Here is a 140,895-nt window from a genome sequence, read left to right on the forward strand (position 1 = left end):
AGTGGAAGAGACCATGGAAGACCCCATGGTGTCTGCCGTCAGACATACCGCTAAGTGACAATCAAATCATACTCAGCCCTGTAGGAGATTCCATCCAAAAAAAAGAAAAGCTCTGGTCTCTCATTACAGGGCATCAGTACAACCAAACACCCTTCTACCAAGTTAAATAGTGCCCACCCCAGAGCACTTCACTCATAATTGTAATGAGCAACATGTATAAGTGTGCTTTGTGCTGAGTGGGGTTAGGTTCATAAACGCTTCTACCAGAGGTGGTTCTTGAGACAGTTATAAAGAGGAGACTAGTGGGAAAGAGGGTGGCATGTTTCAGGCTGTGAGGAAACATACAGGTGATCACGAGGGAGAAATGAGATGGAGGCAGAAAGGAAGGGAGGGAGATGGAGGACACAGAGAGGGACAAGCTCCACTAGCCAGACTGTGGGCAGAGTGTCGGGGTCAACCCAGAAGTCAACCCCCACCCCCACATCCACACCAGAGAAGTCCCGACAGAGCTTCAGGCAGGCAGGCCAGAGACTGCTCTAACACTCACTTGCGTTTCTGAAAGTTTTTTTTTCAGCCTAAAGTATATCTATTCCCACGGAGCCCCCACTAGAGGCATAAAATCTCTAGATCCCCAAATATCTTACCATGACCACCATTATCCCCAGAAATAAGAGTGGTTTGATTGGGTGTGGGAAACAGAGAGTAAGATGGGGCATGGTGCCAAATTTCATTTCATAACAAACAGCTTTAAATAAGGCGAGGGGAAGTAGTTTAATTTTTCTAAATATTTATTAACATTATGTCACAGTAAATAAATCACTTCATAATAAGTCATTTCACTCTTGTCTACAGGCAGAGTGTCAGTTTGATTCAATGATTATTGAATCATATGCGAGAAGGAACACTGAGCTAAATACAGATGCAACACACTAATGAGAAGAACATGGATCACAGCTTATAGTGTTCTATCTTGTTGATTGGGAAAGGAAATAGGAGTTTTTCTATGAATCAGACAAAACTAAGACAGGATGAAATGCAACTGGTTTTGAATGTCATCTCTAATAGGCCTTGAAATTCTAATGTATTCTAACATATCAAATATATGCAATTTGGCCAATTATTCAATCATGCTAGAATGAAGGAATCAATAGTTTAGACATATTCCAGAATTCGTCCCCAGTCCTTCCCAAATCTTTTGCTTCTCCTATCACTCCATCTGCAGGTTGGTCACCCACCAATGCAAGGGTATGTCATGAAGAGTAAATGGCCCTTTTGGATGCCATAATCTCCCATGATCTTCCCATCTTCCAGTTTCTTTCCGTTGCAGTTCACAATCTGCTCCTTAGGGGGTATAGCAGTCTTCATCTTGATCATCTCCTTCACCTGGGTCACTGAGCTGGACCTTCGCATCTTGAGCTCGTGCCTCTGCCCCTCATCACCAGGCTCCACCAAAACCAAGGGCAGCTCCTCATCACTGGGCTTCACCACCTTTAGGGTGAGGTGGATGGTTGTCTCCTTGTCGATGCCATACGATGACAGAGTTCTCTGCGGCTTTAGGGTCTTTGAGCCAAGCTGGAGGACCTGATCTTGCACGGGAACCTTGGTCTTAGACCGGACATGTTCACTGATCTTATTTACTCTGTCTCCTGGATGGGCAGTGAAGGTCATTGGTCTCCATGCCTCAGAATGGACAGTTACCTGGACAAAAAAAGGCCAAGAGACAGTTGCCTAGAATGCCTGCCCTCTTCTAAACCCTTTGTGCCCCCTCCTCCATTGCTCCCACCCTTCACTGCCAGTCTTGTGCTCCAGATCCTTTACAACAAGCTGTGTCCTTCCCTTGTTTCAAACTTCTCTTTTGAAATTATCAGGTTATAATGCAGGAAAACCAGTCATATTCTTTTGTAACCACACTTCTTATCCATCCCCAAAATGTTATCAAGGATTTCCCACTTCATTTACCTGTCTCTTATCCAGATAAAATTTGTCAGATGTCAAAAACGAAACATCTAAAATTGTGTGCCAGAGTTTATAAAGACCTCTCAAAGAGAATTTCAAAGACTTAACAGTCTCATGGAATATTCATAGGGTTGTCCTCCATGACTGTGACTATCTTAGATGAAAACCCTGTTTAGGAAACATCTTCTCTGTAATATTTGTACTTTTTTTGGTAACAATAATTCATTTATTATAGTGTCCCTATTTTCAGTATCACTTAGCCATATGTATTTCCTATCCACCCATTATAGAATATGATCTCTTCCTTTTATCCAAACAGGGCTCCACTCACAGGGACTACATCCGAGTCTTACTGCAGTAATCTCAACAAAGGGAATCTCATCCCTGTGCTCTTGCTGGAAAGTCTCAGAGGACTTCTTTCAGGCTTCATTCAGAAATATTTTCCCAGTCCAGATGCCACAGAGATTTCTTCACTGAACTCTCACTCTCCTGTGCTAGGCATTGCCCTCATTCCAGGTTCTCTTTGCAGAGAATATAGTCTCACATAAGGTAATGTAACAGGACATTAACAACTTAAAATAAGTGAATTCTGTCAACCTCTCTTTTGGGAAAAGAAGAAAGTTTAAGTTTAATTGCCCTGGAGGCCTAAACAGGGTAAAAGAGAAAGGGATCAAGACAATATTTTCATAGTTTCAAGCTTGCCAACCCTGCTGAGCACAAAGCCCACTCCTGATTCCTACCAAGTACCCCTAAGTGTGACCAGTGCAAGGTCTCAATGTAAGAGAACTCAGGAGCCCAAGAACTCTTTATAGAAATGTTTTTCACATTCAGTAGGTATTGATGCCCATCTTCTCCCCTTCCAGATGTCTTCCCAGCAAACTCCCACCCCCTTCATCTCCCAGAACTGTCCCTCAACTATTCCTAAGTCTCTCCTATGTCTCAGAGGTCTTCTCCCTTTCCCCACCCCGGTATCAAATCTCAACTCACACAGAGGGTGGCAGCCATGTCTTCAATCAGAGATGCAGAATCAGGAGACAGAACAAAGGACCGGGCCTCCAGTTTAAATAAGCAGCTGAACCAGGAAATACCCTGCCTGCCTGCTGTGTTTATCAATCTTCCCTTTGCTCTTGCATGGTATGCTGAATTTACTTTCACTTTTGCTACTGGGGAGTCAATAAACAAAAATACCTCCTGACCAAGCACTTCTCAGGTTAGCCAATCCATGTGCCCTCCTTGTTCCAAGCATGGGATGGTCTTTCTCTCTTGAGAATTTTTCCCTGATTAACCACCCACCATTCCCAATCCTGACTTGTGACTTCCAGCCTGCAGCTCTGACCCTCACTGGCTTGGAGACCTTTAACATTGGTGATCCTCCCCCTAGCTTTTAAGAGCAACCCTCCCCCACCTCCCCCACCATTAGTCAGAGAACTTCCTTAGAACAGGGGTGCCTGGAGAGAACAGTGAGAGTTGCCATGTGTGATGTGACCAGGAGCAGCCTGTTAACCCTAGCTTAGTAGAATGTGAGAAGCTGGCCTAGAGGAAACATGGGATAAATAACCCTGGACTGAGAAGAGCCATGAGTTCCAGTCCCAGGGCTGACACTCAATTAACCTGGGCAAATCTGTTCACCTCCCTGGATGTTGGCTTTCTGGTCTATAAAATGAGATGATTGGAGAGAATCCTAAGTGTATTCCAGGCTCAGAAAATTTTGTTTATAAATATCCTTTACAAAGAACTTTAGATTCCTGGGATGAGCTTTCTAGCACTTCCTACGGTGTCTGCAGACCAAACCCACTACTTGAGAGCAACCCAAATCCAGCAGTCAAAAGCTGACTCCCACCTTCCACATGGAAAATAATCACACAACCCTTTCACACCACAGTGCTTCCATTTCCTCATCTTTTCTCCTGGATACTCACTAGGAGCTATTTGCTCCCCGGCTCTTCAGATTTGTATTAGGATGAAAAGGGAATACATAACTGTGTGTGCTCAGGGAATTTTCTTGATATCTCCTCCTAACATTCCAAATTAATTGCTGTCTTTTCCCAAAGTCTCAGGTCCGTGCCTGCTAAGTTGCTTCAGTTGTGTCTGGCTCATTGCGACCTCATGGACTGCAGGCTGCTCTGTCCATGGGATTCTCCAGGCAAGAATACTGGAGTGGTTTGCTGTGCCCTCCTCCAAGGGATCTTCCCGATCAGGCATCGAACCCGCATCTCTTGTGTCTCATGCATTGGCAGGTGGGTTCTTTACCACTAGTGCCTCCTGGAAATCCCTCAAACCCACTTTAAGAAAACATTTATTGAATGTGCTTTAAATGTTTTCAGAATGAAAGGTCTATAAAAATACCAAGTTGTCATCTTTGTTTACTGTGTTTTCAGTGATCATTTACCATACCTTCACTCACTGAGAAATATCAAATGATCCCATTTATTCCAGGGATTTCCATCCTGAAGAACTTGGCTTTACACAAGGGCCTACACAGAGTAATGGGATCCAAGAGCTCATTCCAATATATCAGTAAGTTTAACATAAATTATGTTCTCCTATTTGAAGCTCTTATCAGACAGTTAATAAAACTGGAAAAACTAATTTCTATTTAAATTATTTTGTGGGATAGACATACTTTTTTAAACTCATAGGGTGTGTTTGAAGGGGAAAGAATGCCTGATGGAACAGGTTGGAGACCTTGATCCTCTATTCTCCCTTCAGTTATCTCACCACGTTCTCTATTTAGAAAACATCATTATGACCTCTAGCTCCTCCACTGTCCAATAGGATATGGGGACTTTGAAACATCACCAGTGGCCAGACAGAAGATGTCTGATCAGGTTGAGGGTGATAGAGAAAGTGAAACCTCTGCAGTAGAACAAGGATGGGGGATGGGTCTGGAGAGAGAAAGGGAAAGCTGCACAAAGCAGACTTGAGGGGAGTGTTTTCAGTTGTCAAATTTTATTTGTACCTTAGGTCTTCATGTCATTTCTGGAAAGAGAACAGGGAGAATAGATGGTTAAAACTTCTCATAATTAAATCTCTCTCTTCTCATAACCTTTCTCTCACCCCGAGGCATACAGGATCTTAGTTCTCTGGACCAGGGATTGAACCCATGCCCCCTGCCGTGGAAGAGTGGAGTCTTAGCCATCGGACCTCCAGGGAAGTCTAGCCTACACCATCTTGGTGCCAACATCTGCATTCTCTGGGGAAGCAGGGAACCTTAGTAAGAATCTCCTGGTGGGAGAGCCCAGGAGTGACATTTCCCAGGGATGATATCTATTTGTTGATATCCCTCGGATCTGTGCTCGCAGCCGGCCCTGAGCTGCAGATCTGTAGGTCTAGCTGCTTCCATGCGTGGTTCCCTGGACTCCCTGCATGTTTTGAACATGCCAAGTTCTCTTTGTCACCAGGCACTGAGCATGACTTTCCGCCCACTGTATTCCCAGCACTGTGGATTTACAGTAATATGCAATGTAAGCAGCACCTCCTCCAGGAAAAGCTCCCTGACTCTCCTCCATCCTGTTCTGGGTTACATGCCCATCTTCTGTTCTTTTATACTTCCTCTGCAAACCTCTCAGAGGCCATTTCTCCAGCCATAAGTTCATCTGCTTACTTGTGCTTTACCCTCACTCAACAGTAGGAGTCTAGGAGGTCATAATTGTGTCTCTTTTTCGGCTGTGCCATGCAGCTTATGAGATCATAGTTCCCTGACCAGGGATCGAACTTATGCCTCCTGCATTGGAAGTGGGGTATTTTAACGTCTGGACCACCAGGGAAGTCCTTCATAATTGTGTCTTAATTGTCTTGTATTTTTAGCGCTCCTCAGGCATGCTGTCTGGCACACTAAATAATAAATATTTAGTAAATGCATGAATGAATTATTAAATGAATAAATAAGTGAATAAAAAGTGAGAAATAACATTTAGTATTAGTGTATTTCAGAAACTGCACAGGTATTATTAAATGGTATCTCATTAAAATTTTAGTATTCTAGTGAGGTAAGTATTAGTAATTTTGTTGATAAGCAAGAGTCCTATAAGTAGTAGCTGGTAAGCAAGGGTTCAAATACAAACCTCTATTTCTACACTCCTTGTCTTCTCCTGTTTCCTCTTTCAGTGGAAAGAAAAGTGAGGCGTGTGTACACGTGTGCTTTTCTATTACAGCAATGATACAAGCTGAGGGAAGGAATAGAGAGATAAAGGAAAGCCGAGGATGCAAGGAGCCTTAGGATGATGAGAGCAAGAAGGGTTTGATGGAGGTTGGTCTATACATAGTCAGGAGAATCCCTGGGTGGTGGGCCCTACCTGGAACAACATATGCGCCTCCACTGGGCAGAAGGGACCAAAGAGTCCATGAGTGCAGGACTCAGAGCCTGGAGGAAGACTGCGCCCTGGTGCAAAGGTAGAGAACTGCTGTCTCAGGACTGTGGGTGGAAAAAGACAACACTGCAAGGCACTTCCACAGAGCAGTAAAGAAACTGCCCGCTGGAGCTGGGGATTTCCTGCTTAGACAGAATGTGGATTCTGAGAAACAGTGTCCTTTCAAGGGAGGAGAATAGCAAATTCGGACTTGGATCTCTCTTTTCCCTCTTCCCTTCTAATGTGAAATTTCCTCCCAGCCCAAGTCCAGGAGGAGGGCTCTCCTAAATGCCCCCAATGTCCTTTTGCTGACCGCAGGTTTTTCTTGGGAACTGACTCCTCTTTGCTTTTTACCGCGGCGTCCATCTGACTTTTTCCCATCTGTCACAATAAACTTTTTCAGAGGCAAATAAAAATCTCCTTTCTTTTGGTCTTCTAACAAATCTGGAAAATCAGTCAAGGTCAAAGACCATGCTCTGGAGATTTGGGCAGGTTTTAAAACAAATGTCTCAGATATCCAGAGCCTTCCAACTTGGTCCCAGCTGGTTAGGGCTTGTCACTGTTCCCGCTGGGACTCCCTGGAGCAGACGCCTCTTTCCCATCTCTTTCATAAATGCCCATGAAAGAAGTTGTAAAACTGGGATCAGGAATATTGCTTCAGAAATGCCAAGCAAACTCAACCAAAATGCACCCTGTGAATCCTTATATAATGATGGTTATGGTCTGTCCACTCTCGAAAAGGACCATTTGGAAAATATCTGCCAAACTCCAAAATAGACATGCCAAACTAAAAGAACCCAAATATTTTTCAGTAATAGGGAAATAGACAACTGAATTATAGAACAGCATCAGCAATAAACATGGATGGATGATACCTGCTAGCAAGGATATGGATGGACATGCCACATACCAATTGAATGAAAGAAAACAAAGCCAAGGACACTACAGAAAGTATGATACTCTTCATAACTCTTCAAACCAAGCAAAACTACCCAGAGAGACAGAGAAAGAGATAAGCTACTTTGAAATTCAGAGTATATTTGTTTTTTTAAACAAATTAAGCCCAATCTAAATGCTGATAGGAGTTACTTAAAGATTTTCAACAGGGAATAAGGCATTTGAGAACCCTCTGATAGCTTATCCTGTTATATTTAGAGTCTAAAGTTTAACTTTGGGAACTTAATGTTTGGTGACACAATGTATTGAATATAACTAATGTATGTTTTGTGTTAATTGCTCAGTTGTGTTCAACGCTTTGTGACCCCATGGACTGTAGCCTGCCAGACTCCTCTGCTCATGAGATTCTCCAGGCATGAATACTGGAGTGGGCTGCCATTTCCTTCTCCATAATGTGTGTTACCTTATTAATTAATTAAGAGATTAACATATATTCACTCTATTAAAGGTACAATAATGTTATTATGACCAGGGCTTCCCTCGTGGCTCAGCTGGTAAGGAAATCCGCTAGGACCTGGGTTTGACCCTTGGGTTGGGAAGATCCCCTGGAGAAGGGAAAAGCTACCCTCTCCAATATTCATCTGGAGAATTCCATTGAGTGTATAGTCCATGGGATTGCAAAGAGTTGGACACTAGTGAGTGACTTTCACTTACTCACTCACTCAGTATTATGACCTAAAACATAAATGGTTCTAAAGGGAAATAAATATAAGCAAAACTGAACAATCAGTGTTTAGGACCATATATGTGTGCATTTAAGCTGTCATAAAAATTTGAAAACCATAAGTGTTAATCACGACAAAACTATGCTTTAGAGTTTACGTATATTACATATATTCATTTGTGGTACCAAAGTTGGTGACAAAAATATAATTAAAAAAAACCTCATATATATATCCTAAATCCAACAATTCCACTTCAGGAATTTATTCTATTAATATACTCATATGTATATTAAATAAGATATATATTAATGCAAGTATATAGTCATGTGGTATTATTTGTAATTAAAAATAGAAACTACATTTATCAATAAGGAAATAAACAACAAAAAAAAAGAAATGGGAAAAAATGACCTCAGATGATTCAAAAAATGATGAGTTATAAGGGGATTTTGGTGCATCAGATGAAGATTAAACAATGTCCCAAACGGCTCTTCAAAACTTCAGATTCTAGAATTTGTGCTTCTTACCCAGTAGTCAACACAGAGAGAATAAAATAAAAGAATCTGAAAATTTACCACAAAAAGAATAGCCTGCATTAGATTACCCCTCCTGTAAATAATAATTATAAATTCTCTGAAAATAAAAAATATATAAAAAAGAACACATAAAGTCAGTGGGAGTGATCAAAAGCAAGGAGAAACTAGAGGACATTTGACCCTTCAAAAAAGAGAGCTTTTCTAGCAGGAAATTAAGGAGAAATCCCAGGAAAGAAGAAACTGTAGAAGGACAAACCCGCCCACCCCCAAACTACATGCTTATGAAAGAGAAATTCAGTCAAAAGTATTCCTTTGTTAATACTTTCTGGATACATAACAGAATATTGAGAAATACTGCAATATTCCAAACAAAATAGGTGCTCAATAATTGATTGCTGAATTAATGAAAACTAATTAATTAATCCATATTTCAGATTAGTTTCTTTTGTCTTCACTTGGTGAGTCTGAGATTCCAGTGTGAGTCTCCATCTTCTGCACATTCACGACCTCCCCCCTCCCACTGGACCTCATTTGAGCAGGAGGAGCAGGGGAAGAGAAGGAGCTGCTGGATGGTGATGTGCTGGGAAAGAGGCCGAGTGAGTGAGGACAGAAGAGAATCATCCACCTGGTATGACCTGACAAGCACCCAGGGTGAGTTATTAGAAAACAGGTGAGAACACATGGTCAGACAGCCCTCTAGGTCTGGACAGGAATAGGCTGTGGTTAACTAGAGCTCCCTGGTGAACTTCCTCCGCTGGGCTTCTCTGAACACCCACGGCTTCAAAGAAGTCAGGACCTATTCATGGTCCAGTGAGCCCTTCAGAAGTGAACTGGTGATTAAATCCTGAGGTTCTTGAATAATGTCTCTTAAGTGCTGCCAACTTATGTGTCATATTGCATATACTCATAGGCTGTAGATCTTCTGATTTTTAATTATCTGTAGAAATGTTACCATTTGTATCCAATTCAGTAGCTTCTATATGTTTCTCTCTGCTCTGCTAAGTGGTGTCCAACTCTTTGTGACCCCGTGGACTGTAAGCTCCTCCGTCCATGGGATTTTCCAAGCAAGAGTACTGGAGTGTGTTGCCATTTCCTCCTCCAGGGGATCTTCCCAACCTAGGGATTGAACCTGTATTTCCTTCATTGCAGGCAGATTCTTTACCTGCTGAACCATCAGGGAAGCCCCTCTAGCTGTGTCTAAAGTAACCTACATTTTTCTCTTTAATCATTTGGTTCCCTGGTGTAACTCTTCCTATCTTAATGCACAACATACATTAGCTCATTTCCACACAGTGAATTGGCAAATATTTCATATTAATATTGTTCTCTCTGCCGTGTTTCAAACCTCTTGGAAGAATTCTCTGATACCCACTCCACCCACACACTCGTACACTTTATTCTTTCATTCTCTCTGCCTTTGGCCTCGTACTTGCCCCAAACTTAGTTGCGTAGTGGCTACTTATGTTGGAATTGTGTCTCTGACCATCTTGATCTGCTTCAGACACTTTGAGGTTGTGATTGAGTGATCTCATGCTGGAGTTTGTCCTCGAGTATCTAATAGATGTCTGTCCACACAGACTGAATGCATTCGGAATGTTAGTCCTAAGTGAAGTGAAAGTGAAATCGCCCAGTCGTGTCTGACTCTTTGTGACCCCATGGACAGTAGCCTGCATCAGGCTCCTCCATCCATGGGATTTTCTAGGCAAGAGTACTGGAGTGGGTTGCCATTTCCTTCTCCAGGGAGAAGAGGCTTTAGTCCTAAAGTCTCTGTTAAACCATTGATTCAACAAATCAGTTTTCATGAAAACATATTGTTTACACAGCTTCATTTAATTCTCTATTGTATTTCCCCTACAGTCTGTCTAGAAAGGATTTTCTTATATGGGAACATTAGGGCTTCTGAACAGAGGGAGTTGATAGGCAAGAAGAGTAGAGGTTCTTTGGCTCCACTAAGAGAAAGAAGATGGAGGTGGTGTACGGTTAGGCCACTCAAGACGGGTGCTCTCTTGCTCTCTCTGTTCACTCCTGCTAACCAGTTCCTGCCCTACCTCACCCTACTCACAGGACTGACCTTCCCCCTCTTAGTCATAGAGCTTAGTCAGTAACTATCTCCATGCTGGACCCAAGCTCCAGCAATCATTGTTCTTTTCTTTGGGTCAGGTCAGAGACTTTCACTATGCTAGTTTATCAGAGAAAAACATCTGATCCTTGACTGGATTAAAAGAGGGGTTAACCTGCCTCCTGAGAAATCTGTGTGCAGGTCAAGAAGCAACAGTTAGAATTGGACATGGAATAACAGAAGGGTTCCAAACAGGGAAAGGAGTATATCAAGGCTGTGTATTGTCACCCTGCTTATTTAACTTATATGCAGAGTACATCATACAAAATGCCAGGCTGGATGAAGCACGAGGTAGAATCAAGATTGCCAGGAGAAATATCAATAACCTCAGAAATGCAGATGACACCACCCTTATGGCAGAAAGCGAAGAAGAACTAAAGAGCCTCTTGATGAAAGTGAAAGAGAAGAGTGAAAAAGTTGGCTTGAAACTCAACATTCAGAAAACTAATCGCATGGCACCTGGTCCCATCACTTCATGGCAAATAGAAGGGGAAACAGTAGAAACAGTGACAGCCTTTATTTTTTTTTGGCTCCAAACTCACTGCAGATGGTAACTGCAGCCATGAAATTAAAAGACGCTTGCTCCTTGGAAGGAAAGTTATGACCAACCTAGATGGCATATTAAAAAGCAGAGACATTACTTTGTCAACAAAGGTCTATCTAGTCAAAGTTATAGTTTTTCCAGTAGTCATGTATGGATGGGAAAGTTGGACTATAAAGAAAGCTGAGCACCAAAGAACTGATGCTTTTGAACTGTGGTGTTGGAGAAGATTCTTGAGTCCCTTGAACAGCAAGGAGATCCAACCAGTCCATCCTAAAAGAAATCAGCCTTGAATATTCATTGGAAAGACTGATGCAAAGAACTGACTCATTGGAAAAGACCCTGATGCTGAGAAAGATTGAAGGCAGGAGAAGGGGACAACAGAGAAAGAGATGGTTGGATGGCATCACCAACTCAATGGACATGAGTTTGAGTAAACTTCGGGAGTTGTTGATGGACAGGGAGGTCTGCGTGCTGCAGTCCATGGGGTTGCAAAGAGCTGGACATGACTGAATGACTGAGCTGAACTGAACTGAACTGATGAGAGGTGTGCTCCTCTGCTTGTTTCCCTGGTAGCAGATGGGCCAACCAGAAGTCAATTCCCTCTATTACTGGTAACTTCCCCTCATCCCTGCCCCCACAGCTAATGTCTGCTCTCTGCCTCATGCTGTGTGGGGGTCACTCCAGGGGCTTTCTCTATCCAATAAACTGATATTCAGTAAATCACTGATGTCTCTGTCACTGTTCTGGGCTCTTTCTTCAGACTTAAGGCTGGGTTTCAGACAGGGCTTGAGAAACTTCATGGCGTAGCCCAATAGGTAATCATGAAAAAAATATATTACAAATGTTTGAAAAGTGGAGTTAGGCTTAGCGTTCATTGTAGGCCAAGATTAGAGTTATTAAATAAAATGGGAGATCTATATTGAAATTATGATAAGGCTAGTAAGGAGGCCAAGAAGACAAGAAGATTGGACTAATGGATGGCTGAAATGAAGATTAGGATTAAAATAGAGTTAATGCTGCTATTCTTTGCTGATGCCAGAGTACATGTTGAATCCAAGCCATTTTGTGTTAGGATTGGAATGGAGGTGGAAGTGTTAGTCACTAAGTTGTTTCCAACTCTTGGTGACCCCGTGGACTGTAGCCTGCCAGGCTCCTCTGTCCATGAAATTCTCCAGGCAAGAATACTGTAGTGCCATTCCCTTCTCCAGAGGATCTTCCCGACCCAGGGATTGAACCTGGGCTCCACATTGCAGGTGGATTCTTTACCATCTGAGCCACCAAACCTAGGCTTTTCCTTTTTCTTATTTTATCAGCACGTACCTGAGAGAATTTGGTATTGTTGCCATTGCCATGGGAAAGCTGGGAGATGGTATCTGTGAGATTAGGACTCCAGAACCCTTTACATATTCTTCGGAGACATTCACTCACTCATTCTTTTATAGAACTAATTAGGGGCCAGCTTTCTGCAACTTCCTGGTCCTTGCTTCTAGGACTCTGAAGTCCAGTGCAGGAACTGAGGAGCACACACCGTGTACCAAAACTTCCTCCAGGCAGGCTATTGTTTCTTGTTTCCATGGGATGCTTTGGAGCATGTTATAAACTCTTATTCCAGGGGAGCAAGCCAACTAAACACTTTTTTAGACTGGGATGATTTCCTCAAAGTTAAAAAAAAAATCTTATTTGGTTGCACTGGGTCTCAGTTGCAGCATACAATATCTTTTAGTTGTAGCATGCGAACACTTAGGGCATGTGGGGTCTAGTTCTCTGATGAGGGATGGAACCCAGGTGTGGAAGCATGGTCAGAGAAGTCCCCTATTTCCTCAAAGTTTACTGAGAGCTTGAGAATTCTAACCTGGGCTGGGGAAACACTATTTGTATCCAACTGCAGGATAAAGATCATGAAAACTCAATCCAGTCCTCTCAGGTCCAAAGCTCTGACATTGTTAAGCTACTACTAAATTCTGGGTCTTAGTTTCTGCATCTGATAAAGGATATTACATGTTTCATAGTATTGTAATAGCGATTAAAAGAGCCAATGTGTGTGAACTACTTTAAATGGTACCTGGGATATCATACTCACTATTTGAATACCTAATAATAAGAGTACGATAATTATCATCTTTTTGAGCAAGAGTACAGGGTTGATGACCCTGAAGAGGTCTTAGGTTAGGAGTCTGAGATGCCAGATGTCACTCAGTCGTTTCTGACTCTTTGCGACTTCATGAGTTGTAGTCCTCCAGGCTCTTCTTTCCATAGGATTCTCCAGGCAAGAATACTGGAATGGTTTGCCATTCCCTTCTCCAGAAAATCTTCCCGGCCCAAGGATAGAACCTGTCTCCTGCGTTGTAGGCAGATTCTTTACCATCCGAGCTACAGGGAAGATCCACTAGATGGCACCAATCCCTCCTTGTCAAAACTGTTCACCAGCATAAACATTTTGATGTCTTCCTCTCAGTCTTAGAGGTTGGTCTGCCATCTGTGGGTGCCAGAGAAGAGGAAACAGTAGAACTGAAGAAATTAAGGTTTCTCCTAAGCCTCTGTTCTGACTTCCAGCCCAAGTATACGGAAGTGTTTGATGTTGATATGAAAACAACTGCCTGTAATTGTGAAGCTGCCGGATGGAAGTCATGGAGCCTTGGATTTAGTCCTAACACTGTGTGTCCTTGGGTGAGTCTCAGAACCCCCTGGGCTTCACCTCCCTATCTGCTTGCTGTCATGTGGGGGTAAAATAGAATGAGATAGCAAAATAGACACATTCAGTTCAGTTCAGTTCAGGCGCTCAGTCGTGTCCGACTCTTTGCGACCCCATGAATCGCAGCACGCCAGGCCTCCCTGTCCATCACCAACTCCTGGAGTTCATTCAGACTCACGTCCGTCAAGTCCGTGATGCCATCCAGCCATCTCATCCTCGGTCGTCCCCTTCTCCTCCTGCCCTCAATCCCTCCCAGCATCAGGGTCTTTTCCAATGAGTCAACTCTTTGCATGAGGTGGCCAAAGTACTGGAGTTTCAGCTTTAGCATCATTTCTTCCAAAGAAATCCCAGGGTTGATCTCCTTCAGAATGGACTGGTTGGATCTCCTTGCGGTCCAAGGGACTCTCAAGAGTCTTCTCCAACACCACAGTTCAAAAGCATCAGTTCTTTGGCGCTCAGCCTTCTTCACAGTCCAACTCTCACATCCATACATGACCACAGGAAAAACCATAGCCTTGACTAGACGGACCTTTGTTGGCAAAGTAATGTCTCTGCTTTTGAATATGCTCTCTAGGTTGGTCATAACTTTTCTTCCAAGGAATAAGCGTCTTTGAATTTCATGGCTGCAGTCACCATCTGCAGTGATTTTGGAGCCTAAAGAAATAAAGTCTGACACTGTTTCCACTGTTTCCCCATCTATTTCCCATGAAGTGATGGGACCGGATGCCATGATCTTCATTTTCTGAATGTTGAGCTTTAAGTCAACTTTTTTGCTCTCCTCTTTCACTTTCATCAAGAGGCTTTTTAGCTACTCTTCACTTTCTGCCATAAGGGTGGTGTCATCTGCATATCTGAGGTTATTGATATTTCTCCTGGCAATCTTGATTCCAGCTTGTGTTTCTTCCAGTCCAGCGTTTCTCATGATGTACTCTGCATAGAAGTTAAATAAGCAGGGTGACAATACACAGTCTTGATGCACTCCTTTTCCTATTTGGAACCAGTCTGTTGTTCCATGTCCAGTTCTAACTGTTGCTTCCTGACCTGCATACAGATTTCTCAAGAGGCAGGTTAGGTGGTCTGGTATTCCCATCTCTTTCAGAATTTTCCAGAGTTTATTGTGATCCATACAGTCAAAGGCTTCGGCATAGTCAATAAAACAGAAATAGATGTTTTTCTGGAACTCTCTTGCTTTTTCCATGATCCAGCGGATTTTGGCAATTTGATCTCTGGTTCTTCTGCTTTTTCTAAAACCAGCTTGAACAACTGGGAGTTCACAGTTCAAGTATTGCTGAAGCCTGGCTTGGAGAATTTTGAGCATTACTTTTCTAGCATATGAGATGAGTGCAATTGTGTGGTAGTTTGAGCATTCTTTGGCATTGCCTTTCTTTGGGATTGGAATGAAAACTGACCTTTTCCAGTCCTGTGGCCACTGCTGAGTTTTCCAAATGTGCTGGCATATTGAGTGTAGCACTTTCACAGCATCATCTTTCAGGATTGAAACAGCTCAACTGGAATTCTATCACCTCCACTAGCTTTGTTCATAGTGATGCTTTCTATAAGACCCACTTGACTTCACATTCCAAGATGTCTGGCTCTAGATTAGTGATCACATCATCATGGTTATCTGGGTCGTGAAGATCTTTTTTGTACAGTTCTTCTGTGTATTCTTGCCACCTCTTCTTAATATCTTCTGCTTCTGTTAGGTCCAGACCATTTCTGTTCTTTATCAAGCCCTTCTTTGCATGAAATGTTCCCTTGGTATCTCTAATTTTCTTGAAGAGATCTCTAGTCTTTCCCATTCTGTTGTTTTCCTCTATTTCTTTGCACTGATTGCTGAAGAAGGCTTTCTTATCTCTTCTTGCTGTTCTTTGGAACTCTGCATTCAGATGCTTATATCTTTCCTTTTCTCCTTTGCTTTTCACTTCTCTTCTTTTCACAGCTATCTGTAAGGCCTTCCCAGACAGCCATTTTGCTTTTTCTGCATTTTTTCCATGGGGATGATCTTGATCCCTGTCTCCTGTACAATGTCAGGAACCTCATTCCATAGTTCATCAGGCACTCTATCTATCAGATCTAGGCCCTTGAATCTATTTTTCACTTCCACTGTATAATCATAAGGGATTTGATTGAGGTCATACCTGAATGGTCTAGCGGTTTTCCCTACTTTCTTCAATTTAAGTCTGAATTCGGTAATAAGGAGTTCATGATCTGAGCCAGTCAGCTCCTGGTCATGCTTTTGTTGACTGTATAGAGCTTCTCCATCTTTGGCTGCAAATAATATAATCAATCTGATTTTGGTGTTGACCATCTGGTGATGTCCATGTGTAGTCTTCTCTTGTGTTGTTGGAAGAGAGGGTGTTTGCTATAACCAGTGCATTTTCTTGGCAAAACTCTATTAGTCTTTGCCCTGCTTCATTCCACATTCCAAGGCCAAATTTGCCTGTTACTCCAGGTGTTTCTTGACTTCCTACTTTTGCATTCCAGTTCCCTATAATGAAAAGGACATCCTATTTGGGTGTTAGTTCTAAAAGGTCTTGTAGGTCTTCATAAAACCATTCAACTTCAGCTTCTTCAGCGTTACTGGTTGGGGCATACTTGGATAACTGTGATATTGAATGATTTGCCTTGGAGACAAACAGAGATCATTCTGTAGTCTTTGAGACTGCATCCAAGTACTGCATTTTGGACTCTTTCATTGACCATGATGGCTACTCCATTTCTTCTGAGGGATTCCTGCCCACAGTAGTAGATAAAATGGTCATCTGAGTTAAATTCACCGATTCCAGTCCATTTTAGTTTGCTGATTCCTGGAATGTCAACGTTCACTCTTGCCGTCTCTTGTTTGACCACTTCCAATTTGCCTTGATTCATGGACCTGACTTTCTAGGTTCCTATGCAATATTGCTCTTTACAGCATTGGATCTTGCTTCTATCACCAGTCACACCCACAACTGGGTATTGTTTTTGCTTTGGCTCCATCCCTTCATTCTTTCTGGAGTTATTTCTCCACTGATCTCCAGTAGCATATTGGGCACCTAATTACCTGGGAAGTTCCTCTTTTGGTATCCTATCATTTTGCCTTTTCATACTGTTCATGGGGATCTAAAGGCAAGAATGCTGAAGTGGCTTGCCATTCCCCTCTCCAGTGGACCACGGTCTGTCAGATCTCTCCACCATGACCCTCCCGTCTTGCCCCGCAGGCATGGCTTGGTTTCATTGAGTTAGACAAGGCTGTGGTCCTAGTATGATTAGATTGACTAGTTTTCTGTGAGTGTGGTTTCAGTGTGTCTGCCCTCTGATGCCCTCTTGCAACACCTACTATCTTACTTGGGTTTCTCTTACCTTGGGTGTGGGGTATCTCTTCACGGCTGCTCCTAGCAAAGCTGGAGCTCCATTTCCTTAACCTGTCAGAATTCCCACAGTCTAATTCTACTCCTTGTCTGATTTATTTTTATATTGCTAGAGAATAAACAGGGTCTTCTCAGGTAGCTCAGTAGTAAAGAACCCATGCAGGAGATGTGGGTTCAATCCCTGGGTAGGGAAGATCCCCTGGAGAAGGAAATGACAACCCACTCCAGTGTTCTTGCCTGGGAAATCCCACGGACAGAGGAACATGGTGCACTACAGTCCATGGGGTCAGAAAAGGGTTGGGCATGACTTAGCAACTAAGCAACAAAAACTGCAGAAAATAAATAAGCTGAGAATATTCTGTCTTGAAGAGAATTTTACTCTTTTAGGACACAGAGCAAGAGAATCAATTCTGATACTGCATTTGTGGCCAAGGATATGTGAAAACTCCTGAGGGGGGAAAAATGTTTCTGATCAGGAATGAAGGCAGCTGGGGAGTCCAGGTGTGTTCTGTCTCTGGGATGGAGGTAATTTCTCACAAGAAGGGAGGAGCAAAGAGGGATCCTAGGTTTGTTTTCACATTTCTTGAAAGGGCAGCATTTCCCTGAACTCTGGCCCTCACTGGGTAGGGAATGCCCTGGGTTAGTCTTTCCCGGAAGGATCCCATGTTTCCTCCTGTAACAGCTGCAGGCTGTAAATCCCCAGGTCCAGTGGGCAGGTTGTCTGTTGTCACTAGGGTCTGGCCAATCAGGAGCAACATGACACTCAGTGAGTTTGGAGGTGAGAATTTCTATTTGTGAAATCTGTAAGGGGAGGGGGACTTACTTTAACTGACAGGAAGAGGTAACTGACACATCTCTAAACCTCTGTGTCTTAAAGTATAGTGTGTTAACAGATACAGATATGAAATTTGGTTATGCCAACAGTTTCGAAATGATGGCCTCTGAAGAGACGGTTTATTACTCATAGATTTCAAGAGGAGGTGGCCGTGCAGGGCCACGTTAGAAAGCAGCAAGGTTGGTCACAGGAAGAGAGAGGAGCAGAGAACTGTGGGTAAGAGGCTTTCACGTGGTTTCAGCAGAAAGGAATGGACAAGACAGGAGAAGGAGGTTGAGAACTAGATAGTTTTTATAATTTCAGTGGACTCTGATGCAGGGGCTGTTTCTAGTTGGCTGGAACCTGGCCCTGGTGAGATTAGGGCAGGTGGATAGTGCTCCAGAGTGTGGGGCTTGATGAAGGAGGTGGTTGAGGACTGAGCTCTGAGTTGGTTGATTTGCATTTGCAAAGCCATTCTCAGGGTGACCTCTTTACTGTGCAACTGTTGTGCCAGGGCTTTCTCTAGTTGCGGCAGGGGCTGCTCTCTAGTTCTGGTGCACAGGCTTCACCTGTGGTGGCTTCACTTATTGTGGAGCACAGGCTCTAGGTGCCTGGGTTTCAGTAGTTGCAGGACTCAGGGTCAGTAATTGTGGCTTGCTGGCTCAAGGGCACACAGGTTTCAGAAGCTGCAGCACTGGGGTTCACTAGTTTTGGCTCAAGGACTCTAGAGCTGGCAGGCTTCATTAGTTGCAATTCTCAGGCTCGAGAGCAGGGGTTTGGAAATTGTGGCATCATTGCTCCGAGGCATGCAGAATCTCCCAGGACCAGGGGTTGAATCTGTGCCCCCTGCACTGGCAGGTGAATCCTTATCCACTGTGCCACCAAGGAGGTTCAGGAACAAGCTAGTCTTGGGGCAAGTCCCTCCAGGGTCAACAAAACCCCAGATGTCAAAGCATCAGTTCAGTTCAGTTCAGTGGCTCAGTCGTGTTCGACTCTTTGCGACCCCATGAATTGCAGCACTCCAGGCCTCCCTGCCCATCACCAACTCCCGGAATTCACTCAGACTCACGTCCATCGAATCAGTGATGCCATTTAGCCATCTCATCCTCTGTCGTCCCCTTGTCCTCCTGCCCCCAATCCCTCCCAGCATCGGTCTTTTCCAATGAGTCAATGCTTTGCATGAGGTGACCAAAGTAACTGGAGTTTGAGCTTTAGCATCATCCCTTCCAAAGAACACCCAGGGCTGATCTTCAGAGTGGACTGGTTGGATCTCCTTGCAGTCCAAGGGACTCTCAAGAGTCTTTTCCAACACCACAGTTCCAAAGCACCAATTCTTCAGCGCTCAGCCTTTTCACAGTCCAACTCTCATATCCATACACGACTAATGGAAAAACCAGAGCCTTGACTAGACGGACCTTTGTTGGCAAAGTAATGTCTCTGCTTTTGAATATGTTGTCTAGGTTGGTCATAACATTTCTTCCAAGGAGTAAGTGTCTTTTAATTTCATGGCTGCAATCGCCATCTGCCGTGATTTAGGAGCCCCCCAAAATAAAGTCTGACACTGTTTCCACTGTTTCCCTATATATTTCCCATTAAGTGATGGGACCAGATGCCATGATCTTCGTTTTCTGAATGTGGAGCTTTAAGTCAACTTTTCACTCTCCTCTTTCACTTTTATCAAGAGGCTTTTTAGTTCCTCTTCACTTTCTGCCATAAGGGTGGTGTCATCTGCTTATCTGAGGTTATTGATATTTCTCCTGGCAATCTTGATTCCAGCTTGTGCTTCTTCCAGTCCAGCGTTTCTCATGATGTACTCTGCATAGAAGTTAAATAAGCAGGGTGACAATATACAGCCTTGATGGACTCCTTTTCCTATTTGGAACCAGTCTGTTGTTCCATGTCCTGTTCTAACTGTTGCTTCCTGACCTGCATGTAGGTTTCTCAAGAGGCAGATCAGGTGGTCTGGTATTTCTATCTCTTTCAGAATTTTCCAGAGTTTATTGTGATCCACACAGTCAAAGGCTTTGGCGTAGGCAATAAAGCAGAAATAGATGTTTTTCTGTCAAAGCATCAGGATATAACAAATGAAAGACATGATTAATATATTCTGCCTGGGAGTGGAGACCTCAGGGGTTTAGTCTTTGCTTTGCTCAACTGTTGAGACCCTGGCAACCCTGAAGAAGTTCTCGTTACTCTTTTTCTTTTTTTTTTTTAAACTCTGTTTCCCTTTTTCTAACATACATGTCTCCTGTAACACACACACACACACACACACACACACACACACACACACACAGACACAGACACACTGTGACCCACTGTAGCGGCTTGGATAGTTATAGGGAAGGCTGTAGACTGGAGAGGTCAAACTTGCTCAAAAAAGAATAAAGAATATCCTCTCAATGAAAGCACATCAGGCAGCTTACTTTTAGTTCTCCCTGGAGTCCTATCTTTCCCCAGCAACCTCCTGAGCGCCCTCTTTACACCCTTGTTCCTCAGGGTGTATACGAGGGGATTAAGTAAAGAAGTGCCCACTGCATAGAAGAGACCAAAGAACTTGCCCCTCTTCTGGGCATAGGGATTTCTGGGCTGGAGGTAGACCACAATGACTGAACTGTAGAAGAGGGTGACCACAATGAGATGGGAGGAGCAGGTCCCCAGAGCCTTCCTCCATGCTATGGCCGAGTTAATCCTCAGCACTGCCCGGGCAACGGCACCGTAAGAGATAAGGATGAGGGTAAGCGGCATGACCAGGAAGATGACACTGGACACAGCTAACTGGATTTTTATTGTAGGTGGTGTCTCCACAGGACAGTTGAATCAGAGAAGGGACTTCACATACAAAGTCATCTGTCTGCCGATGTGGGCAGAAGGGCAGGTGGAGGGTCGGTGGTGTCTGGACTACTGATTGGACCAGACCCATTACTCAGGCCATGGCCGTCAGCTGCCGGCACAGGCGGGGGTGGATGATGGTGGCATAGTGGAGGGGCTGGCAGACAGCCACGTAGCGGTCAAAGGCCATCACGGTCAGGAGGACACACTCCGTGGTCCCCAGGAACAGGAAGATGAAGAGCTGGACAGAGCAGCCAAGGAAGCTGATGGTCTTCCTTGGGGCCCAGAGGTGGACCAGCATCTGCGGGACACAGCTTGTGGTGAAGCAGAGGTCCAGGAAGGAGAGGTTAGAGAGGAAGAAGTACATCGGGGAGTGGAGCCTGGGGTCCAGCACGGACAGCAGGATGATGAGTGTGTTGCCCACCAGAGTCAGGAGGTAAGAGATCGAGACAACCACGAAGAGGTTTCTTTCAAGCCCTGGGTGTTCAGAGAAGTCCAGAAGGAAGAAGTCCACCGGGGAGCTGTGGTTGACGATGGCCTGTTCCTGTCCAGACCTAGAGGGATGAGGGCTGTCTGAGCTGTGTGTTCCCACCTGTCTTATAAGAACTCAGCCTGGGTGCTTGTCAGGTCACACCAGGTGGGCAGTTCTCTTCTGTCGTCTCTCACTCAGCCTGTTTCCCAGCACATCAGCATCTAGCAGGGCCTTCTCTTCCCCTGCTCCTCCTGATCAAATGAGGTCCAGTGAGAGTGAGGAAGCCGTGAATGTGCAGGAGACAGATGGAGACTCACACTGGTATCTCAGACGTACTGAGTGAAGGCAAAAGAAACTGATGTGAAACATGGAATAATTAATCAGTTTTCCTTAATTCAACAATCATTTATTAAATGCCTATTTTGTTCTGAGGACTGTGGTAGTTTTCAGTATTCTCTTCTGTCAGAAATCATTACCAAAGGATTCATTTTTACTGAGTTTCCTTCCTGAGAGTGTCTATGCAGTACTTCCTACTTTGGATCATACATTTTCTGGATCACTCATGTTTTATCCACCTTACTTTCATTTGTAGGGGAGCCACCAGAGGCAGAATGTATGAATTAAGGACATTTCTTCTCTGTATGAAGTGACCCCAGCACAGAGATATTAACTAGGTTATCTTGTCCCATGAAAAACTTGTGATTGGGACTTCCCTGGTGGTCCAGTGGCTAAGACTCTGAGCTCCCAATGCAGGGGGCTAGGGTTTGGTTCCTGATCAGGGAACCAGATCCCACATACATATCAGATCTGCCATAGACAAATATTTAAAAAATATGGTGATTTATTAAACTAAGTACAAGAGTGTTTTCTATAAATAAAAAACCTGAGGACTTCCCTGGTGGTCAGTGGCTAAGATTTCGAGCTCCTAATGCAGAAGTCCCAGGTTCAATCCCTGGTCAGGGAATTAGATCCTATATGTCACAGCTAAAGATCCCATGTGCCACACTAAGACCTCATGCATCCAAATAAATAAATAAAATTTTCTTTTAATAAAGCCCTAAGCTCAACTTAACATTACATGCACGACACAAAATAAGACCGAACAGGCTGCCAGCTGTCTTGCTTTGGAAGTAGAAACATCTATACTAGTTGGACCTTGAAATAAGGAAGATGATGTAATTGAAAAAAATATTTTCCCTTTCAGATAAGATTACATCAAAAGCAAAATATGCTGAGTTGATATTGAGATATTTAAGTAGAACATAGAATTTGTTGAATGTTCTTAATTCTACTCAGTATTTGAGATTTTAAAACTTTCTATATCGAACTCTGAAACTTGCAGAAAATTTCCAAGTCTAAAAATTCTTGTTTATTCTTTTTTTTGTTGTTGTTCTTGTTTATTCTTGATCAATGAATTGTTCGTATTTGCCACTTTAAATGATTCTATCTTTTCTTTATATACACAGTTATATTTATTCAGAGCTATTGGCGAGTAGGTTGCGTACATAATGCCTCTTCACACCTTCATGTGTTAGCATGTAGTTTCTAATCAAAAGGAAATTCTTTCATGTAAACATAGTACAGCTACTCAATATAGAAAATCCACCGTTGGCAAAACATTGACTGTAGCTCATACTCATAATTTTGCTAATAATGTTTTTTATAGCAAATTTCCCCATAAAAGATCCGGTGCCTATCACTTATGTGTTACCTTGGTCCTATAGTAGCCTTTCCTTAGCTACTGAAATGAACAAGTCTTCAAGTATAATGTAATGGGTTCAAGTCTCACCAGAAGAAGCAGAGGCTGGTGTACAGCTGGCCTCATGCAGTAGTTCAAAAGGGAGGAAAGGGATAGAAAATGTTGAGACCGCCAAGAAACTGAAGGCAAATAAAGCAATGATGATGGGTGTGTGAGAGAAGGAAGTCTGCACAGTAAGGAGGATTCTGGGCAAGTAAGGCAAGAAAACATCCTGGAGAAGGTGACCCGGATCTTTGCTGTGAAAGGCAGTTTGGATCACAGGGAGCTCACAAACAATCCTAAAGGAAATCAGTCCTGAATATTGATTGGAAGGACTGATGCTGAAGCTGAAACTCCAATACTTTGGCCACCTAATACGAAGAACTGACTCATTGGAGAAGACCCTGGTGCTGGGAAAGATTGAAGGCAGGAGGAAAAGGGGTCGACAGAGGATGAGATGGTTGCATGGTATCACCGACTGGATGGACCTGAGTGTGAGTAAGCTCCGGGAGTTGGAGATGGACAGGGAAGCCTGGCCTGCTGCAGTCCAGGGGTCACAAAGAGTTGGATATGACTGAGTGACTGGACTGAACTGAGCCCACAGATGGTTGCAAGATGTGGAACCACTCTGGCAGTCAAGGGGCAGAACTGGGGGTCTTCTGAGAAGAGACAATCATAGGAAGCCACTCAGAGGATATAGTGGCAAGCATATGGGTAGCTTTGATGGCAGAAACTCTCCCAGAAGCTTTTGGAATGGGAGAGGCTTCCATGTTGGCTCAGTGGTAAAGAATCTGTCTGCCAGTTCAGGGGATGCAGGAGATGTGTGCTTGATCCCTGGGGAGGGAAGATCCCTTGGAGGAGGAAATGGCAGCCTACTCCAGTATTCTTGCCTGGAAGATTCCAGAGGAGCCTGGCAGGCTGCAGTCCCTGGAGTTACAAAAGAGTCAACACGGCTTCGCTACTAAACAACAACAACAACAACAAAGCATCTCTTCATCAGAGAGTCACCATTTTATGTTAGAAGCTACATTTCATCCCCTTTTTGTTAGGACTGCTTTTTGTCTTCTTCTCCAGTTCTTCTTCCATCGTTACTTTCCCTTTGAGCATAAGATTTCTTCCCTTTAATAACTTCTTCTTCTTTTTTTTTTTTTTTTGCAGCTTGTGGAATATTAGTTCCCTGACCAGGCATTGAATCCATGCAGTGAAAATATGGAGTCCTAATCACTGGACCACCAGGGAATTCCCAACAATTTGAGTAATGAAGAGTGCATAAAATATGTTTATAGGCTTTACAGGATAATAAAATAAACACATGGTATACCTGCCCCCGACTCCCATTTAAGAGCAGAACAAATGTTACCCATAGCTCTGGGTACCTCTCTGATCACATCTGATCACAAAGAGACATCTTCTCTTTGACCTTTAGGAAGGAATCGGTATTCTGCTTATTTTAAATTTCTTTTGAACTTGATAGGTGTCCTATTGCTTGTATCTCAGCAATTACCCACCAAGTTTTATTTATCTATCAGCTGTAGAATTTCCCATATTCTTATTTTCTTGGCAATGTGTTGCCTTACTGTGTATGTTATTTCTGGATATCTTCAGGTTCTGTCTTCCTTTGACTCTCCTTTCCTCCTTTTTGTCTGTCTTTCATGACAGGTCTTTTCCTCACCCTCTTTCTCTAGGTTCTTCTTTTCTCTTACACCAAGAAAGGCAAACACTACTTCCTAGTTCCCATTGATTTCAATATTGAATGTTTAATCTTTTATCGGTCACCAAAGAGTCAGCCATTTCTAAGAGCTACAAGGTCATGAGATGCAAATTCCGCATCCAGTAATGATAATTTCATATTATTTTCATAGTTACCACCTCCTGAGTGTTTGCTAAGCACCACGCACTATGTTAAAAAATTTTTCTAAATATCTGTATTTCACAAAAACCATGGAAAAACTTGTTGATACTATTCCTCATTTATAGAAGAAACAGTCTCAGAAAGGATGAGTAAGTCACCCAAGATTATCCAGCTAATAAGCACCAGGGCCAGATTGATAGATCCTATTTCATTCATAATATTAATGACAATATATAGTAATGGAAGGGCTATAGGAGAAGAATAAATATGTGACTTACCCACAATCAAGTGAGTCTCCTCATTGCCTTGTTACCAGAGCATTCCCATGATATGGAGCTTTTGGACTGGTTCAAGCCTTCACTTGATCCTCATACTGAAAACTAAAAGCAAATTATGAGAAATACTGTATCCTTGAAATTGATTAAAGCTCAGATTTCAGGTAAGGGTAATGATTGCTATGGCTTCCTTCCCCAGTCACTTTGCAAAGCACATCACAATAGATTGCTCTTTATGACAACTTCAAGAGATGGGCACAATTATTACCTTCTTTTTTGGACAAAGAAATGAAAACGAACAGAGGATGAATCCCTTGCTCTGAAAGTGTAGCTAGCAAGCACTACCGCTGAGATTTGAACCCAGGGTGGTGGCTGAAGAGGTCATGTAATAACCACATCCCACCATCACTTTGCTGAACATGTGAGGCCAGAGGCAGCCTTTTACCGTGGAGCTTTTTGATAACAAGTTCTCCTCCTCAATCCAGGAAGTTAACTTCTCTTTTAGTGGTACTGGAGGTAGAAAGGGAAGAGTGATGAGGTGATGGAGGGAGTGATCCCAGGACTCTTATCCCATGCAGAGAAACAGCTCCTCAGTTCTGCCAAGCAATTCACAACTAGTTAGCGACTGCTACTAATCATGGTTAAGAAAAGACAGGAGGATCTAGAGACAATGTGCCAGAAACAATGCTCCCTTTGGTAAATAGAAAGGTCTCCCTCTGCTCCCCTGGGTCACAGGGGAGTACAAGGGTATTGTTTTCTTTTTACTACCACCTCCTGAGGGTCATGGGCTTCCCTCAGTGGTAAGGAGTCTGCCTGCCAGTGCGAGAGCTGCAGGAGATGTGGGTTCAATCTCTGGGTTGGGAAAATCCCCTGGAGAAGGAAATGGCAAACTACTCCAGTATTCTTGCCTGGAAAATCCCATGCACAGAGGAGCCTGGTGGGCCACAGGACATGGGGTCACAAAAGAGTTGGACACGACTTAGCAGCCAAACAACCACAACAAGGGGAACAACAACATGCCTGCTTAGAGTAAAGACTATTTCACAGGCTCCCTTTCAATTTCATGTGGTTGTAAGATGTTAGGCAATAGGATGTAGGAGAAATCTCTTCTGGCCATTTCATGGAGCCTTTAAAAAAATACCACTGAAGCTCTCTCTTCCTGGAATAACGATGGAATGGCTGGAGCACTAGATACCATTTTGGACCACAACAATGTGGACCATGTCCTAGAAATAGCAGAGCTCAGAGGAAAGTGGTCCTGAGTTGCTTTTTTTTGAACAGAACAATCACATTGGCTCTGAATCTTCTACTTCTGAATTTTGAAGCCACTACTATCTTTATGAAGCCAAATATTTTTAGGTATCTGTTAATGGTAACAGAGCTTAATCCTAAGTGAAATCCCCAGCTGACAGAAGACAGTACTAAGCTTGAGGACGGTGAAATAATTTGCATAAAAGTAGGAAGCAGAGCCTGAATTTATTCTAGGACGGCCTAATAGCTGCAAAGTGGATGAGGGCCACTGGCCCACACGCCACCCGACACCTCCTAGTGCATTGACTGCTCCAGGTATTTTGTCCATTTAGTCATTTTTCACCAGTTGCCATCAGACTAAAATCGTGGTTCAGTGATAGTTCTTGAGTTGTATATATATAATGTATATATTATATATATTGGGTTTATTTGGTTAGATTTGACCAAAAATCTAAGCAAAGATTAGATTTGACCTCTGACTTTAGTTAAATTCCTTTGATTTCAGATAATATTATAGATTATATTATTGATCTTTCCAAGTTTTGGATTATGTAAAATATTATTGGATGTTGCATGTTTGGGAGTAGGGAAGGCTCAGGATCATAACAATTAACCTACTATCATCAGTTCAGTTCAGTCACTCAGTCGTGTCCCAATCTTTGAGACCCCATGGACTGCAGCACACCAGGCCTCCCTGTCCATCACCAACTGCTAGAGCTTACTCAAGCTCATGTCCATAGAGTCAGTGATGCGATCCAACCATCTCATCCTCTGTCATCCCCTTCTCCTCCTCCCCTCAATCTTTCCCAGCATCAGGGTCTTTTCAAATGAATCAGCTCTTCGCATGAGGTGGCCAAAGTATTGGAGTTTCAATTTCAACATCAGCGCTTCCAATGAACACTCAGGACTGATCTCCTATGGATGGACTGGTTGGATCTCCTCGAAGTCCATGGGACTCTTAAGAGTCTTCTTCAGTACCACAGTTCAAAAGCATCCATTTTTCAGCACTGAGCTTTCTTTATAACCCAACTCTCACATCCATACATGGCTACTGGAAAAAACAGCCTTGACTAGATGGACCTTTGTTGGCAAAGTAATATCTCTGCTTTTTACTATGCTGTCTAGGTTGGTCATAACTTTCCTTCCAGGGGGTAAGCGTCTTTTAATTTCATGCCTTCAATCACTATCTGCAGTGATTTGGGAGAGCCCCAAAATAAAGTCAGCTGCTGTTTCCACTGTTTCCCCATCTATTTGCCATGAAGTAATGGGACTGGATGCCATGATCTTCATTTTCTGAATGTTGAGCTTTAAGCCAACTTTTTCACTCTCCTCTTTCACTTTCACCAAGAGGCTCTTTAGTTCTTCTTCACTTTTTGCCATAAGGGTGGTACATATCTGAGGTTCTTGATATTTCTCCCAGCAATATTGATTCCAGCTTGTGCTTCATCCAGCCCAGCTTTTCGAACGATGTACTCTGCATATAAGTTAAATAAACAGGGTGACAATATACAGCCTTGACAGACTCCTTTTCCTATTTGGAACCAGTCTGTTGTTCCATGTCCACTTCTAACTGTTGCTTTCTGACCTGCATACAGATTTCTTTAGAGCCCGTCATGTGGTCTGGAATTCCCATATCTTCCAGAATTTTCCAGTTTATTGTGATCCACACAGTCAAAGGCTTTGGCATAGTCAATAAAGCAGAAATAGATGTTTTCCTGGAAGTCTCTTGCTTTTTCCATGATCCAGCAGATGTTGGCAATTTGATCTCTGGTTCCTCTGCCTTTTCTAAAACCAGCTTGAACATCAGGAAGTTCACGGTTCACATATTGCTGAAGCCTGGCTTGGAGAATTTTGAGCATTACTTTACTAGCGTGTGAGATGACCTACTATAGTGCTAGCTTTTCATGGCCGTGTGCTTAGCAGCTAGTGATTGAGTTACAGAAACTGGTTCCCATCAGTGCATGGTGCATAGCTTGTAGCCATTTCTATCTTGAGCCAGTGACAGCATCAAAAAGATACATACCCCTTCCCTCACGCCTTTCTCTGTTTCCTCCTCTCTTTTGCTATTGAATAGGTAATATATACACAGGGGGCCGAGAAATGAAACATTGCTGGCTGTATCAGAAAACTCACAGTCATCAGCGATTGCAGCACAGGTGAGCTGGTGAACCCTGATGGAGCTCAGGAAGGAAACAAAGAGTACCTGCTGTCTAGAAGCCATGAGACTGCAGCCACTCCCTATGGTGAGCCCTGAAGGAACTCAGGATGAGAAAACACAGGATACTAGCTCCAGAGAGCTGAGATGCATATCAAAGGAAGGATTTCAATGAGCCCAGACTCTTACATCTTCCCACAGGTAGAAAAGCACTAAATTCCTTAAGATACCTAGTTTTCTTTTATTAAAAGTAATCTTTTATTTACAGTACCTGCCCTTTGTTGCAAAACTCCTACATATCCTAGCTTCCACTTCACCTTCTTGAAGCAGTTTTCTCAGGGTTACTTGAGATGTTGCTCTGGTACTTAAAGTTGGTGGCATGTGCCCTGAAGAAAACACAACCCTTAACTTTTAGGTGGTGAATATATATTTTTTTAGTCGACCCTGCAACACTAAAAACCGGAGAAGGCCCTGGCGACCCACTTCAGTACTCTTGACCGGAAAATCCCATGGACGGAGGAGCCTGGTAGGCTGCAGTCCACGGGGTTGCTAAGAGTCAGACATGACTGAGCGACTTCACTTTCACTTTTCACTTTCATGCATTGGAGAAGGAAATGGCAATCCACTCCAGCATTCTTGCCTGGAGAATGCCAGAGACAGGAGAGCCTGGTGGTCTGCTGCCTATGGGGTCGCACAGAGTGGGACATGACTGACGTGACTTAGCAGCAGTAGCCGAAGCAGCAAAACTAAAAACAGTAACAGGACAATGTACATAATAAGTAAATCTCCCTCCCATTCCAGTTCCTTAGGCAATACAGTTTGTTTCCTCTCAGAGATATTGCATGCATGCATATTTCAGCATATGTGTGTATATATTTTTCTTTTTTAAATACCAGGAAATTATACATTTTGTAACTTGATTCTTTCAGTTAATTCCTCTGTATACACTTTCATTTATTTAATTCCTTGTTGATAAATGTTGTTTCCATTTTATGGATGACAAGTAATACCACATGAATATGCTTGTATTGATACATATCTTATTTCATATATATATGAGTATACTGATAGAATAAATTCCTAAAGTGAAATTGCTGGGTTTAGGATAGATAGATGAAAAAAAAATTAGTTATATCTTTGGTACCTCAAAAGAATTATGTAACATATATAAACTCTAAAGCGTAATTGTGTCATAATCAACACTTACGGTTTTTACATTTTTAGGACAGCTTGATGACACACTATATGGTTTTAAACACTAATTGTTGTTTTGCTTGTATATATTTTCCTTTAGAACATTTATGTTTTAGGTTATAACATTATTTTATCTTTAATTGACTGAATATGTGTTTTCTCTTAATTAATTAATAAGGCAACATACATTAGTTACATTCAATACAGTGCTTCAGCAAACATTAAGCTCCCAAAGTTAAACATTAAACATGACAGGATGGGACTTCCCTGGTAGCTTAGCTGGTAAAGAATCCTTCTGCAATGCAGGAGACCTGGGTTGGATCCCTGGGTTGGGAAGATCCCCTGGAGAAGGACATGGCAACCCACTCCAGTATTCTGGCCTGCAGAATCCCCATGGACAGAGGAGCCTGGCAGGCTACTGTCTATGGGGTCACCAAGAGTCAGACATGACTGAGCACAGCACAGCATGTGACAGGATGAGCTATCAGGGGGTTCTCAAACGTCTTATTTGCTCTTGAAAATCCTCAAGTGACCCCTGTCAGCATTTAGATTGGATTTCATTTATTTAAAAAACAAATATACTCTGAATTTCAAAGTAGCTTGTCTCTTTTTCTGTGTCTCTGGGTAGGTCTGCTTGGTTTGAAGAGTTATGAAGAGCAGCATACTCTCTGCAGTCTCCTTGGCCTTGTCTTCTTTCACTCAGCCGGTATGTGGCACGTCCATCCGTATCGCTGCTTGCAGGTATAATTCAACCATGTTTATTGCTGATGCTGTTCTACAGTTTAGTTATCTATGTCCCTATTACTGGAAGGGATTTGGGTTGTTTTAGTTTGGCATGTCCATTTTTTATTTTGACAAATGTTTTCCAAATGGTCATTCTTTGAGATTAGACAGACTTTCCCTACAGCCATTATTAAATAAGAATTCACAGCTGCATTTTGACTGAGTTTGGTTGGCATTTCTTTTTATTTATTTATGGCTATCTGAATCTTATTAAAAAGTGGAGACACTACTTTGCCAACAAAGGTGGGTGTAGTCAAGGCTATGGCTTTTCCAGTGGTCATGTATGGATGTGAGAGTTGGACTATGAAGAAAGCTGAGCACCGAAGAATTGATGTTTTTGAACTGTGGTGTTGGAGAAGACTCTTGAGAGTCCCCTGGACTGCAAGGAGAGCCAACCCGTCCATTCTGAAAGAGATCAGCCTGGGGTGTTCTTTGGAAGGACTGATGCTAGAGCTGAAACTCCAGTACTTTGGCCACCTCATGCGAAGAGTTGACTCATTGGAAAAGACCCTGATGCTGGGAGGGATTGGAGGCAGGAGGAGAAGGGGACGACTGAGGATGAGATGGCTGGATGGCATCACCGACTCAATGGACGTGAGTCTGAATGAACTCTGGGAGCTGGTGATGACCAGGGAGGCCTGGCGTGCTGCATTTCATGGGGTCGCAAAGAGTCGGACACGACTGAGAGACTGAACTGAACTGAACTGACCTGAGTCTTCCTTGCTGCATGGACTTCTCTCTAGTTTCTGTGAGTGAGGACTTCTCTCTAGTTGCAGTACACGGGCTTCTCATTGCAGTGGCTTCTCTTGTTGCAGAACATTGGCTATAGGGCCAGCAGGCTTTGGTAGTTGGCATATAGGCCCAGTAGCTTTGGCTCCCGGGCTCTCAGGGCCAGGTTCAATAGTTGCGGTGCATGGGCTTAGCTGCCCCATGGCATGCGGGATCTTCTCGGACCACGGATCAAACCTGTGTCTCCTGCATTGGCAGGCAGATTCTTCATCACTGAGCCACCAGAGAAGCCTTCTGATTGGAATTTCTGAAGCAATATTCCTGATCTCAAGGCAGTTCTACAAACTGTTTCATGAGCATTTTGAAAGAGATGGGAAAGAGGCTTCTGCTTCAGGGAGTCCCAGTAGGGTCAGTGATGTGCCTTAGACCACCTGGTCAGCTAGGGCCAAGCTGGGAGGCTGTGGATGTCCAAGACATTTGTTTTAAAACGTGCAAAAGTTTCCACAGCATGATCTTTGAACTTGGCTAGTTTTCTGAATTTGTTAGAGGAGCAACGGAGAAGAGATCTTTTTGCCTCTGAAAAAGTGTACTGTGACAGAGGAAAAAAAAAAAAAAGAATTCAGATGGACTCTGTGGTGAGAAGCAAGGAGGAGTCAGTTCCCAAGAAGAACCTTATAGACAGCAAGGGACATCGGGGTGTTTGGGACAGCACTTCCCCCGGACTTAGGCTGGGAGGGAATTGCACGTAAGAAGGGAGGAGGGCAAAGAGTGATCAGAGTCCAGATTTGTTATTCTCGTTCCTTGAAAGGACTGAGTTTCTCGGAATCCGGATCCTATCTGGGGAGGGAATCACATGAAGTAGTTTTTCCTGGGAAAATCTGTGGCTTGCTCTAGAGTAACTCAAGGCAGTAAAATCCCCTGCTCCAGTGGGCAGTTTTTCTATTGCTCTGCGGAATTGCCTCGCAGCGTTGTCTTTTACTACTCGCTGTCCTGGGAGAGCAGTTCTCTCCCACCGTGCAGTCTTCCTCCAGGCTCTGAGTCCTGCGCTCACCACTGCTGCTTGTTTACCTCTGCCCAGGCAGGGTCTGCCACATGCATCCAAAGGCTCCTTGCATCCTCTGCTTTCCTCTATCTATTTATCCCCTCAACTCGTACATTACCTATAATAAAAAGGTATGCAAGGACATATACTCCCCACCCTTCTTTCCACTGAAGCACAATGTGAGAAGATGAGGACTGTAGAAACAGAGGTTTGCATTTGAACCCTTACTTGTTGTTTAGTCTCTCAATTGTGTTCAACTCTTTGCGACCCTATGGGCTTAGCCTGCCAGGCTTCTCTGTCCATGGGATTTCCCAGACAAGAATACTGGAGTGTGTTGCCATTCCCTTCTCCAGGGGATCTTGCGGATCCATGGATTAAATCCATTTCTCCTTCATTGGCAGGTGAATTCTTTACTGCTGAGCCACCAGGGAAGCGTGTGGAACCCTTACTTACCAGCTAGCACTAATATGACTGTGGGTAAGTTAGCATCCTGTTTATCCATAAGGGTACTAATACTTACTTGACAGAATCCTAAATTACTTAATGAGGTACCATTTAATAAAACCTTGTGCAGTTCCTGTAACATAATTGGTACTCACTTTGCTAACAAAGGTCTGTCTAGTCAAGGCTATGGTTTTCCAGTGGTCATGTATGGATGTGAGAGTTGGACTGTGAAGAAAGCTGAGCACCGAAGAACTGATGTTTTTGAACTGTGGTGTTGGAGAAGACTCTTGAGAGTCCCTTGGACTGCAAGGAGATCCAACCAGTCCCTTCTAAAGGAGATCAGTCCTGGGTGTTCTTTGGAAGGAATGATTCTAAAGCTGAAACTCCAGTACTTTGGCTACCTCATGCGAAGGGTTGACTCATTGGAAAAGACTCTGATGCTGGGAGGGATTGGGGGCAGGAGGAGAAAGGGACGACAGAGGATGAGATGGCTGGATGGCATCACCGACTCGATGGACATGAGTCTGAGTGAACTCCGGGAGATGGTGATGGACAGGGAGGCCTGGCGTGCTGCGTTTCATGGGGTCGCAAAGAGTCGGACACGACTGAGCGACTGAACCGAACTGAACTGAAGTGTTATTTTCCTATTAATATTCACTTACTTATTCATTCATTTATTGATTTACTCATACATTTGGCAAATATAGTAAGAATGGAGTGTCAGACAGCCTGAGAAATGTTGAAGATACAAGTTAAGACTTAGCCATGACCCTCAAGAGTCTCACTGTTTACTGAGGGTGAAGGACAAGTACACCGATGACATTATTTCTAGAGAAACATGCTCTGGGAAGTTTGCTGAAGGAGTAGAGAAGGACAGAAAATGGGCATGTAAGCCAGCATAGGATGGAAGAGAGTCAGGGAGGTCTTCCTGGAGGAGATGCTGCTTCTGTTGTATATTCTTATAAATCCATGGTGTTGGGGGTGGAGTTAAAGGGAAAGCCATGTTCAATGATCTGGTGGCAGAGAGCCTGGCATGTTCAAAATTACACAGGGAATTCAGGACCCAACGCATGGAAAGAAGTGGCTAGATCTACAGATCTGCAGCTCAGGGTGGGTCTGTGGATACAGATGTGAAGGGTGTCAGCAGACAACTATCACCCCTGGGAAGTATTCCTGGGATTGAGAATGTAAATTTGGCACCAAGGTGGTATAGGTCCCAATATGTCCATTCCCAGGCCAGAAAGGCAAAGCAGAAAGGGTATTAAAAAAGAATGATTTAATTTAAAGCAGCTTTAACCGTGTATTCTCCACTTCTCTTTCCAATAATGATGTGGAGACCTAAGAAATTGAGGGGTGCAAATAAAATGTGAAAACTGAAAGCTGTCTCCTCAAGTCTGCTTTGTACAGCTTTTTCTTTCTCTCTCCAGAGCCAACACCCATCCTTGTCATACTAGAGGAGTTTCACTTTTTCTATCACTCTCAACCTGATCTGACATTTTTTGCCTGGCCACTGATGATGTTTCAGAGTTCCCCAATCTTATTGGACAGTGGGTGCAGGGTAGCCCTTTTCTATTGTGGGGTAGCCAGAGGTCACTCTCATGTTTTCTAAACAGAGAGACTCTTGGAGCCTGCAGAAATATCTGAAGGGAGAAGAGCAGGTCAGGGCTTTCAGTCTATTCCATCAAGCTGCATTCTTCCCTCTTCATATTCATTCTGTTTATAAAAAAGTTTGTCTATGCCACAAAGTATATTTAAATAATAATTAGTTTTACCAACTTTATTAACTATCTATTAAGAGCTTCAGTTAAAACAACTTGATTTATGTTAACTTTGTTGAAATATTGGAATGAATTCCTGGATCCCATTACTTGTGTAGAGACTTCTCCAAAGCCAAGTTCTCTAGGTTGGAAACTCCTGAAATAAAATGGGATCATGTGAAATTTATCAATGAATGAAGGGACAGTAAATGTTCACTGAAAACACAGTAAAGAGATTAACTTGGCTTTTCTTACAGAGTTTTTACTTTGAAATTATTTGAAGCACTTTAAAAATGTTTTATTTAAAAAAAAAAAAAGGGTTTTATGCCGATGTCCTGAGACTTTCAGAGAGAGCAGGGATTAACTTGAAATGTTAGGAGATAAGAGTGATCAAGAAAATCCTCTGAGCATGCACAGTTTATGTTCTCTCTCTCTTTTTTAAAAAAATTATTCATTTACTTGGCTGTGCCAGGTCATAGCTGCAGCAGGCGGGATGGCATGGGAATTCTTAGTGGAGGCATGTGGGATACATTTCCCTGACCAGGTTGAGGCCGGGTCCCCTGGATTGGGAGCTTGGAGTCCTAGTCACTGGACCACCAGTGAAATGGTGAAGATTGTTGTCCCCAGTCCAAATGTGAAGATCCAGGGGGTCAACAGCTCCTTAGGTATTTCTGAGGTCACACTAGTGAGGGTCCAGGGGTAAAGGTGAGAAAACAGAGGCACTGTGGTGCGACAAGGCTATGTGGTTTTGCATGTGGAAGGTGGGAGTCAGTGTTTGATTGCTGGCTTCAGGTTGTTCTCAAGTAGTGGATTTGGTTTCCAGGTTCTCAGACAGCATGAGAAGAATGTTAGAAAACTCAAGACCCAGGAATCTAAAGTTCTTTGTAAAGGACATTTATAAACAAAATTTCTGAGTCTGGAAGACACTTAGGAATTCTCTCCAATCATCTCATTGTATAGATCAAAAAGCCAACATCCAGGGAGGTGAACAGACTTGCCCGGGTTAATTGCGTGTCAGCCCTGGGACTGGAACTCATGGGTCTTCTCAGTCCAGGGTTATTTCTGTGTTTTCTCCAGGTCAGCTTCACACATTCTGCTAGGCTAGGGTTAACAGGATGCTCCTGGTCACATCACCCATGGCAACTCTCACTGTCCTCTCCCGGGCACCTCTGTTTTCAGGAAGTTCTCTGACTAATGGCAGCAGTGGTGTCGGGGCGGGGGTCTTAAAAGCTAAGGGGAGGACCACAAGTGTTAAAGGTCTTCAAGCTACTGAAGGTCAGAGATGCAGGCTAGGAAGTCACAAGTCAGGATTGAGAATAGTGGGTTGTAAATCAGGGGAAAATTCTCAACAGAGAAAGACCATGCCATGTTTCAAACAGGGAGGACAAATGGGTTGACTGTGGGGCCAAGTGCCTAATCATAAGGTATTTTTGCTTCCTGACTCCCCAGTAGCAAAAGTGAAAGTAACTTGAGGCGGTCTGACAACAAAGGGAGAGGAAAAACTTGAAAACCACAGCACCCAGGCAGGGGATTTCCAGTTTAGCTGCTTGTATAAACTGGAGGCGAGGTCCTTCGCTCTGTCTCCTGATTCTGCTCCTCTGATTGCAGACATGGCCTCTGTCGATGTGAGTTGATTTGATATGAGGGTGGGGAAAGGGAGAGGACCTCTGAGACATGGGAGAGAATTGGAAATGGATGAGGGACAGTGCTGGGAGGTAAAGGAGGGGGGGGCTTGCTGGAAAGGCATCTGGAAGGGGAGGAGATAGGCATTGTTACTTACTGAATGTGAAGAAAGTTTCCATGAAGAGAACCAGGTCGCTTGGCTCCTGAGTTCTCTTGCATTGAGACCTTGCACTGGTCACACTTAGGGGTACATTGTAGGAAGTGGGAGTGGGCTTTGTGCTCAGCAGGGATGGCAAGACTTGAAACTATGGGAATATTGTCTTGATCTTTTTCTCTCTTATCCTGTTTAGGCCTCCAGGGCTCTTAAGCTTTCTTCTTTTACCAAAAGAGAGGTCTGCAGAATTCATTTATTCTAAGTTGTTAATGCCTGTGTAAGACCATATGCTCTACAAAAAGAACTTGGAATGAGGCTAATGCTTAGCTTAGAAGCGTGAGAGTTCAGTGAAGAAATGTCTGTGGCATCTAGTTTGGGAAGGTATTTTGAATGAAGCCTGAAAGTGGTTCTCCAAGACTTTCAGGTGATAGCACAGGAGTGAGATTCCCTGTGTTCATATTATTGAAATAAGACTCAGATGTAGTCCCTACTTTCTGTGAGCGGGACCCTGGTCCAATTAAAGGAGGGATCATATTCTACAACAGGTGGATATAAGAACACAGGAAACATGAACAGGTGATATTGAACATAGCTTCACTACAATGTGTGAGTTATTATTTAAAGCATTAAGAAAGAAACTAACAGTACAGAAAAGATGTGTTGCAAACAGAATTTCCTTCTAAAGAAGTCATGGTCATGGAGGACAGCCATGTGAGTATTCCATTAGGCTGTCAAGTCTTGGGAATTCTGTTTGAGAGCTGTTTTTCAAATCTGGTGTACATCTTTGAATGCTTTCTAGTGTATTTAGTTTTTGACATTTGACAACATTTATCTGGAGAGGAGACAGGTAAATAAGATAGGAAATTATCAATAACATTTTGCAATGGATTAGAGGACAAAGGGATAAGACTGGTTTTCTTGCATTACTACCTGGAAATTTCAAAAACAAGTTTCAAACAAGGAGGGGCACAGCTTGTTGTAAAGGATCTGGAGCACCAGACTGGCAGTGAAGTGTGGGAGCAATGATGGACTGGGCACAAAGGGTGTAGAAGAGGCACGCATTCTAGGCAACTGTCTCTTGGCCTTTTTTTGTCCAGGTGATTGTCCATTCTGAGGAATGGAACCCAATGACTTTCACTGCCCATCTGAGAGACAGAGTAAATAAGATCAGTGAACATGTCCGGTCTAAGACCAAGGTTCCTGTGCAAGATCAGGTCCTCCAGCTGGGCTGGAAGATCCTAAAGCCGCAGAGAACTCTGTCATCGTATGGCATTGACAAGGAGACGACCATCCACCTCACCCTGAAGGTGGTGAAGCCCAGTGATGAGGAGCTGCACTTGGTTTTGGTGGAGCCTGGTGATGAGGGGCAGAGGCACGAGCTCCAGGTGCGAAGGTCCACCCCAGTGACCCAGGTGAAGGAGATGATCAAGATGAAGACTGCTATACCCCCTAAGGAGCAGATTGTGATCTGCAACGGAAAGAAACTGGAAGATGGGAAGATCATGGGAGATTATGGCATCAAAAAGACCCATTTAATGTTCATGACATTCCCCTGCACTGGTGGGTGATGACCCTGCAGATGGAGTGATAGCAGAAAAAAAGGAGCTCATTTCTGTTTACTTCTTACTCACTAACCACACCCTCTGAAAATCTCCCAAAATTAATGTGAAAGATAAATAGAAGATTTAGGTTGGGCTGGTGAAGAATGTTGTAGAACATTTCTAATTCATTGATTCTTTCATTCTCACATGATTGAATAATTGCAAAATTGCATATAATACATTATATGTGGATATGTTAGAATATATTGAAATTTGAAAACCTATTAGAGGTAACTTCAAAGCCAACTTGCAGATTAATCCTGAATTGGCTCTGACTTATAGGAAAACTCCTATTTCCTTTCCCAACCAACAAGAGTACATTTTAGGTTGTGATCCATGTTCTTCTAATTACTGTTTGTGTCTATTTTTAGCACAGTGCTTCTTCTATCATATCACTCAAAAATTGTTGAGCTACATTTACTTTCTACTTATAGAGAATAGCCAAATGCTTTATTGTGACGTGAACTATTTAGTGTGATGATTCCAATCTTATTAATAAATAATTTAGAAATTCAATCCAATGACTTCCCCTCATCTTATTTAAAGCTATTTGTTATAAAGTGAAACTTGGCAGCATGCCCCCTCCTACTTTGTTTCTCACACTCTTATTAAACCATTCTTATTTCTGGGGATGATGGTGGTCATGGCAAGATATTCACGGTAGGGATCTAGAGTATGCCTCTAGTGGGGGCTCCTTGGGAGTAGATGTACTTTAGGTGGGAAGAGATTTTCAGAAAATTGAGTGATTGTGGAGCAGTCTCAGTCCTGACTGCCTTAGGCTCTAGCAGGTCTTCTCTGGGTTGGACGGGGGCTGAGGATTGGTTTCTGGGTTGACCCCACACTGCCCACAGTCTGGCTAGTAGAGTGTTCCCCTCTCTGCTTCCTCCATCTCTCTCCCTTCCTTTACTCCTGTCTCACCACCTTAGGTCTCCTTCCCAATCACCTACATGTTTTTCTTGGAGCCTGAAACATGTCCATTGTCTTCCGCTCTAGTCTCTTCTCTTGTTTATAACTGTCTCAAGAACCACTTCCTGCAGAAGCCTTTCTGAACTTAACACCACTTAGCACAGACTGCACTTACAAGGTGTTGCTCACTATAATTATGGGTGAAGTTCTCTGAGGTGGGCACTATTTAACTGGGTAGGAGGGCATTTGTTTGCACTGATTCCCTGCAATGAGAGACCATGTCTTCTTTGTTTGGATGGAATCTCCCGCAGGGCTGAGTCTATGATTTGATTGTCACTTAGGGATATGTCTCATGACAGACACCATGGGGTCTTCCATGGCCTCTTCCACTAGACTGGGATCTTCATACATCTCTTGCCAGCACACGCACTCTTGACTTGGGGATATGGTAAGCCTGAAGATGGGAAAGGTCCTCCCCAAATCTCACTTTCTTATTTTCATCAGCTTAGGAGAAAGCCCAAGGGCCATTTTCCCCTTACTAAACCTGCAGAGTTAAAGGACATGGGGGGTTTTCCCTACAGCACAAGAACCTTTCCTGATGGGAGGAAGGGACCTCCCCATTAACCATGGGCTTCTTAAGGACAAATCTGATGGATTCTTGTAGAGAAATGAACAGCCTGAAGGCTAAACCCTTTCCACTGGGCATTCCCATCCTTGGGCCCTGGGGTAACACTCTCCTCCTTCCCTCCCCGATTGACTCACTGAGCATCTTGCCCTCTCCCCACACCCCCCAGGAGCCTCCTCACTGCCCCTTTCACTTCCTTATTCCTGAGGGTGTAGATGAGTGGGTTGAGGGCGGGTGTGACTACAGTGTAGAAAAGAGAAATGAACTTGCCCCGCCGTTGGTTGTAGCTGTGCGTAGGCTGCAGGTAGGTGTAGATGGCTGAGCCATAGAACAGGCAGACGGCTGTCAGGTGAGACCCACAGGTGCTCATCGCTTTCCTGCGGCTGCCTCTGGTCCTCATGGCCCATATAGCACGGGCCACGCCGCCATAAGAGGCCAGGATGACGGCGGACGGCACCAGCAGGATGAACACGCGGGCAGCAAACATCTGGCGCTCGGTGGAGTCCTGGCCGCCGCCGTCGCAGGCCAGCTGGAGCAGCGCGGGCAGCTCGCAGATGAAGTGGTCTACCCGACCGGGCGCGCACAGCGGCCGCGCGGCCAGGAGCGCGGTTTGCGCGGCAGAGTTGGTGAGGCCACCGAGCCAGGCGGCGCCGGCCAGAGCGTGGCAGAGGCGCGGGGAGGCGAGGCCGGCGTAGCGCAGCGGACGACACACGGCGGCTGCGCGGTCCAGAGCCATCACCGCCAGGAGGACGCACTCGGCCGAGCCCAGCGCCAGCGATGCGCACAGCTGCGCCAGGCAGCCGCCGCGCTCCAGCCTCCACTCCCGGCCGCGCAGGTTGGCCAGCAGGGGTGGCACCACGCTCGTGGTGAAGCCCGCATCCACCAGGGCCAGGTGGCAGAGGAAGTAGTACATGGGCGTGTGTAGTCGCGGCTCGCGCACCGCCAGCAGCACCAGCGCCGAGTTGCCCGTCAGAGTCAGGAGGTAGCAGAGGAGGACGAGGACGAAGAGGACAGGCTGCAGTGAGGGCCAGTCGGAGAAGCCCAGCAGGAGGAAGTGCTCCTCTGTGCTGTGGTTGCCCTAAAGAGGGAAACTCGCAGGTTTGGAAGGACGACACACAGGGCCATGTGTCCCTTACAAGCAAAGGAAAACCCGGACCCTGGGAGGGGGGAGGGGGAACAGATGGCAGCACACACATGCTTAGGTGTCCACTGGAGCTCATTTACAGATCTGAACCCTTAGTTTAGGGAGGCAGCCATATATTAGTATACTCTAGTTATATATTTACCAGAAAATTCTATGAGGAAATAATAGAATCTCCCTCTTAGAGATGAAGAGACTTGGGCTCAGTAAGGTAAAGTATCCCAAGGTCATAGATAAGTGAGTGGTCCTGTACTCAGGACTGTTTGATTTCCAAAATCAGTGTTTTTTTCAGTGGCTTTCCTGCCAGAAGGAGAAATTTTAATTTGTGGTGAACCTCTCTTCTAGGCTGTGTCCAATGTCCATGCCACTCCTGCTTACCAGCTACTGTGATGAGCGTGAAGAACCCAGATGGACACATATATACCAGCCTTTAAATCCAGAGTCATCTGGGTAGAGAAAGACCACTAGGCAGGAGACCTAGGTTTCACCTAGTAGATCTCCCTTTGGCTAATGATGTGATATGGGGACGTCACTTCATTTCCTCCCACCTCAATTTTTTTCTCATGTGAACTATTGAGTATGAACTAAGTGACCTCTGAGGTTCCTGTACTACCTTCCTGGCTCTCATTTTAATAAATATTTTTTTCACTTTAATAAGTATTTTCCAAGCAAAGTAAAAGTGGATGCAAAAGTCTTAACCCTTGAGGTAATGCCGAATTAAATTCAAACCGTACAGAAACCATCATGGTTGTTGTGATGGATAAAAGTCACATAGAAATCTTCCTACTGCATGGTCCCTGACAGGTATCATTATAAAGATAACTTATTTTAAAAATCATATTCACTGTTCTTAAATTATAATCCTATAATTTTTATTGTTCAGAAAAGAACCTTCTTTCCCCTAATACAACATTGTATTTGTATGGTTCTCTCATTTATCTTCATTAAGCAGAACAAGTATTAATGTTTTGATTAACAATAAGGGTTTGGGGGACTTCCCTGGTGGTCCAGGGGCTAAGACTCGGCACTCTCAATGCAGAGACCCTTTGTTCAATCTCTTGTCAGGGAAGCAGATCCCACATGTCACAACTAACAGTTCACACGACACAACAAAAGAGTCCTGCATGCCACAGTGAAGATACTTTATGCTGCAACCGAGACCCGGCACAGCCAAATGTTGGTAAATAAATAAATATAATTAAGAAAAAACACAAGGATTTGGGAGTCAGACTGCTCCTGTTGCATTCTTGCTTCTCTCATTTCTTACCCGAGCAACCTTGGCCAATGTTGTTTAACCTCTCTGTGCTTAAGTTTCCTCACGTGAAAGCAGAATTGGTTAAATAGGTCAAACATGTCAAGCTCTTTCATCAGTTTCTGACAATGTCGTAGATGGTGAATAAATGTTAACTATTAAACTCTATTTCATATCAGGAAATAGGCTTCTAGAGGGTTCCTACACTAGGTAAGGACAAAACTGGTGTGTGAATTTATATCCCTTTTCATATATTCACTCTGACCTTATGTGAAAAGTTAGATAATATTCTTATTTTATATAATAAGAGAGGAGGGCAATAGAGGTTAAATAACTTGCTCAAAGTCCCATAGTTTGTAAATGCCTCTCAGGATTTCAACCCAAATCTGATTAATTCAGGGATCCTTGCTTTTTTAAATGAACCAGGCTCTAATATACTAAGGACTGTGATGGATAAAATTCCTTACAAAGATTTACTTTTATTTCTGGATAATATTATAGTCATATCAAAGATGAAAAAAGTATGAAAGCTGACATTTAGGCTTATGGTTCAATGGTGTTAGGGATGTTGAGTTATAAAAAGTCAAATTTTCTAATTCTGTGGCTACATAGATACACAACAGTTCAGCCAGGCAAGCCTTAAGACACTCTTCTGCAAACCCACCAAACTCTGAAAACAGGCGCACAGTGGTAAAATTGCACAGACATCTTTACTGCAGGTACACACACATTCCCAAACGAGTAGCTCAGACACGTTTGTACACACACACAAACACCCCATAATCCCCCTCAAGCATCCAGAACACAAATATGTTGTAAAAAATATTCTAAGGTGTTCTCACACATCATTTGGTGTTCTAGAATGCACCTTTCATTCATAAGACCATTTTAAAAAAGTGGGATGTGGTAATAAGCCTACCTTCATGTCTTATTCTTTGGCACTGATGTTTAGGCTTTCAGCTAACAGATGAGAGGCTGGTCTCTTGCTCCTGATCTGGAGTCCCTGTGTTTGAAGTGGCCTTTGGAGGGATGAAAGAAAGGCCAAGTCACATGACTGTTATCTCTGGAATGGGTGCCTGAGATCACAGCAGTCACCTTAGGGAAGAAGACTCAGGGTGGGTGCTTCTTGCTGGTCAGCAGAGGAATGAATAGAATGTCCTGGGGCAAGAAACCCCCTAAGTCCTGGGATACACTGAGATCCAGGTAGAGGTGGTGATGCGGGTTCCTGGAGAACCCTGTAGTGAGGTGTAGACAAGGCGAAGACCTGACCCTTGTGGTGATGGCGAATCAGTATTGGTGGTGGCAGCAAAGATGTCTTTCCTTAAAAATGCTTTTTAAAGAATGAAAAAAAGCCCGCGTCTCATTTTATTAGGTTTGATTCCTACGTGTTCAAAACAAAAAAAAGAAGCATAAAAATGTTTTTTAAAAAAATAGAAAAAAGTCTGCATCCCAATTTATGTGTTTAAATTAAAACAAAGCATAAAAATGTTTTTAATTTTTAACTGGTTTAGGATTTCATTCTCTGTTGGGTGACCTTCAGCCAGCTGTTCAACCTCAGTGATTCTTGGTGTCACCGTCTGTAAAAGGTAGGTAGCAACCCTGACTCGTGGGAGATGTTATACATTTAATGAGGTCATCCTCAGTTTTAAACACAGGTTCGGCTCTCACTTCATCAGCTTTACCCCCCACACTCCTCAGTGCTGTTATTTCCCACCTCACCCACTTTGCTTTCCTTTGAAACACACACATCTGTATGTACCACTTTACATCCGCACCAACAGCACACCAGGGTTCTCTTCCCCACATCCTCACCGACACTTGTTATCTCTCTTGTCTTTTTGAGGATAGCTGTTGTAATAAGTGTAAGGTGATATCTCACTGTGCTTTTTTGGGGGGAAGTTCTGTGATGGGTCTTAGTTGTGGTGTGCTGGGTCTCTATTTGTGGCACTCAAGGTTAGTTTCTCTGAGGCATGTGGGATCTTAGTTCCCAGGCCAGGGACTGAATCCGTGTTTCCTGTATTGAAAGGCAGATTCTCACTGGACCACCAGGGAAGTCCAATCCCCTCTCATTGTGGTTCTGAGTTGCATTTCCCTGATGGCTAGTGACGTCAAGCACCTTTTCATGTTTCTGGTAGCCCTTTTTTATGACTTTGGAAAAAACATCTATTCAGATCCTTTGTCCACTTTTTAATCAGATTTTTTTCTTCCTGAAAAATATCTGTTCAAGTCCTTTGACAATTATTTAATTGAATTTATTTTGCTAGTGAGTTGTATATGTTTTTGTTTGGAATATTAACCCCTTATCAGATAATATGGTTTACAAATATTTTCTCTTATTCTGTGAGCTGCCTCTTTTGGGGGCCTAGTGAAGATGCTTGAACCCAGAAACCTTCACCATGGTCCCTTTGATCTTCTTTCCATGTCTCTCAGGATCTTTCAGAGTCCTTGTATTCATCTTGAAATTAACTTAAATGATTCCTGCCTCAATAAGAGTGTTGGAAGGTTGGAGAAGTATGTGACTTTCTCCAGTGCCTCCTCTCCCCAGATAGAGCCAGTAGTCTGAGGTCTGGCATTCAAGGCTTCTGAGAATCCAGCCTCAAGTTTCCAGGCCCAACATGTGTTCTACTTTTTCTCACATAAACTTGCTGCCCTGGTGGGGTTGGGTGACTCTTTGTGCATCCCCACCTCTGTATCTTCGCTTGAAAGAATGCCCTCCTTGTCCCCTTGCAGCAACCTCATTCCTCCCCACCCCTCCAGCTTCAAAACAAGCATCACCTCCTCCAGGAAGCCTTTCCAAGCTTCTTCTCATTTCCCACAGCCTTTAGAATTTGCAAAAACAAACCATCTTTTTTCACCTTCTGCTTTTCGTTTCATTATAGGGCTTCCCTGTTGGTCCAGTGGTTAGGAATCTGCCTGCCAATTCAGGGGCCTTGGGTTCAATCCCTGGTCCAACATCTCTGGGGGACCCAGAGCTCCTGTTTCTCAGCCCCATGGCACCTGAGTTTCTCCCACTTTCCTCGCCTCTTCCCTAGTTGACCCTTACAGTGACAGCACATACCCTAGAGAGAAAGAGAGGCTGCCAGGGAACAGAGTGAGCACCCACTCATGTTTTCTGGACTGAGCTGAAGCCTTTGTCTCTATTCCTCTCCCACTCCTGCTTCCTACATCTCTTTCCTGGCCCCCAAGGGAGATCCTCTCCTGCCAGACTCTCCAGTCCCTCCCTGGGACCCTGATCTGTGAATCCCAGAGAGCCTGGGGAGGAGGTGAAGCAGGGGGATCTGGGCGTGCAGGCTGGGGAGGTGAGATCCATGGGTGAGTGCGCTGCTACTTAGCTCCTAAGCTCCTAAAAGAGGCTGGCCCAGGGAGCCCAGACACCAATTTCCCTTTGAGCTAGTGAGTTTTCCTCTGGGCTTTTGTGGTGGTCCTTCTCTTTCTCCACCAGTGGGTCACCCTGCCTGCACCCCTCCTTTTCCCATCCCAGTCACCTCCCACTTCAGTTCTGCAGAGTGAGGGGAGGAGGCCACTTCCGGAGCTGATGCCTAGGGGTGGGGTGCACTTTAGAGAGTGGGTCCTCTGGGGATGGGAAAGTTATGGGAAAGTCTGGGGAGAGGCAGGGAAGAGGAAGCCTGAGGGAAAGGGAAGTGGGAGGTAAAGAGGAGGGCCAGGGGTTGTTGTGGGCAAGGGCAGGATCCGAGAATAGAGCAGGATGTGAATAGGGGTGATAGCTCCTAGGTGTCAGGTTCAGGGAGGCAGAATGGAGTAGGGGGTGATACCCTCAAGAATGGGATCTCTAATGGCCTCCCCAGCTTAACTTTTCCCTATCTTCATCCTCCACAGACTAACTGTGACGTCCGTGCAGGTTGCAACTGGGGTTCAGGGGAGAATGTGGCCTCTTGACTTCCCCCTTGTCTTTTCTTCTACTTCTTCCTCTTTCCTACTTTAGTGGCGACTCTGTGTTCCTTTTCCTTTTTGCTCTTTGGGCTAGTACTCAGCCCTCACTTTCCTTTTACTCCATCTCACTGCCTGACTGTTTTAATTTTCTCTGAACCCAAAGCTCTGACTTGTCTTATGATGAAACCAGGTGGGAGGGATTCATTCATTTGTTCATTCAGCATGTATGCAGAGGCAAGATCACAATGGCCAGAGAACTTGGTTGGGCCAAAGGAGACCTAGGATTCTGGTTCTGCACTAGGTAGCTTTGTGACCATGGACGCCTTTAAATCTCTGTATGCCTTTGTTTTCTCATCTTCCAAATGATGGGATTAGACCAGATAAGCCCATTTTTCTGCTCAGATGCTCTATTGACTCCTTGATGCTGAACTTCTGTTTATTAAGCAGTGCTGGCCACCTAATTCATTCGGTCCCATTGGTTCAGGTCACTCTGCCTTTATCTGCTCCTTAAGCCACCCTCCTCCCTATGTCTTTGAACCTTGCTTCCTCTTCATATTTGAATGTCTTTTCTTGTCCTTCAGCCCTTATGGAGCTCATTCTTGGGCTCACATGCTATTCCAGGGTTGCTGACATTTGAGGAGGTGGCTGTGAGTTTCTTCTGGGAAGAGTGAGGGTGTCTGGACTCTGTTTTCCTTGTAGACCTCCTCATCCTGGAATGGTCATTCTGCATGTCTCCCCCCGACCCCCCACCCCCACCCGTATGGCGTCTCATCTGCTGGGTTTATATGCAGCTTACAGCTCTCTATGAGTCTTTTAAGAGTTTCATGTGTAAGTACTTCACAGTCCTAATGCCCAGATCTCATTGTATTTTAATCCTTACTTTGCTCACTTGGGTGGGTGAAAGGAGAAACTCCAGCCTAAGAGGGTTCTTGCGAAAGTTTAGGAAAGTATCCTTGAATAAACACTTCTCAAATTGTTGGATGTGAGAAATGGAATATTTCCTGCCATATTAGTGAACAATGATGTCACAGTCCACAGTGGTCAGCGATTCCAGACCTCCAATCTGAGCCTAAAGGCACTCAGGAAGGAGAAGACTATCTGAGATCTAATAGCCATCAGGTTGCAGCCACTCCCTACAGTGAGCCCGAGGGAGCTCAGGATGTGAAAAACATAAGATGCTGGCCCTGGATAGCTGAGATGGATATGAAAGGAATGATTTCAGTTAGCCCAGATTCTTTCTTGCGTCCTCCATACATAGAAAAGTGCTAAATTCCTTAACTTGAGATATCTGACTTTCTTTGATTAACAATAGTCTTTTGATCAATCTGATTTCAGTGTTGACCATCTGGTGATGTCCATGAATAGAGTCTTCTCTTGTGTTATTGAAAGAGGGTGTTTGCTATGACAAGTGCATTCTCTTGGCAAAACTCTATTAGCCTTTGCCCTGCTTCATTCCGTACTCCAAGGCCAAATTTGCCTGTTACTTCAGATGTTTCTTAACTTCCTACTTTTGCATTCCAGTCCCCTATAATGTAAAGGACATCTTTTTTGGGTGTTAGTTCGAAAAGGTCTTGTAGGTCTTCATAGAACCGTTCAACTTCAGGTTCTTCAGTGTTACTGGTTGGGGCATAGACTTGGATTACCATGATATTGATTGATTTGCCTTGGAAACGAACAGAGATCATTCTGTCGTTTTTGAGATTGCATCCAAGTACTGCATTTTGGACTCTCTTGTTGACCATGATGGCTACTCCATTTCTTCTAAGGGATTCCTGCCCACAGTAGTAGATATAATGGTCATCTGAGTTAAATTCACCCATTCCAATCCATTTTAGTTTGCTGATTCCTAGAATGTTGATGTTTGCTCTTGCCATCTCCTGTTAGACCACTTCCAATTTGCCTTGATTCACGGACCTGACATTCCAGGTTCCTATGCAATTTTGCTCTTTACAGCATAAGACCTTGCTTCTATCACCAGTGACATCCACAGCTGGGTATTGTTTTTGCTTTGGCTCCATCCCTTCATTCTTTCTGGAGTTATTTCTCCACTGATCTCCAGTAGTGTGTTGGGCACCTACTGACATGGGGAGTTCCTCTTTCAGTATCCTATCATTTTGCCTTTTCATACTGTTCATGGGGTTCTCAAGGCAAGAATACTGAAGTGGTTTGCCATTCCCTTCTCCAGTGGACCACATTCTGTCAGACCTCTCCACCATGACCCACCCATCCTGGGTGGCCCCACGGGCATGGCTTAGTTTCATTGAGTTAGACAAGGCTGTGGTCCTAGTGGGATTAGATTGACTAGTTTTCTGTGAGTATGGTTTCAGTGTGTCTGCTGTCTGATGCCCTCTTACAACATCTACCATCTTACTTGGGTTTCTCTTACCTTGGGCGTGGGGTATCTCTTCACGGCTGCTCCAGCAAAGCACAGCTGCTGCTCCTTACCTTGGATGAGGGGTATCTCCTCACCACCACCCTTCCTGACCTTCAATGTGGGATAGCTCCTCTAGGCCCTACTGTGCGCACACAGCCACTGCTCCTTGGACGTGGGGTGGCTCCTCCCGGCCGCTGCCCCTGACCTCGGACGTGGGGTAACTCCTCTTGGCTGCCACCCTTCGGGCATGGGGTCCTCCTGGCTTCTGCACCTGACCTCAGATGTAGCGTAGCTCCTCTCAACCATGCTTAGTTTGCCGGTCGCAGCCGCCTGTGCTTAGTGCGCTGGTCAGGGCCACTGTGCTTAGTGCACCGGTCGCAGCCGCCTATTCAGGTATGACCTAAATCAAATCCCTTATGATTATACAGTGGAAGTGAGAAATAGATTTAAGGGACTCGATCTGATAGATAGAGTGCCTTATGAACTATGGATGGAAGTTCCTGACATTGTACAGGAGACAGGGATCAAGACCATCCGCATGGAAAAGATATGCAAAAAAGCAAACTGTCTGTCTGAGGAGGCCTACAGATAGCTGTGAAAAGAAGAGAAGCAAAAAGCAAAGCAGAAAAAGAAAGATATAAGCATCTGAATGCAAAGTTCCAAAGAATAGCAAGGAGAGATAAGGAAGCCTTCCTCAGTGATCAATGCAAAGAATTAGAGGAAAACAACAGAATGGGAAAGACTAGAGATCTCCTCAAGAAAATTAGAGATACCAAGGGAATATTTCAGCAAAGATGGGCTCGATAAAGGACAGAAATGGTATGGACCTAAGAGAAGCAGAAGATTTTAAGAAGAGGTGGCAAGAATACACAGAAGAACTGTACAAAAAAGATCTTCATAACCAAGATAATCATGATGGTGTGATCACTCACCTAGAACCAGACATCCTGGAATGTGAAGTCAAGTGGGCCTTAGGAAGCATCACTATGAACAAAGCTAGTGGAGGTGATGGAATTCCAGTTGAGCTATTTCAAATCCTGAAAGATGATTCTGTGAAAGTGCTGCACTCAATATGCCAGCACATTTGGAAAACTCAGCAGTGGCCACAGGACTGGAAAAGGTCAGTTTTCATTCCAATCCCAAAGAAAGGCAATGCCAAAGAATGCTCAAACTACTGCACAATTGCGTCGTCTCACACACTAGTAAAGTGATGCTCAAAATTCTCCAAGCCGGTTTTCAGCAATACGTGAACCATGAACTTCCAGATGTTCTCCCTGGTTTTAGAAAAAGCAGAGGAACCAGAGATCAAATTGCCAACATCTGCTGGATCATCAAAAAAAGCAAGAGAGTTCCTGTAAAACATCTATTTCTGCTTTATTGACTATGCCAAAGCCTTGACTGTGTGGATCACAACACACTGTGGAAAATTCTGAAAGACATGGCAATACCAGACCTCTGGGAATGTAGACTCTTCGAACTCCACTGGAGGACTTCATCTTGCACAGGAAACTTGGCTTCAGATTGGGAGTGGTCACTGATGGTCTTCACTCTGTCCCTGAGTGGGCAGCGAAGCTCTTCAATTCCCCTTGCTCAGACTGGACCTTTACCAGGACAACGAAGGACAGAAGACAATAACCTAGAGCACTTGCTACCATTTGCATCCTTTATTTCCCCTTCTTATTGCTCCCACCCTTCAATGCTTGCCTGATCCTCCTTGTCCATTACAACAAGCTATGTCACTTCCTTTTTTGATATTTTCCAGGTTATAAGGCAAGAAAAACTGTCCTATTGCTTTGTGAAAATAATTCTTATCAATCCCAAAATATTGCCTATTTCTTGTCCATATAAAGTCAGTCAGACATCAAAATTCACTGCAATTTTGAATTGACATATATACACCGTTATTCCTATGTATAAAACAAATACCTAATGAGAACTTACTGTATAGCTCAGGGAACTCTACTCAGTGCTTTTTGGTGAACTAAATGTGAAGAAAATCCAAAAAACTAGGGGCTTTATTTGCACATATATCTGATTGACTTTGCTGAACAGCAGAAAGTAACACAACATTGTAAAGACACTATGTGATTTGAGTGTGTGCCTGCTCAGTCATGTCTGACTCATAGTGACCCTATGTGCATGGGATTTTCTAGGCAAGAATACTGGAGTGGGTTGCCATTTCCTTCTGCAGGGGATCTTCCCAACCCAGAAATGGAATCTGTATCTCTTGTGCCTCCTGCACTGCCAGACAGATTCTTTATCACTGAACCACCTGGGAAGCCACCTGGGAAGACATTATACTCCAATAAAAATTTTAAAAAGATTGAATACAATTGCAAAATATCCAAAGATTGACACCGGATTTCCAGAGACTTTCTTAGGCTTGAAACCTAATAAAATGCTTACAGTGAAAGAGGAAACAGACAGAGCTGGACTCCATCTTAGGCCAGGCTGTGAACATTAGGCTACATGCATGGTCACCCTCCCAATGGACTCTGAACTTGGTGCCCGGTATCTATAGAAGTGGCATACCAATGGGAAACCAGATCCCCTGGATAAAAGAGCCTCAGGACTTGTACTTGGACTCTCCGGTGCCTAAAAGAATATGCTAATTATCTCTGTAACAGAACAAAGTCGTAAATTCTATTATGTTTATCGGGATATGACTACAGTCCTATTGATAAATGTCCACTGTTTATCTAGTCTTGTGACACAGGAATCATGGGCTAACTTTGATTGTATCTCTCTTTTACCTTGTCCAGAGTAGTTTCAAAGAATTTGGGAAGATGGGTTTGAGCAAGTACACTTAGGGTATATAAGGTTTTCACAAAAACTGGTCAGGGTCCTTGGCTAAGAGGAGACTCTGGCTTGGGCCTGCCAGTATAATAAACTGCACTCCACTATTTGCATTGTCCTTCTGAGTGAGTTTGTCTCCCAGAAGGCGTGGCTACAACAGTACCACATACCCTACCAGTGAACCCTGCAAGGTCTCAATGCAAGAGGACTCAGGAGTCTAATGACCAGGTCCTCTTCACAGAAACTTTCTTCACATTGGGTAGGTATCTATGCCCATCTCCTTCCCTTCCAGATGTCTTCCTGGCCACCCCATCTCCCCAGCACTGTCCCTCATGTACCCCTGAGAGTTCTGCCATGTCTCAGAGGTACCCTCTCTTTCCCTTCTACAGTATCGAATCCTCACTTATGAAACTGGTGGCAGCCATCTCTGCACTCAAGATAGTAGAAACAGGAGAGAGAGCAAAGGAGCTGGCCTCCCATTTATAGAAGCAGCTAAGTTGGAAATCCCCTGCCTGCCTGCTGTTTGTATCAGGCTTTCCTGGACCCATTGTTCTTGCAAGTGCTTTCACTTTCTCTACAGAGGATTCTGTAAGCAGAAATGTCATCTAATCAAGCCTGTCGCCTCTCAGCCAATCCACTGCCCTCCTTGTTCTTAAAGTGACATAACCCTTTTGTGTTGGAAATTGTTGCGTGCTTAACCACCCACCACTCTCAATCCTGACTTCTATGTAGCCCTTGACCCTCAGTGGCTGGAAGAATTTGAACATTGGTGGTCCTCTCCAGTGCTTTTAAGAACCCTACCGGCCCATGACCCTTCTTCCTCCTACCAGTATTTAGGGGTCTTTCTGAGAGGAAGAGTGCCTTGGACATGACAGTGAGAGTTGCTGTGGGTGATGTGACCAGGAGCAGCCTGTTCACACCAGCCTGACAGAATGTGTGAAATACACCGGGAGAAGCAGACATAAGACACATAACCCTGCACTGAGAAGAGACATGATTCCTGTCCAGGGATGCCACCTGCTGAATTAACTTGGGCAAATCTGTTCATCTCCCAAGATGTTGGTATTCTGGTCTATAAATGACATGATTGGAGAGAACTCCTAAGGGAGTTCAGGCTCAAGAAACTTTCTTTATATACTGTCCATTACAAAGAATTTTAGATTTCTGAATCTTGAGCTTCCTAGCACTCTTTGTCTCCTGTCTGAGAACCTGCAAACCAAATCCACTACCTGAGAACTATCCAGAACTACCAGTCAAACGCTGACTCTCACCTTCTAGATGTGAAAAGAATCACATATCCACTCTCACACCATAGTTCCTCTACTTCCTGGCCTTCCTGGAGACTCACTAGTGTCATCTCACACGTTCCTAAGGTGTTTCTTACTCTGTGCCTGTTTGGATTTGGATCAGAATAACAAGGGAGTCCATAAACTGTGTGTTCTCCTGGAATTTTTTCCCCTTACCCCGATCTCCTAACTTCCCAGATTAATCTCTTCTCTCTTCCTAAGGCTCAGGACATTTCTATACCCTCATCTCCACTTTTCTGAGAGTGATTACTAAAAGTTCCTCCTAAAGTTCAATGTAAAAAGTCTTCAGAAATGCCAGGTATTCATCATTGTTTGCTGTGTTTCAGTGACCCTTTAGTGTACCTTCACTCCCTGACACGTTTCAAATGATCCCATTTCACTTCCAGCTCTTTCCATCCTGGAGAATATGATTTTACAGAAGTGTCCGTGTAATGAAAGCAATGGGAGCTGAGAACTCATTCCAATACTTTCAAAACCTTACCATAAATCATGTTCTCCTCTTTGAAGCTCTCACTAGAGAGAGAATCAAGTTGGAAAACCTAATACTTATTTAAGTGTATTTTGGGCATGTGTGGGTAAAGACATATATTCTGAAACACACAGAATAAATATGAAGGGGGAAGAATGCCTGACGGAATCAAGTGCAGGATTAAAGTTGCAAGATATAAAATTAACACACAGAAATCTCTTGCATTCCTATACTCTAACAATGAGAAAACAGAAAGAGAAATTAAGGAAACAATTCCATTCACCATTGCATTGAAAAGAATAAAATACATACGAATATATCTACCTAAAGAAACAAAAGACCTATATATAGAAAACTATAAAACATTGATGAAAGAAATCAAAGAGGACACAAATAGATGGAGAAATATACCAGTTCATGGATTGGAAGAATCAATATAGTGAAAATGAGTATACTACCCAAAGCAATCCTTAGATTCAAAGCAATCCCTATCAAGCTACCAATGGTATTTTTCAGAGAACCAGAGCAAATAATTTCACAATTTGTATGGAAATACCAAACACCTCGAATAGCCAAAGCAATCTTGAGAAAGAAGAATGGAGCTGGAGGAATCAGCTTGCCTGACTTCAGGCTATACTACAAAGCTACAGTCATCAAGAGAGTATGGTACTGGCACAAAGACAGAAACAAAGATCAATGGAACAAAATAGAAAGCCCAGAGATAAATCTACACACCTATGGACACCTTATCTTTGCCCAATGAAGCAAGAACATACAGTGGAGAAAAGACAATCTCTTTAACAAGTGGTGTTGGGAAAACTGGTCAACCACTTGTAAAGGAATGAAACTAGAACACTTTCTAACACCATACACACACACACAAAACTCAAAATGGATTAAAGATCATGTTGTGGGGAGGGAGGTGGGAGGGGGGTTCATGTTTGGGAACGCATGTAAGAATTAAAGATTTTAAAATTAAAAAAAAAAAAAAAAGAAAGACAGACCTACAAAAAAAAAAAAAAAAAAAGATCTAAATGTAAGACCAGAAACTATAAAACTCCTAGAGGAAAACATAGGCAAAACACTCTCCAACATAGATCACAGCAGGATCTTCTATAACCCACCTCCCAGAGTAATGGAAATAAAATAAAAAATAAACTCATGGGACCTAATTAAACTTAAAAGTTTTTGGACAACGAAGGAAACCATAAGCAAGGTGAAAAGACAGCCTTCAGAGTGGGAGAAAATAATAGCAAAAGAAGCAACTGACAAAGAATTCATCTAAAAAATATACAAGCAATTCCTGTAGCTCAATTCCAGAAAAATAAATGACCCAATCAAATAATGGGTCAAAGAGCGAAACAGGTATTTCTCCAAAGAAGACATACAGATGGCTAACAAACACATGAAAAGATGCTCAACATCACTCTTAATCAGAGAAGTGCAAATCAAAACCACAATGAGGTACCATCTCACACCGGCCAGAATGGCTGTGATCCAAAAGTCTACAAACAATAAATGCTGGAGAGGGTGTGGAGAAAAGGGAACCCTCTTACACTGTTGGTGGGAATGCAAACTAGTACAGCCACTATGGAGAACAGTGTGGAGATTCCTTAAAAACTGGAAATAGAACTGCCTTATGACCCAGCAATCCCACTGTCGGGCATGCACACTGAGGAAAGCAGAATTGAAAGAGACTCATGTACCCCAATGTTCATTGCAGCACTGTTTATAATAGCCAGGACATGGAAGCCACCTGGATGTCCTAGAGCAGACAAATGGATAAGAAAGCAGTGGTACATATACACAATGGAATATTACTCATCCATTAAAAAGAATACATTTGAATCAGTTCTAATGAGGTGGTTGAAACTGGAGCCTATTATAGAGAGTGAAGTAAGTCAGAAAAAAACACCAGTACAGTATACTAACATATATATATGCGATTTAGAAAGACGGTAATGATAACCCTATATGTGAGACAGCAAAGAGACACAAATGTAAAGAACAGTCGTTTGGACTCAGCGGGAGAAGGTGAGGGTGGGATGATTTGACAAAATAGCATTGAAACATGTATATTATCAGATGTGAAAGAGATTGCCATACCAGGTTCGAGGCATGAGACAGAGTGCTCAGGGCTGGTGCACTGGGATGACCCAGAGGGATGGGATGGGGAGGGATGGTGAAGGGAAGATGGGGAACACATGTACACCCATGGCTGATTCATGGCAATGTATGGCAAAAACCACTGCAAAACAACAAGAACAACAAAGTAATGGGAGTTGAGAACTCACTCCAATACTTTAAAAAACTTAGCATAAATCATGTTCTCCTCTTTTTAAGTTCTCACTAGAGAGAGAATCAAGTTGGAAAACCTAATACTTATTTGAGCGTATTTCGTGTGTGTATAGGAAAGACATATATTCTGAAAGACACAGAATAATTATGAAGGGGGAAGAATGTCTGATGGAATCGAGTGGAAACCTTGACCTGCCTTTTCTCCCTTCAGATACATCTCCAGGTTCCTATTGTCCCTGAGTTTAGAAGACAAGATTATGACCTTGGGCTGAAGCACAGCAGCACCCTCCCTGAGTTCACTGTCCAATAGGATTGAGGAATTCTGAATCCTCACCAGTGTCCAGGCAGAAAAGCTCAGGTCAGGTTGAGGGTGATCTGGAAAGAGAAAGTCCTGCAGCAGGACAGGGATTGGGGATGGGAGCAGAGAGATTTAAAGTTTGTCTGTCTGAACTAGTGTGTGTCTATGTAATCACAGAATTAGGTGATTTGACTTTTTATAACTCTACATGTCTAGAACCATGGGTCTATAAGCCTGAATGTCATCTCTTGCATTTATTCATTTCCAGTATGACTATAAAATCATCAAATCACTGGACCAAGGTGGTTCTATTAGGTGAAATCCAGGTCTCCTGACTGATATTTTTTTCCTGTTACAAACGTGCCCATATGTGTTGCTCATGATTGTCACACTAGATGGTAAAGAGGAGTGGTATGGACATTGGACATAACCTGGAAGAGAGACTCACCACAGATTAAAATTCAGCATTCACCGGTATATTGGCTGTATTCATGGGAGTAAAGCACCTGAATCAAAAAGTGACAGTTCTGATCTACCCCGTGTTGGTTATACTAACCTGGAGCATTTAATCTATGTTAAGGCACTTTTTTACATGCTTCCAAAGAAGGGGGTTGCGGGGCTCAAAAAAGAAATCTGTCTTCAAATATCTGAAGGGCTATCGTGTGAGAGGAAGTTTAGCTTTCTACTTTCTACTTGGCCCCTAGGAATACACCAGAAACAGGGAAGCAGCGAAAGTGTACTGGTTCGGAAATCAAACAGGTCTGAGTACATGTCCAAAGCACCACTCAGTGACTATGAACTTTGGACGCTTTATCTTATAGAGCCCAATATGTTTATCTTTAGGAGGGAGATTCTATTTTCCTTACAGAATTTTCTGGCAAATACGTCAATGACCCCATAGACGGTAGCCCACCAGGCTCCCCCATCCCTGGGATTCTCCAGGCAAGAACACTGGAGTGGGTTGCCATTTCCTTCTCTAATGCATGAAAGTGAAAAGTGAAAGTGAAGTCGCTCAGTAATATCCGACTCTTCGCGACCCCATGGACTGCAGCCCACCAAGCTCCTCCGTCCATGGGATTTTCCAGGCAAGAGTACTGGAGTGGGGTGCCATTGCCGGACACGACTGACGCGACTTAGCAGCAGCAGCAGGGTATCCTCATACATGGCTGTTTCCTGAACTAAGGATTCAGATCTGTAAATGAGCTCCCATGGACACCTAAGCATGTGTGTGCTGCCATCCATTTCCCCTCTGCACTCCCATCCCTTTGCTTGTAAGGGATACATCACCCTGTGTGTGTCGTCCTTCCAAAGCTTCTGCAAGTTTGCCCTTTAGGGCAACCACAGCACAGAGCTCTTCCTCCTTCTGGGCTCTTCCGATGGACGCTCCCTGCAGCCTGTCCTCTTTGCCCTCATCCTCCTCTGTTACCTCCTGACTCTAAGGGGCAACTTGGTGCTGGTGCTGCTGGCGGTGAGTGGCCATGTACTGCTTCCTCTGCCACCTGGCCCTGGTGGATGTGCGCTTCACCACGAGTGTGGTGCCTCCCCTGCTGGCCATCCTGCGCGGTCGGGTGCTGAGGCTGGAGCCGGCTGGGTGCCTGGTGCAGCTCTGCGCATCGCTGGCTCTGGGCTTGGCTGAGTGTGTCTCCCAGGCAATGCTGGCTCTGGATCATGTGGCTGCTCGTGCCCTCTGCTGTGATCCTGGCCTACCTGGCAGCACGGCCCATGCTGTTGTGGCATGAGGGCCAGAGGCAGCCGCAGGAAAGCGGTGGGCACCTGTGGGTCCCCCCTGAGAGCCATCTGACTGTTCTGTGGATCCCTCCTCTGCAGCTACCTGAAACCCATGCACAGCTACAACCAGTGGCAGGCAAGTTCATTTCTCTTTTTTACACTGTCACGCACCCCCCCTCAACCCACTCCTCTCCACCCTCAGGAATAAGGAAGTGAAGGAGGCAGTGAGGAGGTTCCTGAGGGACTTGGGGAGTGAGTCAGTCAGAGAGGGAAGGAGGGGAATGTTACCCGGGGCCCAAGGATGGGAATGTCCGGTGTAAAGACTTTAGCCTTCAGGCTGCTCACTTCTCTACAAGAATGCAAGATTTGTCCCTAAGGAGCCCGTGGTTAATGAGGAGGTCCCCTCCTCCCATCAGGAAAGGTTCACATGCTGTAGGTAAAATCCCCATGTCCTTTATCTGTGTTAAGTTTAGTGAGGAAGCATTGGCCCTTGAGCTTTCTCCTAATCTGATGGAAAAAAACTGTGATATTGGGAGGGTCTTTCCCATCTTCGGGGGTACTATATCTCCCAGGTAAAAAGAGATGTGTGAATATCCCAGTCTAGTGGAAGAGACCATGGAAGATCCCATGGTGTCTGCCATCAGACATATCCCTAAGTGACAATCAAATCATTCTCAGCCCTGTAGGAGATTCCATCCGAAAAAAAGAACAGCTCTGGTCTCTCATTGCAGGGCATCAGTACAACCAAACACCCTTCTACCAAGTTAAATAGTGCCCACCCCAGAGCACTTCACTCATAATTGTAATGAGCAACATGTATAAGGGTGCTTTGTGCTGAGTGGGGTTACGTTCATAAATGCTTCTACCAGAGGTGGTTCTTGAGACAGTTATAAAGAGGAGACTGGTGGGAACGAGGGTGGCATATTTCAGGCTGTGAGGAAACATACAGGTGATCACTAGGGAGAAATGAGATGGAGGCAGAAAGGAAGGGAGGGGGTAGAGGACATGGAGAGGGACAAGCTCCACTAGCCAGGCTGTGGGCAGAGTGTCGGGGTGAACCCAGAAATCAACCCCCGCCCCCACATCCACACCAGAGAAGTCCCGACAGCCTCAGGCAGGCAGGCCAGAGACTGCTCTAACACTCACTCGCTTTTCTGAAAGTTTTTTTCCCACCTAAAGTATATCTGTTCCCAAGGAGCCCCCACTAGAGGCATAAAATCTTTAGATCCCCAAATATCTTACCATGACCACCATTATCCCCAGAAATAAGACTGGGAAACAGAGAGTAAGACGGGGCATGGTGCCAAGTTTCACTTCATAACAAACAGCTTTAAATAAGGAGAGGGGAAGTAGTTTAATTTTCCTAAATTATTTATTAACATTACATCACAGTAAATAAATGACTTCCTAATAAGTCATTTCACTCTTGTCTACAGGCAGAGTGTCAGTTTGACTCAATGATTATTGAATCATATGAGAGAAGGAACACTGAGCTAAATATAGATGCAACACAGTAATGAGAAGAACATGGATCACCACGTATAGTGTTCTATCTTGTTGATTGGGAAAGGAAATAGGAGTTTTTCTATGAATAAGACAGAACTAAGACAGGATGAAACGCAACTGGCTTTGAATGTCATCTCTAATAGGTCTTCAAATACTAATATATTCTAGCATATCAAATATATGCAATTTTGCCAATTATTCAATCATGCTAGAATGAAGGACCCCACTCCAGTACTCTTGCCTGGAAAATCCCATGGGCGGAAGAGCCTGGTAGGCTGCAGTCCCTGGGGTCACGAAAAGTCGGACACGACTGAGCGACTTGACTTTCACTTTTCACTTTCATGCATTGGAGAAGGAAATGGCAACCCACTCCAGTGTTCTTGCCTGGAGAATCCCAGGGATGGGGGAGCCTGGTGGGCTGCCTTCTATGGGGTCGCACAGAGTCAGAAACGACTGAAGCGACTTAGCAGCAGCAGCAGCAGCAGCAACAGCAGATTGAAGGAATTAATCAGTTAGAAATATTCTAGTCTTCCTCCCTAGTCCATCCCAAATCTTTATCTTCCCCTATCACTCCATCTGCAGGATGGTCCCCCACCAATGCAGGGGTATGTCAGAAAGAGTAAATGGCCCTTTTTGATACCATAATCTCCCATGATCTTCCCATCTTCCAGTTTCTTTCCATTGCTGACCTGCATACAGATTTCTCAAAAGGCAGGTTAGGTGGTCTGGTATTCCCATCTCTTTCAGAATTTTCCACAGTTTATTGTGATTCACACAGTCAAAGGCTTTGGCATAGTCAATAAAGCAGAAATAGATGTTTTTTCTGGAACTCTCTTGCTTTTTCCATGATCCAGCGGATGTTGGCAATTTGATCTCTGGTTCCTCTGCCTTTTCTAAAACCAGCTTGAACATCTGGAAGTTTACAGTTCATGTATTGCTGAAGCCTGGCTTGGAGAATTTTGAGCATTACTTTACTAGCATGCGAGATGAGTGCAATTGTGTGGTAGTCTGAGCATTCTTTGGCATTGCCTTTCTTTGGGATTGGAATGAAAACTGACCTTTTCCAGTCCTGTGGCCACTGCTGAGTTTTCCAAATTCGCTGGCATATTGAGTGCAGCACTTTCACAGCATCATCTTTCAGGATTTAAAACAGCTCAACTGGAATTCCATCACCTCCACTAGCTTTGTTTGTAGTGATGCTTTCTAAGGCCCACTTGACTTCACATTCCAAGATGTCTGGCTCTAGATTAGTGATCACATCATCATGGTTATCTGGGTCGTGAAGATCTTTTTTGTATAATTGTTCCGTGTATTCTTGCCACCTCTTCTTAATATCTTCTGCTACTGTTAGGTCCAGAGCATTTCTGTTCTTTATCTAGCCCATCTGTGCATGAAATGTTCCCTTGGTATCTCTAATTTTCTTGAAGAGATCTCTAGTCTTTCCCATTCTGTTGTTTTCCTCTATTTCTTTGCATTGATCGCTGAAGAAGGCTTTCTTATCTCTTCTTGCTATTCTTTGGAACTCTGCATTCAGATGCTTATATCTTTCCTTTTCTCTTTTGCTTTTCGCTTCTCTTCTTTTCACAGCCATCTGTAAGGCCTCCCCAGACAGCCATTTTGCTTTTTTTGCATTTCTTTTCCATGGGGATGATCTTGATCCCTGTCTCCTGTGCAAGGTCATGAACCTCATTCCATAGTTCATCAGGCACTCTATCTATCAGATCGAGTCCCTTGAATCTATTTCTCACTTCCACTGTATAATCATAAGGGATTTGATTTAGGTCATACCCAAATGGTCTAGCGGTTTTCCCTACTTTCTTCAATTTCAGTCTGAATTTGGTAATAAGGAGTTCATGATCTGAGCCACAGTCAGCTCCTGGTCTTGTTTTTGCTGACTGTATAGAGCTTTTCCATCTTTGGCTGCAAAGAATATAATCAATCTGATTTCGGTGTTGACCATCTGGTGATGTCCATGTGTAGAGTCTTCTCTTGTGTTGTTAGAAGAAGGTGTTTGCTATGACCAGTGCATTTTCTTGACAAAACTCTATTAGTCTTTGCCCTGCTTCATTCCACATTCCAAGGCCAAATTTGCCTGTTACTCCAGGTGTTTCTTGACTTCCTACTTTTGCATTCCAGTCCCCTATAATGAAAAGGACATCTTTTTTGGGTGTTAGTTCGAAAAGGTCTTGTAGGTTTTCATAAAACCGTTCAACTTCAGTTTCTTCAGCGTTACTGGTTGGGGCATATACTTGGATAACTGTGATATTGAATGGTTTGCCTTGGAGACGAACAGAGATCATTCTGTCATTTTTGAGATTGCATACAAATACTGCATTTCAGACTCTTTAGTTGACTATGATGGCTACTCCATTTCTTCTGAGGGATTCCTGCCTGCAGTAGTAGATATAATGGTCATCTGAGTTAAATAGACACATGAAAGAAAAGTGAAGTCGCTCAGTTGTGTCCGACTTTTTGCGACCCCGTGGACTATAGCCCACCAGGCTCCTCCGTCCATGGGGTTCTCCAGGCAAGAATACTGGAGTGGGTGGCCATTTCCTTCTCCAGGGGATCTTCCCGACCCAGGAATTGAACCCACATCTCCCACATTGCAGGCAGACGCTTTAACCTCTGAGACACATAGGGAAATGGAAAAAACTTAAGGGAGAACTAAAGAAACTACAGTAGAAATTAGAAGTGGAGGTGAAGAAATAGTGACAATGTGACAGGGAGGTGAGTTAGAAATAGAAATGGTAAAGTTGGGGAGATCAACATTTTGTGTGAAGCACAAAATAGGGAAAATATTAAATTTGATTCCTATGTTTCAATAGGGCTACATAACTCCATTTAACACATTTGCAGTTTTTGTTTCTCTCTGTTTGTGTGTCTCTCTCTGTGTCACACATACACATTCACACTTGCATGCACACACACAGGGGCTGTCATCCATCTGAGGCATCTCTCTGTGTCACACACCCACACTCACTTGCACGCACACAGAGGGGGCTGCCATCCATTTCTGTGGTATGATGGGTGTGAGGAGAGCAGAGTTATGTGGACACAGACTTCCTGGCAAAACCACTGAGAAGCTGTTCTTGCTTTTCCAGCACATCAGTCTGCTCTCCCTTGGCTGTCCCTGGAGTCCACACCCTTCCCCAACAACCTCCTGAGCGTCCTCTTGACCTCCTTGTTCCTCAGGGTGTATATGAAGGGATTAAGTAAAGGGGTGTCCACTGCATAGAAGAGACCGAAGAACTTGCTCCTCTTCTGGGTGTAGGGATTTTTGGGCTGGAGGTAGACAGTAATGACCAAGCTGTAGAAGAGGGTGACCACAATGAGGTGGGAGGAGCAAGTCCCCAGAGCCTTCCTCCATGCTACGGCAGAGTTAATCCTCAGCACTGCCCGGGCAATGGCACAGTAAGAGATAAGGATGAGGCTGAGAGGCATTACCAAGATGAAGACACTGCCAACAGCCATCTGGATCCCATTGTAGGTGGTGTCTCCACAGGAGAGGCGAATTAGAGCTGGGACCTCACACACAAAATCATCCACTCGCCGGTGGCGGCAGAAAGGCAGATGGAGGGTTGGTGGTGTCTGGACTACTGACTCCACCAGCCCAAAGACCCAGGCCACGGCCGCCAGCTGCCGGCACAGGCAGGGGTGGATGATGGTGGCATAGTGGAGGGCTGGTAGACAGCCACGTAGCGGTCAAAGGCCATCATGGTCAGGAGGACACACTCCGTGGTCCCCAGGAATAGGAAGATGAAGAGCTGGACAGAGCAGCCAAGGAAGCTGATGGTCTTTCTTGGGGCCCAGAGGTGGACCAGCATCTGCGGGACACAGCTTGTGGTGAAGCAGAGGTCCAGGAAGGAGAGGTTGGAGAGGAAGAAGTACATCGGGGAGTGGAGCCTGGGGTCCAGCACGGACAGCAGGATGATGAGTGTGTTGCCCACCAGAGTCAGGGGGTAAGAGATCGAGACAACCACGAAGAGGGTTCTTTCAAGCCCTGGGTGTTCAGAGAAGCCCAGAAGGAAGAAGCCCACCGGGAGCTGTGGTTGGCCGTGGCCTGTTCCTGTCCAGACCTAGAGGGATGAGGGCTGTCTGAGCTGTGTGTTCCCACCTGTCTTATAAGAACTCAGCCTGGGTGCTTGTCAGGTCACACCAGGTGGGCAGTTCTCTTCTGTCGTCACTCACTCAGCCTGTTTCCCAGCACATCAGCATCCAGCAGCGCCTTCTCTTCCCCTGCTCCTCCTGGTCAAATGAGGTCCAGTGAGAGTGAGGAAGCTATGAATGTGCAGAAGACAGATGGAGACTCACACTGGTCTCAGATTCACTAGTTCAGTTTAAAGGGGGCTGGTGTAAAGCATGGATTAATTAGTTCACCCAACATGCATTTAGGGAGTGCTGCTATTTTCAGAGCACTATTCTAAGTGTGGTCTTTTTCCTTATGTATTTGTTGGAAGAAATAGCAAGGTATATACTTTGAATACATTTTCTCATTGTAAATGGAGTCTGTAGATTTGATCATTTCTCTACTGTTCTGATGAATTTTTAGAGCTACTTATTTATAGTCTGTGGGTTTTATGCTTGTTGATTTGCAAAGCAGCTTATCAGAGATGGAATGTTTATCTATGAGACAGGTTTTCCCTTTGTGTCTAATGGCAGATCAGTTTGCTTGCCTGAGTCACAGAACCAACAGTCCTGGCTGGCGTGCTGATCCACGTGCTGTCTCTGCCTTGGGAAGCCTACAGGCAGGAGGTGAGGTGGTCCCGTGCACACTAAAATCATGGAGGAGATCTTGGGAACATTGTCAAAGACTCCAAGATAAAGGTCAGGAATACCAACATACTGAGTGAATTAGAGAAAAAGTCAGGAAGATGAAGGACCAACTTGGGTAGGTGTATCAGAGAAAGCTTCCTAGAGGAGGTAACTGGATGAAAGAAAATAAATAGAGAAGTACTGGGGTATAGAAGGTCAGCTCAGGAATGGGGTGGAGGCTGCAGCCACTCTGGCAGTTGAGAGACAAGGATTCAGGGTTCTCTGGTCTTACAAGACCTTCAGAAGGCCGCTGGGGGATGGTGGCAGGTGGCAAAAGTGCCCTGCAGCTCTAGAGTGGCCTGAACATCTCCCGTCACAAAATCCCCATCTGTGTTTAAGCTCTATTGCATGCCCTTCTGGCCAGAAAGTTCTGCTTTTGTATCTTTCTTGGTTTGTTCTTTCTTTTTCTCCCATTGTTCTTTTCTCCTTTATAGGATATATTTTAAAGTACTTTCAGATTGTTATATACGCAAATGAAAGTGTAAGCAAAGCATATCTCTATAGTCTAATGAGTAATAAAGTCAACCCTGGTATACGTGCCAGCCTGGACTGAATCTATGTCTCAAGTATCTTAGAAGCTCCTAGGGGCCCCTCCCTGACTGCTCAATTGCCCATTCCTGAAAGTGTAACCACCATTTTGAATTTGTTTTTAACATTTTGAATTTTAAATGTGACTTTGTTTTCCTTTTTGAAGATATGTTTGACACACCATAAATTCACCCTTTAAAGTGCATAACCTAATGGTTTTCTGCCGGGGTCCAGCCCCGGTGGATCCAGGGTGATTCGAAGGTGGGGACAGAGTCGGCGTCTTTGGAAAAATACATATTTAATCACAGATATAGAGAGATTAGGAATGGATAGTGTAGTAGGAAGATTAGTGGAGAAAAGGAGGCTGAATAACTTGGATTACGTGGAATAGCATCCATGCTCCAGAAGAGAATTCAGCCAGAAAAACAGGAGCAAGAAAGAAGCGACATGGGGAAATCAGTCTTTCCGGAAACTGATCCGATTTCTTTATTTTTGGGTTTGCTTATATACCTTTTGTTACACATAGGGATGAATACAGAGTCACGCAGGGGTCAGCAGTCCTGACCTTTATCAAAATCAGGTGCTTCACATAAATGTATAAAAAAAGGTACATCATCTTCTGGCCATGAGTGAGACCTGCTGACATTTTATGATCCTTTCTTTCTGATAACCAAAAACTTATTTCTTCCAAGGGTGTTTTTTCTTAAACCAGGCACCACTCTCCAAATAAAGTTACATTCCTATAGGGTGAGGGTGTAGTGAGTTACAATCAAGAAAGGAATTTATTTAACCCGAGGTTAACATGATTAGTCTTAAAGGTTAATACTTATTTCTCCTATATGCTTAAAGGTTAATACTTATTTCTTCCTATATGCTAGTTATATTCATTATAAGGGTAGGGAACATGGAGATTTAGCAGCAAACATCAGCCCAACAAATGAAAATCCTTTCACCAATGCTCCTCTTAAGATCTATTTAGTCTTAAGATATGATAAAGTTACATTCTTACATAGCAAGGACACAGTGATTTATAACAAAGTACAGTGATCTATTACAAAAGAGAAAATCCATTAACTCAAAAAGTCTAGTATTGCTAACATCAAAAACTACTATATTTCCTTTGCTATACTCCAAATACATTGATTAATATAATCCCAAGTGCCTAAGGATATGGAGGCCTGGCGGCAATCATTGACTCAACAAGAAGAAAAAGTCCTATGCTAATTAAGACTCTCAAAATACTCCAAAACTCTCTGTGCTGTTTATGGTTGAGAGGTAGTAAACAATCATGTGCCTAGTGGCAGCAGTAAGGATAATCCTGTCACATAAGCTAGTCTGTCAGCAGAGAGGTTTGACCTGAGACATCCTTGTCCCACCCAGAGCAGGGAATCAGCAGCAATTATTGACACAACAGATGAAGAGACCCTTCATCAATATAATTCCTAACCAACTATACTAATAATTTCTAACTCCCCAAAAGATTTTGCCTTTAGTAAGTCTAAAACATCTCGTGCCTCTCAGGTTGGGAGGCTGTAAACAATCACATGTGGCCGGACAAACCTATACAGGCGGGCTAGATAACCTTCAGAGGAGTCCGTAAGCTGAAACACTCTTGTCACGCCCAAGAATTTTTATTGCCTTGGAGCTGCATCTCTGAGAGAAACGGTTATGGGGGAGAGCCCCCGTAAAGTCAGAGGTGTAGGTGAGAGCATAAAACAGACTCTGGTTTTGGGGTTAGATGCTCGGGAACAGGGGGTTTCCTGAGGCTTGATCACGCCTTTGCGTATGCCAAGCCTCCTTCCTCATGACCTTTGCCATAGGAGGAATTCCTCACGCTGGCCCCCGGCAGTTTTCAGTATATTCGTAAATTGTGCAACCAGCATTATCAGTTCCAGAATGTTTCATCTCCCGAAAAAGAAATCCCAGGCCCCTTGAGCAGTCATCACCTCCTTTATTTTCTTTACTATAAAAGCCCTCGTTCCCTTAATTAAGAATCAACTATTTTTTTAATTCACCAACTATCATCCTAATCTTTTTTTTTTTTGCATTTCTAACTTTCTCATTCTTTTGCCATTTCACTCCCTTTCTTCCTCTGCTTTATTTCTGAGTTTCTTTAAGTGAGATCTTTCTTAGTGAGTCTCTCTTTTTTCTCTCCTTTGAGCTGTCTTTTCAACTTTTATTTTCATTTAGCATCTTTCTCCTAGTCCCTTTCCCTCTGACACATTCATTCTTCAGCTTATACATTGATTCAGTTTGCGCCCCCAAAGTACCAGCCTTGTGCTAGGAGCCAGGGCAGGGGTTGGCGGGTCCATTAAAAGGAGTTTTACATAATCCAGTGATCAGTACCTGCTCTTGCTATTAGCCACAACATTTGTTAAATGCTCCCTATGAATCAAGCTTGGTGCCCATCAACTCTTTGAACACCTGGTTCTCATAGTAACGCTGCAATATGATGTTATTATCCCACATTTACCAAGAAGGGAACAGTTTCGGAGACGTTAAGTAACTTGGCTAAGGTCAACCAGCCAGTTAGTTTCTGGGCTGGGATTCTAGTCCCTGTTTTAGTTTGAAGCTGTTGAGGACATGTGAAATGTGAAAACTCATGCCTCAAAGGAGAACAAGCTTTTCACTTACCTTCAATCAGATAAAAATCTCTTTTGCTGCCAGTGATAACAAAACTCTTAACTGGTGCCTAGCCTTCTTTTGGACATCAAGGGGAAAACCTAGAGTAAAGAGGAATGGACATCCTTGAATGGGCAGTAGGTCTCTAGTCACAATACAGATCGCTAATGCTTAACTGCTAGGCACTTTTCTAAGCGTAGGCACACATGATATGTTGCAGTTGACTCGTACTAGCTCTTGATGGTTCGGAGAAGGAGATGGCACCCCACCCCAGTACTCTTCCCTGGAAAATCCCATGGACGGAGGAGCCTGGTGGGCTGCAGTCCATGGGGTCGCTAAAAGTCAGACACAACTGAGCGACTTAACGTTCACTTTTCACTTTCATGCATTAGAGAAGGAAATGGCAACCCACTCCGGTGTTCTTTCCTGGAGAATCCTAGGGACGGGGAAGCCTGGTCGGCTGCTATCTATGGGGTCGCACAGAGTCGGACACGGCTGTAGCGACTTAGCAGCAGCAACAGCAGCTCTTGATTGTTAAATTTTCAGGAATTTTGTGAGACACATGCTAAACTGTTGGTAGCTTGAATCAGCCATGGCAGCCATATTTACATAATGGAAACTGGCAACACTTCAGTTTAGGGCTGTGTCTCCCCATAGCCAAGCTGGTTGTTAAACCTTTGCCAGCACGTCTCTGATTGTCTTTACCACAGTTCTGTGTGTTATCTTCCTTTTGGTGGTGGTGGTGGTGGTGGTTTAGTCGCTAAGTAAGACGAGAAAATTGAAACTAAGAATATTTAAATAGCTTGTGCTCCCTCTGGGCAGCACATATACTAACATCAGAATGATACAGAGAAGATCAGCATGGCCCCTGCTCAAGAATGTTTAAACAACTTTACCCAGACAATGTAGTTAGTAAGCTGATATTTGAAACTAAGTAGTGGGTTGTAGAACCCACTCCAGTACTCTTGCCTGGAGAATCCCCATGGATAGATGAGACTAGGGGGCTACCGTCCATGGGGTACTAAAAAGTCGAACATGACTGAGTGACTAAGCACAGCACAGTGGGTTGAGGGGCTCCCTTGCTGGCGCTAGTGATAAAGAATCAGATGAGGGTTCGATTCTTGGGTTGGGAAGATCCCCTGGAAGAGGGAATGGCAACCCACTCCAGTATTTTTGCCTGGAGAATCCCATGGAGAGAGGAGCAGGGCAGGCTACAGTCCATAGGGTCACACAAAGTCAGACAAGCCTGAAGTGACTTAGCACACACTCATGTGGTGGGTTGCAGGGACTGCACGCCTACCACAGCCCAGAGCATCTCTGGAGGGACGGTGAGGGCAGTGGAGTGGAGGTCAGAGTTATCTATGCTGTGGAGCTCCTTGGGAGTGAAATGGCAAAAGAATGTTCTCCCTCTGTCTGCAAGAGCTGTTAGCCTGTTTTTGTGGCAAGGGAAGTTAAGGAGTGACACTGGTGTGGTGGTGGAGGGAGGGGTCCCAGGACTCCTATCCCACGGAGAGGTAGCACTCATTACTCTGCTAAGACCCTGGGGCCTCACAGTTTACAGGCAATTAGTAGATATTCCCCTGGGGAAATGTCTAGAGGAGATGGGCCAGCAACAGTCATCCCTGTGGGAGGTAAAAAGGTCACCCACCGATTCTGTCCATAGGGAGAACTAAGTGATCGCTCCTTTCCACCACCTGCAGAGAGTCCCCCCAGGCTTCCAGACAGTCCTTTCAAGCCTCTAATTCAGCAATTCAAGATCCCATTTTAATTTTTTTGCTCTGCCTGAGGTCTTAGTTGCCATGGGCAGGCTTCTCTCTAGTTGTGATGCCAGGGTTTCATAGCATGTGGGCTCTTAATTCCCTGATCAGGGATTGAACCCACATCCCCTGCATTGGAAGGTGGATTCTCAACCTCGGGACCATCAGAGAAGTCCCAGGATGCCATGTTTATTTTATTTTTAAAAATTAATCAGTTAATTTTATTTTTGGGGTGCTGGGTCTTTGTTGCTATGCTAGGGCTCTTTCCAGTTGCAGCCAGTGGGAGCTACTTTCTGGTTGTGCTGCTTGGGCATATGGGATCTTCCAGGACCAGGGATCAGACCCCTATCTCCTGCATTGGCAGGTGGTTTCTTAACCACTGAACCATGAGGGAAGTCCTTGCCTGCTTTTTAAAGTTCTCTACTTCTTCCTTTTCCATTTCAGCCTTCTTGAGTCAGAGCACACTGTAGTGACACAGAATTATAAAACCCTAGGCTTGGAAGAGCACTGAAGCGTTCAGTCTAACCCTCATATGATGTAGCTGCATCATTATCACGCCCCTCCCCCATCAGAGCAGGGCTTATGGAGTTCTCTAATAAATGGCATCCTGGCTCAGTCCAGATCTCCATGGATCTGTTAGGTGCATGGACCTACCCGGTAGTCATCATTGCAGACCCTGAATATATAACTGGAATGCACATGCTTGGTAGTTGGTAGAATCCCTACGACTGTGCTTTGGTTTGTGGAGTAAGAGAGATGGGAGTGGGTGGGAGATGTGGAGTGTGGGGCACCCACGTTGGAAGGGCTGTGAGAAGGTGACCATCAGGCTGGGTTAGGGCTGTGAGACTGCTGAGGGCTCGTGTCTTCTGGGCACACAGCTGGGGCAAGGCAACACCGGATGTCCTCATACCTCCTCCCTGGACCAGTGCAACCACTGGACCCAGAGAGAGAAGCCCTTTCTCCTGCAGTTCCTCCCGCACCCTCTGAGAAAGCTTAATGTCCTCCTCACTGTAAAGGAGAAATCTTGAAAGGAATTCTGTCCATTAATGCATAGCAGTTATTGAAGCTTAATTTGGAGCTGAGTCAATAGATTGGTAACTGGTATGCATCTACAAATAAAATAAATATAAATGTGCAATGTCCTTACTTTTAAAAAAATTAAAAAATTTTATACTTTTGACTGGGCTGTGTGGCTTGTGGGATCTTACTTTCCAGAACAGGGATTGACCCTGAACCCTCAGCAGTGAAAGCACAGAATCCTAACTACTGGGCCACCAGGGAATTTCCTACAGTCCTTCCTTTTAAAAATACTGCCAGCACAGGGACCTCCTTAGTGATCCAGACTTTGCCTTCCAATGCAAGGGGTGTGAGTTGAAAACATCAATCAGAAGCAATATTGTAACAAATTCAATAAAAGCCTTAAAAACAAACAAGAACAAAGACACCGATATGTTTTGAAAGAGTACTGCCAGCACATTATTTATACATTGCACATCTCATTTTGTTCATTTGCTAGAAGACCTTCTTAATTTCTTGTGTGGCCTTTGGTTAACTCCTAGAGGTTCTCAAATGGTTGTTTCTATTTTGTCCAAATTTATTAATTAGTCTTGAGAAGATTTGCTGGGACCTCTCCCCTAGGCATTCTGCCTCCACTGAATTTCTACTCTAACCATCAGTAAATAAAAATCCAAAATAGGTTTGGGTTTGGGATTGGTTTGCATTTCTAAAGCATTATTTTTTCTATTCTATTAATAGTGTGTTTTCAAAGCACTTTCTCACATTCTCTCATGAGACTTTATTTCTAGAAGGAAAGGAAGCATCTTCCCCAGGGAGGACTTGATGGGTGGACTGATTTGGTCAAGGCCACTCCACCATCCTGGGGCAAGATGGGAGGTTCATGGGCTTATGCGCTACTTACTCCATCTCCTTAACCTGTCAGAATTCCCACAGTCTAATTCTACTCCTTGTCTGATTTATTTTTATATTGCTAGAGAATAAACAGGGTCTTCTCAGGTGGCTCAGTAGTAAAGAACCAATGCAGGAGATATGGGTTCAATCCCTGGGTAGGGAAGATCCCCTGGAGAAGGAAATGACAACCCACTCCAGTGTTCTTGCCTGGGAAATCCCACGGACAGAGGAGCCTGGTGCACTACAGTCCATGGGGTCAGAAAAGGGTTGGGCATGACTCAGCAACTAAGCAACAAAAACTGCAGAAAATAAATAAGCTGAGAATATTCTGTCTTGAAGAGAATTTTACTTTTTTAGGACACAGAGCAAGAGAATCCATTCTGATGCTGCATTCGTAGCCAAGGATATGTGAAAACTCCTGAGGGAAAAAAAAATGGTTTTGATCAGGAATGAAGGCAGCTGGGGAGTCCAGGTCTGTTCTGTCTCTGGATGGGAGGTAATTTCACACAGGAAGGGAGGAGCAAAGAGGGATCCTAGGTTTGTTTTCACATTTCTTGAAAGGGCAGCATTTCCCTGAACTCTGGCCCTCACTGGGTAGGGAATCCCCTGGGTTAGTCTTTCTCAGAAGGATCCCATGTTTCCTCCTGTAACAGCTGCAGGCTGTAAGTCCCCAGGTCCAGTGGGCAGGTTGTCTGTTGTCACTAGGGTCTGGCCAGTCAGGAGCAACATGACACTCAGTGAGTTTGGAGGTGAGAATTTCTATTTGTGAAATCTGTAAGGGGAGGGGGACTTACTTTAACTGACAGGAAGAGGTAACTGACACACCTCCAAAACTGTGTCTTAAGGTATAGTGTATTAATAGATACAGATATGAAACTCAGTTATGCCAACAGTTTCGAAAATGATGGCCTCTGAAGAGACGGCTTATTACTCATAGATTTCAAGAGGAGGTGGCCGTGCAGGGCAACGTTAGAAAGCAGCAAAGTTGGTCACAGGAAGAGAGAGGAGCAGAGGACTGTGGGCAAGAAGCTTTCACGTGGTTTCGGCAGAAAGGAATGGACAAGACAGAAGAAGGAGGTTGAGAACTAGTTAGTTTGTATAATTTCAGTGGACTCTGATGCAGGGGCTGTTTCTAGCTAGCTGGAACCTGGCCCTGGCAAATTAGGGCAGGTGGATGGTGGCCTGGAGTGTGAGGGCTTGATGAAGGAGGTGGTTGAGGACTGAGCTCTGAGTTGGTTGATTTGCATTTGCAAAGCCATTCTCAGGGTGACCTCTTTACTGCGCAACTGTTGTGCCAGGGCTTTCTCTAGTTGCGGCAGGGGCTGCTCTCTAGTTCTGGTGCACAGGCTTCACCTGTGGTGGCTTCTCTTATTGCGGAGCCCAGGCTCTAGGTGCCTGGCTTTCAGTAGTTGCAGCACTCAGGGTCAGTAATTGTGGCTTGCTGGCTCAAGGGCACACAGGTTTCAGAGGCTGCAGCATTGGGGTTCGCTAGTTTTGGCTCAAGGACTCTAGAGCTGGCAGGCTTCATTAGTTGCGGTTCTCAGGCTCTAGAGCAGGGGCTTGGTAGTTGTGGCATCATTGCTCCGAGGCATGCAGAATCTCCCAGGACCAGGGGTTGAATCTGTGCCCCCTGCACTGGCAGGTGAATCCTTTTCCACTGTGCCACCAGGGAGGTCCAGGAATGAGCTAGTCTTGGGGCAAGTCCCCCCAAGGTCAACAAAACCCCAGATGTCAAAGCATCAGTTCAGTTCAGTTCAGTCTCTCAGTTGTGTCTGACTCTTTGCGACCCCATGAATTGCAGCACACCAGGCCTCCCTGTCCATCACCATCTCCTGGAATTCACTCAGACTCATGTCCATCGAGTCAGTGATGCCATCCAGCCATCTCATCCTCTGTCGTCCCCTTCTCCCCTGCCCCCAATCTCTCCCAGCATCAGAGTCTTTTCCAACAAGTCAACTCTTCGCATAATGTGGCCAAAGTACTGGAGTTTCAGCTTTAGCATCATCCCTTCTAAGGAACACCCAGGGCTGATCTCCTTTAGAATGGACCGGTTGGATCTCCTTGCAGTCCAAGGGACTCTCAAGAGTCTTCTCCAGCACCACAGTTCCAAAGCATCAATTCTTTATGCTCACCCTTCCTCACAGTCCAACTCTCATATCCATACATGACCACTGGAAAAACCAGGGCCTTGACTAGACGGACCTTTATTGGCTAAGTAATGTCTCTGCTTTTTAATATACTATCTAGGTTGGTCATAACTTTTCTTCCAAAGAGTAAGCATCTTTTAATTTCATGGCTGCAGTCACCATCTGCAGTAATTTTGGAGCCCCCAAAATAAAGTCTGACATTGTTTACACTGTTTCTCCATCTATTTCCCATGAAGTGATGGGACCAGATGCCATGATCTTCGTTTTCTGAATGTTGAGCTTTAAGTCAACTTTTTTGCTCTCCTCTTTCACTTTCATCAAGAGGCTTTTTAGCTCCTCTTCACTTTGTGCCATAAGGGTGGTGTCATCTGCTTATCTGAGGTGATTGATATTTCTCCTGGCAATCTTGATTCCAGCTTGTGCTTCTTCCAGCCCAGCATTTCTCATGATGTACTCTGCATAGAAGTTAAATAAGCAGGGTGACAATATACAGCTTTGATGGACTCCTTTTCCTACTTGGAACCAGTCCGTTGTTCCATGTCCAGTTCTAACTGTTCCTTCCTGACCTGCATATAGGTTTCTCAAGAGGCAGATCAGGTGGTCTGGTATTGCCATCTCTTTCAGAATTTTCCACAGTTTATTGTGATTCACACAGTCAAAGGCTTTGGCATAGTCAATAAAGCAGAGATAGATGTTTTTCTGTCAAAGCATCAGGATATAACAAATGAAAGACATGATTAATATATTCTGCCTGGGAGTGGAGACCTTAGGGGTTTAGTATTTGCTTTGCTCAACTGTTGAGACTCTGGCAACACTGCAGAAGCCTGCAGGCCATGTGGCATCAGCTGATGGGCGCAAGTGTCATCTGGAGTGCAGGCTGGTGGGGCCCTGAACACACAGTCCTGGGAGAACAGCTCTTGTCTACCTGTCCTCCAGGCTGCATGCTTCCTCCACGCCCTGTCCCCTGCATTCAGGGGCTGTTCTCTTCCTTCTGGAAAGTACGGGAAAAGTGCATGGTGGAGGGTGTCCCAGGGAAGGCCTGCCATCAGGGAAGGCCTAAGCATCATGATGCTTACTCCCGCCTACATGTAGACCCCAAACCTCTCCTTGTTTTCACTCATACCAAAGCTCCCTGAAGTTCTCTCTGCTCTTTTTTTTTTTTTTTTAACTCTGTTTCCCTTTTTCTAACATACATGTCTCCTGTAACACACACACACACACACACACACACACTGTGACTCACTGTAGCGGCTTGGATAGGTATAGGGAAGGCTGTAGACTGGAGAGGTCTAACTTGCTTGAAAGAGAATAAAGAATATCCTCTCAATGAAAGCACATCAAGCAGCTTACCTTTAGTTCTCCCTGGAGTCCTTGTCTTTCCCCAGCAACCTCCTGAGCGCCCTCTTGACCTCCTTGTTCCTCAGGGTGTATACGAGGGGATTAAGTAAAGGAGTGCCTACTGCATAGAAGAGACCAAAGAACTTGCCCCTCTTCTGGGCATAGGGATTTTTGGGCTGGAGGTAGACCGCAATGACTAAACTGTAGAAAAGGGTGACCACAATGAGATGGGAGGAGCAGGTCCCCAGAGCCTTCCTCCATGCTATGGCCGAGTTAATCCTCAGCACTGCCTGGGCAATGGCACCATAAGAGATAAGGATGAGGGTAAGCGGCATGACCAGGAAGATGACACTGGACACAGCTAACTGGATTTCATTGTAGGTGGTGTCTCCACAGGACAGTTGAATCAGAGAAGGGACTTCACATACAAAGTCATCTATTTGCTGATGTGGGCAGAAGGGCAGGCAGAGGGTTGGTGGTATCTGGACTACTGATTGGACCAGACCCATTACCCAGGCTACGGATGCCAGCTGCCGGCACAGGCGGGGGTGGATGATGGTGGCATAGTGGAGGGGCTGGCAGACAGCCACGTAGCCGTCAAAGGCCATCACGGTCAGGAGGACACACTCCGTGGTCCCCAGGAACAGGAAGATGAAGAGCTGGACAGAGCAGCCAAGGAAGCTGATGGTCTTCCTTGGGGCCCAGAGGTGGACCAGCATCTGCGGGACACAGCTTGTGGTGAAGCAGAGGTCCAGGAAGGAGAGGTTGGAGAGGAAGAAGTACATCGGGGAGTGGAGCCTGGGGTCCAGCACGGACAGCAGGATGATGAGTGTGTTGCCCACCAGAGTCAGGAGGTAAGAGATCGAGACAACCACGAAGAGGGTTCTTTCAAGCCCTGGGTGTTCAGAGAAGCCCACAAGGAAGAAGTCCACTGGGGAGCTGTGGTTGGCCGTGGCCTGTTCCTGTCCAGACCTAGAGGGATGAGGGCTGTCTGAGCTGTGTGTTCCCACCTGTCTTATAAGAACTCAGCCTGGGTGCTTGTCAGGTCACACCAGGTGGGCAGTTCTCTTCTGTCGTCACTCACTCAGCCTGTTTCCCAGCACATCAGCATCCAGCAGCGCCTTCTCTTCCCCTGCTCCTGCTGATCAAATGAGGTCCAGTGAGAGTGAGGAAGCCGTGAATGTGCAGAAGACAGATGGAGACTCACACTGCTATCTCAGACGTACTGAGTGAAGGCAAAAGAAACTGATGTGAACCATGGAATAATTAATTAGTTTTCCTTAATTCAACAATCATTTATTAAATGCCTATTTTGTTCTGAGGACTGTGGTAGTTTTCAGTATTCTCTTCTGTCAGAAATCATTACCAAAGGATTCATTTTTACTGAGTTTCCTTCCTGAGAGTATTTATGCAGTACTTCCTATTTTGGATCATACATTTTCTGGATCACTCATGTTTTATCCACCTTACTTTCATTTGTAGGGGAGCCACCAGAGGCAGAATGTATGAATTAAGGACATTTCTTCTCTGTATGAAGTGACCCCACCACAGAGATATTGACTGGGTTATCTTGTCCCATGAAAAACTTGTGATTGGGACTTCCCTGGTGGTCCAGTGGCTAAGACTCTGAGCTTCCTCTGATCAGGGAACCAGATCCCATTTACATATCATATCTGGCACAGACAAATTAGTATTTTAACAAATGGTGATTTATTAAACTAAGTACAAGAGTGTTTTCTATAAATAAAAAACCTGAGGACTTCCCTGGTGGTCAGTGGCTAAGATTTCGACCTCCTAATGCAGGAGGCCCAGGTTTGATCCCTGGTCAGGGAATTAGATCCCACATGTCACAACTAAAGATCCCATGTGCCGCAAAAGACCTCATGCATCCAAATAAGTAAATAAATATTTTTTTAAATAAAGCCCTAAGCTCAACTTAGCATTACATGCATGCATTACATGCATGTCACAAAATAAGACCAAACAAGCAGCCAGTTGTCTTGCTCTGGAAGTAGAAACATCTATACTAATTGGACCTTGAAATAAGGAAGATGATGTAATTTAAAAAAATGCTTTCCCTTTCAGATAAGATTACATCAAAAGCAAAATATGCTGTGTTGATATTGAGATATTTAAGTAGAACATAGAATTTGTTGAATGCTTTCTTAATTCTACTCAGTATTTGAGATTTTAAAACTTTCTATATCCAACTCTGAAACTTGCAGAAAATTTCCAAGTCTAAAAATTCTTGTTTATTCTTGATCAATGAATTGTTAGTATTTGCCACTTTTAAATCATTCTATCTTTTCTTTATATACACAGTTATATTTATTCAGAGCTATTGGCGAGTAGGTTGTGTACATAATGCTTCTTCACACCTTCATATGTTAGCATGTAGGCAATGGCACCCCACTCCGGTACTCTTGCCTGGAATATCCCATGGACAGAGGAGCCTGGTAGGTTACAGTCCATGGGTTCGCTAAGAGTCGGACACGACTGAGTGACTTCATTTTCACTTTTCACTTTCATGCATTGGAAAAGGAAATGGCAACCCACTCCAGTGTTCTTGCCTGGAGAATCCCAGAGACGGGGGAGCCTGGTGGGTTGCCGTCTATGGGTTCACACATAGTCGGACACGACTGAAGTGACTTAGCAGCAGCAGTTTCTAATCAAAAGGAAATTCTTTTATGTAAACATAGTACAGCTACTCAATATAGAAAATCCACCGTTGGCAAAACATTGACTGTGGCTCATACTCACAATTTTGCTAATAATGTTATTTATAGCAAATTTCCCCATAAAAGATCCAGTGCCTATCACTTATGTGTGACCTTGGTCCTATAGTAGCATTTCCTTAGCTACTGAAATGAACAAGTCTTCAAGTATAATGTGATGGGTTCAAGTCTCACCAGAAGAAACAGAGGCTGGTGTACAGCTGGCCTCATGCAGTAGTTCAAAAGGGAGGAAAGGGATAGGAAATGTTGAGATCGCCAAGAAATTGAAGGCAAATAAAGCAAAGATGATGGGTGTGTGAGAGAAGGAAGTCTGCACAGTAAGGAGGATTCTGGGCAAGTAAGTCAAGAAAACATCCTGGAGAAGGTGACCCGGATCTTTGCTGTGAAAGGCAGTTTGGGTCACGGGTGAGCTCACAAACAATCCTAAAGGAAATCAGTCCTGAATATTGATTGGAAGGACTGATGCTGAAGCTGAAACTCCAATACTTTGGCCACCTGATACGAAGAACTGACTCATTGGAAAAGACTCTGATGCTGGGAAAGATTGAAGGCAGGAGGAGAAGGGGTCGACAGAGGATGAGATGGTTGGATGCTATCACCGACTGGATGGACCTGAGTGTGAGTAAGCTCCGGGAGTTTTGGTGATGGACAGGGAAGCCTGGCCTGCTGCAGTCCATGGGGTCACAAAGAGCTGGACATGACTGAGTGACTGGACTGAACTGAGCCCACAGATGGTTGCGAGATGTGGAAACACTCTGGCAGTCAAGGGGCAGAACTGGGGGTCTTCTGAGAAGAGACAATCGTAGGAAGCCATTCAGAGGATGTGGTGGCAAGCATATGGGTAGATTTAATGGCAGAAACTGTCCCAGAAGCTTTTGGAATGGGAGAGGCTTCCATGTTGGCTCAGTGGTAAAGAATCTGTCTGCCAGTGCAGGGGATGCAGGAGATGTGTGCTTGATCCCTGGGGAGGGAAGATCCCCTGGAGGAGGAAATGGCAGCCCACTCCAGTATTCTTGCCTGGAAGATTCCAGAGGAGCCTGGCAGGCTACAGTCCATGGGGTCACAAAAGAGTCAACACGGCTTCGCTACTAAACAACAACAACAACGCATCTCTTCATCACAAAGTTGCCATTTTATGTTAGAAGCTACATTCATCGCCTTTTTGTTAGGACTCCTTTTTGTCTTCTTCTCCAGTTCTTCCATCGTTACTTTCCCTTTGAGGATAAGATTTGTTCCCTTTAATAACTTTTTTTTTTTTTTTTGCAGCTTATGGAATATTAGTTCCTTGACCAGGCATTGAATCCATGCAGTGAAAATGTGGAGTCCTAACTGCTGGACCACCAGGGAATTTCCAATAATTTGAGTAATAAAGAGTGCATAAAATATGTCTATAGGCTTTACAGGATAATAAAATAAACACATGGCATACGTGCCCCCGACTCCCATTTAAGAGCAGAACAAATGTTACTCATAGCTCTGGGTACCTCTCTGATCACATCTGATCACAAAGAGACATCTTCTCTTTGACCTTTAGGAAGGAATCGGTATTCTGCTTATTTTAAATTTCTTTTGAACTTGATAATTGTCCTATTGCTTGTATCTCAGCAATTACCCACCAAGTTTTACTTATGCATCAGCTGTAGAATTTCCTATATTCTTATTTTCTTGGCAATGTGTTGCCTTACTCTGTATGTTATTTCTGGATATCTTCAGGTTCTGTCTTCCTTTGACTCTCCGTTCCTTCTTTTTGTCTGTCTTTCATAACAGGTCTTTTCCTCACCCTCTTTCTCTAGGTTCTTCTTTTCTCTTACACCAAGAAAGGCAAACACTACTTCCTAGTTCCCATTGATTTCAATATTGTATGTTTAATCTTTTATCGGTCACCAAAGAGTCAGTCATTTCTAAGAGCTACAAGATCATAAGATGCAAATTCCGCATCCAGTAATGATAATTTCATATTTTATTTTCATAGTTACCATCTTTTGAGTGTTTCCTAAGCACCAGGCACTATGTTAAAAAAATTTTCTAAATATCTGTATTTCACAAAAACCATGGAAAAACTTGTTGATACTATCCCTCATTTATAGAACAGTCTCAGAAAGGATGAGTAAGTCACCCAAGATTATCCAGCTAGTAAGCACCAGTGCCAGATTTCTAGATCCTGTTTCATTCATAATATTAATGATGATATATAGTAATGGAAGGGCTATAGGAGAAGAATAAATATGTGACTTACCCACAATCAAGTCAGCCTCCTTATTGCCTTGTTACCAGAGCATCCCCATGATATGGAGCTTTCGGACTGGTTCAAGCCTTCACTTGATCCTCATACTGAAAACTAAAAGCAAATTATGAGAAATACTGCATCCTTGAAATTGATTAAAGCTCAGATTTCAGGTAGGGATAATGATTGCTATGGCTTCCTTCTCCAGTCACTTTGCAAAGCACATCACAATAGATTGCTCTTTATGACAACTTCAAGAGATGGGCACAATTATTATCTTCTTTTTTGGACAAAGAAATGAAAACGAACAGAGGATGAATCACTTGCTCTGAAAGTGTAGCTAGCAAGCACCACCCCTGAGATTTGAACCCAGGGTGGTGGTTGAGGAGGTCATATAATAACCACATCCCACCATCACTTTGCTGAACATGTGAGGCCAGAGGCAGCCTTTTACAGTGGAGCTTTTTGATAACAAGTTCTCCTCCTCAATCCAGGAAGTTAACTTCTCTTTTAGTGGTACTGGAGGTAGAAAGGGAAGAGTGGTGAGGTGAGAGGGAGTGATCCCAGGACTCTTATACCATGCAGAGAAACAGCTCCTCAGTTCTGCCAAGCAATTCACAACTAGTTAGCGACTGCTACTAATCATGGTTAAGAAAAGACAGGAGGATCTAGAGAAAATGTGCCAGAAACAATGCTCCCTTTGGTAAACAGAAAGGTCTCCCTCTGCTCCCCTGGGTCACAGGGGAGTACAAGGGTATTGTTTTCTTTTTACTACCACCTCCTGAGGGTCATGGGCTTCCCTCAGTGGTAAAGAGTCTGCCTGCCAGTGCGAGAGCTGCAGGAGATGCGGGTTCAATCTCTGGGTCGGGAAAATCCCCTGGAGAAGGAAATGGCAAACTACTCTGGTATTCTTGCCTGGAAAATACCATGCACAGAGGAGCCTGGTGGGCCACAGGACATGGGGTCACAAAAGAGTTGGACACGACTTAGCAGCCAAACAACAACAACAAGGGGAACAACAGCCTGCCTACTTAGAGTAAAGACTATTTCACAGGCTCCCTTTCAATTTCATGTGGTTGTAAGATATTAGGCAATAGGATGTAGGAGAAATCTCTTCTGGCCATTTCATGGAGCCTTTAAAAGAATACCACTGAAGCTCTCTCTTCCTGGAATAACGATGGAATGGCTGGAGCACTAGATACCATTTTGGACCACAACAGTGTGAACCATGTCCTAAAAACAGCAGAGCTCAAAGGAAAGTGGTCCTGAGTTCCTTTTTTTTGAACAGAACGATCACATTGGCTCTGAATCTTCTACTTCTGAATTTTGAAGCCACTACTATCTTTATGAAGCCAAATATTTTTAGGTATCTGTTAATGGTAACAGAGCTTAATCCTAAGTGAAATTCCCAGCTGACAGAAGAAAGTACTAAGCTTGAGGATGGTGAAATAATTTGCATAAAAGTAGGAAGCAGAGCCTGAATTTATTCTAGGAAGGCCTAATAGCTGCAAAGTGGATGAGGGCCACTGGCCCACACGCCACCCGACACCTCCTAGTGCATTGACCATCCAGGTATTTTGTCCATTTAGTCATTTTTCACCAGTTGCCATCAGACTAAGATCGTGGCTCAGTGATAGTTCTTGAGTTGTATGTATATAATGTATATATTATATATATTGGGTTTATTTGGTTAGATTTGACCAAAAATCTAACCAAAGATTAGATTTGACCTCTGACTTTAGTTAAATGCCTTTGATTTCAGATAATATTATGGATTATATTATTGATCTTTCCAAGTTTTGGATTATGTAAAGTATTATTGGATGTTGCATGTTTGGGAGTAGGGAAGGCACAGGATCATAATTAACCTACTATCATCATTTCAGTTCAGTCCCTCAGTCGTGTCCCAATCTTTGAGACCCCATGGACTGCAGCACGCCAGGCCTCCCTGTCCATCACCAACTCCTAGAGCTTACTCAAGCTCATGTCCATTGAGTCAGTGATGCCATCCAACCATCTCATCCTCTGTCATCCCCTTCTCCTCCTGCCCTCAATCTTTCCCAGCATCAGGGTCTTTTCAAATGAATCAGCTCTTCGCATGAGGTAGCCAAAGTATTGGAGTTTCAGTTTCAACATCAGTGCTTCCAATGAACACTCAGGACTGATCTCCTATGGATGGACTGGTTGGATCTCCTCGCAGTCCAAGGGACTCTTAAGAGTCTTCTCCAGTACCACAGTTCAAAAGCATCCATTTTTCAGCACTCAGCTTTCTTTATAATCCAACTCTCACATCCATACATGGCTATTGGAAAAAACATAGCCTTGACTAGATGGACCTTTGTTGCCAAAGTAATGTCTCTGCTTTTTAATATGCTGTCTAGGTTGGTCATAACTTTCCTTCCAGGGGGTAAGCGTCTTTTAATTTCATGCCTTCAGTCACTATCTGCAGTGATTTGGGAGCCCCCCCAAAATAAAGTCAGCTGCTGTTTCCACTGTTTCCCCATCTATTTGCCATGAAGTGATGGGACTGGATGCCATGATCTTCATTTTCTGAATGTTGAGCTTCAAGTCAACTTTTTCACTCTCCTCTTTCACTTTCACCAAGAGGCTCTTTAGTTCTTCTTCACTTTTTGCCATAAGGGTGGTGCATATCTGAGGTTCTTGATATTTCTCCCAGCAATATTGATTCCAGCTTGTGCTTCATCCAGGCCAGCAATTTGCATGATGTACTCTGCATATAAGTTAAATAAACAGGATGACAATATACAGCCTTGACAGACTCCTTTTCCTATTTGGAACCAGTCTGTTGTTCCATGTCCACTTCTAACTGTTGCTTCCTGACCTGCATACAGATTTCTTTAGAGCCCATCATGTGGTCTGGAATTCCCATATCTTCCAGAATTTTCCAGTTTATTGTGATCCACACAGTCAAAGGCTTTGGCATAGTCAATAAAGCAGAAATAGATGTTTTCCTGGAACTCTCTTGCTTTTTCCAAGATCCAGCGGATGTTGGCAATTTGATCTCTGGTTCCTCTGCCTTTTCTAAAACCAGCTTGAACATCTGGAAGTTCACGGTTCACGTATTGCTGAAGTCTGGCTTGGAGAATTTTGAGCATTACTTTACTAGCGTGTGAGATGACCTACTATAGTGCTAGCTTTTCATGGCCGTGTGCTTAGCAGCTAGTGATTGAGCACAGAAACCGGTTCCCATCGGTGCATGGTGCATAGCTTGTAGCCAGTTCTATCTTGAGCCAGTGACAGCATCAAAAAGATACATACCCCTTCCCTCACCCCTTTCTCTGTTTCCTCCTCTCTTTTGCTATTGAATAGGTAATATATACACAGGGGGCTGAGAAATGAAATATTGCTGGCTGTATCAGAAAACTCACAGTCATCAGCGATTGCAGCACAGGTGAGCTGGTGAACCCTGAGGGAAGTCAGGAAGGAAGCAAAGAGTACCTGCCATCTAGAAGCCATCAGACTGCAGCCTCTCCCTACAGTGAGCCCTGAGGGAACTCAGGATGAGAAAACACAGGTTACTAGCCCCAGAGAGCTGAGATGCATATCAAAGGAAGGATTTCAATGAGCCCAGACTCTTACATCTTCCCACAGGTAGAAAAGCACTAAATTCCTTAAGACACCTAGTTTTCTTTTATTAACAGTAATCTTATTTCCAGTACCTGCCCTTTGTTGCAAAACTCCTATATATCCTAGCTTCCACTTCACCTTCTTGAAGCAGTTTTCTCAGGGTTACTTGAGATGTTGCTCTGGTGCTTAAAGTTGGTGGCATGTGCCCTGAAGAAAACACAACCCTTAACTTTTAGGTGGTGAATATATATATTTTTAGTCGACCCTGCAACACTAAAAACCGGAGAAGGCCCTGGCGACCCACTCCAGTACTCTTGACTGGAAAATCCCATGGACGGAGGAGCCTGGTAGGCTGCAGTCCACGGGGTTGCTAAGAGTCAGACATGACTGAGCGACTTCACTTTCACTTTTCACTTTCATGCATTGGAGAAGGAAATGGCAATCCACTCCAGCATTCTTGCCTGGAGAATGCCAGAGACAGGAGAGCCTGGTGGTCTGCTGCTTATGGGGTTGCACAGAGTCGGACATGACTGACGTGACTTAGCAGCAGTAGCCGAAGCCACAAAACTAAAAACAGTAACAGGACAAGATACATAATAAGTAAATCTCCTTCCCATTCCAGTTCCTTAGGCAATACAGTTTGTTTCCTCTCAGAGAAATTGCATGCATGCATATTTCAGCATATGTGTATATATTTTTCTTTTTTAAAACCAGAAAATTATACATTTTGTAACTTGATTCTTTCAGTTAATTCCTCTGTATACACTTTCATTTATTTAATTCCTTGTTGATAAATGTTGTTTCCATTTTTTGGATGACAAGTAATACCACATGAATATGCTCGTATTGATACATATCTTATTTCATATATATATGAGTATACTGATAGAATAAATTCCTAAAGTGAAATTTCTGGGTTTAGGATAGATAGATGAAAAAAAAAAATTAGTTATATCTTTGGTACCACAAAAGAATTATGTAACATATATAAACTCTAAAGCGTAATTGTGTCATAATCAACGCTTATGGTTTTTACATTTTTAGGACAGCTTGATGACACGCTATATGGTTTTAAATACTAATTGTTGTTTTGCTTTTATTTATTTTCCTTTAGAACATATATGTTTAGGTTATAACATGATTTTATCTTTAATTGACTGAATATGTGTTTTCTCTTAATTAATTAATAAGGCAACATACATTAGTTACATTCAATACATTGCTTTAGCAAACACTAAGCTCCCAAAGGTAAACATTAAACATGACAGGATGGGACTTCCCTGGTAGCTTAGCTGGTAAAGAATCCTTCTGCAATGCAGGAGACCTGGGTTGGATCCCAGGGTTGGGAAGAGCCCCTGGAGAAGGACATGGCAACCCACTCCAGTATTCTGGCCTGCAGAATCCCCATGGACAGAGGAGCCTGGCAGGCTACTGTCTATGGGGTCACCAAGAGTCAGACATGACTGAGCACAGCACAGCATGTGAGAGGATGAGCTATCAGGGGGTTCTCAAATGTCTTATTCGCTCTTGAAAACCCTCAAGTGACCCCTGTCAGCATTTAGATTGGACTTCATTTATTTAAAAAACAAATATACTCTGAATTTCAAAGTAGCTCCTCTCTTTTTCTGTCTCTCTGGGTAGGTCTGCTTGGTTTGAAGAGTTATGAAGAGCAGCATACTCTCTGCAGTCTCCTTGGCCTTGTCTTCTTTCACTCAGCCGGTATGTGGCACGTCCATCCGTATCGCTGCTTGCAGGTATAATTCAACCATGTTTATTGCTGATGCTGTTCTACAGTTTAGTTATCTATGTCCCTATTACTGGAAGGGATTTGGGTTGTTTTAGTTTGGCATGTCCATTTTTTATTTTGACAAATGTTTTCCAAATGGTCATTCTTTGAGATTAGACAGACTTTCCCTATAGCCATTATTAAATAAGAATTCACGGATGCATTTTGACTGAGTTTGGTTGGCATTTCTTTTTATTTATTTATGGCTATCTGAATCTTATTAAAAAGCAGAGACATTACTTTGCCAACAAAGGTGGGTGTAGTCAAGGCTATGGCTTTTCCAGTGGTCATGTATGGATGTGAGAGTTGGACTATGAAGAAAGCTGAGCACCGAAGAATTGATGTTTTTGAACTGTGGTGTTGGAGAAGACTCTTGAGAGTTCCCTGGACTGCAAGGAGAGCCAACCCGTCCATTCTGAAAGAGATCAGCCCGGGGTGTTCTTTGGAAGGACTGATGCTAAAGCTGAAACTCCAGTACTTTGGCCACCTCATGCGAAGAGTTGACTCATTGGAAAAGACCCTGATGCTGGGAGGGATTGGAGGCAGGAGGAGAAGGGGACGACTGAGGATGAGATGGCTGGATGGCATCACCGACTGAATGGATGTGAGTCTGAATGAACTCCGGGAGCTGGTGATGACCAGGGAGGCCTGGTGTGCTGCGTTTCATGGGGTTGCAAAGAGTTGGACACGACTGAGTGACTGAACTGAACTGAACTGACCTGAGTCTTCCTTGCTGCATGGACTTCTCTCTAGTTTCTGTGAGTGGGGACTTCTCTCTAGTTGCAGTACATGGGCTTCTCATTGCAGTGGCTTCTCTTGTTGCAGAACACAGGCTATAGGGCCAGCAGGCTTTGGTAGTTGGCATATAGGCCCAGTAGCTTTGGCTCCCGGGCTCTAGGGCCAGGTTCAATAGTTGCAGTGCATGGGCTTAGCTGCCCCGTGGCATGTGGGATCTTCTTGGACCAGGGATCAAACCTGTGTCTCCAGCATTGGCAGGCAGATTCTTCATCACTGAGCCACCAGAGAAGCCCTCTGACTGGAATTTCTGAAGCAATATTCCTGATCTCAAGGCAGTTTTTCAAACTGCTTCATAGCGTTTTGAAAGAGATAGGAGAGGCTTCTGTTCCAGGGAGTCCCAGTAGGGTCAGTGTTGTGCCCTAGACCACCTGGTCAGCTAGGGCCAAGCTGGGAGGCTGTGGATGTCCAAGACACTTGTTTTAAAACCTGCAAAAGTTTCCACAGCATGATCTTTGAACTTGGCTAGTTTTCTGAATTTGTTAGAGGGGCAAAGGAAAAGAGATCTTTTTGCCTCTGAAAAAATGTATTGTGACAGAGAAAAAAAACAAACAAGTCAGATGGACTCTGTGGTGAGAAGCAAGGAGGAGTCAGTTCCCAAGAAGAATCTATAGACAGCAAGGGACATCGGGGTGTTTGGGACAGCCCTTCCCCTGGACTTAGGCTGGGAGGGAATTTCACGTAAGAAGGGAGGAGGGCAAAGAGAGATCAGAGTCCAGATTTGTTATTCTTGTTCCTTGAAAGGACTGAGTTTCCCGGAATCCAGATCCTGTCTGTGGAGGGAATCACGTGAACTAGTTTTTCCTGCGAAAATCTGTGGCTTGCCCTAGAGTAACTCAAGGCAGTAAAATCCCCCACTCCAGTGGGCAGTTTTTCTACTGCTGTGTGGAATTGCCTCGCAGTGTTGTCTTTTATTATTCACAGTCCTGGGAGAGCAGTTCTCTCCCACGGTGCCATCTTCCTCCAGGCTCTGAGTCCTGCACTTGCCACTGCTCTTTGTTTACCTCTGCCCAGGCAGGGTCTGCCACATGCATCCAAAGGCTCCTTGCATCCTCTGCTTTCCTTTATCTATTTATTCCATCAACTCGTATATTACCTATAACAAAAAGGTATGCAAGGGCATATACTCCCCACCCTTCTTTCCACTGAAGCACAATGTAAGAAGATGAGGACTGCAGAAATAGAGGTTTGCATTTGAACCCTTACTTGTTGTTTAGTCTCTCAATTGTGTTCACCTCTTTGCGACCCTATGGACTGTAGCCCACCAGGCTCCTCTGTCCATGGGATTTCCCAGGCCTGAATACTAGAGTGGGTTGCCATTCCCTTCTCCAGGGGATCTTGTGGATCCATGGATTAAACCCATTTCTCCTTCATTGGCAGGTGAATTGTTTACTGCTAAGCCACTAGGGAAGCCTGTGGAACCCTTCCTTACCAGCTAGCACTAATATGACTGTGGATAAGTTAGCATCCTGTTTATCCATGAGGGTACTAATACTTACTTGTCAGAATCCTAAATTACTTAATGAAGTACCATTTAATAAAACTTTGTGCAGTTCCTGTAACATAATCACTACTCACTAAGTGTTAGCATATTAAGAAGCAGAGACATTACTTTGCCAACAAAGGTCCGTCTAGTCAAGGCTATGGTTTTTCCTGTGGTCATGTATGGATGTGAGAGTTGGACTGTGAAGAAAGCTGAGCACCGAAGTTTTGAACTGTGGTGTTGGAGAAGACTCTTGAGAGTCCCTTGGGCTGCAAGGAGATCCAACCAGTCCATTCTAAAGGAGATCAGTCCTGGGTGTTCTTTGGAAGGAATGATGCTAAGGCTGAAACTCCAGTACTTTGGCCACCTCATTTGAAGAGCTGACTCATTGGAAGAGACTCTGATGCTGGGAGGGATTAAGGGCAGGAGGACAAGGGGACGACAGAGGACGAGATGGCTGGATGGCATCACCGACTCAATGGACGTGAGTCTAAGTGAACTCTGGGAGTTGGTGATGGACAGGGAGGCCTGGTGTGCTGCGATTCATGGGGTCACAAAGAATTGGACACGATTGAGCGACTGAACTCTACTTAACTGAAGTGTTATTTTCCTATTAATATTCACTTACTTATTCATTTATTGATTTACTCATACATTTGGCAAATATTTAGTAAGAATGGAGTGTCAGACAGCCTGAGAAGTGTTGAAGATACAAGTTAAGACTTAGCCATGACCCTCAAGAATCTCATTGTCTACTGAGGGTGAAGGACAAGTACACCAATGACATTATTTCTAGAGAAACATGCTCTGGGAAGTTTGCTGAAGGAGTATAGAAGGACAGAAAATGGGCATGTAACCCAGCATAGGATGGAAGAGAGTCAGGGAGGTCTTCCTGGAGGAGACGCTGCTTCTGTTGTATATTCTTATAAATCCATGGTGTTGGGGGTGGAGTTAAAGGGAAAGCCATGTTCAATGATCTGGTGGCAGAGAGCCTGGCATGTTCAAAATTACACAGGGAATTCAGGACCCCACGCGTGGAAAGAAGTGGCTAGATCTACAGATCTGCAGCTCAGGGTGGGGCTGTGAATACAGATGTGAAGGGTGTCAGCAGACAACTATCACCCCTCGGAAATATTCCTGGGATCCTCCTCCCACTGAGAATGTAAAACTTGGCACCAAGGTGGTATAGGTCCCAATATGTACATTCCCAGGCCAGAAAGGTAAAGCAGAAAGGGTATTAAAAAAGAATGATTTAATTTAAAGCAGCTTTAACCATCTATTCTCCACTTCTCTTTCCAATAATGATGTGGAGACCTAAGAAATTGAGGAGTGCAAATAAAATGTGAAAACTGAAATCTGTCTCCTCAAGTCTGCTTTGTACAGCTTTTTCTTTCTCTCTCCAGACCCAACACCCATCCTTGTCCTGCTAGAGGAGTTTCACTTTTTCTATCACTTTCAACCTGATCTGACGTTTTTTGCCTGGCCACTGACGATGTTTCAGAGTTCCCAAATCTTATTGGACAGCGGGTGTAGGGTAGCCCTTTTCTACTGTGGGGTAAGCCAAACATCACAATCATGTTTTCTAAACAGAGAGACTCTTGGAACCTGCAGAAATATCTGAAGGGAGAAGAGCAGGTCAGGGCTTTCAGTCTATTCCATCAAGCTGCATTCTTCCCTCTTCATATTCATTCTGTTTATAAAAAAGTTTGTCTATGCCACAAAGTATATTTAAATAATAATTAGTTTTACCAACTTTATTAACTATCTATTAAGAGCTTCAGTTAAAAGAACATGATTTATGTTAAGCTTGTTGAAATATTGGAATGAGGTCCTGGATCCCATTACTTGTGTAGACACTTCTGCAAAGCCAAGTTCTCTAGGCTGGAAACTCCTGAAATAAAATGGGGTCATGTGAAATTTGTCAGTGAATGAAGGGACAGTAAATGTTCACTGAAAACACAGTAAAGAAATTAACTTGGCTTTTTTTTTTAAACAGACTTGAAATTATTTGGAACACTTTAAATACATGTTTTATTTTTTTTTAAAATGGGTTTTATGGTGATGTCCTGAGACTTTCAGAGAGAGCAGGGATTAACTTGAAATGTTAGGAGATAAGAGTGATCAAGAAAATCCTCTGAGCATGCACAGTTTATGTTCTCCCTCTCTTTTTTAAAAAAATTATTCATTTACTTGGCTGTGCCAGGTCATAGCTGCAGCAGGCGGGATGGCATGGGAATTCTTAGTGGAGGCATGTGGGATACATTTCCCTGACCAGGTTGAAGCCAGGTCCCCTGGATTGGGAGCTTGGAATCCTGGTCACTGGACCACCAGGAAAGTCCCCTCTCTTTTTGTCCCCAGTCCAAATGTGAAGATCCAGGGGGTCAACAGCTCCTTAGGTATTTCTGAGGTCACACTAGTGAGGGTCCAGGGGTAAAGGTGAGAAAACAGAGGCACTGTGGTGCGACAAGGCTATGTGGTTTTGCATGTGGAAGGTGGGAGTCAGTGTTTGATTGCTGGCTTCAGGTTGTTCTCAAGTAGTGGATTTGGTTTCCAGGTTCTCAGACAGCATGAGAAGAATGTTAGAAAACTCAAGACCCAGGAATCTAAAGTTCTTTGTAAAGGACATTTATAAACAAAATTTCTGAGTCTGGAAGACACTTAGGAATTCTCTCCAATCATCTCATTGTATAGACCAAAAAGCCAACATCCAGGGAGGTGAACAGACTTGCTGAGGTTAATTGAGTGTCAGCCCTGGGACTGGAACTCATGGGTCTTCTCAGTCCAGGGTTATTTCTGTGTTTTCTCCAGGTCAGCTTCACAGCCTAGCTTCATTCTGCTAGGCTAGGGTTAACAGGCTGCTCCTGGTCACATCACCCATGGCAACTCTCACTGTCCTCTCTGGGGCACCTCTGTTTTCAGGAAGTTCTCTGACTAATGGCAGCAGTGGTGTCGGGGCGGGGGTCTTAAAAGCTAAGGGGAGGACCACAAGTGTTAAAGGTCTTCAAGCTAGTGAAGGTCAGAGATGCAGGCTAGGAAGTCACAAGTCAGGATTGAGAATAGTGGGTTGTAAATCAGGGGAAAATTCTCAACCGAGAAAGACCATCCCATGTTTCAAACAGGGAGGACAAGTGGGTTGACTGTGGTGCCAAGTGCCTAATCATAAGGTATTTTTGCTTCCTGACTCCCCAGTAGCAAAAGTGAAAGTAACTTGAGGCGGTCTGACAACAAAGGGAGAGGAAAAACTTGAAAACCACAGCACCCAGGCAGGGGATTTCCAGTTTAGCTGCTTGTATAACTGGAGGCGAGGTCCTTCGCTCTGTCTCCTGATTCTGCTCCTCTGATTGCAGACATGGCCTCTGTCGATGTGAGTTGATTTGATATGACGGTGGGGAAAGGGAGAGGACCTCTGAGACATGGGAGAGAATTGGAAATGGATGAGGGACAGTGCTGGGAGTTAAAGGGCGGGTGGGGCGGGGGGGGGGGGTTGCTGGAAAGGCATCTGGAAGGGGAGGAGATAGGCATTGTTACTTACTGAATGTGAAGAAAGTTTCCATGAAGAGAACCAGGTCGCTTGGCTCCTGAGTTCTCTTGCATTGAGACCTTGCCCTGGTCACACTTAGGGGTACATTGTAGGAAGTGGGAGTGGGCTTTGTGCTCAGCAGGGATGGCAAGATTTGAGACTATGGGAATATTTTCTTGATCTTTTTCTCTCTTATCCTGTTTAGGCCTCCAGGGCTCTTAAGCTTTCTTCTTTTACCAAAAGAGAGGTCTGCAGAATTCATTTATTCTAAGTTGTTAACGCCTGTGTAAGACTATATGCTCTACAAAAAGAACTTGGAATGAGGCTAATGCTTAGCTTAGAAGCGTGAGAGTTCAGTGAAGAAATGTCTGTGGCATCTAGTTTGGGAAGGTATTTTGAATGAAGCCTGAAAGAGGTTCTCCAAGACTTTCAGGTGATAGCACAGGAGTGAGATTCCCTGTGTTCATATTATTGAAATAAGACTCAGATGTAGTCCCTACTTTCTGTGAGCAGGACCCTGGTCCACTTAAAGGAGGGATCATATTCTACAACAGGTGGATATAAGAACACAGGAAACAGATGAACAAGTGATATTGAACATAGCTTCACTACAATGTGTGAGTTATTATTTAAAGCATTAAGAAAGAAACTAACAGTACAGAAAAGATGTGTTGCAAACAGAATTTCCTTCTAAAGAAGTCATGGTCATGGAGGACAGCCATGTGAGTATTCCATTAGGCTGTCAAGTCTTGGGAATTCTGTTTGAGAGCTGTTTTTCAAATCTGGTGTACATCTCTGAATGCTTTCTAGTGTATTTAGTTTTTGACATTTGACAACATTTATCTGGAGAGGAGACAGGTAAATAAGACAGGAGCTTATCAATAACATTTTGCAATGGATTAGAGGACAAAGGGATAAGACTGGTTTTCTTGCATTATGACCTGGAAATTTCAAAAACAAGTTTCAAACAAGGAGGGGCACAGCTTGTTGTAAAGGATCTGGAGCACCAGACTGGCAGTGAAGGGTGGGAGCAATGAAGGAGGGGGCACAAAGGGTGTAGAAGAGGGCAGGCATTCTAGGCAACTGTCTCTTGGCCTTTTTTTACCCAGGTGACTGTCCATTCTGAGGCATGGAGACCAATGACCTTCACTGCCCATCCGGGAGACAGAGTAAATAAGATCAGTGAACATGTCCGGTCTAAGACCAAGGTTCCCGTGCAGTACCAGGTCCTCCAGCTGGGCCCGAAGACCCTAAAGCCGCAGAGAACTCTGTCATCGTATGGCATCGACAAGGAGACGACCATCCACCTCACCCTGAAGGTGGTGAGGCCCAGTGATGAGGTGCTGCCCTTGGTTTTGGTGGAGCCTGGTGATGAGGGGCAGAGGCACGAGCTCCAGGTGCGAAGGTCCACCCCAGTGACCCAGGTGAAGGAGATGATCAAGATGAAGACCGCTATACCCCCTAAGAAGCAGATTGTGAACTGCAACGGAAAGAAACTGGAAGATGGGAAGATCATGGGAGATTATGGCATCCAAAAGGGCCATTCACTCTTCATGACATACCCCTGCATTGGTGGGTGACCATCCTGCAGATGGAGTGATAGCAGAAAAGAAAGAGCTCATTTCCGTTTGCTTCTTACTCACTAACCACACCCTCTGAAAATCTCCCAAAATTAATGTGAAAGATAAATAGAAGATTTAGGTTGGGCTGGTGAAGAATGTTGTAGAACATTTCTAATTCATTGATTCTTTCATTCTCACATGATTGAATAATTGCAAAATTGCATATAATACATTATATGTGGATATGTTAGAATATATTGGAATTTGAAAACCTATTAGAGGTAACTTCAAAGCCAGCTTGCAGTTTAATCCTGAATTGGCTCTGACTCATAGGAAAACTCCTATTTCCTTTCCCAACCAACAAGAGTACGTTTTAGGTTGTGATCCATGCTCTTCTAATTACTGTTTGCATCTATTTTTAGCACAGTGCTTCTTCTATCATATCACTCAAAAATTGTTGAGCTACACTTACTTTCTACTTATAGAGAATAGCCAAATGCTTTATTGTGACGTGAACTATTTAGTGTGATGATTCCAATCTTATTAATGAATAATTTAGAAATCCAATCAAACGACTCCCCCTCGTCTTATTTAAAGCTATTTGTTATAAAGTGAAACTTGGCAGCATGCCCCTTCCTACTCTGTTTCTCACACTCTTATTAAACCATTCTTATTTCTGGGGATGATGGTGGTCATGGCAAGATATTCACAGTGGGGATCTAGAGTATGCCTCTAGCGGGGGCTCCTTGGGAGTAGATGTACTTTAGGTGGGAACAGATTTTCAGAAAATTGAGTGATTGTGGAGCAGTCTCTGTCCTGACTGCCTTAGGCTCTAGCAGGTCTTCTCTGGGTTGGCCGGGGGCTGAGGATTGGTTTCTGGGTTGATCCCAACACTGCCTACAGTCTGGCTAGTGGAGTGTTCCTCTCTCTGCTTCCTCCATCTCTCTCCCTTCCTTACTCCTGTGTCTCACCACCTTAGGTCTCCTTCCCAATCACCTACATGTTTTTCTTGGAGCCTGAAACATGTCCATCGTCTTCCGCTCTAGTCTCTTCTCTTGTTTATAACTGTCTCAAGAACCACTTCCTGCAGAAGCCTTTCTGAACTTAACACCACTTAGCACAGACTGCACTTACAAGGTGTTGCTCACTATAATTATGGGTGAAGTTCTCTGAGGTGGGCACTATTTAACTGGGTAGGAGGGCATTTGTTTGCACTGATTCCCTGCAATGAGAGACCATGTCTTCTTTGTTTGGATGGAATCTCCCGCAGGGCTGAGTCTATGATTTGATTGTCAGTTAGGGATATGTCTCATGACAGACACCATGGGGTCTTCCATAGCCTCTTCCACTAGACTGGGATCTTCATACATCTCTTGCCAGCACACGCACTCTTGACTTGGGGATATGGTAAGCCTGAAGATGGGAAAGGTCCTCCCCAAATCTCACTTTCTTATTTTCATCAGCTTAGGAGAAAGCCCAAGGGCCATTTTCCCCTTACTAAACCTGCAGAGTTAAAGGACATGGGGGGTTTTCCCTACAGCACAAGAACCTTTCCTGATGGGAGGAAGGGACCTCCCCATTAACCATGGGCTTCTTGAGGACAAATCTCATGGATTCTTGTAGAGAAATGAACAGCCTGAAGGCTAAACCCTTTCCACTGGGCATTCCCATCCTTGGGCCCTGGGGTAACACTCTCCTCCTTCCCTCCCCGATTGACTCACTGAGCATCTTGCCCTCTCCCCACACCCCCCAGGAGCCTCCTCGCTGCCCCTTTCACTTCCTTATTCCTGAGGGTGTAGATGAGTGGGTTGAGGGCGGGTGTGACTACCGTGTAGAAAAGAGAAATGAACTTGCCCCGCCGTTGGTTGTAGCTGTGCGTGGGCTGCAGGTAGGTGTAGATGGCTGAGCCATAGAACAGGCAGACGGCTGTCAGGTGAGACCCACAGGTGCTCATCGCTTTCCTGCGGCTGCCTCTGGTCCTCATGGCCCATATAGCACGGGCCACGCCGCCATAAGAGGCCAGGATGACGGCGGACGGCACCAGCAGGATGAACACGCGGGCAGCAAACATCTGGCGCTCGGTGGAGTCCTGGCCGCCGCCGTCGCAGGCCAGCTGGAGCAGCGCGGGCAGCTCGCAGATGAAGTGGTCTACCCGACCGGGCGCGCACAGCGGCCGCGCGGCCAGGAGCGCGGTTTGCGCGGCAGAGTTGGTGAGGCCACCGAGCCAGGCGGCGCCGGCCAGAGCGTGGCAGAGGCGCGGGGAGGCGAGGCCGGCGTAGCGCAGCGGACGACACACGGCGGCTGCGCGGTCCAGAGCCATCACCGCCAGGAGGACGCACTCGGCCGAGCCCAGCGCCAGCGATGCGCACAGCTGCGCCAGGCAGCCGCCGCGCTCCAGCCTCCACTCCCGGCCGCGCAGGTTGGCCAGCAGGGGTGGCACCACGCTCGTGGTGAAGCCCGCATCCACCAGGGCCAGGTGGCAGAGGAAGTAGTACATGGGCGTGTGTAGTCGCGGCTCGCGCACCGCCAGCAGCACCAGCGCCGAGTTGCCCGTCAGAGTCAGGAGGTAGCAGAGGAGGACGAGGACGAAGAGGACAGGCTGCAGTGAGGGCCAGTCGGAGAAGCCCAGCAGGAGGAAGCGCTCCTCTGTGCTGTGGTTGCCCTAAAGAGGGAAACTCGCAGGTTTAGAAGGACGACACACAGGGCCATGTGTCCCTTACAAGCAAAGGAAAACCCGGACCCTGGGAGGGGGGAGGGGGAACAGATGGCAGCACACACATGCTTAGGTGTCCACTGGAGCTCATTTACAGATCTGAACCCTTAGTTTAGGAAGGCAGCCATATATTAGTATACTCTAGTTATATATTTACCAGAAAATTCTATGAGAAAATAATAGAATCTCCCGCTTAGAGATGAAGAGACTTGGGCTCAGTAAGGTAAAGCATCCCAAGGTCATAGATAAGTGAGTGGTCCTGTACTCAGGACTGTTTGATTTCCAAAATCAGTGTTTTTTCAGTGGCTTTCCTGCCAGAAGGAGAAATTTTAATTTGTGGTGAATCTCTCTTCTAGGCTGTGTCCAATGTCCATGCCACTCCTGCTTACCAGCTACTGTGATGAGTGTGAAGAACACAGATGGACACATATATACCAGCCTTTAAATCCAGAGTCATCTGGGTAGAGAAAGACCACTAGGCAGGAGACCTGGGTTTCACCTAGTAGAACTCCCTTTGGCTAATGATGTGATATGGGGACGTCACTTCTTTTCCTCCCACCTCAATGTTTTTCACGTGTGAACCATTGAGTATGAACTAAATGACCTCTGAAGTTCCTGTAGTACCTTCCTGGCTCTTATTTTAATAAATATCTTTTTCACTTTAATAACTATTTTTCAAGCAAAGTAAAAGTGGATGCAAAAGTCTTAACCCTTGAGGTAATGCCGAATCAAATTTCTAACAGTAGAGAAATCATCATGGTTGTTGTGATGGATAAAAGTCACATAGAAATCTTCCTACTGCATGGTCCCTGATAGGTATCATTATCAGGGCAACTTATTTTAAAAATCATATTCACTGTTCTTAAATTATAATCCTGTAATTTTTGTTGAAAAGAAACTTCTTCCCACTAATACAACATTGTATTTGTATGGTTCTCTCATTTATCTTCATTAAGCAGAACAAGTATTAATGTTTTGATTAACAATAAGGGTTTGGGGGACTTCCCTGGTGGTCCAGGGGCTAAGACTTGGCACTCTCAATGCAGAGATCCTTTGTTCAATCTCTTGTCAGGGAACCATATCCCACATGCCAGAACTAACAGTTCATACGACACAACAAGAGACCTGCATGCCACAATGAAGATACTTTATGCTGCAACCGAGACCCGGCACAGCCAAACATTGATAAATAAATAAAATAAAAAAAAAAAACCACAAGGATTTGGGAGTCAGACTGCCCCTGTTCCATTCTTGCTTCTCTCATTTCTTACCCGAGCAACCTTGGCCAATGTTTTTTAACCTCTCTGTGCTTCAGTTTCCTCACGTGAAGGCAGAATTGGTCAAGTAGGTCAAACACGTCAAGCTCTTACATCAGTTTCTGACAATGTCGTAGATGGTGAATAAATGTTAACTATTAAACTCTATTTCATATCAGGAAATAGACTTCTAGAGGGTTCCTACACTAGGTAAGGACAAAACTGGTGTGTGAATTTATATCCCTTTTCATATATTCACTCTGACCTTATGTGAAAAGTTAGGTGATATTCTTATTTTATATAATAAGAGAGGAGGGCAATTGAGGTTAAATAACTTGCTCAAAGTCCCATAGTTTGTAAATGCCTCTCAGGATTTCAACCCAAATCTTATTAATTTAGGGATGCTTGCTTTTTTAAATGAACCAGGCTCTAATCTACTAAGGACTGTGATGGATAAAATTCCTTACAAAGATTTACTTTTATTTCTGGATAACATTATAGTCATATCAAAGATGAAAAAAGTATGAAAGCTGACATTTAGGCTTATGGTTCAATGGTGTTAGGGACGTTGAGTTATAAAAAGTCAAATTTTCTAATTCTGTGGCTACATAGATACACAACAGTTCAGCCAGGCAAGCCTTAAGACACTCTTCTGCAAACCCACCAAACTCTGAAAACAGGCGCACAGTGGTAAAATTGCACAGACATCTTTACTGCAGGTACACACACATTCCCAAACGAGTAGCTCAGACACGTTTGTACACACACACAAACACCCCATAATCCCCCTCAAGCATCCAGAACACAAATATGTTGTAAAAAATATTCTAAGGTGTCCTCACACATCATTTGGTGTTCTAGAATGCACCTTTCATTCATAAGACCATTTTAAAAAAGTGGGATGTGGTAATAAGCCTACCTTCACGTCTTATTCTTTGGCACTGATGTTTAGGCTTTCAGCTAACAGATGAGAGGCTGGTCTCTTGCTCCTGCTCTGGATTCTCTGTGTTTGAAGTGGCCTTTGGAGGGATGAAAGAAAGGCCAAGTCACATGACTGTTATCTCTGGAATGGGTGCCTGAGATCACAGCAGTCACCTTAGGGAAGAAGACTCAGGGTGGGTGCTTCTTGCTGGTCAGCAGAGGAATGAATAGAATGTCCTGGGGCAAGAAACCCCCTAAGTCCTGGGATACACTGAGATCCAGGTAGAGGTGGTGATGCGGGTTCCTGGAGAACCCTGTAATGAGGTGTAGACAAGGCGAAGACCTGACCCTTGTGGTGATGGCGAATCAGTATTGGTGGTGGCAGCAAAGATGTCTTTCCTTAAAAATGCTTTTTAAAGAATGAAAAAAAGCCCACATCTCATTTTATTAGGTTTGATTCCTACGTGTTCAAAAGAAAAAAAAGAAGCATAAAAATGTTTTTTTAAAAAATAGAAAAAAGTCTGCATCCCAATTTATGTGTTTAAATTAAAACAAAGCATAAAAATGTTTTTTTAAAAATAGAAAAAGTTCATATTCCATTTTATTAGATTTGACTCTTTATGTATTTAAAACAAACAAACAAAAAGCATAAAAATAGTTTTTAAAAAATAGAAAAAAAATGTCCTTCCTGATTCTTAAGGGCAGAGCAGTTGTAGAGAATGAGGAAGGAGTCGGGGAATTAACCAATTCCTGTTATTTAGAGAGAGGGTGGAGCTCTGGGGACTCTATGACCCTCTCCCATAATTAGTCCTTTGTATGGAGGTGTCCAGAGAGAGAGCTCTCCCAGGGTAAGCAAGGGAAAATACTAGAGGGAACGGTCCCTTTGGGTCGAGCGTCCCTGGCAGTGTGTGGAAGCCAGAGGCAGCATGACTCCTCACATTGTTGCTACTCTTAATTTTTAACTGGTTTAGGATTTCGTTCTCTGTTGGGTGACCTTCAGCCAGCTGTTCAACCTCAGTGATTCTTGGTGTCACCGTCTGTAAAACGTAGGTTGCAACCCTGACCCGTGGGAGATGTTATACATTTAATGAGGTCATCCTCAGTTTTGAACGCAGCTTTGGCTCTCACTTCATCAGCTTTACCCCCGACACTCCTCAATGCTGTTATTTCCCACCTCACCCACTTTGCTTTCCTTTGAAACACACACATCTGTATGTACCACTTTACATCCCCACCAACAGCACACCAGGGTTCTCTTCCCCACATCCTCACCAACACTTGTTATCTCTCTTGTCTTTTTGATGATAGCTGTTGTAATAAGTGTAAGGTGATATCTCACTGTGCTTTTTTTGGGGGGGAGTTCTGTGATGGGTCTTAGTTGTGGTGTGCTGGGTCTCTATTTGTGGCACTCAAGGTTAGTTTCTCTGAGGCATGTGGGATCTTAGTTCCCAGGCCAGGGATTGAACCTGTGTTTCCTGCATTGAAAGGCAGATTCTTAACCACTGGACCACCAGGGAAGTCCAATCCCCTCTCATTGTAGTTCTGAGTTGCATTTCCCTGATGGCTAGTGACGTCAAGCACCTTTTCATGTTCCTGGTAGCTCTTTTTTATGACTTTGAAAAAAACACTCTATTTAGATCCTTTGTCCACTTTTTAATTAGATTTTTTCTTCCTGAAAAATATCTGTTCAAGTCCTTTGACAGTTATTTAATTGAATTTATTTTGCTAGTGAGTTGTATATGTTTTTGTTTGGAATATTAACCCCTTATCAGATAATATTTCCTCCCATTCTGTGAGCTGCCTCTTTTGGGGGCCTAGTGAAGACTCTTGAACCCAGAAACCTTCACCATGGTCCCTTTGATCTTCTTTCCATGTCTCTCAGGATCTTTTAGAGTCCTTGTATTGATCTTGAAATTAACTTAAATGATTCCTGCCTCAATAAGAATGTTGGAAGTTTGGAGAAGTATGTGACTTTCTCCAGTGCCGCCTCTCCGCAGATAGAGCGAGTAGTCTGAGGTCTGGCATTCAAGGCTTCTGAGAATCCAGCCTCAAGCTTCCAGGCCCAACATGTGTTCTGCTTTTTCTCACATAAACTTGCTGCCTTGGTGGGGTTGGGTGACTCTTTGTGCATCCCCACCTCTGTATCTTCACTTGAAGGAATGCCCTCCTTGTCCTCTTGCACCAACCTCATTCCTCCCCACCCCTCCAGCTTCAAAACAAGCATCACCTCCTCCAGGAAGTCTTTCCAAGCCTCTTCTCATTTCCCACAGCCTTTAGAATTTGCAAAAACAAAGAATCTTTTTTCACTTTCTGCTTTTCATTTCATTATAGGGCTTCCCTGGTGGTCCAGTGGGTCAGAATCTGCCTGCCAATTCAGGGGACTTGGGTTCAATCCCTGGTCCAGCATCTCTGGAGGACCCAGTGCTCCTGTTTCTCAGCCCCGTGGCACCTGAGGCACTTTCCTCGCCTCTTCCTTAGTTGACCCTTACAGTGACAGCACATACCCTAGAGAGACAGTGACAGCACATACCCTAGAGAGACAGAGAGGCTGCCAGCAAACAGAGTGAGCACCCACTCATGTTTTCTGGACCTAGCTTAAGCCTTTGTCTCTATTCCTCATCCACTCCTGCTTCCTACATCTCTTTCCTGGCCCCCAAGGGAGATCCTCTCCTGCCAGGCTCTCCAGTCCCTCCCTGGGACCCTGATCTGTGAATCCCAGAGAGCCTGGGGAGGGGGTGAAGCAGGGGGATCTGGGAGTGCAGGCTGGGAAGGTGAGATCCATGGGTGAGTGCGCTGCTCCTTGGCTCCTAAAAGAGGCTGGCCCAGGGAGCCCAGACACCAATTTCCCTGTGAGCTAGTGAGTTTTCCTCTGGGCTTTTGTGGTGGTCCTTCTCTTTCTCCACCAGCAGGTCACCCTGCCTGCACCCCTCCTTTTCCCATCCTTGTCACCTCCCACTTCAGTTCTGCAGAGTGAGGGGAGGAGGCCACTTCCGGAGCTGATGCCTAGGGGTGGGGCGCACTTTAGAGGGTGGGTCCTCTGGGGATGGGAAAGTTATGGGAAAGTCTGGGGAGAGAGGCGGGGAAGAGGAAGCCTGAGGGAAAGGGAAGTGGGAGGTGAAGAGGAGAGCCAGGGGTTGTTGTGGGCAAGGGCAGGATCCGAGAATAGAGCAGGATGTGAATAGGGGTGATAGCTCCTAGGTGTCAGGTTCAGGGAGGCAGAATGGAGTAGGGGGTGATACCCTCAAGAATGGGATCTCTAATGGCCTCCCCAGTTTAACTTTCCCCATCTTCATCCTCCACAGAATAACAGTGACGTCCATGCACTTTGCAACTGGGGTTCAGGGGAGAATGTGGCCTCTTGACTTCCCCCTTGTCTTTTCTTCTACTTCTTCCTCTTTCCTACTTTAGTGGCGACTCTGTGTTCCTTTTCCTTTTTGCTCTTTGGGCTAGTACTCAGCCATCTCTTTCCTTTTACTCCATCTCACAAGCCTGACTATTTCAATTTTCTCTGAACCCAAAGCTGTGACTTGTCTTATGATGAAACCAAGTGGGAGGGATTCATTCATTTGTTCATTCAGCATGTATGCAGAGGCAAGCTCACAATGGCCAGAGAACTTGGTTGGGCCAAAGGAGACCTAGGATTCTGGTTCTGCACTAGGTAGCTTTGTAACCATGGACGCGTTTAAGTCTCTGTATGCCTTTGTTTTCTCATCTTCCAAATGATGGGATTAGACCAGATAAGCCCATTTTTCTGCTCAGATGCCCTATTGACTCCTTGATGCTGGAGTTATGTTTGGACTTCTGATGCTGGACTCAGGGTCACTTGAGATGCTCTCTCCTGGGCTTGAAGTCCTAAAAATACCCACTGAGTAAAACAAAGCTCAAGTTTTAGGTTGTGAATATTTTTTAAGTTGACAGATGCATTTGGTCAATTTCTAGAGCCCTCCCATTATCATTTTTGATAAATCTATAGTTTTTGTTAATGGTGGTGGTCAGAGTATTTGCTGAGTGCTTGTCTCACTCAGATATTTTAAAAGTTCCCCTCCACCTTAACCTTCCTAACCCCTAAATAATGATAAGGTAAGTAGAATCAGGAAATTAAATCTACTAAGACCAAGTAGAAACAACCTTTTATTTGCTTTCTTTTTGAAAGGTCTGAGTTTCTTGCGAGGATCCAGACCATGGAGTCTGAAGTAACCCTGTACATCTTCCCCTTTCCAAGTGCTTCATTCAGCACATATTTATAAAACAGCTTTATAATCATACAGACCTGTTAAGTATGTCTTATTTCCCCCATTTTACAATGAGGAAGAAGGCTTAGAGATCCTGAGTGATTTGCTCCACGGGTCAATATTAGCCTCAGTACACGAATCTGCCAATTTGCCCTGCATTTCATTTCTACCCATCTCGAACCCTGGCTTCTGCTTTCCCCTACAGGGGACATCATGAAATCCCTTCCCGGCCCAGGAGATCTGTGAGGCAGGGACTCTTCCCCCAGCCCTGCCCAGTGGAGATGAGGTCTCTGAGGAGCCTTCTGACAAGGTTTTCTACTGGTGCCCTCGAGGGCAAGGAACTGACCCTTTGCACTGCCATCGACTCTCCTTGATGACCCTTTTCTGCTCCAGACCCGCGCAAGCCTTACCAGTGCCCACGGCGGGGGAAGGGCGTCAGCCACCCTTTCAAACGGAACTGCCAAGAGCGCAGCCCCAGGGGCGAGAAGCTTTTCCAGGGTCCACAGCTCAATCAGAGCCTGAGCTGGAGCTCAGATCCAACGTGCCACTGCTGCAGGCACCACGGGGAGGCTCTTTTCTGCTGCGCGCCGTCCACGGAGCGCTTTGGCCTCAAATCTCTAGAGTTGCTGAGGACACGGGACACCAGCAGTGCACGCACGCCGCTGAGCTGCCCTGTCCGCAGTACACCCGCAGCTGTGGCCGCGTCTCATCATGCTCGCGCACCAGCGAATCCACAGGGGCCAGCAGCCCTACCGCGGCAGTGAGTTTCGACAAGTGTTTCCACCTTGGCTAAGACCCGGCACCGGCGCATCCATGGTGCAAGAGGCCCCATAAGTGCGCGAACTGTACCAACTGTTTCAGCCACTGCGCAAACCTCACTCCGCACAGGCGGGTCCCCACCGGCGGGAAGCCCGGCAAGACAAGTGGCGGGATGGCACGGAGCTCGCACCTCATCCCGCATCTGTGGCTGGGGATGGCTACAACCAGGGCTTCAGCAGATGGTCGCGCATCGCAGGGTCCATATGCGCGAGAAGCCCTAAGGCTGCGCGACCGACCGGGGTGCGGGGGTGCGAGGTGGCGGCGGCAGGAGCTTTAGTCCCAAAACCAACCTCATCACGTCCAGAAGCTGCAAGCCTTTGGCCACCTGATGCGAACAATCGACACACTGGGAAAGACCCTGATGCTGGGGAAAGATTGAAGGCAGGAGGAGAAGGGATGATATAAGATGTGATGGTTGGATGGCAGCACCGACTCAACAGACATGAGTTTGAGCAAGCTCTGGGAGATGAGGAAGGACAAGGAAGCCTGGCGTGCTGCAGTGATGGGGTTGCAAGGAGTCAGACACGTCTGAACTACTGAACAACACCAACCAGGGTTTTTGCCTTTTCTCAGAGTGAAGAAGAACTAAAGAGCCTCTTGAGGAAAGTGAAAGAAGAGAGTGAAAATGTTGGCTTAAAACTCAACATTCAGAACACTAAAATCATGGCATCAGGTTCCATCACTTTGTTGTAGCCACGAGTTTCGGGAAACAAACTCACTCAGAAGGACAATGCAGATAGTGGAGTGCAGTTTATTACACCGGTGGGCCCAAGGCAGAGTCTCCTCTTAGCCAAGGACCCCAAACAGTTTTTGTGAAAACCTTATATACCCTAAGTGTACATGCACAAACCCGTCTCCCCAAATTCCCTGAAACTAGTCTGAACAATAAACTGTGGAAAATTCTGAAAGAGATGGGAATACCAGACCACCTAATCTGCCTCTTGAGAAATCTGTATGCAGGTCAGGAAGCAACAGTTAGAACTGGACATGGAACCACAGACTGGTTCCAAATAGGAAAAGGAGTGCGTCAAGGCTGTATATTTTCACCCTGCTTATTTAACTTATATGTAGAGTACATCATGAGAAACGTTGGACTGGAAGAAGCACAAGCTGGAATCCAGATTGCTTGCAGAAATATCAATCACCTCAGATATGCAGATGACACCACCCTTATGGCAGAAAGTGAAGAGGAACTAAAAAGCCTCTTAAGGAAAGTGAAAGAGGAGAGCGAAAAAGTTGGCTTAAAGCTACACATTCAGAAAACGAAGATCATGGCATCTGGTCCCATCACTTCATGGGAAATAGATGGGAAACAGTGTCAGACTTAATTTCTGGGGGCTCCAAAATCACTGCAGATGATGACTGCGCCCATGAAATTAAAAGACACTTGCTCCTTAGAAGAAAAGCTATGACCAACCTAGACAGCATATTAAAAAGCAGAGATTACTTTGCCAACAAAGGTCCATCTAGTCAAAGCTATGGTTTTTCCAGTAGTCATGTATGGATGTGAGAGTTGAACTATAAAGAAAGCTGAGCGCTGAAGAATTGGTGCTTTTGAACTGTTGTGTTGGAGAAGATCCTTGAGAGTCTCTTAGACTGAAGGAGATCCAACTAGTCCATCCTAAAGGAAATCAGTACTAAATATTCATTGGAAGGCCTGATGCTGAAGCTGAAACTCCAATACTTTGGCCACCTGTTGTGGAGAACTGACTCATTGGAAAAGACCCTGATGCTGGGAAAGATTGAAGGCGGGAGGAAAATGGAATGACAGAGGATGAGATGGTTGGATGGCATCACTGACTTGATGGACATGAGTTTGAGTAGGCTCTGGGAGTTAGTGATGGACAGGGAAGACTGGTGTGCTGCAGTCCATGGGGTTGCAAAGAGTCAGACATGACTAACTAAACTGAACTGAGTGGCCTTCAGGCAAATCTCTGGGGTTGGTTGTTACTAAGTAGGGTTTCTAAGCAGTCCTCAGTCCTTCCTGCCTCTTCAGTTTCTTCCCTGCCCCTATCCCAGAAGTGTAAGAAATCCTAGAGAGCATCACAAAGCTAATCCCTGGGTCCTCAGGGAATGATCCTGGAGCAGAAAGTATGGGGCAGGTGGTATGTGCTCAGGTTAAATCTGTCTGTAGAATTTTCTCATCTAACTTACATCATCTTATTTTCTAAGGTTTTTACTCTCACTTGTTGGAGCCCCTGGTCTGTCTCATGGTAGAAGATAAAGAGGGAGGAACAGGTGGCCCCCTTTTGAAGAGGTCCCCTGAAATAATTTCACCTCCTAAATGACCTGAGCCGTGCAGCCCAAGTTTCCTCATTTGTACCACCCCATGGTGAACTTGCTCCTCCTCCCTCACCCAAATCTTCGGGTTTCAGAGTTCTGAATTTTGGTGTTACGGGATTGTGTTGTTTTCTTTAGAATTGTACTCTGCTTCACTGGTGCAGCTTCCTGCCTAAGTGTTGCATTAGGGCAGGATGTGGTGGGAGTCTGTGTGACTAGCAATTAAAAAGGCCAAACAAGCAACATTTTTTGTTTCCACAGAACTCAAAACAGGGGGTAGAAGTCAAACACAGGGGAGATGGTGGGTGGAAAGCTAGTGGCCTGGTTTCCTCTCAGCACTTGATGTTTTCTGGTTGAAGAGGTGTCAGAGGTGATATGGTGAGGGTAGCAATACCATTCTTTGCTCAGTCCTCTAACTGAAAATCAGACTTTATGGAACTGAAAGTTATCACCAAATTCTACTGGATGCACTTCCTGGAGGTTGGTAATTCCTGTATGTTTCCCTGTGCACCGACTTTTCCCTTCAATCAGCTGTTTTTTTGCTGGAAAAAAATTATTTTTAAGCTTGTGGTTGGTGGAAGCCAGCACTTCTCTTTCTAGATGAATTATTTGACTAGCCCCAGTTTTCTGTGCATTCTTGGCAACTGGTTTAAAAATACTTTTATTTTGACTTTCTAATTTTTCTGAACTTTCCTGGAGCCTAGCAAGTTCTGGGCAGAGGCCTTTCCCTATGTCATTGCATACTATACACTTTAGGTCAAAATATCAGCAGTTCCAAAGAATAGCAAGGAGAGATGCAAAGAAATAGAGGAAAACAATAGAATGGGAAAGACTGGAGCTCTCTTCAAAAAAAGTAGAGATACCAAGGGAACATTGCATGCAAGTTTAGTTCAGTCGCTCAGTTGTGTCCCACTCTTTGCCACCCCATGAATCGCAGCACGCCAGGCCTCCCTGTCCATCACCAACTCCCGGAGTTCACTCAAACTCATGTCCATCAAGTCGGTGATGCCATCCAGCCATCTCATCCTCTGTCGTCCCCTTCTTCTCCTGCCCCTAATCCTTCCCATCATCAGAGTCTTTTCCAATGAGTCAACTCTTCACGCCAGGTGGCCAAAGTACTGGAGTTTCAGCTTTAGCATCAGTCCTTCCAATGAACACCCAGGACTGATCTCCTTCAGAATGGACTGCTTGGATCTCCTTGCAGTCCAAGGGACTCTCAAGAGTCTTCTCCAACACCACAGTTCAAAAGCATCAATTCTTCAGCACTCAGCTTTCTTCACAGTCCAACTCTAACATCCATACATGACCACTGGAAAAACCATAGCCTTGAGTAGACGGACCTTTGTTGGCAAAGTAATGTCTCTGCTTTTGAATATGCTATCTAGGTTGGTCATAACTTTTCTTCCAAGGAGTAAGCGTCTTTTAATTTCATGGCTACAGTCACCATCTGCAGTGATTTTGGAGCCCCCCAAAATAAAGTCTGACACAGTTTCCTCTGTTTCCCCATCTATTTCCCATGAAGTGATGGGACCAGATGCCATGATCTTCGTTTTCTGAATGTTGAGCTTTAAGCCAACTTTTTCACTCTCCTCTTTCACTTTCATCAAGAGGCTTTTTCATTCCTCTTCACTTTCTGCCATAAGGGTGGTGTCATCTGCATATCTGAGGTGATTGATATTTCTCCCGGCAATCTTGATTCCAGCTTGTGCTTCTTCCAGCCCAACATTTCTCATGATGTACTCTGCATATAAGTTAAATAAGCAGAGTGACAATATACAGCCTTGACGTACTCTTTTCCTATTTGGAACCAGTCTGTTGTTCCATGTCCAGTTCTAACTGTTGCTTCTTGACCTGCATATAGGTTTCTCAAAAGGCAGGTCAGGTGGTCTGGTATTCCCATCTCTCTCAGAATTTTCCACAGTTTGTTGGGATCCACACAGTCAAAGGCTTTGGCATAGTCAATAAAGCAGAAATAGATGTTTTTCTGGAACTCTCTTGCTTTTTCCATGATCCAGCGGATGTTGGCAATTTGACCTCTGGCTCCTCTGCCTTTTCTAAAACCAGCTTGAACATCTGGAAGTTCATGGTTCACGTATTGCTGAAGCCTGGCTTGGAGAATTTTGAGCATTACTTTACTAGCATGTGAGATGAGTGCAATTATGCAGTAGTTTGAGCATTCTTTGGCATTGCCTTTCTTTGGGATTGGAATGAAAACTGACCTTTTCCAGTCCTGTGGCCACTGCTGAGTTTTCCAAACTTGCTGGCATATTGAGTGCAACACTGTCACAGCATCGTCTTTCAGGATTTGAAACAGCTCAACTGGAATTCCATCACCTCCACTAGCTTTGTTCGTAGTGATGCCTCCTAAGGCCCACTTGACTTCACATTCCAGGATGTCTGGCTCTAGGTGAGTGATCACACCATTGTGCTTATCTTGGTCGTGAAGATCTTTTTTGTATAGTTCTTCTGTATATTCTTGCCACCTCTTCTTAAAATCTTCTGCTTCTGTTAAGTCCATACCATTTCTGTCCTTTATCAAGCCCATCTTTGCATGAAATATTCCCTTGGTATCTCTAATTTTCTTGAAGAGATCTCTAGTCTTTCCCATTCTATTGTTTTCCTCTATTTCTTTGCATTGATCGCTGAGGAAGGCTTCCTTATCTCTCCTTGCTATTCTCTGGAACTCTGCATTCAGATGCTTATATCTTTCCTTTTCTCCTTTGCTTTTCACTCCTCTTCTTTTCATAGCTATTTGTAAGGCCTCCTCAGACAGCCATTTTGCTTTTTTGCATTTCTTTTCCATGGTGATGGTCTTGATCCCTGTCTCCTGTGCAAGGTCATGAACCTCATTCCATAGTTCATCAGGCACTCTATCTATCAGATCTAGTCCCTTGAATCTATTTTTCACTTCCACTGTATAATCATAAGGGATTTGATTTAGGTCATACCTGAATGGTCAAGTGGTTTTCCCTACTTTCTTCAATTTAAGTCTGAATTTGGCAATAAGGAGTTCATGATCTGAGCCACAGTCAGCTCCTGGTCTTGTTTTTGCTGACTGTAGAGAGCTTCTCCATCTTTGGCTGCAAAGAATATAATCAATCTGATTTCGGTGTTGACCATCTGGTGATGTCCATGTTTACAGTATTCTCTTGTGTTGTTGGAGGAGGGTGTTTGCTATGACCAGTAGTTCTCTTGGCAAAACTGTATTAGCCTTTGTCCTGCTTCATTCTGTATTCCAAGGCCAAATTTGCCTGTTACTCCAGGTGTTTCTTGACTTCCTACTTTTGCATTCCAGTCCCCTATAATGAAAAGGACATCTTTTTTGGGTGTTAGTTCTAAAACGTCTCGTAGGTCTTCATAGAACCATTCAACTTCAGCTTCTTCATGTTACTGTTTCAGGCATAGGCTTGGATTACTGTGATACTGAATTGTTTGCCTTGGAAATGAACAGAGATCATTCTGTCGTTTTTGAGATTGCATCCAAGTACTGCATTTCAGACTCTTTTGTTGACCATGATGGCTACTCCATTTCTTCTAAGGGATTCCTGCCTGCAGTAGTAGATATAATGGTCATCTGAGTTAAATTCACCCATTCCAATCCATTTTAGTTCACTGATTCCTAGAATGTTGCCATCTCCCGTTTGACCACTTCCAATTTGCCTTGATTCATGGACCTAACATTCCAGGTTCCTATGCAATTTTGCTTTTTACAGCATTGGACCTTGCTTTTATCACCAGTCACATCCACAACTGGGTATTGTTTTTGCTTTGGCTCCATCCCTTCATTCTTTCTGGAGTTATTTCTCCACTGATCTCCAGTAGTGTGTTGGGCACCTACTGATGTGGGGAGTTCCTCTTTCAGTATCCTAACATTTTGCCTTTTCATACTGTTCATGGGGTTCTCAAGGCAAGAATACTGAAGTGGTTTGTCATTCCCTTCTCCAGTGGACCACATTCTGTCAGACCTCTCCACCATGACCCGCCCGTCTTGAGTGGCCCCACGGGGCATGGCTTAGTTTCATTGAGTTAGACAAGGCTGTGGTCCATGTGATCAGATTGGCTAGTTTTCTGTGAGTATGGTTTCAGTGTGTCTGCCCTCTGATGCCCTCTTGCAACACCTACCGTCTTACTTGGGTTTCTCTTACCTTGGACGTAGGGTATCTCTTCACGGCTGCTCCAGCAAAGTACAGCTGCTGCTTCTTACCTTGGACGAGGGGTATCTCCTCCCCACTGCCCCTCCTGACCTTGAACATGGAGTAGCTCCTCTCGGCCCTCCTCCTAGGCACAATAAAGGACAGAAATGGTATGGACCTAACAGAAGCAGAAGATTTTAAGAAGAGATGGCAACAATACACAGAAGAACTATACAAAAAAGATCTTCATGACCCAGATAACCACAATGGTGTGATCACTCACTTAGAGCCAGACATCCTGGAGTGCATGGTCAAATGGGCCTTAGGAAGCATCGGTATGAATAAAGCTAATGGAGGAGATGGAATTCCAGCTGAGCTATTTCAAATCCTAAAAGATGATGCTATGAAAGTGCTGCACTCAATGTGCCAGCAAATTTAGAAAACTCCGTAGTGGCCACTGGACTGGAAAAGGTGTTTTCATTCCAATCCCAAAGAAAGGCAATGCCTAAGAATATTCTAATTACCACACAATTGTACTCATTTCACATCCTAGGAAGGTCGTGCTCAAAATCCTTCAAGTTAGACTTCAACAGTATGTGAGGCAAGAACTTCCAGAAGTACAAGCTGGATTTAGAAAAGGCAGAGGAACCAGAGATCAAATTGTCAACATCCAGTGTATCATAGAAAAAGCAAAAAAATTCCAGAAAAATCTGCCTGTGCCTCATTGACTATGACAAAGCCTTTGGCTGTATGGATCACAACAAACTGTGGAAAATTCTTAAAGTGATGGGAACACTAGACCACCTTATCTGCCTCATGTGAAACCTGTATGCAGGTCAAGAAGCAACTGTTAGAACTGCACATAAAACAACGGACTGGTTCAAAATGGGAAAGGAGTACGTCAAGGCTGTATATTGTCACCCTGCTTATTTAACTTATATGCAGAGCACATCATGGGAAATGCTGGACTGCATGAAGCACAAGCTGGAATCAATATTGCTGGGAGAAACATCAATCACCTCAGATATGCAGATGACACCACCCTAATGGCAGAAAGGGAAGAGGAATTAAAGAGCCTTTTGATGAAGGTGAAGGAGGAGAGTGAAAAAGCTGGCTTAAAACTCAACATTCAAAAAACGAAGATCATGGCATCTGGTCCCATCACTTCATGGCAAATAGATGGGGAAACAATGGAAACAGTGACAGACTATTTTCTTGGGCTTCAAATCACTACAGACAGTGGCTGCAGTCATGAAATTAAAAGACACTTGCTCCTTGGAAGAAAAGCTATGACCAATCTGCTGCTGCTAAGTCACTTCAGTCGTGTCTGACTCTGTGCGATCCCATAGACGGCAGCTCACCAGGCTCTGCTGTCCCTGGGATTCTCCAGGCAAGAACAGTGGAGTGGGTTGCCATTTCCTTCTCCAATGCAGGAAAGTGAAAAGTGAAAGTAAAGTCACTGAGTCGTGTCCAACTCTCAGCGACCCCATGAACTGCAGCCCACCAGGCTCCTCCATCCATGGGATTTTCCAGGCAAGAGTACTGGAGTGGGGTGCCATTACCTTCTCCATGACCAATCTAGACAGCATATTAAAAATCAGAGAGAGTACTTTGCCAACAAAGGTCCACATAGTCAAAGCTATGGTTTTTTGGTAGTCATGTACAGATGTGAAAACTGGGCAATAAAAAATACTGAGCGCTGAAGAACTGATGCTTTTGAACTGTGGCGCTGGAGAAGACTCTTGAGAGTCCCTTGGAGTGGAAAGAGATCAAACCAGTGAATCCTAAAGGAAATCAATCCTAAATATTCATTGGAAGGACTGATGCTGAAGCTGAAACTCCCGATACTTTGGCCACCTGATGCGAAGAGCCAACTCATTGGAAAAGACCCTGATGCCGGAAAGATTGAAGGCAGGAGAAGGGGATGACAGAAGGTGAGATGGTTGGATGGCATCATCGACTTAATGGACATGAGTTGAACAAACTGCGGCAAATAGTGGAAGACAGAAGCCTGATGTGTTGCCTTCCATGAGGACTGTCCTTGGCAGAGTCGGACTGAGCGACTGAATTTTAGGATGTCAGGATTGGTATGCCACCCTGTGGTCATAATGGAGAACTGCATCATCTCCAGAATTCTGGAGAGCAAGACCAGATCCTGAAATACTGGCGCAAGTATCCCTTGAGCTAAGGTCTAGGATACTAATTTTAGTCTTTAAGCTGGATTTTACCCACAGAATTCCTGATTCAGTAGGTCTGGGGAGGCCCCTGAGAATTTTACATGTCTATGTTCCTGAGAGATATCGTTCCTGCTGGTTAGGAGACTGCATTTTAAGAACCTCTATCCTAGTTTAGTGAAAAGGCAGTAGTATAGAGCCCTCAGCTCCATCTCTGCACGTTCCCACCCAAATCCAAACCAAAGGTAATCAAAGTGTTCCAGTCTGTACAGTCTGTATTGAAGAGATGGAGATTGTAATCTGTACCAGTCCCTGACCACAAGAGGGCGCGTTATAAACTTGTCTGTTGTCTCATTAGTTCGAAAAGCTCAGAGAAGTGCAAGGAAATGAGAGAGCCCAGATGAAGACTGGCTTACCCAGGAGAAGCCCTACGGTTGACCAGGGCACACTGGGACATGGACAGACTCGGACTTGGCCACCTTTTCAGACTCTTCCTTTTATTTTATTTACTTAACATTTTGGCTGGAGGACATGCGGAATCGTAGTTCCCTGACCAGGAATGGAATCTGTACCTGCTTGCAGTGGAAGTACAGAGTCTTAACCACTGGACCATAAGGGAAGTTCCCAGACCCTTTGTTTTTGTTTGGCCTCTCTATATGTCTAAGTTTCATGTTCTGAAGTGTCTTGCTCTTAGAACTCTACATTAACCTGTGAATGAAAAACGATAACGTTTTCAGAAATTCCTAAAGTAAAAATTGCCTGTTATTCAAAGGGAAGGGCTTTTATGAGCCTTTAAAAGTGTGCTTCAGGTACCTTGTCAGGCAGTTGTGTTACTGTTTTTAGTGCATGTGTCTGGTGCAAATCCACCACGATGTTGGGACTGCCTCCTAATAATACTATAGATGCTGATGAGACTTTCCTCTTTGGGAGATCTCATCCAGACACAGGGCTATGGCCTGTGTGAGACAATAACCTCAGATGACATTTTCTTGGTGAGATACTGGCTGCCTAGATACAGCTCCCAGATATGATGAGCATCCATCAGAAAGATGGGGCAGAAGCCACATTGGATTTGGGGAGCAGATTTGGATTTGTCAGTAGATTCCTTAACCTTGGGTGAAAATGGACATTGGCCACCCAGAGATCTCTCTGATAACTGGCTCCTCCCTGTATCTTTTCCTTCTTTCCAAATGAACATATGCTTGTCTGCTCTCCACGTGAATAAACAGAAATGTGAATTCTCTTATATCTGGGGTCATAGTTCAGAATTTAGAAACTTGCTGTCTATTTTGAGTGGTATTTGGCATGGCGACCAAGGGGACAGCTTGTATTGGACAAGATTCAAGCTTCCCTGGTGGCTCAGATGGTTAAAGAGTCCACCTGCAATGCAGGAGACCCAGATTCGATCCCTGGGTCAGAAGATCCCCCAGAGAAGGTAATGGCTACCCACTCCAGCATTCTTGACTGAAGAACCACGGACAGAGGATCCTGGTGAGGAGCCATGGAGTTGCAGAGAGTTGGACACAACTGAGTGACTAACACACATACACAATGTAGTTAAAGATGCCTTGGTAGCAACGGTGGGGAGGGAGCGTTTACCAGATCTTCTTTTTGGTTCTTTATCCAAGAATTAGCCACAAGAAGCAGAAAGTCCTCAGGGAAATTGACATGGAATAGTGGAGCTTGAACCTGACATAGAGCTCATTTGAGTCAGCCCTTTTCCTTTCAGCCCTCCTCTCTGCTGTCTTTTCTATGCTCATGACCCTAGATCTTGTTCTAGAAAAACTTTAACAAGCCTTACATATTATCCACAAAGTAAGGATGAGGTAGACTGAACAAAGAAAATGGCAGAATAGAAAAACTAAGGTGATGTCAGATATTAGGTGAATATTTAAAAAGGGTACTGTGAGGGAATGTACCTGGAGATGGCTTACAAATTTGGCTTTAAGTTTACTAGTTGTCATGCAAGCAGGACAAAGTGATTAATTAGTTTCTTAAAAAGTTAAACACTTTCTGTATGATCCAGCTATTCCACACCTAAATATTAACTGACAAGAAATAAAAGCAGACAAAGACTTGTACATAGTGTTCAGAGCAGCTTTATTTGTAATAACCAGAAACTGAAAACAACCCAAATTTCCACCAGTAGGTTAATGGATAAATATTTTGTTGTATGTTTGTATAATGGAATGACACAGCAATAAAAAGAAATGAGCTGTTGATTCATACAACATAGATAATTTTCAAGTTAATTGTGCTGAATGAAAGAAGTCATAAAAGAGTACATACTTTGTAATTCCATTTATATAAAACTCTAGAAGAGGCAAAAAAATCTATAGCCACAGAAAGCTGATCAGAGGTTGCTTGGGAATGAGCAATGTGTGGAGGGGTAGAAGGGAGAAATTGAAACAGGACATGAGAAAACTTTTGAAGGGCTTGAATTCTTTCATGTCATGCATGTGGGAGTGGTTTCACAAGTGTGTGCGTGCATGCGTGTGTGTGTGTGTGTCCAACAGCATGTCCAACTCTTTGCAACCCCATGGACTATACTATGGAATTCTCCAGGCCAGAATACTGGAGTGGGTAGCGCTCCCACATTGCAGGTGGATTCTTTATCAACTGAGCCGCCAGGGAGGCCCAGATTCACAGGAGTGAGCATTATTTCCTCAACCAGCTAGCAAGCACCATCTAAATGCTTGTAAAACTCAATAAAGTATTGCATATAAGAAAACGAGTATGGATTAGATTTTTAATAGTGACTGAATATTTGCCCCCGAGACATGGTTTCTGATGGTCTCAGCTCATCTTATATTTTTGTTCTGTGTGTCTCTGACTCTTCTGTACTTTGCCATTATATCTGCTCTATAGTGGCCTGGTTGTCTTTATGTCTGTGATGGGTGTGGAGTCTCTTCTTCCACTCTTTTGAATCTTGGTGCAGGAGGTCCTGACACTCCAAGAAGAGCCTTGTCTCTCCCAGCAAAGGTGCCCAATGTGCAATGGATATTATCCTCTAGACAGATCTGTCTGGCTCTCTAATAAAACCATTTATGGAGACACTATTTTGTGTGAGACATTGAACCTGGCTATTTAACAAGTCTATAAATCCTCAACAAACCCAAAGAAATACTCTATTGTTATGCAAATTTCATGGATAAATAGATTAAGGCTCAGAGTGATGATATAGTTCTCCTGTTATCACACAGGTAATCACCTGGAAAAATTATGGTCTTGAATGGAACCCAGGTCTTCTGCATTGCAGATGGATTCTTTATCATCTGAGCCACCAGGGAAGCCCGATTCTCATAAGAACTTACCTTTATTGAAACTTTTTTCATTGCTCTCTCTTCTTAAGGGCTTTTCTGTCTGGTGATGGATTTACTATTTTATTACCTTCCTTGGTGAGAATGACAATTTGTAACGTTTTCCTAATTATCAGCTTGTCTGCTTGTAAAGTTAATCCTCCATCCTAAATATTTCCTGTTTCTTAGGAGAAGGCAGAATAGTGTTGGTGATTTACTTTTCTGAATTAGTCTCTTTAGGGCAGCCTTGACATCAGCGTTCCGGAGGCTGTAGATGATGGGATTGAGGATGGGGGTGACTACAGCATAGAAGAGGGAGACAAGAGGGTCACTGGCGGGATCATAGCTGGCCTTAGGCCGGATGTAGATAAAGATGGCGGTGCCATAGAAAAGGGACACCACCACCAGGTGGGAGGAGCAGGTGGAGAAGGCTTTGAGGCGGCCAGCAGCAGACGGGATCTGGAAGATCGTAGCCATGATATGCCCATAGGAACCCAGGATGAGGCCAAAGGGACAGAGGATGAGGAGAGCAGCGGCCAGGATAATCTGTAGTTCGTTGAGAGAGGTGTTGCCACATACCAGCTGCAGGACAGCCTGGATCTCACAGAGGAAGTGTGGGATGGCCTTGCGGCCACAGAAGGGCAAGGAGAAGACAAAGGAGGTGTGGCCCAGGCCCACCAGTGCCCCACAGGCCCACGCTGACCCAGCTAGACACAGGCATGTCCGTTGGCTCAGCAGCAGTGGGTAGCGAAGGGGTTGGCATATGGCGGCATAGCGGTTATAGGCCATGGCTGCCAGGAGGCAACACTCTGTGGCACCGAAAAGGAGAAAGAACATTTGGAGAGCGCAACCAGAGCGAGGGATGCGGTGCTGACTGGTGAGGAGGTGGTGAAGCAGCAGGGGGACCGTGACAGACGTGTAGCCGATCTCCAGGGTTGAGAGGTTTCGAAGGAAGAAGTACATGGGGGTCCAGAGGGCAGCGTCAGCGGAGACCAGCACCACGATGAGGAGGTTGCCAGCCACGGTGAGCAGGTAGACGGTGAGAAAGAAGGAGAAGAGTAAGCCCTGGAGGCTGGTCAGGCGGGAGAAGCCGACAAGAATGAATCCGGTCACCACGGAGGTGTTCGTAGGCATCCTGCTCAAATCCCTTGTGATGAAGGACGAAAGAAATGGTGAGGGAAAGTTGCAATTATGAAATCGTGAGGTGGGCAAAGATGGAGTCTTGAACTTCTCTGTCGGTCAGATGGTTAAGACTCCTCCTTCCAGTGCAGGGGATGCGGGTTCCATGCCTGGTAGGGGAACTAAGATCTCACGTGACACAGGGTCTGGCCAACAATTAAAAATAGATAAACCTTGTTTCAAAATTTGAAGTTTTAAAAAAGATGACCTCTTCTTGTATCTGAGCAAAGCATTGGAACTTCTGTCTTTTAGGCTTTCATGGCCTTTGAGGCAGCACAGCCTTGAATCCATATTAGACTCTTGCTGGCTCTTGGAACCCTGGGTGAATGGTGCTCTCTGTGCCTAACTCCCTCACCTGACTTCTCCCTGGTAGTGCCCACCTTTCATAACAACACACTGAATTCTGTTTTCAGTTGCTCCAGGGATGAGGGCTGGATCATTCTAGCCTCCTTTTTACTCTTTTTTCCCTTGCTCATCCTTCCCACAGTGCTGGGGACAGAATTTTCCCTCCCAGCAGATATTTCCTTCCTCAAAGTTAGATGTGTTCCACGTTCAGGGAGGGCATGAAAAATCCCAGTTTAGTCGGATTTTTTTTTTTTTTTTTTACTTTTTGAGTCCTTCTGTATCTGTCTTTTACTTTCCTTCTTTCACATGGTTCCTTTTTCCATGCCTCTCAGTTTGTCTCCCCTCTCACACAATTTTCACATAGTTCCCCCCACCCCCGCACCAACTTCAGCTCTTTCTTCAGTTACCAAATCCACTCAACCTTCCTCTATTTTTTTTTCCTGTCAGTTTCCTATCTAATGGCAATGAGATAAATTTCATGGTTTTCAAAGGGGAGAGAAGAAATTGGAAAGATTCTCTCTCCTATAGGCAGTTAAACTGTTAATTATCCAAAGGAGTGAGAATTGCTCTAGTTTTTAAAGATACTCAGGAAGGAGATGACAGGGTCCTTCCTGGTTGCTTATTTCTGCATTTTACAGCCCTCAAACTTCATCTCTATTTATCTTAATATGTATGCAAAAATCCAAACCACATGTGTAAACTTCACAGATCCACATGCTAACATATTACATTTCTAAACACAAGCACAGAAAAATAGCCCAATATCCTCAGATGCTAGAGTCAGCTAAGATCACAAATAAATTATGTATTGTATATACACGCAAATATCACTACAAATAACAATGAATGTGAAAATCTGTTTAACCTAGAACTATAAATACACCCAGATATATAATAGAAGCATAAATCTAAATTCTTTGCAAACATAAAACCATATTCAAGAACATCTACTAAAAATACAAGCTCACACACTGAGGTCCTTTTGCAGTTCGAGAGTCCTTGGTTCATTCCACCTTAATGGCTCTTTCAGTGTTTTTCAGGAGATGCTATCAGAATTCTTTCTTTTTATATGAAGAAACAGCCAGTGATGAAGGCAGATGGCCTTGGATGACTTGCTTATTTTCTCCTTTCTCTACACAGTGGATCCCTCCTGAGGAAGGTACTGTTCAATTTGGTTTCTCTTTCATGTCTCTGAGGACCTGAGTCTTCAAGCATATTTGACTTTCCAAAGGGAAGTGCTCTTTACGCAACCAATTAATGTGTTATTTTAAGGTCTGTTTCTTAGGTTGCAGAAATTGTAGGGTGACCTGTCAAGAGCATATCAGAGAAAATGTCCAGGGCTATTGTTTTTCTTAGCTCTCCCATAACATCAAAACTCTAACCCAATTAAAAAATGGGCAGATGAACTGAAGAGACATTTTTCCCAAAGAGGAAATACAGATGGCCATCAGGCACATGAAAAGATGCTTAATATTGCTGATTATCAGGGAAATGCAAACCTGAAACACAATGACCTATCACCTCACATCTATTGGAATGGCTGTAATCAAAAAGAAGACAAACAGCAAATGTTGGTGAGGATATGGAGAAAGAGAACCCTTGTATACTGTTGGTGCGAATGTACTGGTGCAGCCACTATGGTAAACAGTACAGAAGTTTCTCAAAAAACTACAAATGACTCAGCAGTTCCACTCCTGGGTATATATCCAAACCAAACTGAATCAAAACACTAAAAGGATATATGCACCCATGATCATAGCAGCATTATTTATAATTGTCAAGAAATGGAGGAAACCTAAGTGTCCATCAACAGATCAATGGATGTAGGAGATGTAGTACACACACACACACACACACACACACACACACATGCACACACAGAGGAATATTACTTAGCCAAAAAAGGGATGAAATAATGCCATTTGCAGCAACATGGACGGACCCTAGAGATTATCATGCTAAGTAAAGTAAACCAGACAAAGACAAATATTATATAATATTGATTATATGTGGAATTAAAAAATGATACAAATGAACTTCTATACAAAATGGAAATACACCCAAAGACATAGAAAACAGACTTATGGTTACCAAAGGGGAAAGGAGGGGAGGGAAAATTAGGAGTTTTCTATTAACATATGGCCTTAGAAATTATCACTACGAACAAAGCTAGTGGAGATGATGGAATTCCAGTTGAGCTATTTCAAATCCTGAAAGATGATGCTGTGAAAGTGCTGCACTCAGTATGCCAGCAAATGAAAGGTCAGTTTTCATTCCAATCCCAAAGAAAGGCAATGCCAAAGAATGCTCAAACTACCGCACAATTGCACTCATCTCACACGCTAGTAAAGAAATGCTCAAAATTCTCCAAGCCAGGCTTCAGCAATATGTGAACCATGAAATTCCTGATGTTCAAGCTGGTTTTAGAAAAGGCAGAGGAACCAGAGATCAAATTGCCAACATCCGCTGGATCATGGAAAAAGCAAGAGAGTTCCAGAAAAAACATCTATTTCTGCTTTATTGACTATGCCAAAGCCTTTGACTGTGTGGATCACAATAAACTGGAAAAACCTGAAAGAGATGGGAATACAGACCACCTGACCTGCCTTTTGAGAAACCTATATGCAGGTCAGGAAGCAACAGTTAGAACTGGACATGGAACAACAGACTGATTCCAAATAGGAAAGAGTATGTCAAGGCTGTATATTGTCACTCTGCTTATTTGACTTATATGCAGAGTACATCATGAGAAATGCTGGACTGGAAGAAGCACAAGCTGGAATCCAGATTGCCGGGAGAAATATCAATCACCTCAGATATGCAGATGACACCACCCTTATGGCAGAAAGTGAAGAGGAACTAAAAAGCCTCTTGATGAAAGTGAAAGAGGAGAGTGGAAAAGTTGGCTTAAAGCTCAACATTCAGAAAATGAAGATCATGGCATCTGGTCCCATCACTTCATGGGAAATAGATGGGGAAACAGAGGAAACTGTGTCAGACTTTATTTTTTTAGGCTCCAAAATCACTGCAGATGGTGACTGTAGCCATGAAATTAAAAGACGCTTACTCCTTGGAAGAAAAGTTATGACCAACCTAGATAGCATATTCAAAAGCAGAGACATTATTTTGCCAACAAAGGTCCGTCTACTCATGGCTATGTTTTTTCCAGTGGTCATGTATGGATGTGAGAGTTGCACTGTGAAGAAAGCTGAGCGCTGAAGAATTGATGCTTTTGAACTATGGTGTCGGAGAAGACTCTTGAGAGTCCCTTGAACTGCAAGGAGATCCAACCAGTCCATTCTGAAGGAGATCAACCCTGGGATTTCTTTGGAGGGAATGATGCTGAAGCTGAAGCTCCAGTACTTTGGCCACCTCATGAGAAGAGTTGACTCATTGGAAAAGACTGATGATGGGAGGGATGGGGGCAGGAGGAGAAGGGGATGACAGAGATGAGATGGCTGGATGGCATCACTGACTGGATGGATGTGAGTCTGAGTGAACTCTGGGTGTTGGTGATGGACAGCGAGGCCTGGCGTGCTGCGATTTATGGGGTTGCAAAGAGTCGGACACGACTGAGCGACTGAACTGAAGTGAACTGAACTGATACCCACTATTGTATGTAAAATAGATAACCTATAAAGAATCTATTGTATAGCACAAGAAACTGTACTCACTATTTTGTAATAACCTTGAAGGGAAAAGAATCTGAAAAAGAATATATATATATATATATATATATACACACATGAATCATTTTACTGTGCACCTAAAACTAACATAACATTTTGAATCAATTAAACTTCAATAAAAAAGAAAATAACAGGCAAAGTTTATTTGGGGTGCCATAACAAAGTATCACAGATGGGATGGATTAAGAAAGAGATTCATTATCTCACAGTTCTGGAGTCTGGAGATCCAAGTGTTGGCAAGGTTAGTTTCTTGAGTCTACTCTCATTGCTTATAGAAGTCTGTCTTCTCCTATGTATTAAGACACTGGTTTTCCCTCTGTGTATCTGTGTTCTAGCTGCCTCTTCTTAAAAGGATACTAGTAGTCATATTGGATTAGACCCCATTCCAGGTACCTCATTTATCCTTAATCATCTCTTTAAAGGTGCTGTCTCCAGATACAGCCTCATTCTGAGGCATTGGTCATCAGGGCTTCAACATATGAATTTTTCTGGGGGTGAGAGAGGTGGTCACACACAGTCCAGTGCATAACAGCACTACAAGGAAAGAAAACTACATGCCAATCTAATCTAATAAACCAGCATTTGTTCACTGCTTTCAGTTCAGTTACTCAGTCATGTCTGATTCTTTGCAACCCCATGGTTGCAGTCCCCATGGACTGCAGCACACCAGTCTTCCCTATCCATCACCAACTCCTGAAGCCTACTCAAACTCATGTCCATTGCGTCAGTGATGCCATCCAACCATCTCATCCTCTGTTGTCCCCTTCTCCTCCCGCCTTCAATCTTTCCCAGCTTTAGGGTCTTTTCCAATGAGTCGGTTGTTCACATCATGTGGCCAGAGTATTGGAGTTTCAGCTTCAACATCAGTACTTCCAATGAATATTCAGGACTGATTTCCTTTACGATGGACTGGTTGGATCTCTTTCCAGTCCAAGGGACTCTCAAGAGTCTTCTCCAACACCACAGTTCAAAAGCATCAATTCTTCGGCTTTGCATCATTTCTTCATTCACTGCTTTGCATGTTATTAAGTCTACTGAACATCAGAACTTCTCTCTGAGAGAACTAAAAAGGATTTGATGTTCTTTGGTTACCTGCCTGATAGCAAGTGAGGGAGCTGGATGTCCAACCCAGATGTACAGACTACAAACCATGTGCGATTTCCCAGCACTTATATGAACATGAGAGTATTCACTCCTCTGGAGAAGCTGAGAAATGGAAGGAACAGGCAAAAATGGACACACTGGTTGGCAGAAAGAGCAACTGTTTTGCTTAACATGTGCCACGGATAACTTCCCAGAGCAAATATATAGACTTAACGATTGGACTTCCCTGGTCATACAGTGGATGGGAGTCTGCCTACAAATGTAGGGACACTTGTTCAATCCCTGTTCTGGGAAGATTCCTCATGGTTGGGGCAACTAAAGTGAGTGTGGCAGAACTACTGAGCCTGAGCTCTAGAGCCTGCGAGCAACTACTGAGCCCATGCACTGCAACCACTCAGGCCCCTGCGCCTAGAGCCTGTGCTCCAGAATGAAAGAAGCCACTGCCGTGAGAAGCCAGTGCGCTGGCAAGAGCAACCCCTACTTGTTGCAATTAGAGAAAGGCTTCATGAAGTAACAAACACAGTGCAACCAAAAATTAAAAAATAAATAAAAAGCTAAGCTTAATGATTAAAAAAGCTGCCTTGCACAGGTGAAAGTCAATGACTAGGAGTTATTTTCTGCTGGACATCCCGCCAGCTTTGCTTTCTCTGCTTCTCCTGTGGCTCCATCACTTTTTCTCCCTGCTGGAGCGGTAGACCTTTTTCATCCGGGACACCAAGACTTTCAGAGCTTCCTTGACATCCTTGTTAGGGAGTGTATAGATGAGAGGATTGAGAAGGGGAGTGATGACTGAGTAGAAAATAGCCACAATCTTGTTGATAGTTGACTCATACTTAACCGCGGGGCGGACATACATGAATATGAGAGTGCCAAAGTAGATGGTGACCGCGGAAAGATGAGCTGTGCACGTGGAAAAGGCCTTCCGCCGAGCAGCAGCTGAGGCCATGGCTAGAATTGTGGCCAGGATGTGGGCATAGGAAGCCATGGTAAAGACCAGGGCCCCTAGGATAATGACAGTGCTAAAAGCATAGCCCACAGCTTGGATGTCGTATGTGTCTGTGCAAGAAAGGCGGAAAATCTGGTCAGCGTCACAGAAGAAGTGGTTGATCTGGTTGGGGGTGCAGAAGGAGATCTGTGTAAGGAGGAATGAAGGGAACATGGGGCAGAGGAATCCCACACACCAACAGATGCAAGCCAGGGTACCACACGTTTGAGAGCTGAGCAGCAGTGGGTAGTGGAGCGGTCTGCAGATGGCCGCATAGTGGTCATAGGCCATGGTGGTGAGAAAGAAGAGTTCTGTGGCAGCCAAAGAGAAGAAGAAGTAGTACTGGGTGATGCAGCTGGGAACTGAGATGACCCCTTGGGAACTGAGAAAGTTGACCAGCATTTTGGGCACGGTGACTGTGGTGTACCAGAGCTCTACCAAGGAGAGGTTGCAGATAAAGAAGTACATGGGAGTGTGGAGGCTCCCGTCCAGGGCCACAATGAGCACAATGAGCCCATTGCCCACCAGGGATAAGAGGTAGACCAGGAGGAAGAGGGAGAAGAAGAGCAGCTGCAGACATGGAGAGCTGGAAAATCTCATGAAGATAAATTGAGTGACCAAGGTGCGGTTGGCTCTCTCCATTCAGCCTCGTGGGTCAGCTGGGCATGGAGAAGACATATGAAGATCTTGAGATGTCTTAAGTTACATGGTTTTCTCTCCAGCTTTATCCCACCATCTGGACTCCACACACTCCCAGTATTCCTTTTAATTCACTCTTTGACTGCCTCAGAGCTTCTCCAAAGCAGAGAGTAGTCTACTTCTTCAAAAGTAGGGTTACTAAATATTCAAGATGCTCTCTCTTTCTTCTCATTGAAATAGGTCCTAAAATGCCATATTTCCCAGGAATTCTCTTTAGAATGATTAGAGGAGCGGACTCAGCTGTGGCTCTAACTAGAGTGAACATGGAGCCACGCTGTCCCCAAGCATAGGTTGAATTGCATATAATTGTAGATATCAACTTTTTTGGACTTCAGACCAGGAAGTTCATATTATTTAACTTAATATTTCCAAGGATTGGTTAGTGTGTAGCCCTGAGCTCTCTGATCCCAAGAATCTTTAACCTTCAGACTTGCAGAAGATATGGGATTTTACTGATCTTCTATCTGCCTGCTCTGGACAGTAGCTGTCTTGCCATCAGATCTCAGAAGGTGGGGAGTAGTGAGTGTGTTTCCCTTTGTACAGATTCCAGCACAAGACTGGATAGAGGCCCTTCATGGAGACTCTGATTCTGAGAATCAAAGGCAGAGTAAGAGAGATCGTCTTGCTCAGTGAAGGGTAAGGAGTGGAATATAGTTTAACGTGAAGAGTAAATGTAGGCTTGGATTCCCAGATGGGAATGTGGGGATGGGTTAAGATCCTTGAACTGAACTGAACTGAACTAAGATCCTTGAAAGGAAACAACTGTTACAGATATGTGCTTAAATCCAAACTGATCACAAAAGCAAGGCTCAGAGGATACTCAGGTTTGCATAGCTGAAGTTCATTGGGATGGATGAAGGTGATAGCACTGACATTATTGAGACGTGAGTTTTACATATTTTCCACATCTTGCAGGTTTCTTCATTTGAAGTGCTCTAAAAATGGAAATATCAAATATATTCAACATTAGGAGTAAGATTAATTATGCTATACACTAAAATACATGAAATAAAAAATACATGAAAAATTGTTTTGACACAAGGTAAAGGTATGATGCAAAATCTAATATTCAATATGATCTGATATATATGCCCAAGATGTCAGATTACCAGTGACTTCTTAAATGTAAATTTTTGTGTCACCACTTTATAATAAATACACTTTCAGTATCAAGAGGGATATTTTATTTCAGTATTAAAATATTTATTTTATTTTGATGTCAGAAATGTTAGTTGATAAAGATCCTTCAGGCTGCAACCGAGTCCTGGCATAGCTGAATAAATAAATAAATATTAAAAAAGAAGTGCATTGAGTTAGTTAAGAAAAACTAGAAAAAATTTGATAAGTATTAAAAAGAAATTAAGAATCATCCGAATATTTTCCACTCAGTGTGAGAAACATTATTTATATTGGAATGTTAACTTTTGAATATTTTATTTTCACTTATGTATTTATACACACATACGCAAACACACACATGCAAACATCAATGCACACTTGAAACCATAAAAAGAAACTTCTGAACTCTTCATCCTTTACTTTCCATTCTTCCACTACCATCTCCTGGTTCAGGCTTAGTACCATCTCCTTTGTTCATGACGCTACCACCCATCAGCTTTCCCATGCTGCAAATATGGATTCATGTTCAATGACTCCCTTCTTCCCCTCTCTCTTTCTCTGCCCCCGTGTCAATACTTACTAAAGTGCTTTGTGATATATCTGTTTATGTCTATTTTTCTACTATTAAACCTCAGCTCCTTGAAGTTGGGAGCTCTACGTTATTCAAGGTTTTATTCTCAAAACCTAGGGTACAGCATGGAAGACAGAGCAGTAAAAACTAAGTGTCAGGTAGAAGAATGAATAGATACATGATCAAAGCTGCTTGCTAATTGTTACCCGGCTTCTTTCTATTCCAAAGCGTCCAGAATTCCTTGCCAGATGGATTTTTCTGGACACAGTTTTCATTCCATCATTCTTTTGCCTACAGCACAGTGATTTCTATAATACTATATATCAGGTTCCAATTCCTTGGCTTGGCATTCTTTTGCAGACCCTGTAACATGTGTTCTATACCACCTGTCTAAGAAAGTGTGTTTTTAAGTTTGCCGGTAGGATTTTTCCTATTTCCCCAGAGCTCATTCTAAATTCAAACTTTCTGTGTCTGTTTTCTCCCAGTAAGAACTGCTGAGAGACTTATGTCAGAAGGAAGAACTCTTCTTCTCTACTCTCTCCAGCCCCAAATTTTTACTCATCTATGAATACCATTGAGCTTCTGACTTCAAGGAGCTCATGTCTAATAGTAGAAATCTAGATATAAACAGATGTATCATGAAGTATTTTGGTAAGTGTTATAAACATGGGCTAGTCAAAGGACCTTAAGGAAACCACCGCAGTTGAAGGATCTGACTTTTTAGAAGCAGAGAAAAGTTTCACAGAGAAGGTCAAATTCAACATCAGTCTTTATGAATACAAAGGAGTTTTTAGGTATCAAAGAGCAGGGTGCTTGCAAATGCACAGAGGCAGGAACTGAACACTGAGGAGTTCCCTAGGGCTTTGGTTAAGGTGGAGCTTCCCTGGTGGCTCAGACTGTAAAGCTTCTGCCCGCAATGCAGGAGACCAGGATTCGATCCCATGGAGAAGGAAATGGCACCCCACTCCAGTACTCTTGACTGGGAAATTCCATGGACTGAGGAGCCTGATAGGCTACAGTCTATGGGGTTGCAAAGAGTCGGACAGAACTGAGCGACTTCACTTTCACTTTGCTTAAGGTGAGGGCTAGGAGGAAGGGGTGGGTCATTTTTGTGGGGAAGGCAGGGCTTGCTTGCATGGACAGGCTGTCTCCATCTCTGACCTTCCAACAGTCTTCTTTCCTAAGTCAACTCCCTTCTTTCCCTGAAGGGAAAGTGAGACCTGCAGAGAAAAGACACTGACTTCTGATTTCCTCAGTGGATGCTCACCCACCAGCAGATACTGATGGGGATAGGGGAGGAGCTTTGGGAGAGGTGATGCGGTGAGACCTCTGGGCAGAGAAGAACTAGATCTTGCTTCCTTGAATTACTGATTTCCCAGTGGAATGAAGACGAATCCATGTGTAGGTACAGGCTCCAGAGTCAGGGTTATAGAGAGCTGATGCATTTGGGCTCATACTGGGTCATCGGGCAAAGAGTTTGGGGCATCAGGAATTTCGTATGAGGCTTTCAGTTGGGAGTCAACTGGCAAGATGAACCTGAGTGGAAGGCCAAGGCTTAAGGGAGCGGCTCGACTTCTATTTAAATTACTTTGGCTTGAGCCAAAGTTCCAACCAAGAAGAGGATACAGCCTTACCAGCATATTGATCCTCTTCTTCCTTATCTGCCTGACCAGAAAAAGTAGATACGGGGGGAGGGGTCATGTGAGCAGACTGGGCTCTCTCCCTTTTACTGCTAGTAGAGCTAGTAGAGCAAATCTAGGACTGGCTGTTGGCTGGGGTTATTAAAAAGGCACATTGATATGAAAATGTGATTGGAACAAAAACGAACGGGGATTTGTGTGCCAAGTTTCACCCTAATAGAAGCAAAGGAAAAGTAAATGTCTTAATAGCCAGAGAACACTTTGAAACATAAACATGATCGACAAATCAGGGAATCTAACTCAGGGGTCATTAGGCAGTTGGCGACCCAGTGGAAAGGGAGGCAGTAAACAGAGCCCGGTGTATGGCAGTAACCATGAAAATACAACTGCTGTACGCTTACAATCCATACATTGAGTCTTCTTAGTACTATATACATATATCAGCAATCACTGATGCACATTTAACATTTAGAGAGTCTAAAGGTTGGGGGCCATTTTAGGCAGCTTTCCTTATTTTGCCCCAAACCCTAGATTCTTTTCTGCCACAGTGCCTTTGCTCATGCTTGGCATCCTCTCCTGTGTTTTGTGAAACAGCAACCAATCTTTTAGATTCATTTATGAAGTCTCAGCCAAATGTTCTAGTCCAGGGACTAGTGAAATAATCCTGAATTCTTACTGTTTAGAGAGCTATACAGTTCAGAAGAATAGCAATTGGACCTGGAAATTCTGATGCAATAAACTTCACCTACAATAAGTGTTCCGCAACCCAGAGAGGAAGGGGTTTGGAACAATCTCATCTCTTTTCATCCATGCTGGATTCTGAACAACAGAACTGACGGCAGCATATTTATATTTTATCTTTGTACCCTGGAACCAGTGTTCACAATACTATTGTTTTTCCCTGTATAAATCTATGATATTCCTTACTATATTTTATTTTCCAGGATGGGAATGAGTGAGAATGTATAGGGGGAGTAAAACAGACTCTATGCTTCCATAAACTTTGTGGTCAAATAAGTAGTGGTCCCCTTCCTCCCACCACCAAGAGGCTGTGCTTGTAGTTGCTGGTATCACAATATTTATGCCTAGAATTTGGTCCAGGAATTAAGAAATGGCATCTATCGTCTCTCATTTGGTTATCTTAAAGAATTCATTTAATTTTCTGAGTCAAATTTTCCTCGGAAACTTTGGACAAATCATCTTTAATCTTAACTATAAGAACTCTTGGAAAATGTCTTGAAAACCATTTTCAAAATGTCATTGAAAACTCAATGACACAAAAAATGTCATCGAAAACTCTTGAAAACCATTATAAATATTTTCCTTTTCTTACCTTCATTTATTAATTTCAAAAACAGGCAAATATATAATTTTATTGAAAATAAATGTTCAGATATCACTGAATGAGAGCCATTGGCTGTGTGACTGCCCTTTCTGAAGTTATGGACAAAGTTGAGTCAGAGGGATATACATGAAAACTGTCAGTCTTTAAAAAATATCAGGTAGAGGTCAAACAGTGGGTTGTTCAGCTGTCCCTGAGAAGCCGAGTATGATTCAGAAATGAACAACTCTAGGTGCTCCACCTTCTCTATCTCTCTCCCTACTTCAGCAGCTGATAAAGAATACTTTTCTCGCCTCCATCCATCACTCTGGACATTTATTCTCTAGTTCTAAAGAGGGGGAGAAATACTCTGCACCATTCTGCTATTCAGTGAAGCTCCAGGTTACTTTTGGAATGTCCTATCCTGGCTATTTTCAGTTTAGGTTTTCCTTCCTTCCTTCCCCTATCCTTTTTCTTGCTAAGTCACTTCAGTCCTGTCCGACTCTTTGCGACCCCATGGACTGTAGCCCTCCAGGCTCTTCTGTCCATTCTCCAGGCAAGAACACTGGAGTGGGTTGCCATGCCCTCCTCCAGGGGATCTTCCCCATCTAGGGATGGAACTCGAGCCTCTTGCAGCTTCTGCATTGCAGGCAGATTCTGTCAGCCACTGCGGAAGCCTTTAAAATAGGGATAATGCAACTGAATTCTGACTAAGAGAGCAGATCTGACTCACTATCATTAATTACATTCTAACTTTCCATTCCTAATTCTTTTTACATGAATAAAGACAGTGACCCTCACTACCTTAGGCATCAGGGCAGGAGTTCATAGCACTCACCAATGATGGGAAAGAGGACCAGAAAGCTGTCCCGCTGCTTCTGTGGGACAAAGAGGTAGGGTGCAGCTTTTGTCTCAGGAAAAACAGTAACAAAGTCCAACTGAGAGAGGAGGTGTTGGAGAGGAGCTCCCCGTGTCCTCTTCTCCCAACTCCCTTTTCAGAAGCATGTCTTCCTTAGGGGATCAGGGTCTCTGGAATGGAATCTTCAGAAGCACCTTCAGTTTATTTTCCAGTTTTTGAGCCTCCATGCTCTGAGGTGATTGCCCTGTAGTGTTGTTGGTGTGTGTCTCTTTTCCTCAGGGGAACTGTACTCCCTGAGACCCACACACCCCAGGGTGACTCACAGAAATGATTGGTGTCAGGAGCCCAGCGGTCACACTGTTCTCTTACAGTCAGAAAGCCCTGCCAGTGCAGACAATTCCCTGTAGAAGGACCACATCTGCCTCTCTCTGTACGGACCAGGCTGATGGGGACCAGGTTTCCTCTTCTGCTCTCTGGAATGTCATCGCTGAGGCTGTTAGTTCCAGAATTTCTTGATGTCATATTGTTCGATCTAGAGTCACTGAAGAAGATCACTCCCCACACAGAGTCCTGTACGGTCAGTAATGACCATTAGTAATTGGGAGTGTGTCCAATGCCCACCTCTTTTTTTTTAAGGTTATAATTTTTTTATGTTTGTTTATTTATTTGGGCTTCCCTGGTGGCTCAATGGTAAAGAAACTTCCTGCAATGCAGGAGATGCAGGTTCGAGCACTGGATCAGGAAGATCCCCTGGAGAAGGAATGGCAACCCACTCCAGTATTCTTGACTGGGAAATCTCATAGACAGAGGAGCCTGGTGAGCCACAGTCTAGGGGGCCTCAAAGAGTCAGACATGACTGAACGACCAAACAACAGCACAATATATTTATTTGGCTGCACTGGGTCTTAGCTGCAGCATGTAGGGTCTTTTTCCCTGACCAGGAATAGAACCCCGACCCTCTGCACTGGGAGCCTGGAGTCTTAGTCACTGGATCACCAGGGAAGTCCCCAATGCCCAGTTCTTGTGCTTTTGTTGAACACAAACATTTCTTTTCAGGATTTAGGGAAGACCTTCCTCTGTGGGAGTAAAGAGAGTTAAGGAGGGGAAAGGTAACAGCAACTTGCCCGAATTCACTAATGAGGGCTTGAGGAAGTTTTCCCAAGTACAGTTTGTGACAGAACAGAAAAAGTCCCATCAAGTTTGAATAATCATTACAATGAATATGCTGTTGTTTCATTCTATAGGGTTTTCAATTCACTGCTGCATTAGGGTCAACAGTTTTTGGTATTGGAAAATCCCCCAAAGCTTGTCTGATGCCTTGTCCTCCTCCTGATTTCCCTTGTGTGTTTTTTTCTTTTCCTATTGTGTTGTAGGAAGCAAGCATATAGCAGAGAGAGCAGTGACCAGGCCAGGGTTTTGATCATGGCTGTTGAAGGTAATAAATAGAAAATAAAGAGCAATTTGTCTGGTAACTGGCAAACACATAAAAAATTTAAACATGGTAAAGTTTTTATATGGAAAAAAACAAAAAATGTATGAAATGAAAATCATGTCTATCACCCCAAATCCCCAATAGGAAGAACTAGTAGTTTTGACGCTAACCAGGTTCTTGGCCTTCCACAGTCAATAGAAACTGACTACAGACCAGACAAGAAATTCAGGCAAGGCTATATTGGGGCTCCTGTGCCAGCTGCAGGAGGGAGAGAAAGCAAGTAACATGTTTCCTTGCTTGTTCCAGTGGAGGGGCAAGCTCATTCCTTACATGGGTGAGGGTAGGAGTGTTTTCCCAATAGTCATGTACGGATGTGAGAGTTGGTCCATAAGGAAGGTTGAGCACCGAAGAATTGATTCTTTCAAATAGTGTTGCTGGAGAAACTTGAGAGTCCCTTATACTGCCAGGAAATCAAGCCAGTCAATCTTAAAGGAAATTAGCCCTGATTATTCATTGGAAGGACTCTTGCTGAAGCTGAAGCTCCAGTACTTTGGCCACCTGATGCAAAGAGCCGGCTCATTGGAAAAGATCCTGATGCTGGGAAAGATTGAAGGCAAAAGGAGAGAGAACAGCAGAGGATGAGATGGTTAGATCTCATTTAATCATCTTAGTTAGTTGATGCTAATTAACTAATGGATCATCTCAATGGACATGAATTTGAGAAAATGTTAGAAGATAGTGTAGGAGCCTGGTGTGCCACAGTGCAGGGGGCCACAAAGAGATGGACACTATATAGTGACTGAACAACAAGGAGTGTGTCCAGGGCTTGGGTTGGAGTACCCTGTTTTTGCTCCCAATACCTAGTTTTTGCTTCCACCTCTTCAAAAATGGCAGTTGGGACTTTTGTACCTTTTGGTCTAGAATTTGCCCCAACTGCGCATGCACACAGTTATATTTAGTCCCATATAGTTTCTTTGTATTTTGTAGTGGGAAGAGAGATGTGTCCAGGTGTAAGCTTTGCAGTATTGCAGCAAAGGATCCCAGGTCTCAGCACTGTCTCAATTTCTTGATTATGTCCACAGAAACAGATGTGAGTGGTTTATTTTACTTTTTTGTACAAGTGGGAATGGAACACACTAAGCATACTATTTTGTACTTGATTTTTTTCTGTTTAACAAATATCGTAGAGCTCTTTGGCACCACTGGAAATAATCATAAGACATTAGGGTTTCCCAGGTGATGCAATGGCAAAGAATCTGCGTGCTGAGGCATTATGTTTGCAAATGTTCGTATAAGTAAAGGGAAAAGTATGTAAAGACAGATGCCAATATTTAAACAATGGTCTCATCAAGATAGGTGGAGTGTTCTGGGGGGAGAAATAGAGAATATTCATTTTCTTTAGAGATTGCTATTTTATTTGAATTGTTTTAGTTAGGGTGCATTATATCTATGATTTAAGCTATTGAATTAAAAAAGTAGTGGCATTTACTGTTGGCTGTAGATAGTGGACCATACAGTAGTTCAGAGAAAGGGGCGTTCTCTGTTGGTCTGTTAGGAAAAAAATGGGAATGAAGTAAGGGTTTGACTCAGATGGATGACAGTGAAGTGACTGAACACACTGCTGGGGATGAGAAGTCAATAGATCAGCCTGGTATCTGTGGAGAATTCACAGAAGGGAACAATGGGAGAGGAGCTGTCAGGTAGGCATTTGGATATGGAGGACACTGAAGGGCCTTTAAATCATGTAGATGTTACTTTGTAATAACATGTCAGCTTCCTTCCCCTTAAATCAGGCCCAATATTGGCAAGGCTTTGAAAATCCACATGAAATACTCCTCAGGGCTCTCTCAATTGAAATACTTTTTGGGATGGTGAAAGGTCTGAAGGCTGGGTGTGGGGTGGAAGGGTTGAGAGCAGTCTTCTGGGAGGACCACTCTTGGGCATGGTGGTTTAGGGATGCTGTAGAGAACTTAGAGTTTTGTGATAAGTTCTGGGGAAAGAGCCTGGGAATGGGGGATGGGATGCTTAGTGGAGAGCACTAGCCCCCATGGAGATGGAAAGGTGGGTTTCCATATAACCCTTGGTTTCCGCTCTACTTTTGGTCAAGCCAACAGTTCATGAACCTCCTCTGGAGAAAGACAAATATCTCAGGGAACTGATATTTCGTTTTTATTTAAGGTCGTTCTCCTGTCAAGTTGTAATTGGTTCTCAGGGGCCCCTCCCCTCTTGGCAATTGTCAGCCCTCTTTTGTGATAAAGGAAAGGATCTACAATGAAAAGCCAAAGGAATCAGGGAACTAGAAAAGGAGATGGAGAGTGGAAGAGATAATGACTCTGGGGAGTGGAGGGTGAAAAGTGTGACATTTCTAATCAATGTCCTACATTATTTCAGGTTGAGTTCAAGGGAAGAGTTGAAATTGGGAAACTTCAATAATCTGAACTCTTTGGAAGATCTTAGCACATATTCTGCTTTTCACAATTTTTACCTTTAGAAGGGTTATTGCAGGTGAGTTTCCTATTTTTGTATAATTGTTCACAGCTTAGTTCACAGACTTTTTATAAAAAGCTAAAGAATTGATATTTATGGAGTTGTTTCCTCTGATCAGTAACACATTTCATTTAACCCAGAGAGTCAAAAAGTCAGTTTTTCAAAGTCATTTGAAGAAATCCCACAATCTTCCTCTGGAATCCTAGTGTTGCAACATCTTCCACTAAAACTTTCCCATTTGTCTATAATCCTCACATCCTTCTATCTTCTCTTTTCCTTCTTCTTTCTTTCTCCCCACTTCCCCAACCCCTTGAAAAATAGAGTGGGAATGTGGTGATCTGAAAAGCTAGGATTATGCTATGACTTGAAAATAGTTTTCATGTGAGTGAATTTTTTTAAGCTTAATTTTATTATTATTATTTTTCCCCAGACAGCATGTGGGACCTTAGTTCTCCAACCAGGGATTCAACCTGTGTCCCCAGTGTCCACTCTCCTCCAAACAGTGGAAGCTTGGAATCTTAATCACTGGACCACCAGGGAAGATCCTGACTGAACTTTTAAAACACTCCCAATAACAGTCTTATTGTGGAGTTGACAATCATATTTTTCATACCTTCTGCTAGCAGATTCTATGACACAGACACACACACACACAAACACACACACATGCGCGAACAAATATCTGCATTTTTGCTGTACCATTTCCCTCTGCTTCCAATCATTTGATGCATTCTCATTTTTAATAAACACACACACATCCCTTTGGATAGCATATGAGATCTTCCTTGCAGGTACTCAGGTGCATTTTCAGCTCTTCACTCAGTTATACGTCTTTGCTTTCCATTATGTCTCTCCTGCCTAGAATGCTATGCTCTCTCCTATCCTTTGCCTGGCTGACTCTTGTTCTTCAAGAGATTTTACCTATAATTACTTCCTCAGGGAGCCTCTCTGACCTTGATTCTCACACTCTCTCAGTTCCTAGTTTGAGTTGGTTTTCTCTCTATTCACATAGCACCTATACTTTCATCAATCATATTATTTACTACATTTGTATTATAAAATCTTGTATGAAATTAGAACTTAAAGAACATTATTTTAAGGGAGAGGGCAATCTAGAGACTATAAGGTTATAATTGTGCTAAGATAAAGAGGTTGTAAGACTAATGAAGAGAGAATACATAGGAATTTTACAAGTAAAAATTGATAAGGTGCTTGAGGAATGAAGAGACAGTGTTAAGATAAAGATGACTGCAATATAGTAAGCTTGGGTATCAGGAAGAATTTCCAAACTGCTCACAGTGAAGTTGGTTGTGATCAAGGAAGATAAAACAGGTTTTTTTTTTTTTCTTTTCCTATAACAAGCTGATTGTAAGCTGTGATAGGACACAAAGCAGGCATTTGAAGGACATTACACTGTTGCTCATGAGGAAGGCTCTATGACTGGTTACAGAGATTGGGAAAGTAGAATTTAGTGAATCATAAAAACATTGGTGGTGGTTTAGTTGCTAAGTCGTGTTTGACTCTTGTGACCCTGTGGACTGTAGCCTGCCAGATTTCTCTGACCATGGGATTCTCCAGACAAGTATACTGGAGTGGGTTGGGATTTCCTTCTCTAATAAAAATATTAGATTGAACTAATAGGTTAAGGTCTCTGAAGACTGGAAATTGTGAGTCTGAATCATTGATCAAACTTCTTGAGTCTTGAATATGTGCACAATTAAGGAATACAGCAGAGGACAGGAGTTGGAAAAGCAACTAAAAAGGGGACAGACGAGGACGTGTGTAAATGATTCTTGTTTTTGAGACTGACCTTTATCTTTTTCATTTTAGCTCTACTTATCTCAGGCTTGGTGTAGAAGATGCAAAGATGCACTAGAATCTGTCACTTAATCACTGCAGAAACTTGGATGATCTTCATGGAAATGGCCTCCATAGGAAACCAAACTATTACTGAATTTGTCCTTCTTGGTTTCTATGTCAGAGCTGAGCTGCATCTCCTTCTCTTTATTGTGTTCACTGTCATCTACGCATCCATCATCTTAGGGAACATGCTAATCATTGTGGCGGTGGTTAGCTCTCAGAGGCTCCACACACCCATGTATTTCTTCCTGGCTAATCTGTCCTTCCTGGAGATCCTCTACACTTCCTCAGTGGTGCCCAAAATGTTGGAGGGCTTCTTGCAGGAGGCAGCCATCTCTGTGGCTGGTTGCTTGCTCCAGTTCTTTATCTTTGGTTCTTTAGCCACTGCTGAGTGCTTCCTACTGGCTGTCATGGCATATGATCGCTACCTGGCCATCTGCTACCCCCTCCGCTACCCTCTCCTGATGGGACCCAGGTGGTGTTTGGGGCTGGTGGTCATAGCCTGGCTCTCTGGCTTTCTGGTAGGTGTAGTGATTATAGCCCTTATGGCCCAACTGAGATTCTGTGGCCCCAACCACATTGACCGCTTTTACTGTGACTTCATGCCTTTGATGAGCCTGGCCTGCTCAGATCCCAGTGTAGCCCAGGTGACAACATTCATTCTGTCTGTGGTCTGCCTCACTGTTCCCTTTGGACTGATTCTGACATCTTATGGCCGGATCGTGGTGGCTGTGCTGAGAGTTCCTGCTGGAGCCAGCAGAAGGAAGGCTTTCTCCACGTGCTCCTCCCACCTAGCTGTAGTGTCCACATACTATGGTACTCTCATGGTCTTATACACTGCACCCTCAGCTGTCCACTCCCAGCTCCTCACCAAGGTCTTTGCCCTGCTCTACACTGTGATCACCCCTTTCTTCAATCCTGTGGTTTATACCCTGAGGAATAAGGAAGTTCAGCAGGCACTGTGGATGCTTCTGTATGTTAAACAAGCTGAAATGATTGAAGGAGGATGGTGGTAAAGATGTTAATTGGACTTTGGGATTGGTTGGGTAGAAGTAACTTTGTCCTGTTTTGACATTTCTCTCTGTGAAAAGTTTTATAGTTACTGTACTCATACTAAAAATGAATATTGTAGAGCAATAATTTTTAAGTGCTTTAAATTTTTTACTTTAATATTTTATAATTTCTTTACCAAATAGGCTTTGAATACTTCCTATAGGAAATAAATACACAAAAACAACAATGCAAAATAAACCTGGAGATAAGTTGAATCATGGAAGTTTGTAATGTGGTTTTTCATTGATGACTATGTCTTGATCCTCTTTTTATTTTAACCAATATGTATGTATTTATTCTTCAGAGATTTTCAACATAGCTAAACATGAATTAGGTGGTCTCTGTGAAAGCTCATAGTCATTTGTAATTTTTCCACCATACAAATATAGTTCACATTTAGATTTTCCTGCAATAAATTCTTAGGAGTTGAATTGTTAGGTTAAAGGGAAAGCATATTAAAAATTAAACCTGAATGCATTTAATTGTTTAACTACTTTACTGTAGAAAGTTTCAAATATACACAAAAGTAGATAGAACACTATAATGAATCCCATACAGCCATCATCTAGCATCAGTATCAATATTTGCCAATCCTATTTCTACTGCCTATAGCTCCTTTTTCTCTGAAACATTTTAGAGCAAATTTCAGATGTGTTAAGTATTGTGTTATGTGAGTAGTGTAGCTATGTTTTCCATGTGTAAATACATTTAATCCTTGAACAACATGGATTTGAACTGCACAGTTTCACTTAAAGGCCGACATTTTTTTTTTTTTTCAGTAGTAAATACAGAAGTACAGGATTTATGACTGGTTGAATCCATAGATAGGGAACTTCATATGTACAGGGGAACCATGTGTACAGACAGCCAACTCAAAGTTATAGGTGGATTTTCAATTTCTCAGTGGGTTATTACCCCTGACCTTGGTGATCAAGTGTACTCAGTATGTTTTATCGATGAAGGCATTTAAACAAAAAAAACATGCCAACCTTGATGTTATGATATTTAAAAATACTTCCCCAATGGCATCTAATACTCAGACTATGTTCAAATATCTCCAATTATCTTTAAGTAAATTCTTAAAATCAGGATGTAAACAAGGTTCACACTGTATCTTCTTGTGTTTTTAAGTCCTTTATTTTATAGCAGTCCTTCTCCTCTCTCTCTCTCTCTCTTTTTTCATACTTTTGACTTATTGGGGAAATTAAGCTCACTGTAGAATGGTTTATATTTTACATTAGACTTTCTGCTGACTTCTGGTTTTGTTTGGTGTCTACCCTTATATCTTGTATTTTATATAAACTTGTTTTGTGTCAATCTCAGTCTATTGATAGTGTAGTGATGCCATCAGCTAAGAATGCCTGAGGCACTCACTTGGGCTCTCCCTACAGTCATTTCTCTGACCAAGGCTAATGCTGTGGCTGGGCTGACCCTTGTGGTTCTTATTATGATTGCAGGATGCATCTCAGCAACAATCACTGTGGAAATTTGAAAAAACAAGGTTTATTACTTATAGGTCCTGGAGGTTATATGAACACCTGGGGCCACACAAAAAGAATTTAGGGAGAGAGAGAGCATGGATCTGGGACTCTGCCATTATTGGGATCAAGGGTGGGATGTCTAGGGTGCCATGGGTTCACTCTTTATCAATGAAAATAAAACACAAGAGGAGAAATTAAAGCATGGGAGGGAAAAGCAGGGTCACTCAAGTGCTCAGTTCATGGAGGTCATCCAAGGTTTTCTAAAAGGGGAATTCATGGGTGGGGTGGCTCAGCTCTTTATTTAAATGTGTGATTGACTATATGTTTATCTGAGGTAAATGTGTTTGAAATAAATGCTTGTCAATCAAAAGCTTAATGTTAGGCACTTGCATTGCAATAAAAAAGGTAATTATCAGGCACTTAACACTACAAACTAATATTAAGATAGAAGCTTAATTGGATCTGGAAGAAGATTGGTTTTTGTTCTAGGAGATGCTTCAAGTCAGGGAGGATCATCTTGAAATAGATGATTATCTTGAATCAAGGGGGCTTGGTTTCATGCTTTGGTAGTATGCGTTTGTGCAAAGACTAAGGTGTCACTCTCTTGTGTGACATGACTCAGACTCCAAATTCTCTCTTCCTGTTGGACATGGGTTTCCCAGGTGGCTTAGTGTTAAAGAATCTGCCTGTCAAGAAGGAGAGTGGGGTTTGACACCCTGGAGAAGGAAATGGCAACCCACTTCAGTATTCTTGCCTGGGAAATCCCATGGAAAGAGGAGCCTGGCAGATACAGTCCATGAAGACAACTTAGTGCCTAAATGACAACAACAACAACTTTTTAATACTGGAAAGTCCCCCAAAGCTTATTTGACGCCTCATCCTCCTCCTTGCTTTCCATGTGTTTCTGGTTTTCTTATTGTGTCTCCTTTGCTATCTCACATATGGGGTTATCATTACCATCTTTCTAAATTCCATACATATGTGTTAATATACTGTATTGGTGATTTTCTTTCTGACTTGCTTCACTCTGTGTAATAGGCTCCAGCTTCATCCACCTCATTATAACTGACTCAAATGCGTTCTTTTTAATAACTGAGTAATATTCCATTGTGTATATGTACCACAGCTTTCTTATCCATTTGTCTGCCGATGGACATCTAGGTTGCTTCCAGGTCCTAGCTATTGTAAACAGTGCTGCGATGAACATTGGGGTACATGTATCTGTTTCAATTCTGGTTTCCTCAGTGTGTATGCCTAGCTGTGGGATGGCTGGGTTGTATGGCAGTTCTATTTCCAGTTTCTTAAGGAATCTCCACACTGTTCTCCACTGTGGTTGTACTAATATGCATTCCCACCAATAGTGTAAGAGGGTTCCCTTTTCTCCACACCCTCTCCAGCATTTATTGTCTGTAGACTTTGATAGCAGCCATTCTGACTGGCATGAGATGGTACCTCACTGTGGTTTTGATTTGCATTTTTTCTGATAATGAGTGATGTTGAGCATTTTTTCATGTGTTTGTTAGGCATCTGTATGTTTTTGGAGAAATGTCTGTTTAGTTCTTTGGCCCATTTTTTGATTGGGTTGTTTATTTTTCTGGTATTGAGTTGCATGAGCTGCTTGTATATTTTTGAGATTAACTTTTTGTCAGTTGCTTCATTTGCTATTATTTTCTCCCATTCTGAAGGCTGTCTTTTTACCTTGCTTATAGTTTCCTTTGTTGTGCAAAGCTTTTAAGTTTAATTAGATCCATTTGTTTATTTCCACTACACTGGGGGGTGGATCATAGAGGACCTTGCTATGATTTATGTCAGAGAGTGTTTTGCCTATATTTTCCTCCAGGAGTTTTATAATTTTTGGTCTTACATTTAGATCTTTAATCCATTTTGAGTTCGTTTTTTGTGTATGGTGTTAGAAAGTGTTCTAGTTTCATTCTTTTACAAGTGGTTGACCAGTTTTCCCAGCACCACTTGTTAAAGAGATTGTCTTTTCTCCATTGTATATTTTTGCCTCCTTTGTCAAACATAAGATGTCCATAGATGCGTGGATTTATCTCTGGGCTTTCTATTTTGTTCCATTCATCTATATTTCTGTCTTGTGCCAGTACCATACTGTCTTGATGACTGTAGCTTTGTAGTATAGCCTGAAGTCAGGCAGGTTGATTCCTCCAGTCCCATTCTTCTTTCTCAAGGTTGCTTTGGTTATTTGAGTTTTTTTGTAATTCCGTACAGATTGTGAAATTATTTGTTTTAGTTCTGTGAAAAATGCCATTGGTAGCTTGATAGGGATTGCATTGAATTTATAGACTGTTTTGGGTAGTATACTCATTTTCACTATATTGATTCTTCTGATCCATGAACATGGTATATTTCTCCAACTATTTGTGTTCTCTTTGATTTCTTTCATCAGTGTTTTATAGTTTACTATATATAGGTCTTTTGTTTCTTTAGGTAGATTTACTCCTAAGTATTTTATTCTTTTCATTGCAATGGTGAATGGTATTGTTTCCTTAATTTCTCTTTCTGTTTTCTCATTGTTAGTGTATAGGAATGCAAGGGATTTCTGTGTATTAATTTTATATCCTGAAAATTAATTAGTGCTAGTAATTTTCTGGTGGTTTTAGGGTTTTCTATGTAAAGGATCATGTCATCTGCAAACAGTGGGAGTTTTATTCTTTTTTTTCCCAATCTGATTTTCTTTTATTTCTTTTTCTTCTATGATTACTGTGGCTAAAACTTCCAAAACTATGTTGAATAGTAGCAGTGAGAGTGAGCATCCTTGTCTTGCTCCTGACTTTAGTGGAAATGCTTTCAATTTTTTGCCATTGAGAATAATGTTTGCTGTGGGTTTATCATGTATGGCTTTTATTGTGTTGAGATATGTTCATTCTATGCCTGCTTTCTGGAGAGTTTTTATCATAAATGTGTGTTGACTTTTATCAAAGGCTTTCTCTGCATCTATTGAGATAATATGTGGTTTTTATTTTTCAATTTGTTAATGTGGTGTATCACATTGATTGATTTGCAAATATTGAAGAATCCTTGCATCCCTGGATAAAGCCCACTTGGCCATCATGTATGATGTTGTTGGATTCTGTTTGCTAGAATTTTGTTGTGAATTTTTGCATCTATGTTCATAAGTGATATTGGCCTGTAGTTTTCTTTTTTTGTGGCATCTTTGTCTGGTTTTGGTATTAGGGTGACGTGGCCTCATAGAATGAGGTTTGGAGTTTACCTTCCTCTGCAATTTTCTGGAATAGTTTGAGTAGGATAGATGTTTAGATTTCTCATTTTTAAATGAGATTACAGGGACTTCTTTAGTAGTCCAGTGGTTAAGACTTTGCCTTCCAGTGAAGGGGGTGTGGGTTTGATTCCTGGTCCAGGAGCTAAGATCCCACATGCCTCCTGGCCAAAAAACCAAAACATAAAACAGAAGCCATTTTGTCACAAGTTCAATAAAGACTTAATTTAAAAAAAGTGAGATGCAACAATTTCTTGCTATTTGCAATAATTATGCTTTTTATATACAATTTCCTTGAACACTGAAGTTGTTCGTGAGTATCAAATGCTTATTTTTGCTCTAGGGGAAATTCAGGGTTATATTCTTACAAGCTCTTGGTCACCTTTTTGTCAACTGATCAACGTATAGACTTAAGTGTGCTTCTGTTTAAAGACACTACATATATGTCATTCATTAACCCTGAACTCACAGCCAATAGCACTGTAACTCATGGCTGAAAAGAGCTTATCTAATACATGCATTTTTCTCTGTAAGGCCCATCACAGTCTTTTTGCCCTTGGGAAATTAGACAGCACTTTTGTACTACACTTAGGGACCAGTGAGATCACCGAAAAACACCCCAAACTGTGAAAAACGTGGCACTAAATATACCATGAAAAGGCCACTTACTTATAGCATAGAACTGAAACAAGAGGGCAAAACTTTATCTTGTTCTACCTAAGCTGGCAACATGTCTATCAGCTGACTCAATTTTTCACCATGTGCACAAGTAGAAAAGTACTGAAAATATTGATTTTGGGATTACAAATAAATTTTAGAGAGCAAGCATTTTGACATATACTGAATACAGAAATTATGAATATTGACTATTCTAATCTTATCTCCTCTTGCAATCTTTGGTGTTTTCTTCCCAGCTGAAACTTTAAGACATTTTCAGAAGGCCAAGGATTATGAGTCAAATACCCATGTTTTTCATTTAGGCATCCATGAAGGCATTTCTATTCATTGTTTTGCTACCCATTTATGAAACAACTACAATGTACCTCTGGAACAAAGATGAATAGGATACACTACTTGCCCTGATTATTACTTATTTCTAGCTTGAGTCTAGTGAAGAAGAAGGCTAAATTTCTAATAGAAACCACAAAAGACTATGATTTGCTAAAATCTGGCTGGATAGAATACCATCTCTTTTGTGTAAAATTGAATCTCTGATCCTCAAGAAGTTTTGGAAGGTACGGGATAAAACAATATTTCCAGTTAGGTCCATGAAATCCTGTTGTTAAAGACTCCTTGGGTGCAAATTTCTTAAGATGCAAGGGAAGGGATCGGGGAACTATTAACAATAACCAGATAAGAGAACTGGGCTCTGGTTTGTGAAATAGCCTAGTGACATGGAGGACCCATCATGTTTTCATTTGTTACAATATGAATCTATTACTTTTGGAATTTGATAAATAAAAAATGAATTTAAAGAGCTGTGTATAGGATAACTGGTAAACATAAAAATTTAAACAGTAAAGTTTTTACACAGCAATTTTTAAAAAATGTACGCAATGAATATTATATCTTTCTATCACCCGAAACCACTGATACCCTTACCTAGAATCCAGGTACAGATAGAGTAGTTTTGATACCCATCAGGATTCTTGACTTTCCCCAGTCAATAGAAATTGTCTAGAAGCCAGACAAGAAATTCAGGCAAGACTTTACTGAGGCTCCTTCACTCCCTGCATGAAGGAGTGAAAACAAGTAACAGATTTGATTACTTGCTACAGAGGAAGGGTGAGCTCCTTCCTTACATGAGGTGATGCTGAGGGTGGGAAGAGGGATGGGGCCAGGGGGATGGCTTAGATGGTTTGCATACCATTTTGTATTGTTAAGGGCAGGGGGGCATCCTCAGTACCCTGCTTTTGCTACCAACACCCAGTTTTTGCTCCTAGCTCTTCAGAAATGGCAGTTGGGTCTTTAGTCTTTTGTATCTTTTGGTCCAGAACTCGCCCAGGCCCACAGTTATCTTTAGTTTCATATAGTTTCTTTGTATTTTGTAGCTGGAAGAGAGGTGTGTCAAGGTGCAAGCTTTGCAGCACTAGAGCAAAAGGTCCCAGCTACTAGGCCTGTCTCAGTTTCTTGACTATGCCCATATAAACAGGTATGAGTGGTTTATTTTATGCATTTTACACAAATGGAAACATACTAAGCATACTGTTTTGTACTTTAATTTTTCTGTTTGACAAATATCATGGAATTCTTTGGCACCATCGGAAATAATCATTGGATACTACGGCTAACCAAGTGGCACTTTGGTAAAGAATCCACCTGTCAGTTCAGGAGACACAACAGACACGGATTTGAGCTTTGGGTTGGGAAGATCCTCTGAAGTAGGAAATGTCAACCTGATCTAGCATTCTTGCCTGGAAAATTTCAAGGGTAGAGGAAACAAGTGGGCTACAGATAGTCCATGGGGTCACAGAGGGTCAGACATGACTGAGCAACTGAGCACCCACATTATGTCTGCATATGTTTTTATAAGTAAATGGAAAGGTATTTAAATACAGACACTAACATTTCACAATGATTTCCTCAGTTGTGTGGAGTGTTTGAGGGGAAGAAAGAGAGAATCTTCATTTTTTTTTGAGATTACTATTTTATTTGAATTGTTACAGTTAGGGTGTATTATAGTTATGATTTAAGCTATAGAATTAAAAAAAAAATGTAGGCGG

The 140,895-nt window shown here is 43.6% G+C and overlaps 11 protein-coding genes, 1 non-coding gene and 1 pseudogene across 12 annotated transcripts; 5 read left to right on the plus strand and 8 right to left on the minus strand.

The window, feature by feature from the left end:
- Positions 1-770: 770 nt before the first annotated feature.
- LOC101113705 (ubiquitin D-like) lies at positions 771-2,992 on the minus strand. The gene is made up of 2 exons (XM_004019011.5): positions 2,944-2,992; positions 771-1,698 (listed from the first exon to the last, which is right to left on the minus strand). The coding sequence occupies exons 1-2, from the start codon at positions 2,959-2,961 to the stop codon at positions 1,228-1,230; spliced, it is 489 nt and encodes a 162-aa protein (XP_004019060.2). The 5' UTR covers positions 2,962-2,992; the 3' UTR covers positions 771-1,227.
- Positions 2,993-20,346: 17,354 nt separating this feature from the next.
- LOC101111325 (olfactory receptor 2H1) lies at positions 20,347-24,110 on the minus strand. The gene is given in 3 exon segments (XM_042236845.1): positions 20,347-20,769; positions 20,771-21,420; positions 24,053-24,110. Coding segments are annotated over 3 exon segments (1,131 nt in total).
- A 10,889-nt stretch (positions 24,111-34,999) lies between these two features.
- LOC101113965 (ubiquitin D-like) lies at positions 35,000-38,400 on the plus strand. The gene is made up of 3 exons (XM_004019012.4): positions 35,000-35,171; positions 35,980-36,131; positions 37,381-38,400. Exons 1-3 carry the CDS (start codon positions 35,000-35,002, stop codon positions 37,849-37,851), a joined length of 795 nt encoding a protein of 264 aa, XP_004019061.3. The 3' UTR covers positions 37,852-38,400.
- Positions 38,401-38,462: 62 nt separating this feature from the next.
- LOC101111587 (putative olfactory receptor 2I1) lies at positions 38,463-40,628 on the minus strand. The gene has a single exon (XM_027958566.3). The coding sequence runs from the start codon at positions 40,326-40,328 to the stop codon at positions 39,549-39,551; it is 780 nt and encodes a 259-aa protein (XP_027814367.2). The 5' UTR covers positions 40,329-40,628; the 3' UTR covers positions 38,463-39,548.
- LOC121817354 (putative olfactory receptor 2I1) lies at positions 40,327-56,980 on the plus strand (annotated as a pseudogene).
- Positions 56,981-61,583: 4,603 nt separating this feature from the next.
- LOC114109563 (olfactory receptor 2H1-like) lies at positions 61,584-73,195 on the minus strand. Its single transcript, XM_027958567.1, is given in 3 exon segments — positions 61,584-62,155; positions 62,158-62,554; positions 73,178-73,195. Coding segments are annotated over 3 exon segments (987 nt in total).
- Positions 67,246-67,351, plus strand: LOC114109753 (U6 spliceosomal RNA). Its single transcript, XR_003586334.1, has one exon. It is a non-coding gene; the product is annotated as a U6 spliceosomal RNA (small nuclear RNA).
- Positions 73,196-73,604: 409 nt separating the features above from the next.
- On the minus strand, positions 73,605-77,528 carry LOC114109564 (olfactory receptor 2H1-like). The gene is made up of 2 exons (XM_042236846.1): positions 77,455-77,528; positions 73,605-74,562 (listed from the first exon to the last, which is right to left on the minus strand). Exons 1-2 carry the CDS (start codon positions 77,526-77,528, stop codon positions 73,605-73,607), a joined length of 1,032 nt encoding a protein of 343 aa, XP_042092780.1.
- Positions 77,529-89,477: 11,949 nt separating this feature from the next.
- LOC114109611 (ubiquitin D-like) lies at positions 89,478-91,850 on the plus strand. The gene is made up of 2 exons (XM_027958667.3): positions 89,478-89,565; positions 90,831-91,850. The coding sequence occupies exons 1-2, from the start codon at positions 89,551-89,553 to the stop codon at positions 91,299-91,301; spliced, it is 486 nt and encodes a 161-aa protein (XP_027814468.1). The 5' UTR covers positions 89,478-89,550; the 3' UTR covers positions 91,302-91,850.
- Positions 91,121-93,780, minus strand: LOC114109559 (putative olfactory receptor 2I1). Its single transcript, XM_042236749.2, has one exon. The coding sequence runs from the start codon at positions 93,778-93,780 to the stop codon at positions 93,001-93,003; it is 780 nt and encodes a 259-aa protein (XP_042092683.1). The 3' UTR covers positions 91,121-93,000.
- An 18,116-nt stretch (positions 93,781-111,896) lies between these two features.
- Positions 111,897-118,936, minus strand: LOC101114220 (olfactory receptor 10C1). The gene has a single exon (XM_060403763.1). It carries the CDS (start codon positions 114,242-114,244, stop codon positions 113,237-113,239), a length of 1,008 nt encoding a protein of 335 aa, XP_060259746.1. The 5' UTR covers positions 114,245-118,936; the 3' UTR covers positions 111,897-113,236.
- A 1,158-nt stretch (positions 118,937-120,094) lies between these two features.
- LOC101111839 (olfactory receptor 6N2-like) lies at positions 120,095-121,054 on the minus strand. Its single transcript, XM_004019282.3, has one exon. It carries the CDS (start codon positions 121,052-121,054, stop codon positions 120,095-120,097), a length of 960 nt encoding a protein of 319 aa, XP_004019331.3.
- An 11,402-nt stretch (positions 121,055-132,456) lies between these two features.
- On the plus strand, positions 132,457-133,416 carry LOC101112095 (olfactory receptor 11A1). The gene has a single exon (XM_004019283.3). It carries the CDS (start codon positions 132,457-132,459, stop codon positions 133,414-133,416), a length of 960 nt encoding a protein of 319 aa, XP_004019332.3.
- The last annotated feature ends 7,479 nt before the right edge of the window (positions 133,417-140,895 follow it).

The sequence above is a fragment of the Ovis aries genome, chromosome 20 (assembly GCF_016772045.2).
Source record: "Ovis aries strain OAR_USU_Benz2616 breed Rambouillet chromosome 20, ARS-UI_Ramb_v3.0, whole genome shotgun sequence".
NCBI lineage: Eukaryota > Metazoa > Chordata > Mammalia > Artiodactyla > Bovidae > Ovis > Ovis aries.

Bases quoted from the DNA above. Each gene is read 5' to 3' on its own strand.
- LOC101113965 (XM_004019012.4), top strand. From the start codon at position 35,000: ATGGCATGGGAATTCTTAGTGGAGGCATGTGGGATACATTTCCCTGAC. The intron at 35,172-35,979 runs GTATTTCTGAGG...AAGTAACTTGAG, and splicing joins GGGGGTCAACAGCTCCTTAG to GCGGTCTGACAACAAAGGGA. The intron at 36,132-37,380 runs GTGAGTTGATTT...TTTTTTGTCCAG, and splicing joins CAGACATGGCCTCTGTCGAT to GTGATTGTCCATTCTGAGGA.
- LOC101111587 (XM_027958566.3), bottom strand. From the start codon at position 40,328: ATGTACTACTTCCTCTGCCACCTGGCCCTGGTGGATGCGGGCTTCACC.
- LOC114109564 (XM_042236846.1), bottom strand. From the start codon at position 77,528: ATGGAAGAACTGGAGAAGAAGACAAAAAGGAGTCCTAACAAAAAGGCG. The intron at 74,563-77,454 runs GCAACTTTGTGA...TCATCCCTCTAG, and splicing joins GTAGCTTCTAACATAAAATG to GTCTGGACAGGAACAGGCCA.
- LOC114109559 (XM_042236749.2), bottom strand. From the start codon at position 93,780: ATGTACTACTTCCTCTGCCACCTGGCCCTGGTGGATGCGGGCTTCACC.
- LOC101114220 (XM_060403763.1), bottom strand. From the start codon at position 114,244: ATGCCTACGAACACCTCCGTGGTGACCGGATTCATTCTTGTCGGCTTC.
- LOC101111839 (XM_004019282.3), bottom strand. From the start codon at position 121,054: ATGGAGAGAGCCAACCGCACCTTGGTCACTCAATTTATCTTCATGAGA.
- LOC101112095 (XM_004019283.3), top strand. From the start codon at position 132,457: ATGGAAATGGCCTCCATAGGAAACCAAACTATTACTGAATTTGTCCTT.